This window comes from Carassius gibelio, chromosome B22 (genome assembly GCF_023724105.1).
Source record: "Carassius gibelio isolate Cgi1373 ecotype wild population from Czech Republic chromosome B22, carGib1.2-hapl.c, whole genome shotgun sequence".
Classification (NCBI taxonomy): Eukaryota; Metazoa; Chordata; class Actinopteri; order Cypriniformes; family Cyprinidae; genus Carassius; species Carassius gibelio.
Window position 1 is genome coordinate 20,761,786 of NC_068417.1, and position 121,896 is coordinate 20,883,681.

The 121,896-nt window shown below is 38.1% G+C and overlaps 10 protein-coding genes across 17 annotated transcripts; 6 read left to right on the forward strand and 4 right to left on the reverse strand.

The window, feature by feature from the left end:
* Positions 1-12,143: 12,143 nt before the first annotated feature.
* Positions 12,144-22,178, forward strand: LOC127986966 (SLAM family member 9). 2 transcript variants are annotated; one of them, XR_008161005.1, is made up of 5 exons: positions 12,144-12,304; positions 13,078-13,407; positions 14,245-14,550; positions 19,412-19,737; positions 21,450-22,178. XR_008161005.1 is itself a non-coding variant. In XM_052589242.1 (4 exons), the coding sequence occupies exons 1-4, from the start codon at positions 12,247-12,249 to the stop codon at positions 19,543-19,545; spliced, it is 828 nt and encodes a 275-aa protein (XP_052445202.1). In that variant the 5' UTR covers positions 12,144-12,246; the 3' UTR covers positions 19,546-22,178. The 2 variants fall into 2 exon arrangements, 1 of the variants encoding a protein (XP_052445202.1); XM_052589242.1 differs by having other exon boundaries at positions 19,412-22,178.
* A 6,741-nt stretch (positions 22,179-28,919) lies between these two features.
* On the forward strand, positions 28,920-33,601 carry LOC127986956 (SLAM family member 9). Its single transcript, XM_052589228.1, has 6 exons — positions 28,920-29,253; positions 31,256-31,573; positions 31,841-32,152; positions 32,540-32,656; positions 32,760-32,863; positions 33,233-33,601. The coding sequence occupies exons 1-6, from the start codon at positions 29,196-29,198 to the stop codon at positions 33,281-33,283; spliced, it is 960 nt and encodes a 319-aa protein (XP_052445188.1). The 5' UTR covers positions 28,920-29,195; the 3' UTR covers positions 33,284-33,601.
* A 6,567-nt stretch (positions 33,602-40,168) lies between these two features.
* LOC127986940 (glutaminase kidney isoform, mitochondrial) lies at positions 40,169-45,814 on the reverse strand. Of its 3 annotated transcripts, XM_052589203.1 has the most exons (18): positions 45,439-45,814; positions 45,194-45,293; positions 44,533-44,654; positions 44,303-44,432; positions 44,150-44,229; positions 43,911-44,074; positions 43,771-43,829; positions 43,314-43,346; positions 42,899-42,957; positions 42,217-42,283; positions 42,080-42,130; positions 41,816-41,992; positions 41,465-41,596; positions 41,273-41,365; positions 41,081-41,142; positions 40,901-40,977; positions 40,739-40,802; positions 40,169-40,659 (listed from the first exon to the last, which is right to left on the reverse strand). In XM_052589203.1, the coding sequence occupies exons 1-18, from the start codon at positions 45,729-45,731 to the stop codon at positions 40,503-40,505; spliced, it is 1,920 nt and encodes a 639-aa protein (XP_052445163.1). In that variant the 5' UTR covers positions 45,732-45,814; the 3' UTR covers positions 40,169-40,502. The 3 variants fall into 3 exon arrangements, with proteins under 3 accessions (XP_052445163.1, XP_052445164.1, XP_052445165.1); XM_052589204.1 differs by lacking the exon at positions 45,439-45,814 and having other exon boundaries at positions 43,911-44,066; positions 44,303-44,654; positions 45,194-45,220; XM_052589205.1 differs by lacking the exons at positions 45,194-45,293; positions 45,439-45,814 and having other exon boundaries at positions 43,911-44,066; positions 44,303-44,451.
* Positions 45,815-46,218: 404 nt separating this feature from the next.
* LOC127986955 (retinol dehydrogenase 7-like) lies at positions 46,219-50,079 on the reverse strand. 2 transcript variants are annotated; one of them, XM_052589226.1, is made up of 6 exons: positions 49,922-50,079; positions 48,860-48,925; positions 48,450-48,775; positions 48,121-48,379; positions 47,846-48,009; positions 46,219-47,551 (listed from the first exon to the last, which is right to left on the reverse strand). In XM_052589226.1, exons 2-6 carry the CDS (start codon positions 48,874-48,876, stop codon positions 47,331-47,333), a joined length of 987 nt encoding a protein of 328 aa, XP_052445186.1. In that variant the 5' UTR covers positions 48,877-48,925; positions 49,922-50,079; the 3' UTR covers positions 46,219-47,330. The 2 variants fall into 2 exon arrangements, with proteins under 2 accessions (XP_052445186.1, XP_052445187.1); XM_052589227.1 differs by lacking the exon at positions 49,922-50,079 and having other exon boundaries at positions 48,860-48,973.
* A 1,064-nt stretch (positions 50,080-51,143) lies between these two features.
* Positions 51,144-53,243, reverse strand: LOC127986979 (biogenesis of lysosome-related organelles complex 1 subunit 1). Its single transcript, XM_052589258.1, has 4 exons — positions 53,055-53,243; positions 52,285-52,357; positions 51,534-51,666; positions 51,144-51,440 (listed from the first exon to the last, which is right to left on the reverse strand). Exons 1-4 carry the CDS (start codon positions 53,113-53,115, stop codon positions 51,330-51,332), a joined length of 378 nt encoding a protein of 125 aa, XP_052445218.1. The 5' UTR covers positions 53,116-53,243; the 3' UTR covers positions 51,144-51,329.
* Positions 53,244-53,824: 581 nt separating this feature from the next.
* LOC127986948 (TBC1 domain family member 20) lies at positions 53,825-77,521 on the forward strand. Its single transcript, XM_052589215.1, has 8 exons — positions 53,825-54,184; positions 55,207-55,392; positions 56,660-56,740; positions 56,814-57,000; positions 57,877-57,978; positions 58,131-58,272; positions 74,843-75,015; positions 75,084-77,521. Exons 1-8 carry the CDS (start codon positions 54,121-54,123, stop codon positions 75,352-75,354), a joined length of 1,206 nt encoding a protein of 401 aa, XP_052445175.1. The 5' UTR covers positions 53,825-54,120; the 3' UTR covers positions 75,355-77,521.
* Positions 77,522-77,573: 52 nt separating this feature from the next.
* Positions 77,574-84,742, reverse strand: rbck1 (RanBP-type and C3HC4-type zinc finger containing 1). The gene is made up of 13 exons (XM_052589210.1): positions 84,550-84,742; positions 83,865-83,917; positions 83,570-83,714; positions 83,376-83,472; positions 83,060-83,258; positions 82,880-82,971; positions 81,156-81,332; positions 80,269-80,429; positions 80,075-80,186; positions 79,803-79,982; positions 79,614-79,712; positions 78,457-78,600; positions 77,574-78,372 (listed from the first exon to the last, which is right to left on the reverse strand). The coding sequence occupies exons 2-13, from the start codon at positions 83,899-83,901 to the stop codon at positions 78,292-78,294; spliced, it is 1,524 nt and encodes a 507-aa protein (XP_052445170.1). The 5' UTR covers positions 83,902-83,917; positions 84,550-84,742; the 3' UTR covers positions 77,574-78,291.
* A 247-nt stretch (positions 84,743-84,989) lies between these two features.
* On the forward strand, positions 84,990-87,755 carry LOC127986978 (ribonuclease P protein subunit p14-like). The gene is made up of 7 exons (XM_052589257.1): positions 84,990-85,018; positions 85,825-85,945; positions 86,049-86,133; positions 86,689-86,765; positions 87,049-87,127; positions 87,445-87,517; positions 87,608-87,755. The coding sequence occupies exons 2-6, from the start codon at positions 85,872-85,874 to the stop codon at positions 87,514-87,516; spliced, it is 387 nt and encodes a 128-aa protein (XP_052445217.1). The 5' UTR covers positions 84,990-85,018; positions 85,825-85,871; the 3' UTR covers position 87,517; positions 87,608-87,755.
* On the forward strand, positions 86,085-88,202 carry LOC127986977 (hydroxyacyl-thioester dehydratase type 2, mitochondrial-like). The gene is made up of 4 exons (XM_052589256.1): positions 86,085-86,144; positions 86,689-86,765; positions 87,049-87,127; positions 87,445-88,202. The coding sequence occupies exon 4, from the start codon at positions 87,547-87,549 to the stop codon at positions 88,045-88,047; it is 501 nt and encodes a 166-aa protein (XP_052445216.1). The 5' UTR covers positions 86,085-86,144; positions 86,689-86,765; positions 87,049-87,127; positions 87,445-87,546; the 3' UTR covers positions 88,048-88,202.
* A 989-nt stretch (positions 88,203-89,191) lies between these two features.
* Positions 89,192-107,670, forward strand: LOC127986942 (PX domain-containing protein kinase-like protein). Of its 4 annotated transcripts, none has more exons than XM_052589209.1 (19): positions 89,192-89,469; positions 90,714-90,764; positions 91,950-91,997; positions 92,212-92,398; positions 92,486-92,563; positions 94,042-94,115; positions 94,394-94,468; positions 96,182-96,286; positions 96,378-96,479; positions 97,431-97,592; positions 97,694-97,811; positions 98,160-98,238; positions 100,004-100,052; positions 100,144-100,221; positions 102,072-102,158; positions 102,268-102,331; positions 103,783-103,842; positions 104,202-104,229; positions 106,036-106,216. In XM_052589209.1, exons 1-18 carry the CDS (start codon positions 89,356-89,358, stop codon positions 104,216-104,218), a joined length of 1,548 nt encoding a protein of 515 aa, XP_052445169.1. In that variant the 5' UTR covers positions 89,192-89,355; the 3' UTR covers positions 104,219-104,229; positions 106,036-106,216. The 4 variants fall into 4 exon arrangements, with proteins under 4 accessions (XP_052445169.1, XP_052445167.1, XP_052445168.1 ...); XM_052589208.1 differs by having other exon boundaries at positions 89,193-89,469; positions 103,780-103,842; XM_052589207.1 differs by lacking the exon at positions 104,202-104,229 and having other exon boundaries at positions 106,036-107,670.
* The last annotated feature ends 14,226 nt before the right edge of the window (positions 107,671-121,896 follow it).

A 121,896-nucleotide genomic window follows, 5' to 3' on the forward strand; every position in this document is an offset into this window, starting at 1 on the left:
ATTGATAGTGTTTCACTATAGTTTGGATATTAATATCCAGGGCAGATTTGATGTTAAACGGCTTGTTCAGTGAATCGCAGGGCATCTCATTGATCAGCCGTGAAACAGTGATTCTGTTCAAATTCCCTTTAAATTATTAAATGATTCCCTTTGAGCTAAATTGACCTGTTTCCCTTACACTCCTCAAATGCTACTGACGTTAGAAAAGTGCATACCAATATCGCATGTAACTTTAGAGACGGTCCCTAAATTTGAGACTCTCGAACGTCCAACGTCAAGCCAACTTTATGCCGTTTTTTTTTTTTTTTTTTTTTTTTTTTCACTGCAAAGGATTGCTGATGTCCTTTACCCGGGCATGTCCATCCATCAATTATGAGCATTCAGCTGTAAACATGAAGTGTGAGCGGTCGTGAGCGCGATTGGGACAATGGCGCATGTTGTATTTATTTATTTATTTATTTTACAACTGGGATGGAGAGGTGGTGCCCTAAGGAGACTGCGTACTCTGCATATAGGCAGTGGCAGTACTGGTTTTGGGTCATTGTCCTGATCCAATATGAAGTGCTTTCTAATGAGATTGTGTCACGGTTGGTAAACCGTGATCTCTGGGTTTTTACACTTTGTGGTGAAGTCTGTGTGTTTCGCGTCTGCACTGATTAGTTTGTGGGCGTATCAGTTAATTGTCATCAGCAGCAGCTGTCACTCATTACACACTCCCTATATATTGGCTTGTCTCACATCTTGTGTTTGTGAGAATGTTGTTTAATGTCGGAACCTCTGTCTTTTGCTTCTGTGTCGTTTGCGTTGGATGTTCGTGTCTTACCCCGTAACCTCATCCACTCTCCGCACTTTCACTAAGCATCAAGACTTACCTTCGGCTCTATTCCCTGCAGTTCTTGTGCCATCCTCTCCTGCTGCCTTCTAACCGTCACCATCCGGATTACTCACCGCCTCACCGCCATCTTGGATTGTCGACTTCCCAGCATTGTTTTTGTAGTCTTGTTTGTTTGTTTTATTATCATTAAATTGTTAACTTGCACTTGTTTCCAGTCCCTCCTTCACCCAGTCGTCACAGAAAGTTCTCACCACCATGGAAGCAGCGAGCACCAACACTCTCACAGACTTTATGCACCACAGTATTAAACGCATGGATCAACAGCAGGAGAGCATCTCTAACACCAGACGCGCTATCCAAGCGTTGGTGGCACAGGTGTCCGAGCTCACCCAGCAGATCCAGCAGCTCAGCCAGCCTTCTGCAGAACTTTTCTAAAAAAATGTTCCATGCATTTTGCCTTGCAGCCCCGCACCTTCGCCACCGAGGAATCAAGGGTGGCGTTCACGCTCACTCTACTGTCGGCAAGGCCGCCCCATGGGGGATGGTGGTGTGGGAGAATCAACATCCGTGTTGCGCCTCGTTCCACACCCTCTCGGAGGAAATGAGGAGGGTATTTGATCGAGCCGTGGCCGACAGGAAAGCCGCTCACCAGCTCTCAGACCTTCATCAGGGAACATCTTCGGTCGCGGATTACTCCATTCAGTTCCGCAACCTGGCAGCCGCGTGCCAGTGGAATGAGGCAGCGCAGTAGGATCGATTCCTGCATGGGCTGTCCAACCGTGCTCAAAAGGAGATCTACCTCCTCGAGCTGCCCCCCACACTCAATGGTCTTATCGACTTAGCTTTACGAGTTGATGCATGGATTAATCGCCTGGGTCGTCAGACCAGTCCTACGCGCCATACCATCTCTCCGGTCAGGGGGCACTCGAGTCGAGAGAACGCGGTCGGTCCCGTCGACGACCACGAACCCATGCAGGTGGGTAGAGCTCGGCTGTCCCGGAGGGAGAGAGAGCGGCGGAGGTCCCAAGGACTATGCTTATACTGCGGAGGCTCAGGACATACCATCTATTCCTGCCCGGTTAAAGGAGCCAGCCCGGTAGTAAAAATGAGGCTACTATCGGGTGGGATCTCTGCTGGGAAGTCCTCAACAACATCATTGACTCTCCTCATGCCCTTCTGGACTCTGGAGCCGAAGGTAATTTCATCTATTCACTCCTTGCACATCACCTGAACATTCCTGTCCTACCCTTGTCTCTTCCCATCCATGTCACCGCACTCAACGGCCAGGAACTGCCTCACATCACACACTACACAGAACCCATCACTCTGCTCACCTCTGGCAATCATCATGAAACCATATCCTTTTTCCTCATGGACTCACCTGTAGCACCATTGTGTTAGGTCACCCCTGGTTAATAAAACATAATCCACGAGTGGAGTGTGGTTCCAACACAGTCACATTGTGGAGTGAAAGTTGTCATGAGTCTTGTCTGGTTTCTGCTTGTCCTGTTGTCCCTGTTTCTGTCTTTCAGAAGGAGAACATGGTATTGCCAAACGTGCCCACAGAGTATCTGGACGTGAAGGAGGTGTTCAGTAAGTCCCGTGCTGCTTCTCCTCCTCCACATTGTCCCTATGACTGTGCCATATATTTAGTGCCAGGTAAATCTCTGTCTAAAGGCAAGTTATACTCTCTTTCTATTCCTGAGAAGGAGGCCATGGAGAAATAGCATCTGGGTTCATCCGTCCTTCCTCTTCTCCAGCGGGGGCGGGATTCTTTTTTGTGGGTAAGAAGGATGGTTCTCTGCGACCTTGTATTGATTACCGACAGCTGAACAACATTACAATAAAGTACACTTATCCGTTACCACTCATGTCTTCAGCTTTCAAGAGTTTACAGGGAGCATCCGTATTCACAAAATTGGATTTACGTAATTATCATTTGGTCTGCATCAGGAAGGGGGATGAATGGAAAACCGCCTTTAATTCCCCCAGAGGGCACTTTGAATACTTGGTGATGCCGTTCGGGCTCTCCAACTCGCCAGGGGTTTTCCAAGCACTCGTTAATGATGTCTTGAGAGATATGGTAGATCAGTTTATATATGTTTACCTGGATGACTTACAGATTTTTTCTTCATCTCTCCAGGAACACGTTCAACACGTCAGACGAGTGCTCTGGAGGTTACTTGAGAATGGGCTTTTTGTCAAGGTGGAGAAATGCGTATTCCATGCACAGTCTGTTCCCTTCCTAGGGTATATCGTCTCGTCCGAGGGAATACGTATGGATCCTGACAAAGTTAAGGCTGTGATAGATTGGCCATCCCCAGATTCCCGTAAAGCCCTACAGCGGTTTCTGGGGTTCACCAATTTCTATCAGTGTTTCATTCGCAATTTCAGCCAACTAGCCTCACCTCTGACAGCCTTGACCTCTTCCAGTACTCCGTTCAGCTGAGACTGCATTCACTAACCTCAAAAGCCGCTTCGTTTTGGCTCCCATCCTTGTGGCCCCTGATCCCACACGACAGTTCGTGGTGGAGGTGGACGCGTCAGAGGTGGGGGTAGGAGCAGTGTTGTCCCAATGTGCTGTCTCGGATGATAAGGTACATCCGTGCACGTTTTTTTCCCATCTTTTATCTCTTGCTGAACACAATTATGACATTGGTAACATAGAGTTGTTGGCCGTCAGATTAGTTTTGGAGGAGTGGCGTCACTGGCTGGAAGGCCAGGGGTACGTTTCATTGTTTGGACCGATCATAAGAATTTAGAGTACATTAGAACTGCCAAAAGACTCAAATCCAGGCAAGCTCGGTGGGCACTTTTTTTCGGTCCCTTTGATTTTACTTTATCGTACCGCCCAGGTTCCAAAAATGTCAAACCCGATTCTTTATCACGTCTTTTTGATCCCTCCGCCCGCCCTGTGACTCCTGAGTGTATTTTACCTGAGAAATTAGTGGTCTCAGCACTCGTATGGGAGGTCGAGTCAAAGGTCAAGACGGCCTTACAAGGGGTAACGCCTCCGCCCTGTTGTCCACCGAACCGTTTATTTGTGCCGGAGGAGTTAAGGTCCGAAGTCATCCAGTGGGGTGCTCTAACATGGCTTGTCACCTAGGGATAAGTCGAACTAATGGGTTGGTTAAACAACGATTCTGGTGGCCACGTATGGCTCGTGACGTCTGCGATTTTGTTTTGGCTTGCTCAGTTTGCGCCAGTGGTAAGTCATCTAACCGACCTCCTGATAGGCTCCTCCAACCGCTGTCTGTCCCTTCGAGATCCTGGTCCCACATCGCACTAGATTTTGTTACCGCCCTCCCGCCCTCTAATGGCATGACAATCGTTTTGACCATAGTGGACCGGTTCTCGAAGGCGGCACATTTCATTCCCTTGCCCAAATTACCGACAGCCAAGGAGACAGCAGCTTACCCATTCGATTCCTAGAGCTAAGCTCGTATCGGACATCAGTCAGAGCCTCCCGGCTAGGCAACCTGACCTTTTCCATCCTTGGCCAGCGAGGCTTACCCGTTCGATGCAAGTGCTCCCACCGGACGCTGGCGAGGGCCTCCTGGCCGGACAACCACTACCATTCCATGTGGTCTAGGTCGCAAAACCCAATAAGCAAGCCATCCGATGCCGCAAGTACCAAACACACAAATAAACCCTCCTTCCTTCCTATGGTTGTCAAGGCTTACCTGTCTCATGCCGTGAGTAGCAAACTCCCAGAAGACGTCGATGAGAGCCTCACGACCACACAAACTTACCTTTTCCATCCTACGGCCTGCGGGGCTCACCCAGTTGTTTCTGGGAACAGGAAGTCCCTGTTGGATGCTGGCGAGAGCCTCCTGGCCCCCTAATGTTACCTTTTCTGTCCCACATCCGGAGAGGCTTATCCATTCGATGCGTGTGCTCCCTTCGGACACTGGCAAGAGCCTCCCGGTTAGACAACCTTACCTTTTCCTTTTCTATGGTCAGCGAGGCTTATCCGTTCGATGCATGTGCTCCCTTCGGATGCCGGCGAGAGTCTTTCGGCCATGCAACTTACCTTTCCATTTGACGGTAGGCGAGGCTTAACCGTCTGATGCTACGAGTCTCGACCTCTCGTCAAATCCTGAAAAAAAAAAAAAAACTCTCAGCTATCCTCACAAGGCCAACTTCCTGTTGGCCTTCTGTAGCTAATCATAGCTCCGTGTAGGTGTTTTTATTTTATATTTTTTTCTCTATAATCTTTCTTACTATCAGTGTCTGTTTGTTTGTTTTTTAAGTTGTAAAATATAACTTAATTCACACCATATTTATGATATTATTTGATCTTCACTCTTCCGTGATTGCAGTACACCTGCAAAGCGTTAGCACTCGTTAGCTTGTCATTAGCGTTTACTTTTCTCCTCTCCTCTCCTCTCTCATGCTGCAGTTTTTCACAAGTTCATCAAACAACCGCAGTAAAAATATTTCATCAAGCACGGTGAGTAATGGCTTCTCCTGCAATTGTTATTTGCACCTCTTGCCACATGTACAGTTTATCTATCTCTGTCGCTGATGAGGGATTCACATGTGATAAATGCAGGGAAATAAGCTGACAGAGAAGATTTCAGAATTAGAGACACACATCCAAACTTTAATTGAGGACAGTAAGAATGTTAGGGCTCTAGATACGGCTTTGGATGCGTCTAGCTCAGGGACTCCTGTACATTGTCCGGTTCCAGCAGAGCCCCTGCAGCAGGGCAACTGGGTGAGGGTGAGGCAGCGTAGTCGTGGGTCAAAACACCGCTCTTCTGTTCCGATCAAAACATTAAACAGGTTCTCCCCACTCAGTGATGCACCCACTGAGAAACCTGATGAAAGTGCTCTAGTTATTGGCGATTCTATTGTACGGAACGTGAATATAGAGACACCAGCCACCATAGTCAAATGTTTACCGGGAGCCAGAGCGCCTGACATCTTGGCAAATTTAAAAGTGCTGGCTAATGCTAAACGTAAATACAGTAAGATTGTTATTCATGCCGGCGCTAATGATGTTCGACTTCGCCAGTCGGAGATCACTAAAAATAACTTTAAAGAGGTGTGTGAACTTGCAAGCACGATGTCAGACACTGTAATATGCTCTGGTCCCCTCCCTGCTTACCGTGGTGACGAGATGCATAGCAGATTGTCATCACTCAATTGCTGGATGTCTAAGTGGTGCCCACAGAATAACATAGGTTTCATAGACAATTGGACGAGCTTTTGGGGCAGACCTGACCTGTTTAAAAGAGATGGTCTTCATCCCTCCTGGGGTGGCGCCACTCTTCTCTCTAGAAATATGGCACATAGTCTTGGTGTTTATACTTGTCTAACTGGGGCCCAGGTCAGGAAACCGACAGACTGGCTAAACCGACCGTCTGCTAGCTGCCTCCCGTCACAGAGGTCAGTTAATTCTCAGCACATAGAGACTCTTTCACCTAGATATCACACCATAGAGACTGTGTCTGTTCCCCGAACTAGAAAATACAAAAAACGTCCAAACCAAGTTAAGGTTAACAATTTAATTGAGGTTCAACAAATAAAAAACAAATGCAATATGGATAAACAAATGATAAAGATTGGCTTATTGAATATCAGATCCATTTCTACGAAAACACTTTTTGTAAATAATATGATAACTGATCATAATATAGATGTGCTCTGTTTGACAGAAACTTGGCTAAAACCTGATGATTACATTATTTTAAATGAGTCCACCCCCCAAGATTATTGTTATAAACACAAGCCGCGTCTAAAAGGCAAAGGGGGAGGAGTTGCTTCAATTTATAACAACGTTTTCAGGATTTCTCAGAGGGCAGGCTTCAAGTATAACTCGTTTGAAGTAATGGTGCTTCATATAACATTATCCAGAGAAACCAATGTTAATGATAAATCCCCTGTTATGTTTGTACTGTCTACTGTATACAGGCCACCAGGGCACTATACAGACTTTATTAAAGAGTTTGGTGATTTTACATCCGAGTTAGTTCTGGCTGCAGATAAAGTTTTAATAGTTGGTGATTTTAATATCCATGTCGATAATGAAAAAGATGCAATGGGATCAGCATTTATAGACATTCTGAACTCTATTGGTGTTAGACAACATGTTTCAGGACCTACTCATTGTCGAAATCATACTCTAGATTTAATACTGTCACATGGAATTGATGTTGATAGTGTTGAAATTATTCAGCCAAGTGATGATATCTCAGATCATTATTTAGTTCTGTGTAAACTTCATATAGCCAAAATTGTAAATTCTACTTCTTGTTACAAGTATTGAAGAACCATCACTTCTACCACAAAGGACTGCTTTTTAAGTTACCTTCCTGATGTATCCGAATTCCTTAGCATATCCAAAACCTCAGAACAACTTGATGATGTAACAGAAACTATGGACTCTCTCTTTTCTAGCACTTTAAATACAGTTGCTCCTTTACGCTTAAGGAAGGTTAAGGAAAACAGTTTGACACCATGGTATAATGAGCATACTCGCACCCTAAAGAGAGCAGCCCGAAAAATGGAGCGCAGCTGGAGGAAAACAAAACTAGAGGTATTTCGTATTGCTTGGCAGGAGCGGTAGCATATCCTATAGAAAAGCATTAAAAACTGCTAGATCTGATTACTTTTCTTCTCTTTTAGAAGAAAACAAACATAACCCCAGGTATTTATTCAATACAGTGGCTAAATTAACGAAAAATAAAGCCTCAACAAGTGTTGACATTTCCCAACACCACAACAGTAATGACTTTATGAACTACTTTACTTCTAAAATCGATACTATTAGAGATAAAATTGCAACCATTCAGCCGTCAGCTACAGTATCACATCAGACAGTGCACTATAGACCCCCTGAGGAACAGTTCCACTCATTCTCTACTATAGGAGAGGAAGAATTGTATAAACTTGTTAAATCATCTAAACCAACAACATGTATGTTAGACCCTATACCATCTAAGCTCTTAAAAGAGGCGCTTCCAGAAGTCATAGGTCCTCTTCTGACTATTATTAATTCCTCATTGTCATTAGGATATGTCCCCAAAACCTTCAAACTGGCTGTTATTAAGCCTCTCATAAAAAAAACACAACTTTACCCCAGAGAACTTGTTAATTATAGACCAATCTCGAATCTCCCTTTTCTGTCCAAGATACTAGAAAAGGTGGTATCCTCACAATTATATTCCTTCTTAGAGAAAAATGGTATATGTGAGGATTTCCAGTCAGGATTTAGACCGTATCATAGTACTGAAACTGCTCTCCTTAGAGTTACAAATGATCTGCCCTTATCATCTGATCGTGGGTGTATCTCTCTATTAGTTTTATTGGATCTTAGTGCTGCGTTTGACACAATTGACCACAGCATTTTTTTGCATAGACTTGAACACTTTGTTGGCATCAGTGGAAGTGCATTAGCATGGTTTAAATCGTACTTATATGACCGCCATCAGTTCGTAGCAGTGAATGAAGATGTATCATATCAATCACAAGTGCAGTATGGAGTACCTCAAGGCTCAGTACTAGGGCCGCTACTCTTCACGCTTTATATGTTACCCTTGGGAGATTTCATCAGGAAATATGGTGTTAGCTTTCACTGTTATGCTGATGATACGCAGCTCTATATTTCCTCGCAGCCCGGTGAAACACACCAATTTGAAAAACTAATGGAATGCATAGTCGATATAAAAAATTGGATGACGAGTAATTTCTTACTGCTAAATTCAGAAAAAACAGAGGTGTTAATCATAGGGCCTAAAAACTCTGCTTGTAATAACCTAGAACACTGTCTAAGACTTGATGGTTGCTCTGTCAATTCTTCGTCATCAGTTAGGAACCTAGGTGTGCTACTTGATCGCAATCTTTCCTTAGAAAGCCACGTTTCTAGCATTTGTAAAACTACTCTCGGTTCGGGACATTCCCGAGCTTGGAGCCCTTCCCCGGACAGCACGCCAAATACGCATACCATACCTCAGCTAATTATTTGCAGTGTTGGGTGTAACGCGTTACAAAGTAACGCGTTACTGTAATAATATTACTTTTTTCAGTAACTAGTAGTGTAAGGCATTACTCGTCTGAAAATGGTAATATTATTACAGTTTTCCCAAGCTAGTTACTTGCGTTACATTTGCCAGTAGCACCTTCATCACACACACAAGGCACACAACACAGAGAACAGAAGGGAAGGGAAGGGAAGGAGGGCGTGAATGGAACAGTGATTGGTCTGGGTTTGGCACGAGGTATCATTTACCATCACTGATTGGTCGGCAGCAGAGCGGCACGCTCAGACAGATGGGGAAAAATGGAAGCGTCAACAATGGCAAGCTCTTTTTCAGAGGAAGGTTCCCAGCAACAGAAAGCTAGTTTCGACGGGTGGAGATTCAGTAATTATTTTGTAGGAGTGCTCCGATCACGATCGGCCGCTCGTTAATGCGCATCTCAGTAAAGCCGGTTCTCTAATCAGCGGTTTATTCCATCAGGTGCGTGAACCATATGTTCATACAACCGTGCCAATAAACGCTGAAAATGAACGTGGATTTGCGCATCTTCTCAGTTAATAACGGCTCTGTGTAGTAACAGCTGCTCTATGTGAAATCACGCACCTGATGGAATTAACTGCTGATTAGAGAACAGGTGTACTGACGAGCAGTAATATAAGTGAGTTGTGTAAACAGTGATTTATGTGACTTCAATTATTTCTTATTAAACTGAAATCGAAAAGTAAAAAGTATTTTTTGGAAAAACCACATCCTGGTGTTAGTCTTCATATGCTGCTGAATAGTGTTAACACGGATATAGAAAAATAAGGAGTGCAAGAGATTGATTCCTAATGTCAGTTTATTTTTAATTAATACTATAGTAGTTCGGTTCCCTTTACATCTTTAACTACCCGTTAATTTATCAATTGAATGGGTGACCTATCCTCATTAATAGAGCAAACATTTGCCCCCCCTGAGAGAATTGGCAGGAGCCGCCACTGATAAAGACCCTAAAGAACACTCCTCCTTTGCATGTTCTCCCTCCATCTGATGCATCTCAGGCAATCATAGAGTAATTAAGAAAAAAAGATGTAACTAGTAATATAACTAGTAATATAACTAGTTACTTTCTCCAGGGAGTAATAAAGTAAAGTAAGGCATTACTATTTTTGAGAGTAATATGTAATATGTAATATATTACTTTTTTGAGTAACTAACCCCAACACTGATTATTTGTAAGTGTGAACTAGTGAAGTCAATAAAAAGGTCCCGTTATAGAGACAGCCATGCATGCCCATGCCACGACTCCACCTCCACCAATCTTTACAGATGTGGTTGTATGCTTAAGGTCATTTGCAGTTCCCTTTTTTCTCCACACTTTTGCTTTCCAATGTGGAAGATTTTTATTAGTAAGTTTTGCTTTCCAATCATTTAAATAAAAGTTAATAATTGTCTCATCTGTCCATCAACCCAGTTCCAAAACTCTACTGGCTCACATTTGTGAAGAATCTTGCCTTTCTATTGTTGGTTCTTGTCGGAGGTTTGCATTTTGCTGTGTAGCTTCTGTAATTCTGTGTCAATTCTCCTGTGGACTCCAGATTGACAGAGCATCACCCCAGCTTTCTGGAGGTTGTTGGTGATTTTATAGACATGTATTTTAGAGTTCTTATTCACAGCTTTTCTGATTTGTCTTTACTCAACTACTGTTGTTTTTCTCAGCCGATCAGGTCATTGTAAGTTGCTGATGTCGTCGGTAGTTTCCAAACTCTTGATTTCTCCATGACCTTTGTTTTTCCTATTGACTTCCTTTTTTCTTTTAGCATCCAAATCACTTGCTTTTCTTTCAGAGTCGGGTTCATCGTCTTCATCCTGGATTGTGTGTGTCATCGTCGAATGCAAGACTTAAAATGCACAAGCATTGGATATATATATATATTCAAGACATGGTTACGACCTTGCTCCAAAATGAAAGTGGCTTTTTAGGCACATCAGCAGAAACATTATATCTAAATGTGATTGCTAAGCAGTTGTGGTTAGACTCTTTTCAAAAATGATGAGCCAACAGATCATTATCCTGAAGTTGCACTGTCTAGAGGTCAGCATCTTTTTAAAATGTTTTACTGTGAAGAATTCTAGGTTGGGTTTGAAAGGAGACACCTCAAATTTGATTTTATTTATTCATTTATAAATACATACATGCTGTGGAGCCAATGGTTTTTCTGATGTTTATCTAGCAAAAATGTGATGAAAACACTGAGATGGCAAAAAGCATTTGTCTTGTGATCTGTATACTAAGTGATTTCAATCAGTAATAAAGTAAATACGGGAATAGATAGCTTTAGCATTTTTTGCTAGATTAAAGTTAAAAGTTTTAAGTAAAATCAAGTCTCTGCCATGTTACATACTGAATATCTTGAGAAGAAGAAGAAAAAAAAAGAAATCTTGAGGGCGACATGTTACGCTGAATCTGACCCTCACAATAAAGGCCTGTGATCTGTTTTTTTTTTTTTTTTTACCTGGAGGAAAACGATGCACTCTAACACAGTAGGCTACCCATTGTTTTCTGTGTCAAAGTGATACTTGCTGTGGTCCATTTTGTTTTTGTTAGTATAGGGTATGGGGACTGCAAACATATGCGGTATTTTGGTTAGGTGAAAGCAGGTGCTAGGCCAGTGTGTTTATCGGATGTTTGAAGAATACATGCGAATGTTTTGTTGTGGTGTTTGTGTGTGGGTGTACCAATGGAAAAAGTGTTATTCACACGAACACCTTGGCTTGACCTCAACACATGTAAAAATGTCACTGGAAAATAAGTTTTGAAAAATGGACACTGAAAACACTTCAGTGTTCAAACTTTAAAGTTCATCTCTTTAAAGAAAGAAAGAAAGAAAGAAAGAAAGGACATACAGAGAGAATTGCATTGAATTTTAGTTTAACAAACAATATAAGTGTTAACATGTTGGTTTTGTACCCACATACAAAACTATTTAAAAGTCAAGTTAGAAATTTAATTGAAAATCCCATTTTACCATATGGGATAAAAACATTAATATATATTTTTTTTCTTTCTTCTAAATGAAGTTCATATTATAGAAATGTAACACTCTGTTTCATAAAAGATATTAAAATACAACACTTATGTCCTCTATGTATCTTCTCATTCCAGTTTGACTGAACTCTTTGCTTTACGTCTTCAAGCCACACTCCACCCATTTCACGCCGCAATGCAGGCTTAACCAATCAAATTACTTTTTTTGGGGGGGGGGGGGGGGGGGGGGGGGCAGTGGGCTCTAATCATTTGAATGCTTTTTTGTTTTTTCATCTTTTTTACCGACATAATCACAAAGAAGCGCGTTAAAGAGCGCCTTTTATTTAAATGACTACACTGAATTGCACCATGTGGAGATTAATTACCGAACACAGTTTTAACTGCTACACTGAAATACTATGAGTCTTTCTCGGAAAACCTTTTCATTCATTCTGTGTTTACAGCTGATTATGAATGGTAAGTATAGCTACATTTATTTTATCGGTTAGGAGCAACGGACATATTTAATTTGGCTTGTTATTAAATTAAAACCCACCGTAAACGTAATGCTTTTATAACCTATTTTAGTGTAGGTTTAATGCATTTGTAAAGCATTTGAAAAAATATATATATATCATGAAAACATTTGACATTCCATGTATCGTATCTTTTATTTCATTACTAGAGTAGGCTATTTCATTATAATTCAGTTGGCAATATCAGAGACTTTATGATGGGCAAATTTATGTGCGTGTGTGTAGCCTATGTAAGAAATTATTTTTTCTTTGTCTAAAAGGGCACTCGACCGTTCTCTATTAAAGGGACAGGAGCTAGAGTGTTATATGGCACTTTGCTTCCTAGGTTAGAAAAGTTTAGACGATCACAATTAACAGATGCTACTGTATCTTTTAGGATGTGCTACTATCTGGTTAAGGTTTGTATTTGTTTCTTTATTGTTGTTTCTGGTAGATTTTTATTTTTTTTAATCAGCTCAAGAGTGGGTAGTCTACCCAAAGTAGGCGACTCTAACTTTTAATTCTTTAATAACACATTACTAGTGCACTGTATATTCCTTAACTTTTTCATAATTTGTCTTAAAAAGCCCTAACCCTAATGTTTTTTAATTCAGTTTGTGTAATTATCATTATTTAAAAAAATATATATAATAATCTGCTTACAAATAGCACAGTATTACACATAGGCTACTTCAATGTGTATGTTATAATCAATGATGTCCCTCTCTGTTTCAGGTATGTTTGATGATAAAGAAAAAAAGAAGTCACTATCAGTGATGGAGGGAGATTCTGTGACTCTATGTACTGACGTTACTAAAATACAAAAAAATGATCTGATACTGTGGATGTATAGCATTAACAATTCAGACACTCGGATAGCTGAAATGTATAAACAGGTCATCTCTATATATGATAATAATGAAATATTCAGAAACAGACTACAGATGGATTATCATTCAGGATCTCTCACCATAACAAACATCAGAACTGAACATTCTGGACTTTATAAACTAACCGTGATTGGTGGAGGGGTCATATACAAGAGTTTCACTGTTAATGTCCATGGTGAGTAAATTGAATTAATCATGTCACGAATGGAAATTTAATCACTCAGTGTGTGAGAAATATAGGCATACACATGACAGATGATCATTTTCAAATAATGTAACAAATTTAATAAGCATTTAGGACATGAATATTAATTGCAAATCACTGATGTACATGTTCAATCATAATGAGCTAATTTTAGAGACACATTAAGTATAATTTTTCCCCTCTCTGACTAAGTATTGTTTTAAAGAAGGTGACTGTGTGACTATTTCATGTTTAAAAACTATATAAATTAATAATTGTTATTTTGTAATATTTATTCCAGAATATCTGAACATATTTTTCCATTTATTGATCTACACTGTAAGGCTCACTTAATTGGTCCAAGGAGGGTATCCAATGGTGGGCTAAAGGTTTTATGCGTGTTCATTTTTTTCGCTGCGCAACGTTTTTTAATTTGAATTTAATTCTAATCTGACTCCATTTTACGATAACCTTGAATTAGGTGGAAATGCCAATTGGTTTTTGTTCATTTTTAATTATTATTATTCTGACATTTGATTATTCTTTTTCACTCTTTAATCGTATTTAATCTTTTTAATCTTATTCCTATAACACTAACTCTCATACCGGCTGTCTGCATAGGTGAAAGATAAATTTTCCCGCATTTTCTCTCAGTGAGATGTGGAAAAGATGTCTGTATAGTAATGCACTGTGTGTGGATTGTCCGTCTCAGAAGATCAAAGTGTCTAAGGTTCTGTAAATCTAACACTGAACTGGATTTTTGAAAATATGTCAATAATTTATTTATTTTTGCGTTCTTCTGTTCTTATCTGTCCTGTTCTTTTTCAGCTCATCTACCCATTCCTGTCATTCTCACAAACTATCCAAACTGTTCTTCATCATCATCTGGACACTCATCGGTGTCCAATTGTTCACTGCTCTGTTCAGCTGTGAATGTGAGTGCTGTGACTCTCTCCTGGTACAAAGGAAACAGTTTATTGTCCAGCATCAGTGTGTCTGATCTCAGCATCAGTCTCTCTCTACCTCTGGAGGTGGAATATCAGGAGAAAAACATCTACAGCTGTGTGATCAACAATCCCATCACAAACCAGACCACACATCTGGAGAACATGAAACTCTGTCAGACATGTTCAGGTATGTGCATATTAGTGCATATGATCAGGTCAGTTGTGATTACAGTAAAAATGGCACAAAGCCTTGTATCACAGTACAATCCAGTTCATTCTGACTCTCACTGTTAACCTGCAACATTATGCTAATATATGTACAAATGTAATACAAATTTATGTTCAAACTGGAAAAAGCTGGAGATAAACAACCATAAGCTGACAGACACTGTTGTTTACATGCAAAAAACAAACATTGGGCTAACAAGCTAAATTCTTGGTGTGCAGTTTTTCTGGTTTAAAAAGGTTGATTAAAAGAGCACTGTTCACATGAGCTTACACATGGTCAGTTATTAAATTATTATTTGTGACAAACAGTTGCTGTTATATTGAAAACTTAATTCTTTGTTTTCCATATCAAACATTACATCTGTAATCTAAAGTTAAGCAGAGTGATATAACACTTCATGTTAAGATGAGGATGATTTACCTGGATAAATGTCTGTCTTGCGTTTGCATTTCTCTCCATTCAAAACTGTACAAGTGACATGTCTTGGGAATTCTATAGTCTATATGGCGTTTTTCCACTGCATGGTACTGGTCTGTAAGCGCGGTTGAATTTTGGAGTGTTTTCCACTGGGTACAGTACCTGGTACTTCTTTTAGGAGGCTGAGGTTCCAAGAGAACCATACTGTTACCAAAACGTGACGCGTAAACTCTACTGATCACAAATTTGTCTAGAGAGAATCATCACTACCTGCATTCACTACCTGAACTTGCGACACAAACACAAAAGAACCGCTAGATTTAAATCAGCAAAGGTTCGAACACAACTGTTTTGAACAAGCAAACCTTTTTTTAACAACCAAAAAGTTTTGTTGTCTGTTGAGGAAGTACAGACATTCCTCTTGTCTAGCAAGAACTTAATGGTGCGACGCGAATGAAAATGTTTTTTTTAGGCACTAGAGGCAGCGCAAATATAACGACATGTGAATAATTCTAAATTCCACCCATTCTAAAGCGATACTAAACTGCAGTGGAAACGCAAACCTAGCCGAGCGGAGTTGTACCACACAGTGGAAAAGTGTCATAAGATAAATGAGTCCAGGTGCACCAGACAGTGTATCTAAAATCTTATTTTCTGGAACAACCAATGACTACCAGGAACAGTCTGGTTGACCACCAAGTACAGATTGGTGACCGCTGGAGAGACAGTTGACAGCCCGGAAAGACGGCACTGGGGCAGTGAGGGGTAGCATCCCAGGCTGCACCTTCTGAGAAGAAGGAACCCACAAAAAGCTACGAATCGACCTAAAGGAGATATACCCCTAGGGATTCCCGAGAGGGGGGGCAGAAGAGAATCCCACAGGACGGATCAAAGGATGACGACATATGGCAATGAAAACATGACGACGACAATGGAATGGAATGCAAATACAGCAATGGAATGGAATGCAAATACAGCAAGATATGCAAGAACCGACATGGCCTGCGGATCCACCAGGGCAAGAAGAAGTGTATACAAAAGGAGGTAGAGTCACAGCACACAGGAACTACGCCTGGTGAGATGCAGGAGGAGCCAGGCCCGGAGACACCCCACAGTGCCCGGAGCCTCCAGGTGACGCAACCACCTGATGCACACAGGACATCAGAACATCGTCGGGTGAAGTGGCCCCAAGCTAGCAAGGAGAAGGAGTGGCGTCAGTTTGATGAAGACGCAGATACCATCTTGGAGGCAACTGCCAAAGGGAGAGCTGATCGACGCCTCAAAACGATGACTACAATCATCATCAGCCTAGCTGCAGAGAGGTTTGGACTTGAGGAGAAGCGAGCAGCGAAGCCCCCCTATACCATGAACAACAGAGCAAGTAAAATCCACCAGCTCAGGCAGAAGCTGAAGACCTTGAGGCAGCAGTTCAAGGTTGCAAGCGAAGAGGAGAGGGGACCGCTTGCGGAGCTACGCAGCATAATCCGCAAAAGGCTGATGACTTTGAGGAGAGCGGAAGGGCATAGGAGGAGGAGGAAGGTGAGGTCCAGGGGGAGAGCTGCCTTTCTAGTGAACCCATTTGGATTTACGAAACAGCTGCTAGGACAGAAGCGCAGAGGCCAACTCACCTGCTCCAAAGCTGAGGTTGACCACCACCTCGAGCAATCCTACAGTGATGAGTACAGAGAGCAAGACCTAGGGCCCTGCAGGTTCTTGATCAATCAACCTGCACCAGCACTGGACTTTGACGGGAAAGAGCCCGGTTGGAAGGAGATCCAGGAGGTGGTTAGAAGGGCAAGGGTAAATTCCACTCCAGGGCCCAGTAGAGTACCTTACAAGGTTTATAAGAACTGTCCAAGACTACTCCACAGACTCTGGAAGATCCTGAAGGTGATTTGGAGGAGGGGAAGGGTAGCAGACCAGTGGAGACAGGCAGAGGGTGTTTGGATCCCGAAGGAGGAGAAGTCTCAGAAAATCGATCAGTTCGATCAGTACCATCTCACTGCTGAGTGTTGAAGGAAAGATCTTCTTCAGCTTCATTTCCAGGCGACTGACAGACTACCTCCTGAAGAATTCCTATATCGATACATCAGTCCAGAAGGGAGGAACCCCAGGGGTACCTGGATGTCTGGAGCATACAGGCGTGGTCACTCAGCTTATCAGGGAAGCCAGAGAGAACAAGGGGGACCTGGCTGTGCTGTGGCTGGACTTCGCAAATGCCTATGGATCCATACCCCATAAACTGGTCGAAGAGGCACTGAACCGGCATCACACCCCGAAGAAGTTCAGAGACCTCATCCTGGACTACTACGCCAACTTCCATCTGAGAGTCTCCTCCGGAACAACAACCTCAGACTTGCACAAGCTTGAGAAGGGGATCATCACTGGCTGTACAATCTCAGTCATCCTTTTTGCACTCGCCATGAACATGCTGGTGAAATCTGCAGAAATGCAGTGTAGGGGGCCCCTCTCTGAGTCTGGAGTTAGACAGCCACCCATCCGAGCCTTCATGGATGACCTGACCGTGACCACAACATCTGTCCCAGGCTGCAGGTGGATCCTGAACGGCCTTCAGGAGCTGATGTCCTGGGCTCGCATGAACTTCAAGCCGGCAAAGTCAGGGTCCCTCGTGCTGAAGAAAGTGAAGGTTACTGACAAGTTCCACTTCTCACTTGGCACCACCAAGATACCACCACTGACAGAGGAACCTGTGAAGAGCCTGGGGAAGGTGTTCAATTGCAGCCTGTGAGACGCAGCTTCCATAAAAGCGACCAACCAAGACCTGTAGATCTGGCTGGCCGTGGTGGACAAGTCTGGCCTTCCTGGCAAGTTGAGGGGTCTGGATTTACCAGCATGGTATCCTCCCTCAGATCCTATGGCCCCTCCTGGTGTATGAAGTCCCCATTTCAATGGTGGAAGGTTTTGAGATGAGGATCAGCAGGTTTCTGCGCAGGTGGCTGGGACTGCCTTGAAGCCTGAGCAGCATCGCTCTATATGGGCAGAACAACAAGCTGAAGCTTCCTATGAGCAGCCTGAGCGAGGAGTTCATGGTGACGCGGTCCAGGGAGGTCCTACAGTATCGGAATTCCAGTGATCCAAAGGTTGCCCAGGCTGGGATTGAGGTCAGGACAGCGGCAGTGGATGACACGAAGTCAAGGCTACGGCAAAAGTTGTTGGTGGGCTCAGTGGCACAGGGGAGAGCTGGCCTGGGCAGCAGAAGAACTCCTCGCTACGACAAGGTGGAAGGGAAAGAGAGGAGGTCGCTGATTCTGGAGGAGGTGCATGCAGGAGTTGAGGAGAAGCGAGCTTGCCAGATGGCTGGGATGCGGCAACAGGGCGCCTGGACAAGATGGGGCAAACAGTGGAGCGCAAAGTCACATGGACTGAGCTTTGAAAGGCTGAACCCTACAGGATAAAATTCCTGATCCAGGCGGTCTATGACGTGTTGCCAAGTCCATCCAACCTCTTCTCCTGGGGAAAGGTGGAGACACCAGCATGCCCCCTCTGCCAGAAGAGAGGAACGTTGGAACACATCCTGAGCTGCTGTCCAAAAGCCCTGGGCGAAGGGCGTTACCGCTGGCGGCATGACCAGGTCCTAAAAGCCGTAGCGGATTCTATCTGCAGTGGAATTAGCCACAGCAAGAGCCTCCGCCCAGTGAAGACGACAGCTTTTGTCAGAGCTGGGGAGAAGTCAACACTAGCTGCCCAGGGCACCTCCGCGTGACTGGGAGCTGTCAGTTGATCTCGGCAAGCAGCTGAAGTTCCCTGAGGCAGTTGCCATAACAACATTAAGGCCAGACATTGTGCTTAACTCAGAGGCCTCCAAGCAGGTAATTCTCTTGGAGCTCACAGTGCCTTGGGAGGACCGTATGGAGGAGGCCAATGAAAGAAAGAGGGCAAAGTACTCCCAGCTTTTGGAGGATTGCCGGAGCAATGGGTGGCGGGCAATATGCCAACCTGTCGAAGTGGGATGTCGAGGGTTTGTGGGCCTACAAAATGCTTGGCATCACAGGGGCGAGCCAGCAAAGGGCCATCAAGTTGGCCACTGATGCTGCAGAAGTAGCATCAAGGTGGCTGTGGATCAGGAGAGGAGAAGCATGGCGTGTAGGGTAGTAGTGCTACCTGGACATAAGCTGGGACCTGATCACCCCGGCTGGGTCGCCTAGGGGAGGGGGTCTGATTGTTGAAAGACCCGAAACCCCCCAGGATCCTAGGTTACATCACTGATGATATGTCCAGGTGCACCAGACGGTGTATCTAAAATAAAAAAAGTACTGGCACATACAAGTTGCTTTTGAGATTTAGATACCTTAATACTCCAAAATGTTCTTGAGCTTCTGGTCTAGGTCATAGAGATTGGAATAAAAAATGCTAATGAATCTTTTCTCTTTGTCTTTTACAGAACAGCAGCGTTCATATGTTACAGTGCCAATAGTTGTTGGTGTGATGCTGGTCCTGATTGTAGCTGTACCTGTAGGTCTGAAATACTGTAACAGCAAGACAATACAAGCTAGACAGGAGGGCAAGTATTACTAAAACTAATATATGTAAAAAAAAAAATGTTAAAAGCATTCTGGAAGTGATAAATTAAAAAAATCATAATTATAGATTATTTAAAAGTTTTTATTGTTTTGAAAAATATGATTTATTGTTAAAACAGTTCAGACACACGAAGAAGAGGTTGATTACACTGAAACAATTATTTCTCCACGCAGTGTTCACAGTACGGTAAGAAAATGTGCAGTGAATTCACTTCTCTTTAGCAACTTCAGCTTTTACCCAAGGAATCTCTCTGCAGATTTGGCCTAGTTCATGGAACCGTGCCCTTAATTTACATTAAAGAGTAATTTACAAAAAAAGTACATTAAGAAGGTCAGGGAAGTTGTTATCATGACAGGCCTATCCGTAAGACCTCCGAACACAAATTATGATATTTTTGATTAATTCTGAGAGCTCTCTGACACTCCCATAGACAACAATGTAAGTAACAGGATCAATGTCCAGAAATGTAGCAGAAAAGGAGATCGGTAAAATAATCCATGTGACATCAGGGTTTCAACCGCAATTTTATGAAGCTACAAGAGTACCTTTTGTATGCAAAGAAAACAAAAATAACGACTTTATTCAACTATTTGTTTCCTCTGTGACACTGTAGCACCATTTGGAGAGTATCCACTGAACGCAAGTAGCACCACACGGATACACTGTTTTCTTGTAGCTTCGTAAAATTACAGTTGAACCCCTGATGTCACGGATTATTTTACTACAGTGTTGGAAAGAAGTTAACAACAAGTAGCGATGCTACTAGCGTAATTAAATTTTTCAGTACCTTTACAGTAGCAAAGTTACTTTTAAAACAGTGTAGCTTTTCCTTTAGCTAACTACTTTTTCCAAACAAGTAGCGATGTAGCGCGACCAAATGCTACATTCCATTTTGCATTCTGACAAGTTATGCCCTGTAATGCATTAAAACAGCGCACACAGCATCTTCTTCTGATGAGAATTCCTGCCATCAGTTGTGATATCACGCATCACGTGACTGTACAGTCTTTCCACCGACACAAAGATTCAGATGCGATCTACATCGATGACTAAAAGCAGATACAGGAGGTTAATAAAAGCCTTTTTAAACTGATTCATTTTTCTTAGTTGCACTGGAAATAAAATGTCTATTTTTCAATGATGAGCGGTCATAATATAATCTGTGCCCCAACGTTTTTTTAATGAACACTAATCGAACAGAAAATAAAATTGCGATCTAGTAATGTGCTTATCATTTGGCAAAGGATGGTTGTGGCGGTATTCATGCAAAGCACAGTGTTCACGTGTGCAGCTGATTATTGATGTCTCCATTCACAGTCCATTCCAGGACTCCTCCATTTCCAGGTTAAGTTCCATAAATTTTGTTCTTGCATTTATGTTATGCTAGCTGCAATTTTGCACTTTGACAGTCAGTTAAGATAATATATACTATATAACTATACAGTAGCCTATTTTATTATTGTGTGTATTGGATGGTTTACAATTATAAAGAATGTAGCTTTTCTACTTTAATTTACAAGTAGCTTGTAGCTGGTCAAGCTACAGTTTTAGAGTAGCTTCCCCAACACTGATTTACCGATCTTCTAGTTACGTTTCTGGACTTTGACCGTGTAAATTACATTGATGTCTGGTCAGAGATGTCTTACAGGTTATTTTTCATTAAATTTTTATTTTGGGGTTGAGTAGCCCTTTAACTTGCAAAAGTGATTGAGCAATAGTTTGTCGACTTGTGTTTTTCTACAAATCATACAGTATTTCATTAAATCCAATATTTTAAGACAATGCCATTGTTATATTCCCAATTCTGGTTTTTTTTCTTAGTGTGTTTTATGCTTTAAAAAATCAAGTTCTAAATGTAATTGACATCTGACATACGATTTGTAAATTATTTTTCACAGATGCCTAATGGAGAAGATCGAACAATGTACTCAAGAGTTGTTATGAGTTGATGTGTCTCTACAACTTGAATAATAATAATGTGCATTATAATAGTGTGAAATGTATTTATGATCGGATTTCTTTAAAAAAAATGTACTTTCGGTTTGAGGTTCTTCTGTTTTAAAACATGCAAATAATACTCTGGCAACCACCCACAACATTTAACTAGTTTTGTTTTCAGCTGCCTATACACTGAAAATTCAATATTACCATTTTTTTCTAGACTAGAACTGATTACATTTCATATAGGTTGATTTTATCTTTCCTCAGTGAACATGTTTCCACAAGTGATTTAAGGTTTGAAGGCTGCGTCTTTTAGTCCTCAGCTAATCGGCAATAACTTACCATGGTCTCTAATGATAACTTGCTTTTGTTTAAAGTAAAAAAAAAAAATTTAACTGCTCTATACAGAGTGTAAAGCCAGAATTACTGGATTATAGAAGAAAGACTGGTCCAGATTGTTAAAGTCACAGCGTGACTGCAGCTGTCTAGGCGGGAGCCAGTATAGGTGTGTATTTTGTACTCATTCAAAAAGATGGCAGTTAAACAGAATTTTAACCGTCTGTTTCCTGTTTTTCTAGTCTGTACCAGTATTACTAGTAACTTACATAAAACAAGAATAAAGCATTAAACAATAGGGATTAAATGAGCACAGTAAATTAAAATTGTTCCTTCAGATTTACACAAAACATGCTCTTGTTCTGAATATGTGGTTCACGGTTTCTGGAATTTCTCTTAAAGTGTCATGAAACGTGTTTCAGCACTGGTCTATCAAAGCTTTCTGAAAAACTAGAAATGGGCGTGTAAAACTATGGAAAAGAGGGAGCGAGGGTGAGAAGAGGGGAGAAAACAGCAGTGAAACACAGACCTACAACACTCTCATTATACAGACACATTAATAATAAAATATCTTTAATCAGAAAGATTAAAGGCAGTTACTTTTGTTTTCTCTTCTTTGAATTGTGGGTCTATGACACAATAACCAGGGCATTTTCCTGGTTAGCCGACACACTTAATGGAAAATGCCACAATTTTTCCATTTTCCACTATGTTCTTCCCTCAACTTAGACGAGTTTATACGTACCTCTCCGGTCTCAGTGCATGTACTCAATCACTGTAGCATGAGGCGCCACTATTTTTGCGTTTAGCTTAGCACCATTCATTCCTTAGGATCCAAACAGGGATCATTTTCAGGAAGCCACCAAACACTTCCATGTTTTCCCTATTTAAAGACTGTTACATGAGTAGTAACACGAGTAAGTGACTCAAAAAAAAACTTGATTATTGTCTTAGCGTATAAAAAATTATAACTGAAGAACACTTTGTTATATCATCACTCTTGTTTGCATGGTAAAGGATAGATGAACACTTTGAAATAAACAAGTTTTGTCTCAAGATGCAGACCAATAATGTTAAAGGACTTAAATGTCCTAACTGAACTATGCCCTGATCCTGGCTTGTCTAAACCCTGTCGGTGAATTTATATATATATATATATATATATATATATATATATATATATATATATATATATATAATAGCTATATTAAAAACTCAAAATATTTTAGTTTTGCCTAATCTGAGTTGTCCTGTTGTATGTCAAATCTGAACTGTCAAGGAATGCTCTAAATGCATAAAAAAAGAAGAAGAAGAAGATCCAAAAGAAAGATCCAAATGCAGAATTTATTGAAGTGTCCAAAAACAAACAGAGCAATCCGCATAAGGGCAGAACGAAGTAAGAGAAAACATGTAACAGCAAACCATAAACCAGGAACCAAAGACAAAGAAAACCGGGCTTCTATGTGGATGAGTTAACCTGGTAAATGAGACACAGCTGAATGGAATGAGACGTGATAGCAAAGTGTGATGGAAACTGAAGTCCAGAGAAACAAGCAAAACGTGCCCTCTGGTGGGTATACACGAGGGCACACCAACTAGACACTTTTGTGACAGGAACTTCCCAAAATTGTGATCTGATAATCTTGAGACCATTGAGATGGTAAAAACTGATTTAAAGACTCTTGATATTTTAATGAAACACTATTCAAACGCTGTATATTTGCCTTCGCATGTTTAGGAATCAAATTTGAAGACAAAATAATATCCAGCAGGTTCACCATGAGGCACAGGAGCACCTGCTGGTCAAATTGTTACATTTGCTTAGTCTTGGTCACCACTGCTATGCTGTTGCTTATCTTACAGAATCATTGATGATAATTGGTTGGATAATAATGCTATTGATTGATTGGTTGAATGGTCTGCTTATTCTGTCTGAATGTTAAATTATATAATAATTTATATAATTTATTTTAATTAATTACTTTTATTGTGAAAAGTTCAGCTCTCTATAAATGTTGCTATGTTTCTCTGTTGCAGACCCTAAATCAATATTCTCTCTTTTAGCACTGATTCCAGTTGTCATGGCAGCTGGAATATTTTTCTATTAGATTTATAGGAAACAAACACAAGGGCCTAAGTATAATCAAGTTCTTATGATTCATTTATAGAAACAGTGCAATCAGTAAATAAAATATTCTTAGTTTGAATTGGGAATCCAGAAGTCTATTAGTTTGAAAAAAATGTTTTTATTTTTTGTTTTTTTTTTATTGGGCACATCCAACAATGACAAGACACTTCTGCAGCTCTGGATCATGTAGTTAATTCATTCAGCACAACAGGCTCACAATAACAACTTGCTGCAATGCCAAGCTAAAATATATCAAATACATAACTTATTTTCTTTATTCTATTGAAATACTCTTCAGAAACTATAGTTCATCTGGCTCAAGTGTGTTTGTACACATATTTAATATGACATTTTGCTTATTTCTCAAGCTTGCTTATGGCTTAAAGGCTATATCAGTGGCATCAGTATTTCAGCACCTTTTCTTTTATATTTCAGCACTATTTATGCACTTTTATCTCACAATACAACATATTAGTTGTCACACGCACAAAACTCCCAGTTGGTGGCAGCAAAGTTTAGACTAAACGCCTTGTCTAGTTTCAATTTTAGCAACATGAAAGACATTTTATAAAACTGTATATTTAAATATACATTTGACTACTAAATTTCATTTATAGTGTTGTTAAATATTTGACTACTAAATTTCATTTATAGTGTTGTTAAATAATTGTGAGATAGTTAATTAGCCATCTAATGAACCTGTAAGTAGAATAGGACGGATGTGCTAGTTTTCTGATACTAAACTCTATTATTCACACCCAAAACAGGATTAAGCATTAGTCAACAAAGAAGTAAACGGGAACATGTTGCACATTAAGATTAAAAATATAAAATTTACAATAGTAGGCCTATATGTTGGATGCACGAGGCTGCAGCATAGCCTACTGATTCAGTATAACAGCACGATAATAAATGTAAAATTGCATACAAGCTATTACTGAGTACATTTTTAACCAAAGTAGCCCCCCCCCCCCCCCTTAGTAATACTAGTTATTTAGCATAAAGTGTTTCTTCTAGCTCCACTTCAAGTGAAAACGCAAATGGGAAACCGCCTAAGACGTGTAAGACAAAACAAAGAGATGGTATATATGGGCTATAATATTAGTTGACGAAGTTATTTTATCAGTTTAACGAATATGGAGTAATCATGTACACATGATTTTTCTGTTTGGGAAAATACTTACGTAATAAGTTAAAAAAACGCGGGGGGAGTCTGACGCCGGCGGGAAAATAAAGAGCCCTTCTCATTTGTTTCGAGATTAGGGCAGCACTTTGGTCTTCTTACTCCGCGCAAAAAAGTAAAATCTAATTCTAAACTCTTTATTACGGATCGTGTACAAGTAAATACTATCTATATTACGTACATTTATCTTATTATTCACAAATTTTTTATGGTTTGCCTGGGCTAATAACGCCTCAGTTGTGTTAACAGGTTGTGACTTGTAAACGTTATCTCCCTCCAATCATGAGCTTGTGTACTAGTGAAGATATCCATGAAAACATCCTCAAAATGCAACGGTTTTAGCAAAGACGCTAGTAGGTGTCAGAGCTAAGTAAACAATATATTACTTTGTGGCCCTTTAAGATCATAACAGATTTATTTGTTGCATTGATACGTATTATTTTCCATTGTTGTAGGCATTTTATAGAAACTGTATAGTTAAACTAGAATTTAGATATAACCACAATAGACCAAGTACAATTACTATACTGACTAGCTTATCTGCTCTTTTACATTTCTTGTGAGCTAGTGGTTTTATGTTATGCGTCAGAACCCCAAGGCTCAATTTCTGATTTCTGTAATATCAGATAAAGTAACTGCACTTGTTTTCCATGGAAATCCCCATGGAGATAAACACTGCAGAAGACTGGGAAGGAGGGGGAAGGAACACAAAGAAAAAAAGCTGATCTTTCTCTGGTGTCAGCCTTTGCTGGAAATTATTACTGTGTGTTAAACCATACTGTGTTGTTCCCAGTGTAAAAGGTTAGGTGTGTTTTCTTTGTACAGAGAACTGGTGTCAATATTTGTAGAGGAAAGGACAAACCTGGTAGACTGTAATTCATTGTCACAGGAAGCTGGGTCTTTTTAAAGAACTCTGATGCTTCACATGGTCTGTCTCGAGACCTCTGACACAGGATGCGGTTTGGTAAGTGAAACAGTGACAGACCAAGATAAAAATACGAAACTTGTATTGACGCATGGTTACAGGTCTGCAGCTTCTCCTGCACCTCACGCTTTCCTAATTGTCTGGTTCCTTTTTGGTTCAGCAGTATAAATATTAACTCTAACGGACAGAGCCGGTGTAAAACAAGGAAGTATAGACCATCTAAACGGAAAGTAGGAGGTCTTAAAATGAGGAACTGATGTATGATTTATAAGCAAAACTTGATCACCAAAGCTCTCCTCCATTACATAAACGACTGCTTATGTAATCTTCATAAACCACACTGGTACTGAACATCGGAAAGATCTGGGAATCCCACTTTTTTTATGTACAAAAGTTTCCTGCAATTCAAGCCCCTCAAACTACACCCTACCAAATGTAAACATGTTATTCAGACCACTGGAGGAAGATCATGTTTCAGTATAAACACTGGGCTCCTCCCTTAGATTGCATTAGCCAGACCAACATCCTCTGAGTGTAAAAAATCTTCTTGTTTACTGAGGACGTGTATTTTTAGAAGAAGGAAATGAGTGATTAAGCACTGGGGGTCTGTAGTCCATGTCACAAGGAATCCAAAATTCCCCATCCTTTATCTTTTGTGTGATGCTGATATTTCACACTATATGCAACACAAGACAGTTGGTGCACATATTAGATATCATCGGCCATCTGGGAGTGGTAACTTGGCCACCGACTTGACCAGTAAGGTAGATAAAACACTGAAGCCCTTTCACTTTACTGTCTCTTTGGAGATACAAACAGGTTTGGTCAGTCTGAATCATAATTATGACCACAAAACTCAGGTTGGAAGAATACAATGGGCAAAAGATCAAATCCCAACAGCAGTTGATCAGTCAATACGAGTTCAGTACATAGATTTGATATTGCTCAGCATAAATCAAATGGGTCCACCCGAAAGAGTTCTATCTCTCTGATCTACAGGAAATGGTGGCCTACCAGAACCCAACGTGTGAAAAGAGTGTGAAGTGAGGGTTTTATGAAATTAAGTTTTTGATTCATCTGTGACAGCTATAAGCATTTCGTCTATAAAAGGAATGTCCATAATTATAGAAAAGCAGTTTATTAAAAGGGAGTTTATGTCCAAACTGGTTCTAAAACACTCTGTAGGGGAAACATGTTTACAGTACACACCTCTGCTATCTTTAAAATACGTTCTAACTGCCCAAACTGCTTTCCCTGATATCAGGGGTGGCAATGGAAACATTTCCCTCAGTTGTTTTGGAAACACAGATTTTGGATGATATTAAACTCCAACTTCAAACGGTTTATTGTAGCACCATAATGTCATGTCAGATGACCAAGCAGACACTCATTGAATACAATGCTTATTTTATGTTAATTTGTGGCCATTTGTAAAGTAATTTACTGATCTTTCAACTAACCATCAAACTACACTACGTGCTTCACTTGACGGAACTGAGCAGTTTGTTACAACCGCTATTAAATGTATTTGAATGGCTTCATTTGCATTTTAATATTCTATACACGACTTTTACGAAAGTTGACATTAACACAAAGGTGACTAATTCGTGTGAAAAAGGACAACTGCACGCACTCTGCATTTTGGTTTTGACCTTTTTGATCTTCGTTTGCATCTCAACAGGAAGTGGTCACTCTGTACGTGATGCGACTGAAGGTCTTATGACAGGCGCTTCAACCCGTGTGACCTATTTAGGTTTATGACTGTCCTGGCCTGATCATTTTTGCACACTCTTCTCTATTGTTGCAGTATTGGAATCTTCCGTGAGTTGTGCCGCTCTGAAGGGAACTGTAGGCCTGAGCTGTGAGAACTTCTGCATCTTTCTTTCCTGCAAACATCACAAAGAGATCATTGAGATCTCAGATGGTTGAGTCAGATCAGAGACCTCAGTTTGCTTTGGGTTTTTGTAGAAGAGCGAAAAAGAGGAGGAAGGGGCTTAGGGTTCAGAGAAGAGCTGAAAACCACAGCGATGATTAGACTGTAACATGGTTTTTCATTCAGATTGTAGATGTGCATTGCATTGCATGTTCTAACTACAGATGTGTATAGTAGACTTAGCAAATGAAGTCCAATAAATTAAGCTAATGCGTCAAAGAATTGTTACTGTGTATGTGGAACTTTTAAGCACCTCAACAAATGTATTGTATTTATAAATTTAGGTCAGGGTATTGTACTTTTAAGTTGTGTACCAAAGTGTGGTTTGTTCCAGTGTAATATGCAACCTGTGCACAACAATGACTTCTAGAGATGGATGTGTGGTGGTGTGTGCAGTGCATGGTGTAGGTGGATGAGGTGCTTCTGATGGCCTGATCTTAACACTGCCTCTTCTCACTTAGCAGAAGCTGTAGCAAATACTACATTCTAAAGAGTGCGCCAAGCATGTGTTAGTTGCACTACAATCATGTCGATATGTTCCCAAAAACAGCTTTTCGGCTCGTTTCTTGCTTGTCCAAGATTCCAAAACACAGTAAACACTTTCAAGGTCAGAGTGAACGAAATGCTACAAAACAGAACAGAATATAATAATAGAAATAAAAATAATAATTAAATATTATACCCTGAATGTAATATTTTATATTGGATAAAAGCGTCTGCTAAATGCATAATTGTAAAAAGGCTAATAATAGTTCTATTTATGATTTGAAAACTGTGCAATTCTTCACATAAATAAAACTGCGACAGTGTTCCTCAAATACTGCAGTTTAACTCAAAATCCAGCCACAAAAAAAAAAAAAAAAAAAAAAAAAAAAAAACGGGGCTATACACAGAAGCCTATAACGTAAACTGCTTTGACTCTTGTTAATCAGGGCGGGACTAAACAGTGAGCTCGACTCAAACGCACTGCATATGTAAACTTCTTCTTTTTTTTTCTTCTTCTTCTTTTTCATGTATAGGTTCGTCAATAAAAAATATTTCTTAATAATCTATTTGATTAAATCGTGTAAATTAATCTGAAGAATTTAGTCGTTTGAATGCGTTGGATTCGCGTCAGATCGTGTTCCTGTCTTTTGTGCATCGGACAATTGATGGTTCTTGTATAAAACATGTGGAATTCAGTTATCTTTAAGACACAATGAGGACTACTATTTGTAAAATAGCGTTCTTATGTCGCTTCCTGTTGGCTATGGATGGTAAGTGTTTTACTGTGTCACTTCGACTTTACTCTTTTATGTTTACAACAGAAAGATGATATTTATTCGCTTATTCTACTTTTGATAGCGCTCGTCTCTACCTGCACCTCTGTCATAGACCTATAACACGTTAGAGATTGTGACCAAAACCAAAGGTTGGGATTAAATGTGAGAATTTCTGTGAGTTTAAAACATGTGATGGATTCGGCTCGCCCACCAAACAACGGCTTCACTGCTGGATCAGCCTTTGGGAATCTGAAACCATCGGGGAGCGCAACACTCTTTGTCTTTAGTTTATTTCAGACGGACAACTTAGGTTCAACACAATTGAGCTAATGTACAACAACATATTTACATTAGTCTGAACAGGTGTAGGCTGAAGCTCTTGTTTATAATGCCTACCCTTTTTAAAACATCTCATCTTTTAATAAATAAACAAATAAAAATAAAAAATAAAAACTGTTGTTTTACATCAATATACTAGTATAACTAGACTACAATAACATCATTTTTGCCAATCAATACAGTTCCACAATCCAAAATACAACAAAAAGCCGCTTTCATTTATCACTCTTTAAACTGTTTCATATAGTTTCAGTGTTTTATTCTTAATTAGCTTCTTTAATTTGCTAAGTGACCCACATATTTTTAATTCCTCTTGACAGCTGTTCCATAGAATTACACCTTTAACTGAAATACAATGGTATTTTGCATTGGTCCTCACTTGGTTCTTTTTAAACATACAAGTTCCCCTCAAATCATGTTGACATTCTCTTTCTGTAAACAACCCTTGGATACTTTCTGGCAATTGATGATTGTTTACTTTGTACATAATTTGTAATGTTTTTAGTTCTACTAATTATTTAAACTTTAGTGCCTTTAGTTCAATAAATAGGGAGTTTGTTGGCTCCCTATAGTTGGTTTTCTTTACTATTCGTATGGCTCTCTTTTGTAGCATAAATATTGAATTGGTATTTGTTTTATATGTATTTCCCCATACTTCCACACAATAAGTAATGTATGGAAGCACTAGGGAGCAATACAAGGTATATAATGATTTTTCATTTAATCAGTCTTTAACTTTATATAATATTGCAATTGACTTTGAAATCTTGTTCTGAGTAAAGGATATACGGGGCTTCCAATTTAAGTCATTATCAATTATCACCCCGAGAAATTTAATTGCCGACACCCTTTCTATTTCAATTTCGCTAATCATTAATTTACTTATTGTGTTCGGTAAACGATTACCAAACACAATACATTTTGTTTTACTTATATTTAATGTTAGTTTATTCAAATCAAACCAATTTTTTAGCAGTACCATTTCTTTTTCCATTGTATCCAAAAGTTGTTTCAGATTGTCACCAGAACAAAATAAGTTTGTATCATCATGTCCTTTCAATGTTGCACACAAATATGTATCTAAACTTTAACAGGGTCTCAAAGAGAGCACTAATCTCCACGAGGGCACTTTAAACCGACACAGTTTTACATAAAAACATTAACACAAAAAGCAGTTATAACCAATGAGCTATAACGTATAATTCCCAATAAGCAGCCACCCTTGCACGCACAGTACGTAGTATTCTGCAAAAAAGTTTTGTAATGGTTTTGTTTATTTTTATTTGCCAGTTTATAACCATTCAGACATAAACAACTTAAAAAGAACTCTTATTTGGAGAACTTATTTAGAGGTGGAGACTAACTAGTTTACAACTGTAAGACATTTTAACAGAAAATGAAAGAGAACAACTTGAGTGTTTTATTTTGCATTTTATGTTATTTTGTTCATGTTAAGTGTGTGTTAAGTCTTTTATTTCGTGTATGTTAACATTAGACAATTTATTTACATACACAGGGAATAGTAAAACAGTTTTTGTTAAAAAAAAAAAGAATTACTATTGTTTGCTAAATTGTTATTACTAGTAAAATCTGTTTATACATTTCTTCTTTTTAAACCTTCATCACAATTAACTTTGCAAAACTGTTTGTGTTTCAGGTGTGTTTGGTGATACAGATGTAGTGTCAGTGATGGAGGGAGATTCTGTCTCTCTTAACTCTAATTTTACTGAAGTACAGAGAGAGGATCAGATTCTGTGGATGTTTGGACCTAAAGAGACGAGAATAGCTGAACTCTATAAGAACATCATTGATATGTTTAACAGTAAAGAGAGATTTGGAGACAGACTGCAGATGGACAATCAAACTGGATCTCTGATCATCAGAAACACCAGCAGAACAGACTCTGGACTTTATAAACTACAGATCCGCAGCCACAGAGGAAACTCAGACAATACATTCAGTGTTACTGTCTATGGTAAGACAAATATGACTTAAAAACAGAATGTGTATGAATGGACATGAACCTTATTACTGGACTTGTGAATCAGGAATATGACAACTCTAAAAATAAAGGATTGTTGAAATGAAAATGTATTTCTCAACAACTTGTATTTTATGCTAGCAAATTATAACCCATTTAAACTCGACTCATCTTTTTTAAAACTAATGTTATGCATGTATATCTGCATTTGGATCCTGCTGTCTCTAATGTTTGAGTTTTATATAATTCACATTTTTTCAGCTCCTCTGCCTGTTCCTGTCGTCACCAGTAACTCTTCACACTGTTCTTCATCATCATCATCTTCAGGATCATCAGTGTCCAGATGTGTGCTGTTGTGTTCAGCTGTTAATACGGGTGATGTGACTCTCTCCTGGTACAAAGGAAACAGTTTATTGTCCAACATCAGTGTGTCTGATCTCAGCATCAGTCTCTCTCTACCTCTGGAGGTGGAATATCAGGAGAACAACATCTACAGCTGTGTGATCAACAATCCCATCACAAACCAGACTCAACACAACATCAACATCACTCAACTCTGTCACACGTGTTTAGGTAACGTACATCAGGAATCTGTCTTAAAATGTAACAAAATGTTAAATGTGATTTAAAGGTATGTCCACATTTTTTGAAGCTGAATAGCATTTTTGATAATATGTATTTTACATATAAATCTGTACTTAGTTCAGACCATTTTTGACAATTAAACCATCAACCTACATTAGTGCTTCAAGGTAGTGCAAGATAAAAATGAAGTCATGACTGCATATTCATATACTGGAAGTCAAAATGAAAATTTATTTATAGGTTATTCTGTATAATTAATGTAAATTTCAAAAACATTTGAATTTCTTTTCTGCCTTCCTATTATTGCTGTTCCATAACTAGTGTTTCTATTTCTTCTTTGAAGGCACAGTGGAATGATTGTTTTTCCTCTTTCAGGTTCAGCTTCAGAATCCGGATCATTTGTTGCAGCATTAATATCTGCGGTAGTACTGGCTATGCTAGCAATTGTGATGTGCTATCTTTACAGGAAATACAGACAATCAAGACCAAAAGGCAGGTCTTCTTCTCTTAAGCTAATGCAACAAGCATATGTGCATTCATGTTTTTATAACTGCTATTAATGAATTTATTTATTTATTTTTATTCTTGACTTTAGAGAATTATTTTGAACAATCTGCACGTGCAGCTGAGACAGTTCAGTCAGATGACAGCGAGGTAGCTTATGCCGAAACAACATTTTTACCTAATGTACAAAACAAGGTATGACTCCCATGGGCATGTTCACTTCTACACCAGAAAAAAAAATAGCAATAGCAGTATACTTTCACTGGAATTGATCTGTAACATATTAGCAGCACATTAATCAGAAGACAATGTTCTTCTTCCTTGTGAGTTTGTCAGCTTCTGGTATGAAGGAATGTGATTATCTGTAATGATCAAAGCAGAATCTTTTCAGCTTTACATCTCAACAATAGCATCCATGAAATACTAGATACATGTGAACTGTCTTTTCACTTTTAAAATGTGTTTTAACTTATTGCTATACATAAAATTATAGAAATGCTATAAAAATGAGCCTGCTGGTTTTTGTCTTGAGACTTCTTATCTTCTGTCTGTGTTGTCCAACAGAAGCATAATCAGACAGAAGAGACGATATACTCCACCGTCAATGGACACTGATCAAACAAGCAGCAGTCTCTCATTTCACCACAATGGCTTTGCACGCCTGCATCTGTCAGCATCACAACACTTGTGCTTTCTAACATAAAAGAAAATATTTAAGAGAACTTTGGGGTCCAAGCAACAACAACATTGGGGACCACATTCAAGCTTATTGTATAAAATCTGTTTAAAGAATACTGTATAAAAAATAAATGTAAAATATCCTAATGTATCATATATATATATATCACACATGATTGTGAATAAATGATGACCAGCTGATCAGATTGTGGCAGAACTAGCATGTCTAATATATAGGAAAAAAAAAAAAAAATATATATATATATATATATATATATATATATATATATATATATATATTTTTTATTTTTTATTTTTTTTTTTTCATATCCAAATTTCCCTCTGACAAATCTACAATTTGCATGGAGACACAGCAACAACTTACACAACAACAAAAACAACTTACTTAAAGAGAGCAATTACTTCTTTATTTTACAAAAGCACAGTATTTGATGCATTGAGAAACTTCATGAATGCCATGTTTATGTTCTCTCAGCTAGTCTGATTCACACCAAAAACTGGCAGTTATTCGCGTCCTCAGCGTTCTTATGTAAAGCCACAGACTCCACCCCAACTCCTGCGGTCCTTCCTGTTATTCTGATCTTTCTTCCCTGTATCATAGAGCTGCAAGTCATTACATGCCTCATCATGCACTGTTGCTTCACACTCTCAGGCTTTTTGACAGAGCTCTTTGCTGTGTGTCCTGTCCCACTTTTTTTTCTTTTCATTATGACCAGCATTAACAGCTGGTTGTTTTCAAGACAAATGAATGTGAATTCCTAAACTGTGGACTGAAATTGACAATGATCATCAAATTACATTGGTGTTTGTTTGTTGATTCTTGAGGTCAGTGACTTTCAAGTGTAGGCCAATTAAGTCAAATCAAATAAAAATGGTCATGATAATTTGTAGATAAGCACTTTAATGTGGTTGTGTTTATGTTTGTAAGTTACACAGGCTTAGGTTTAAAGGGACAGGTACAAAACTGAAACCCACTGTATGATAACTTTTGTACCAGCTATGGGAGCTTGACATTGCATTTAAGACTGCATACAGCGTAATTGATGATTTAATGAAACAAGACATTTGATAGACTACAAAGAAGCAGGTTTGCCATATTTTATTTACATATAGGAAGTGCACATGAATTTGATTGAACAATTATGAGTTACTGCCACCTGGTGTCTATAGGAGAGGATCGTCAGTGAGGCTGTGATGGTGGAGTTTACTTTTTTCAGTCCCTTCTAGATCTGACATAACAAACCATTAGAGCAACAGCGGCCACGCCCACCACAGCATAAATCAGGGATGGAGTCACATCCACAGAACTGCCATACAAGCCTGGAGAAAGAGGAATCGAATGGTTGTTTTTATAACACTTATGTTCATTAAATTATGTTTGAATTAACAAAATAAAATGGATTGTTCCGACTCTGAATTTTCACATTTTGCAGGGACAGTGCCTACACTGGCACGGAAGAACAAGCAGAAGTGTCTGACAAGTGTGTGTGTGTGTTGACCAATGGAGAGCACCAGTTGCTTGATCTTGTGATGATTGGTTGCTCGCACTATTTTTGTCAATTGAAAACTCAACCAGGGTGAACCAACAAGTTTAAACTGCTTTAGAAATAAGCATAAATTGCTTTATTTTTAATTTTGGGTGAATTATTACATTAAAATGCAGATTTCTGATGTACGCTACCTTCACATGGCTGACAGAGTTGAGTGATGTTGATGTTGTGTTGAGTCTGGTTTCTGATGGGATTGTTGATCACACAGCTGTAGATGTTGTTCTCCTGATATTCCACCTCCAGAGGTAGAGAGAGACTGATGCTGAGATCAGACACACTGATGCTGGACAATAAACTGTTTCCTTTGTACCAGGAGAGAGTCACAGCTCTCACATTCACAGCTGAACACAACAGTGAACAATTAGACACTGACGATGATGATGAAGAAGAACAGATTGAAGAGTTACTGGTGATGACAGGAATGGGTAGGGGAGCTGGAAAACATGTAAATTAAATAAGCATGTTTTTGGAATGTGGGCACTTTCAGACATTAGGGACTGCATGATCCAATGCAGATGAAACAATAATCATAATATCTAAAATACGTAAATCAGAATTGAGCAACACAACATTATCACCATGGATTAAGTTAACATTACAAAGAAAAAAAAAAGAAGAAAGACAGCATACAAAATAAAGGCTGCATTAAATATTAGTAATAAAATAGATTAATCAATTCAGTGTTAAGAAAGGGAAAATTATAATAGTTTACTGGCAAAAAAAAATCTAATTGTTGGCAAATACATTTCATTTTTAACAAACCTTAATTTTTAGAGCTGTCATACTAGCAGTCCAATAATGAGCTTCAAATCCATTTATACATATTCTAAGTCATATTTGTCTTACCGTAGACAGTAACACTGAATGTCTTGTCTGAGTTTCCTGTGTTACTGCGGATCTGTAGTTTATAAAGTCCAGAGTCTGTTCTTCTTGTGTTTCTGATGATCAGAGATCCAGTCTGATTGTCCATCTGGAGTCTGTCTCCAAATATCTCATTACTGTTAAACATATCAATGATGTTCTTATAGAGTTCAGCTATTCTCGTCTCTTTAGGTCCAAACATCCACAGAATCTGATCCTCTCTCTGTACTTCAGTAAAATTAGAGTTAAGAGAGACAGAATCTCCCTCCATCACTGACACTACATCTGTATCACCAAACACACCTGAAACACATTCATAAGAGCATCTTTAGCTGAACTGAAAGATCTTAAAAACGTAAATAAATAAATAAATACAAATATTATTCAGCATGTTTATGTTTTAAACATTTAGCACATGGCAGGATGTGGTTTCTATTGTTGGTTATTGCCCCATGAATGTCAAGAATGAATGAAGGCCAATAATGTAATTAGATTAGTTTTATTCGGTAAAGATAAAACTCTTAAACAGTACTGTATGTGTTTTTGCACATATGAGGCAAACAGGCAAATTAATATTTGAGCTAGTGACAAGCACTGATGCTCTCCGACTCTTTGAAAACCTCCGAAAAGATTAAAAAATCCCGCCAAACATTTACAAAAACACATTAATCAAATAAGCAGCAATACACATCTTACCTTCAACACAAATGAAGAGCAAGACTAAACTCAACATATCTGTGATCATTTCAGAAGAGTGACTGGTGTGAGTGTGGTTTCAGCTCACAAACAGAGCATGTGGTGACGATTCAGCCAATGACTGCTCACACCGCTATGATAAGTATCAGTCAGAGCTGACCAATAATTAAATGTAGCCTCAGGTACTGATGCTCTTTTTAAACATCTCTTTCCTTCATGTTGTTAAATTAACACAATAACACAGCCTGAGTGATTAATTCTTCCTTAATTGTGAATGAAATACCTAATACTTGCCATGTCAGACTACAAAAAAAAGCATCAAACTTATTTATGTTGCAGTGCACAAAAGTGTGCATGGGCATTGTGGCCACAAGATAATTCGTGAGAAGTTTCAAAGTGCGTGCGAGGCCGAAAAGCGTCTGCAGAACTGTGGTTAGAGCTGTCTAATATAAGCCTACCTTTTGTCCACAAGACCCTCCTCCACTGCTGCATGCTAACTGTGTTAGAGATCATTGTTTGTGTTAGGTGCAATAAACAAGCATGAGCTGAATCAATATGCGACTTTATTAACAGGCCTCAGTGCGAACTGCACGTGAACCCACACAACAACGCCACCACAGGATACAGGCCATATATGGCATTACACCATGTTACATCTCCCCTTCTTTTAAAGATTTGCCACACTTCACTAAGAACCCTTTCCCTCCATTAACAACCCCAACTCCCAACATGAACTTTAAAATTACTAGCTAAACTAGTACTTTGAAATATTTTTAACTGAACTGATTTACTGATGCCCTAGTCTGTGTATGACACTAAGAAGGACTCACAAATCAAGGTTCGGTGGTGGCCGTCACTGACGGCCGCTGTGAGTAATGATCGGGGCTCCCAGTGGTGATGGTTAGTTAGTCACCGTGAGTCTTCGTTCCTGAATTTTCCCTGACTCACACTCTGTGATCTCCGATGTGTCGTCCTCTCTGATTGCCGTTTCACTGTAGCTAGCCACTGAGCCTCTCCGCCACCGGCCCGTGTGGTCTCCTGGCAGGGGTTTCATTCTGATGTGTTCGCCGGCATTAAGCTCTGGGAGGTCTTTGGCTCTCGCGTCATAATGGATTTCATCATACGCCATTTCCCCCTCAGTTTCTCAGAAACTCCTTCTACCACCTTGGGGAAAAGCAAACTGTTTGCCATGGGAAGTCCCATCCTAAGTCTCCGGGACATGAGTCGCTGTGCGGGACTGCTTTCTAATCCTTCTGTGGGTGTGTTTGGACAGTAGACAATTGCTAGCCATGAATCTGTCCCGTCGAGTTATGCTCTCTTACGTAGCGATTTTACGATCTTCACTGCCAATTCAGCCTTTTCCGTTAGATTGGGGGTGCTGGGGTGAAGATGTGACAGACCCCCCATGTCCTGCGAATTTCCTGTAATATAACAAGCGAATTATGGCCCATTGTCAAAAATAACCTGATCTGGCTGCCCGTTACGTCCAAACTGAACTTTACAGTGTGTGATGACTGTGTCTGCTGTCAGATCTGGCAGCGGATCAATTTCACAGTAATCTGATTAGTGGTCCACTATTATAAGAAATTCTCTGCCATCATACGCATACAGTTCCAATTTTCCAGGGGCGGACGAGAATCTAATGTGACAGCATCATTTCTCTTTGCTGCTTGTGTGCATACTCGTTACATGCAGAGCAGTTGGCCACATAATATTTTATCTCGCCTCTCATATCAGGCCAGAACAGTGTTTCCTTTGCCTGTCTGTAACAGGCTTATCTTCCAATATGAGTGGCATGAATGTGAGTCAGCATTTCTGCTCTCAGTGCTTTCGGTATAATATCGCACTGACCTCTGAATAGCACATAATTCTGAATGTTCAGTTCATCTCTGAAGGGCCAGTACTCGTGTACCAAGAGCGGCTCATCATCTTTGCGCTCTGGCCAGCGAGTTAGCAAGATCTTTGCCAGCACCTGCAAAGCGCCGTCAGCTTTTGTCTCATTAACAATTTGACGGAGACTGGCGTCAGTCACGTTGAGGTGTAGTGCTTGATCTATGCATGAGAACACAGCCTCTGAGCTTTATGATGCTCACAGCACGTTGTAGTAGTGCAGGCTCATTGGACACCTGCTTGTTAAGCGCTGCTCTGCTCAGCGTATCACTTACGTACATCACCACGCCAGGCTTTTACGCAACATTCAGGTTGTAGTTTTGCATCTACAAGATCATGTTTTGAAGACTTTGGGAGCACTCAGGAGTGATTTGGACTCCAGTGTTTGCATGTGGTAATGCGATCTTTGTAGTGCTTGATGATTCAGGTGTTTTGGGTCTATACATATCTTTATTTTATCTGGCTTGGCTATGACTACCATGTTGCTGATTCATGGGGTAGGTTCAGTGGCTGATGTATCCGTCTCTCTTGTATTTATCAAGCGGATATTTTAGGCTGGCCTTCAAGACCACCAGCAAGTTCCATGGTGCACATTGCACAGGCAACACGCTGCTGTCGAGCACAAATCGGATCTCTCCTGGGACAGAGTTGACTGGGTTGTTAAACACGTCATTGAAACTGCAAACTAGCTGTTTCTGAGAGACGTGTCTGACCATGCAACAAGTTCGTGAAGCTCCTTTGGTATGGTAAATTTCAGTCCTGCAGCCTTGTTTAAAAAACTGTCAAAAGGTTCATCAACTTCCTGCTTGCAACACCCAAATATACACCTTTTAACATAAATAAACACTCCAAACACTGAATAATGTAAAATAATAATAATAATAATCAGGTAGAAACAAAAGGTTATGTAAGGGGCAGAACAAATGTTTACAGGCTGAAACCTCTGTTACAGTTTCTAATATGTGAATGTGCTATAGTGCACGTTTCATTTACAGATGCAAGTATACTCTAGGCCTATATAATATCCAATCAGATCCACCTTGAAGTTGTACTAAAATACAGGCTGCTCATTGACATTTGGCGTCATAATAGCGCTACTATGCAGTTCCTAAAGTCTTCTGAATCGGGTTTCATTTATTTGGATATTTTGTGGGTGGTTGCAAGGCTGTTCTAGATTGTTGTTGGGTTATAGATGTATGTAGGGTGACCATATTTTAGTTTTTCAAAAAGAGGACAGTAGGGGGCGGGTTGCAGGCTTAACACTGAGTGCGTGTGATCGCGAAATCGAAAGTGAAAGGAAACAGCAGAAACGCTCATTTAAAAATATTTAAAAACACCGCATCCTGAGAGCGGCTCCCTGATGCACGAAAAATTAGATACAATATTAGAATTCTTAAAGGAGTGGACACAAGAATCGCGGGAGCAATGGTCAGAGATTCAGCAAGAGGGAGATTGACCTCATACCTAATTCCCCCGGGACTTCTTATTTTACAACAATGAGTGCAAGCTAGATTAAAGTGATTATTACGTTTTGAATATTGATATTTTTTTTACATAAACGCATTGATTTGTTACAGGAGGCTTTTGGGTGAACTAACCCTTTCTTAAAAAACAACAACAACAACAACCGAGTCCCGGACATTTTTTTCACTCATCGTTGTAGGTCCAAAAAGAGTACATTTCCTGGGAAAAGAGGACGTATGGTCACCCTAGATGTTTTACATATAGATACATATTATTATAACCTTTTTTAAAACCTATAGTGTGGCAACATAATAAGAAAGAGAATATTATCAGCATTAGATTCTGTTTTGGCATGGTTGGATTTGTTTATTAGTCACAAATACTGTACACTCCACACTGTATAAGTCAATTCAATATAGTGCTTATACATATAGTCAAAGCACTTTACAGTATTAAATAGGAAATTAGTGTGCATTACCAAGGAAGTTTCCAAGAAGATATGTCAAACTACAATATATAACAAATTATGTACAAATATTTAATATTTACACATAAAAATATAGTTCGCTTTTTATCTCTGTCCAGAGAAATTTCCATGTTAGTGACCTTATTTTAACAATATCTAATTACATAACCTATAGTCTTAAATAGGGTAAATTCACAGCAGATTACTCTCATCCCTCCAGAGATGAACATTTGGATTGATCACTATGGTTTTCTGTGTCAGTCTGAGATGTTTGCAGACTGTAGCTTTGCTCATATTCCTCCAAGACCTTCACCACATCCTCATGACCGAACTGCATGGCATCATCCCGAGGAATATTTCCCCACCTGAATAAGAGACATCAGGTCAATCATCACCAAATGGAAGAAGCTGAAGGTAAACATGGAAAGAAACAGGGCTCTGTACCGGTCTTTCACAAAAGGGTTTACTTTGCAGGACTGCGACAGAAATAGCACAACATCCATGTGACCTAAAACAGAGAAGACATAGATGGTCAATTATGTGCATGATTAATATATCATGTTTGGGACAGAAAGATTATTTAATGTTTGCAGAAAATGATTCTACCCTCAGCAGCAGCTATGTGAAGAGGTGTCCGAGAGTCATAGTCCTTCAGCTCCATATCCATAGATGAAAGGGCAAACCTGAGGAACAATGGAGAAAGAGGGCAATGAGTCATTTATATTTCAGTAGCAGTATTATTCAGTATTTGGAGTAATAAAGACATTGTGAAGTATATAAAATAACCTTCTCAGAGCTGAGACATCTCCACTGTGGGCTGCAAACATCAGATTCACCACCGATTTATTCTAAGAAAAGAAAATATTGTTGTGCATTGTTTGCTGAAACTATTAATCAGTCTAAAAATAGGGCATCTTCTCAACGTTTGGTGTTTAAAATTGGTTAATGTGAAAGCTGTTATTCTCATTTTTGATTTACCCTGTCATCACCAGACTGTCTGCGAGGGTCCTGCTTCTTCAGAAAGTGCCTCAGATTATCATAATTGTGGAAGTTGAACATAGACACCAGTTCCTAATTATGGAAGGGTTACAAAATTAGTCACTTAGACTAAATTTATGATGGAGAATTTAAAAAGGGGGTGTAAAACCAACAGGACGATAACAGAAGCACCTGACAGAAGCGAATTCCACGGACGCTGTTCCCAAATTTGTCCACAGGGGGCGACCAACACATGACACCCATCACGTTCGGCACCACCAGAAGAACAGCGCCAGACACACCAGATTTAGCAGGTAATCCAACCTGACATGTGTTGGTAAATAAAGTCATATAGTTCGTTACTATGACAAGTGTCAGTACAACTAAAATAATTACAATTTGTTACAAAAAGCTATCAGAAAAGTCCTTCGTATCATATCGCATAAAAGTTTTCAATAACTAGTGGCTACACAAAATCCTAATAAATTTTCACTCTTAAAGGTCATACAATTCAAGCAGTGTAGAAACAATCCTTTTACGCACATGGAAAGCGAACTGTCCCGAGTAGTCGTACATCCCGCAGGAGTGCATGAGACTCAGCGTGTTTCGTACGGCTTCGGTGCTCAGGACTCTCTCTCCTGTGATTGGACAGATGCCTCCGTTAGCCAGTGTGGCAGCCATTACACTGCCAGACTCGCACGTGACCTCTATAGCGCACAACTTTGAGGGACAGAAAGGAAATTCTGATGGGATTATCAGAAGTATTAAATGTCTGATTTAATAGTGAAAAAATGTCAACTGGCCTACCTGGAAATAAAAGTCCAGTGCGTCTATCATATCCCCCCCTACAGGAAAACACTGTAAAAAGGACGTCATAGTTGTGTTTGCATAGAATAAACAACACCTTTTTAGTTTGCTTAATTAAAGCATGCTAAAGTACAAACTTTCTTCTCTTTTAGGTAGTATCCTATTGCGTAGTTTCTGTCTCCTGTCTCCTTCTCGGACTGGAACCTGTTGAAAAGGAAATTAAACTTAAAGGAACGCTCCACTTTTTTCTCCAACTTCCCAAGAGTTAATAAATTGAGTATCACCATTTTTGAATCCATTCAGCCGATCTCCGGGTCTGGGGATAGCACTTTTAGCATAGCTTAGCATACATCATTGAATCCTATTAGACCAGTAGCATTGCATTCAAAAATGACCAAAGAGTATTGATATTTTTCCTATTTCAGACTTGACTCTTCACTCTTGACAGTTCCTTGATTATAACACTGGAATTGAAGTCTAGTTCCTAATCATATCGGCCTAGAAAATCGCAACTTTTAATTTTCCACTGGTCTTAGTACACGATATAACTACAGAAGAGTCTATCTTAAATAGGAAAAACACTGAAACGCTTTAGTCATTTTTGAGTGCGATGCTACTGGTCTAATAGGAATCAATGATGTATGCTAACAAGCTATGCTAAAAATGCTATCCCCAGACAAAGAGATCAGCTGAATGGATTCAAAAATTGTAAAACTCAATTTATTAAAACTGGGCGAATTATCCTATTTTCAAAAAAAAAGTGTTCCTTTTATGTCAAGGTGCAAAAACTTGTGCAAAATGATAAATTGAAAAACATACGTTGCGTTGCTGAAGCCCACATACTCCCTGCCTGTCATTTTCTTCACAAACTCCATCACCTGTGAAAGTGACTCAAGACAATTCATTTCTCCATAGACTTGCTATAGAAAACAGTCATTTTATAGAACATACATTTTACAGATGCCTAAAAAGATTATATTTTCAAGGAATAAAAACTGTGGAAAAGAATTTCAGTCTTTCCCTAAAACAAAGCTACTGTATGACTTTAAAATATTGCTGAAAAGTCGTATGCACTTCTTGTTTATACTTTTGGATTTTAATAGCCTTACTTTCATTTTGACAATTGTCTACTTTTTGCTGCATTAAAGGAATAAATAATCATAGAAGTTCTGAAAAACATTAAGGTTGATTTATCTTTTTTTTAAATGGCTACTTTCCACAGGTTATAACTTACATAGTCAAACTTCTCGGCCTTGTTGACACCTGGCTGTAGAAAAACAACAGTAAAATTTCAGCAAAACTCATGAATTTTATCCTTAATAGGCTGTACTGAAAGCTCTGGTAACCTAGAAAGCACAAGTCACATACATCTAGTGTAAAGGGCACTTTTAATAGACTGGATTTAGTCCAGACCAGTAATACTGCTGCTCATAGCTTCACAAGGTCAGTCTGCTACACGTGCAGCAGTTGCACTGGGTCTGTCCACACAGAGCAGGATTCTGGGTCATAGGTTTATTAAATCAATCTCATTCTGGCCCTGTCTGCATGCCAATACATGTGCGTATATCAGTGTTTGTTTGGGAGTCGTGCAGATCGGATAATCAGACAAACAAGAAAATACTGTTAACACAAACCTACTCGACGCCAAAAAAATCCACCAGAAAATATATATTTTTTAAAAAAATGTATACCTTAATAAGTGAACTGATGACAATTGCTCCAGCATTGACCATGGGATTATGAGGTTTATCTAAGAACAGAAAAACCACTCCGCTCAATTAACGAATTAAATTATTGTTATTATTGTAAATAAATTAATTTTCCCACCCACTTTCTTCATCTAGTGAGAGTTTGTTGAATTTGAATCCGCTGGGCTCCTTCCCTACGTAGTGATGAATGCGCTCCGTGCCGTGCTCGTGTACAGCGATGGCGTACTCAAGCGGCTTCACGCATGACTGCAAACAGAACGGCACCTTTGTGTCTCCCACTGAGTGTCTGAAATCAAAGAGGGTACTTAAAAAAACACAATTTGATATTTTAGAAAAACTGGCGTCAGATTTATATATTCACCTTTGTCCATCCACTGTGCAGAGAGAAACACCCCAAAGATTAGGACTGAACTTGGTCAGATGGGGAATGTATTTTGCAACCTAAAAAAAGTTTATAGGATTGAATAGGTAGCTATACAAATAAGTGAGAGAAATGGATTACAAACATCCCTACCTGTCCATCGTGTTGCAGTTTTGATGTGTAGTAAATATCATTTATGACACCCACAAATGCCTCAAATTCTGGAATGATAAACTTCCGTCTGAAAGCGAGACTCAGCAGGACTATGTTGCCACCCACACACCTGTCGCGATATTAGAAATCTTCGCAATCGGTAAACTACCAAGTTCCTTTTCTGCAGGAAGTTTGTGAATCTGTATTGCCTGACCTCAACGAATACTCACTTTCGGAACAGCTCACGGTCCATCATGACTTCACCGGCTGATTCCTGGACAGCTTTGCGAATCTTTTCCATGCAGTCGCGCAATCTGGGGTCAGAGGTCAGAAGGCCGGTGCTTTTCACTGCCTGTAAGACGGAAAGATACTGTTCTGTCTTTTCACAATCATTCACAAATTTACTTTGAGTAATGCCGTTGTGCAATGCATTTGTTGCGCAAACATTAAACACTGATAAATGTGAAAAAAACAAGACTATGAATAAACAATAATCAAACATAAACAAAACAAAAATCAACCTTCTGGCAAACTGAAGATTTAAATCTAATAAAAAAAAGCATCTCATTTATATTATACTGTTTATTGATTTTCCTTATTAATGATTACATACTGATGACACAAACCGGTTCCACAAAGTCTGGATAAACGTTTGTGTGTTTTGTCCCAGACTTTTCATGACCGAATCAGATTTCAGGAAACATAGGGGGTTGATGATAGTAACTGAGCACACAGCATGCCACTGAGTAAATGTAGGACCTCCCCACTGTTGCCCATATACAGTGATATTATACAGCTAGTAGACTTGGAAAACTGCTAGTGCAAAGATTTAAAAATCCAGTTAAAACTTGTGTGTATATGTAAATGAAAAAAAAAAAAAAAAAAACTCACAGCAATGAAATGAGACACAGGAACTTTTTCTGCTCCTTCAGTTATAGTGTAGAAAAGCATGTCTTCTACTCCAGAGAACAGACCTTTATTGGTCATGTGTCTGTTTTAATAAAACAAAATTAGACATATGCCAACCCCAGACATATTGTAGTTCAGGTATTTCAGTTTATTAGCATATTTATCAAACATTTAAGTATGCATTATTGTTTTTATATACGATTTCATTTATCCTACAAGTTACTCACTTTTTCGAAGTAGGTAGATCCGCGGATGCACGAGCGATAAATTCTTGACTCGCGTGAATGCGCGAAGATAAACTGAACGACCTCCGCGTCACGTTCTGACATGTTGAGCTGCTTTTTGCGATGTCTTTCGCCAGTAAACCAACAACTCCGACGTTAGTCAGTCGTAGGGTCCTGAAAGATATCATCATTAGACAAAATCTAAAGTTTAAAGCGTTAAAACGGGAATTCAATCTATTCCGTGTCTCAAATAACGGTGTCCAGAGTCTCGCGCGGCTGTTTGTTTTGAGGCGCATGAACAGGTGCGCGTGGAAGCCGGTGGAACGCCAGAGGCACTTTATCAACACTGAGGGCAAGTCCACTGTCACGGATTACTAGATAACTATAACTTTACTGTTAAAGCAACGAGGGGAGGAGTGACTTCATGCCATGACGTTAGACAGCATGTTTTGAAATGTTTATAAAGCTTATAGCCTACATTTCATTCAAATCATCATAGCACAGAACAAACTTTTAATGAATAACTTTTAATAACATTTAATGAATGATTAATGTTTCTCTAAGAAGGATTTTAAGTAAATAAATATGATACATTTTAAGTATATTATCTCAGGACTTTTAAAGAGTATGCTAGCTGTCCTACTGAAAAAAAAACAATAACATCAAAAACGAAAAGTGCTTAAACCAAAAAGTTTTATGGCGAGTTCAGCTTGAAACAGTAAACCAGCATGCTGATTTAAGCAGTTTTTCTTTCTTTCTGTGAAGAGATTCGTGCACAGAAAATGTTCTTATAACATTTATTGAATCATGTTTATACAGTTATATTAACTCAATTTCCCCTTAAAACAGTAATTCTGACAGTTTCGTACAAATATAACGCCAAAACTCAAAGTAGGTGGCACTTTAGCAACACATCTACATTAGATGACCAACAGGCAAAACTGGTGATGCAGTTTCAAGGCACATTGTAACTATGTATAATGGTTCATAAATATACAAAATTACTGATAATGTTAAGTTACCAGATAACTTTGCATCATTAATGCACTATTAAATTCACAGTGTTTATAAACTCTAGTTACTATTAGCACATTTCCACTGCTTGGTACGACTCGGCTTGGCATGGTTCAGTATGGCACAGCATGGCTCGGTGTGCGTTTCCACTGCAGTTTAGTACCGCTTTAGAGTGGGTGTGATTATTCTGTTTGTTTTGACGATTTGTGCTACCTTGTCAGATTTTGCTACCTTCAGTTTATTGCGATAAAGCGGAAAGTGCGATAGCGAAAAGTGATTTTGCTTTCATCATGATATAAATAAGGTATTAATAAAATATTAACTTGTACACCTACCCCTTACAGTACCATAAATACTAATCTGATCTGTAGCATTATTTGTCAGCATTATTATTATTTGTTGAAAAAAATTGTCATTACGTGTTGTCCCATCTAGCTCTCACTCTCCCAATCTCCGCTCCTCTGCTATCAATGAGAAGAAAACCTGAACGTCCTCAACTGACAACGAAACAACCATTTTTGGGGTTGTTAAAAAAAAAAGGTGCACTCGTTCAAAACAGTTACGTTCGATCTCTTTCGCTGGCAATGGTCCTGTTGTGTCTCTGTGACGCAGGTAGTGACGATTCTCTCCAGCCAATCAGTGATCAGTTTAAGAATCATGTTTGGTAACGGTACGGTTTACTTGGAACCCGAGGTGGTACTAAAAAACTTACCAGGTGCTGTATCCAGTAGAAAACCCCCCAAAAGTGAACCATACCATGCCATAACAGGCAGTGGAAAAGCGCCATTAGTAAGACCCCAAAATAAAGTATCTATAGTGTATCATAAGAGGGAAATGAAAGATAAGAGTTAAACATATGTGGCCTAAGATTACTTCCAAATCTAGACACTTTTTGCAGGCTTTGGCAACACCAGCTTCAGCGCGATATCTACAACACAAGCAGGCATGTAAGACAAGGGAATCCACAAGAGCTTGGCGTCCCAGCCTGCGCTGTAGCGTGTTCTTGGGTGGACGGCCAGCAGGGCATGTTCCATGCAGTTGGTCACTTTACTGAGGTCAGAATCGCATATGGTGTTCATGATCAGCCTCTGGATATTGATGTCTGGAGAGACAAAGAGTGTCTAAATAGACTATACTCTTAAAAATGAATGTACGTCATTATGATTCAGTAAAGAACCTTTAACATGGAAACTTTTCAATGCATGAAAGGTTCTTATAGTGGAAAAAGGTTATTATATGTTCTTCACACTGTGGTGCTTTTAACAATTGTTCACTGAAAGATTCTTTGGGAAACCAAAAATGTTTTTTTCTGTTGCATTATAAAAGGTTTATTGTCAAGACTATTGTAAGAGAATGGAGAAATTGAGAAAAGTAGTTGTTGGCGTAAATAGCATACATTTATCCAAGTATTTGTCTCCATAGCTCTCCTTCACTTCAGGGGTCAGCTGGTTCCAGAGGCGATGAAGTTCCCTCTCGATGGGCTCTAAGCTGGTCACCTGAGTCTTGAAGAAACCAGGTTCAATGATGCACACATTGACCCCAAAATTTTGGATATCCCTCCTGAAATTACATCAAAAGGTATTCTATGAAGAAAAAACGTAGAGGTGGTTTCAAAAGTCAAAACTGCTGAAAAAAAAAGACAACAACTAAGTTTTGATTGTAGTGTGATACCTGAGACAATCAGAGAAGCTTTCCACTGCGAACTTTGAGATGCAGTATCCTCCGCCGTTAGCTGCCACTCTTCCCAAAACTGACGCCACATTCACCAGTCGTCCACGGGCCTTTTTGACAAGAGGCAAGAAGTCCATGGTCATCTCGATCATGCCAGTCATGTTGACTTTAAGCGTGCTTTGGAAGTCTTCGATTTTCATCCACTCTGACGGACCCATGGGAAGGGAGCGTCCTGCGTTGTTCACCAGACCCCAAAGTCCTAGAAAGTTGGGAACAATGATGTCACAATTGTTTCTAAATCACACTTTGAGGTCTCAACTGAAACAAACCTTTATCTCCAACTTCTTTTTTGGTCCATTCCAAAGCCTTCTGAATGCTGGCCGTGCTGGTCACGTCCAAGATGCAGGTCTTCAGGTAAGGTCCTGTCGCGCTCTTCAGATCTTCTGCACCCTTTTCCGTGAAACACCCGGCTAGGACGCGGAAACCACGTTTGTCCAGCCGCTTGCACAGTAGGTATCCGAACCCAGAGTCGCAACCGGTCACAAAAACGTGTTTCTCCGAGACCTTGGTGATCTCCAAGTTGTCCCGGTAGAACCACACCAGAACCCATAGCAGCACAAACGCACCCAAGACATATGTGCACGTGCAATTGTTACTGTAAGCACAAAATGCATACAAACTCTATGTAGTCTTTAGTTTGTTTGCTTTGTGTTTTGATTTTAATCAGACACATTCTTACCTCAAGTACTCGTACATCGTTTCTGCCGCCTGAGTGATTCTGCGAAAGATGTTTTGTAAACAGTTGCTTTTTGGTAGAATGCCAATGACGTAAAAGAAAGAAAAAACACAACAATGCAGGTGTAATTATGAAGCGTCAGGATGCAATCCCAAACTCCAACAAAAACCAGTTCAAAAAGGTATTGTGAACTACCACTAAAAAAAAAAAAAATTCCACAAACTGACTCGGAACTGGTAAGACCTGTATGTTGTAATGACGTCTTTGGAGGCTTATCGAACATTATTGACCCGTGCGCACTGCTCCTCTTGGTTCTAGATTATGCAGTCACAGGGCGCTAACATGAGTAACACTGTTGTTTTTCAGAGCACATGAGAAATCTTGAGCTAAGGCTCTTATGAAACAAAGGGAGCCTTGGTATCAGCGTAACGGTTTAGAGAATGCTGTTAAATTGAAAACCCAGTAAAACCGAAACACAAACCCTATTAGCTACAGCGACTAATTAGTAAAGAGAAAGGCTGAGGATTCATCTCTCCGCTACAATGCAACCAATAAGACAAAACCATCCATTTGAGCTCCTATATGCACATTAAGCTTTGAGGTATGTACGCTAATTAATTATTGAAACAAACAGGGCTTTATCAAATAATTATTAATCTGCTTTCTGATACGAATTGCATAAATTTGTATATATACAATACTTTGCAACTAATTTCCAGATGATTTGACATTGCTAAAGAATCTAAGTGGAAATAACCAAAACTTCTAAACCAATCATATCATAGTCCCGAAAAATAAGAATATGTATTAGCAAAAGAGAAGTCAATTATTTTAACAAATATCGTAGTACATCAAATTAATACTCACACTAACCTGATTAATAATTCAAGATAATTACATTTCACATGTTTGCAAGTAAAACGTTTTCAAATACAATACCCTTTTTTTGGTGAATAAATACTTATTTAAACATACACATTTAAATACATATGAATTCACTGTCATTGAGGATAAAAACAAGAAATTCTTCTTCTATCAGATAAAGTCGTCAGTTATCAGAGTTACCTTTTCCCTTCTTGGCTCTGGAGCTGGAGGTCCTGAACGTGTTTGGTGAGTGATCTGAAGTGGGTCTGCGTCTTTATCCCTAAAGCTGATTCTATCAGCCAGAGCCACAATTTCTAATCTCCAATCCCACTGTATTGCTGTTAGGCCTTTTTTTGTGTGTGGCTTGTGTAAGCGTGAGCCACAAATAGCTGGGCTGGGAGGAACTTTTGAGGAGAAATATGCCAATTCGCTTTATTTTTAGGTTAATCGAATCGGTTTTTGGGAGGTTGACAGGACACTTAGGCAATGACAGGAGCATCCAGTGATGCCAGACTGGGACACTACAGTAGTTTTAAACAATTTCTATTTTTGTTCAGATGATTATATGAAGTTTTTATGGCCTCCTAATAATGGAGAGACTACATTAAATATGAGTACTTATTTAAAAAGAAACAATAATAGTTAGAAATTAGAATATACAATTATATATCGTAAAGGTCTCTGTGCAATTGGTAAAATGGTCTCAATTTCCCAGCAGTCACTTGTATAATGAAAACTTCTGGAGAATTATGTCTTCCTCAGGGTCTGGTGAGAATGTTTTCCCTTCTCCGGCCCCGGTGTGAACCTTGGATCACAGAACCAGACCAAACCAAATAGGCTTTTATATTTTTACAACTAATTTAATAAAGATTTCCTTGCTCTGCTCGGGACATAGTAAATTGGAACTGAATTTAGTTCTGAATTGGATTCACATCCATCTATCAAAAATGGTAAAAAATAATCTTATAGACCTATAACCATTTTATGCAGTCCCATGGGGCCAACATGTAAAATCTGGATTTAAACCAGCCACATTCTGTTCTTGCTTTCCATTTTCTTAGTTTTACATGTTACTCTGTCCCCTTATGTTAATCCTGAGGCTGAAAGCCCTTGTCGTAAATGTGGATTATGTAGCGTCACAGTGCGTGCACGGCTTAACACGGGTTCAGTAAAAATTAATTAACAAACTGTGAAATCCCACAAAAACGTATTAAATCTATTTTAGCTCACGGTTACATCTATAAAAGGGGCAGGAAAATCGTGTAACCCTGGTTGCTACTATATGTTAATTTCTGAGACCGAATGGAAAACACTTGTCAAATGTTGGTCAAAACTGTTTGTATGAAGTAAGAAGCAGGACAGTGTTTCTGTGCAGGTGAACTTTTGGAGTTAAAATGTGATATAAAATGCTCCACCGCAGCAGTTATAGCACTATAGATATTTTTTATTATACAAGCATATTATGTACAATAAAAATGAACCAAATCAGAAATAAACAGCTGTTCCAGCAAATATTTACTGGAATAAATGAGACACAGAAGTCTCAAGTGTCCAAGTTTCACCAACATCTGGCGTTTCTGTTCATTTTGGAGCATCAGAGTCCATCCACTCATGAGGATGTGGGCTGAACCGGGCTTTTGTGCACGTACTCCAGAGCTGTCGCAATCGTCCGCATGTCCATCTCGATACTTCTTGCCCAGTTCTCCACATCTCCGATTTCCTGTACAGGAATGAGCTCTCATTACATCTGCACAGTTGACCAGTTGCAACACTAAATTCACACATGAATCAATATATAAAAGAGATTGAGTACTTTTAAAGCCTGGTTGAAGTTCTCAACCATGTTGATCCACTGGGCCGTCTGCTTGGCAAACTGATTGGCCTGAACCTGCAGCGTCTTCACCTCATGGTCCAGCTTGCGTTGGTTGACGTACGCCTGCGCCACCCTGAACAGATGTACTTATACATTACAATGGCTTAAAGGAATAGTTCGCCCAAAATGAAAATCTCAAAAATGTGCTAAGATGTAGGCGAGTTTGTTTTTTCATCAGGTTTGGAGAAATTTTGCATCACATCACTTGCATTCCTCTGCAGTGGATGGGTGCCATCAGAATGAGTCTAAATGGCTATAGTAATCCACACTTATCCAACTCCAGTCCATCAGTTAATACCTTTTCTCTTCGCAAGATGTTAATTGACACACTGTTTTGGATTCTGATGGCACCCATTCACTGCAGAGGATCCACTGGTGAAGAACAGATGTGATGCTAAATTTCCCCAGATCTGTTCTGATGTAGAAAGAAACTCAGCTGCATCTTGGATGGCCCGAGGGTGAGTAGATGCTCAGTATTTTTTATTAATGGGTGAACTATTCTGTTTGCATAAAATCTGTCTATTCCAAGAACAATTCTCTGTTGCATCCAACCATGCAACTCTAATCTGCTTTCTCAGAATTTCATCATAATGTTCACACAGAGACTGGGATTATGACCAAAGTGATCACATGAACTGATTATATAATCCTGTTAGAGTACCTTTACAAACATATAAAACTATAGTCTCACCCTACATTGAGATGATCCACCAGGGCTTCTGTTAAACATGTTGCAGCTGCTATAGCCTCTCGCCTCCGTCTTTCTGAACCATATAGAAGCATTTTAAGAAGCATATAGAAGCATATAAAAAATAATAATTTTAAAAATCAGTAATTTCATATCATGTGATTTTGTTTTGATTTGTTTTGGGGGGTTGACAATTTCAAGTAATGAAATACATATATTAGGATTAATCACGATTAATCGCAGCCAACATAAATGCTTTTGTTTACATAATACGTGTTTATACTGTATATATTCATCATGTGTGTGTGTGTGTGTGTGTGTGTGTGTGTGTGTGTATATATATATATATATATATATATATATATATATATATACACACACACACACACACACACACACACACACACACACACACACACACACACACAAATGCATGTAAATGTGTGTACACCACTTTTCAATCTTTGCAAAATAATAATTTATTCATTCACAGTTAATGAAGTTAATTAATTGCAAGAATAATTGACTTATTTCTGTAGTCTAACGTAAAATACAAGCGGTGGCCGTGACTAAATTAAGGAAATAAGCCTATTAAGAAGAATTTGCGACTCGAATGAAAATGAATAACGAATTGTATTACTAATAACAATATATCAGCTCCATCTTTTCTTAAATACATTTTTACGTACAAATATTAAGATGCATCTTTATCTTGACATTTTAATCAAAGGGCCTATAAGTGCTAGTCGGTAGAGATCCACAGAAACACAAACCTTGTAATTCTTTCCTTTCGTTTTGTTTCGCTTGGTGTTCTTTTAATAAACGAGAGAGCATCTCGGCTATTTATTGTGAACGAAAATAAAATACGTTCATTTGATAAAGTCAATTTTCTCCAAATGTTTTGGCAGTCCCTGGATTCACATGACAGGCGTCTCGAAAACATACGGAAAGCGCGGAGGGACAGTACGTACAAGATATTTTTAAAACGACATTTTCAAAATAAAAGTCTAAACGATTCAAAAAATATATATATGTATATCACAGAGCGCTTACAACTGGCCTACTGCACTTGACTGAATGATAAAACGATCTTTTAAAAAATTATTTTAATCACAAAATTTGTACTATATCTCAATTAATCGCATCCAAAATAAAACATTTTGTTTGCATAATATATTTGTGTGTGTTGTTCATATTTATTATGTATATAAAAACACACGCTCATACATTATATATTGAAAATATAAAAATGTATATATTTATATTCAATAAAAAATTATATTACATAATATATGAAATATGAAAGCATAACATTTTTATGTATAAATGTGTGTATTTATGCATAATAATGCATTATAAATACTAAATATACACAGTACACACACAAAAACGTTTATTTTGGATGCGATTACTCGTTTAACAGCACTACGTTATATTTAATACTTTTACGTGTTTACCGTTTTTTTAAAGGGTTGCTAAGACGTCGCCTTTCTCGTGCACTAATGAAACTACAACTCCCAGAATCCTTCACTCACACGTAAACATCAACCCAGATGATGCTACAACTGGAGCCTCTGAAGAGCTTCCCGTGAAACAACACAAAGGAGCCGCAGAGACGCCGCTTCGCTCCGGCTCGGCTCGGTTCGGTTCGGCGGTGCACACCGATGTAGAGCGCGTGTCATGAGTGACGCAGACCGGAGAGACGGACGCTGTTCCTGTGACACGAGTGGTTTCTGCAGCTAACGCGGGCCTGAAGGAGAAGATGTGGCCTTCATCTGTCAGTCTGTTCTGCTCTCAGAGAGATCAAGCGATGTAGCAGCAGCTGGACTCAACGACACAATGAACCGGAGGAAGTCTCGGAGTCTCGGAGCTTCTTCTCCGCTCAACGGACTCGGAACACAAGGTGCGTCTCATCGACTGAGATTAAACATTACAGCTTTTACTCAAGTACATTTAGAGTTTGATAAACAATTAATGGGATTGAAAAAGGAGTTTTGATCTGTGCTGTATATTAATACGTATGAAACAAGAAGTTACAAGTAGCTATATAAGAACATTCAATATGTATAAATACAATAGCTAAGTAAACGTATATATACAGAAATACTATAATACTTTGTTTACTGCTAGGTAAATGCATTTAAGAATATTAAATATTATATATACTCACACCCACATTAATATATACGTGTTTATTAATAAATATATAATGTATAGAAATTAATATCTTTATCTATCTTGCTATAAATAAGTGTGTGTCTGTGTGTTTGTGTGTTTGTGTGTGTGTATATATATACACACATATATTCTGTGTGTAATATACGTCTACTGTATATATTCATATAGATTTCTATATACATTCTATGCATATATATATATATAAAATTTATAGAAATTTGGGGGATTTTAGAAATTAATAAATGTAAATAAATATGAATAATGTATATGAATAAATATATTTCTGCATTTATAGATACTTTTTTTTGCCGGGTGTGAGAGTGATTCATTTCTGTCTCATAATCCTTTAAATATTTCTGTGGGAGTTTCCTGTGAGTAATTTTTGCATCTAAAGGTGTTGTGCTCATTATATCGAATCTTAAGCACTATTCAGAACAGTTTTGCAGGATTTGTTGTGCACTCATTATGTAGTGTAAATCTCTAACACAAACCGCGTCAGATGTCTGGGACGTGACTGCAGTTTGTGTGCCAGGCAAAAATAGTTCCTTTCTGAACAATATCAAGCCTTGTAAATGTGCCGTTCCTCTGGGAATGGCTGTTGAGAAATCAAAAACCACTTGCACAAATAAAGAGCAGAGGTGAAAGATGTCAGTCAGCTTCTCGGTCTCCGGTGAACTCTTCTGCCGAAGTGCTTGTAGGCCGTGATCGGTCGGTGTTCAGGTGTTGAGCGGCTCGTCATGTTGACAGATGCAGAGTCCAGACGGAAGAGGAAGACGACGGAGATCTGGCAGGTGCTGAAGACGAGGCCCGTGGACGTGGCCGCTCTGAGACGCATGGCCATCAGTGAAGGAGGTCTGCTGAACGACGAGATCCGCCGGCAGGTGTGGCCCAGACTGCTCAACGTGTCTGAAGACGACATACCTGAGCAGCTCGGTGAGAGAGAGAGCACGGTCACCTTCTGGACAAGACGTACATTCACTAACATACTTTAATGTAGTCTCCTACAACAAAACACCTCATTCTCATCTCTGTAATGTGAAAAAAAAAAAAAAATATATATATATATATATATATATATTATTATTTATTAACTATAGTCATTGTATAATTATTAAATATTATTAATTGCATTAAACATGATTACATTTTCAAAATATTTAAACATCTTTTATTCATGTTCAAGGTAATCAATCACAACTTCAACAAAAATCTTCAACACAAAAAATCACCTCTATAATGTAAGAAAATATTTGTATTTAATTGTTAAATATAGTCTACTTTTCATTATGACTTAAGTATATTATTTTAATAATTTTTAAAATATTGATACGCCTTATTTATGTTCAAGATAATCAAGTGCAGTTATCTCAAACGAAAAAAAAGTCAAATTTTCATCAGTATAATGTGAAAAATGCAATCTATTTTTTATTTATTAATTTGAATTTAATTGTTATTTTAAATTTTTGTTTTTAATATTTAAACATCTTTTATTTGTTCTAGATAACTAAGTGCAGTAGACTCACAAAAAAACTTTATTTATCACTGAAATGTGAAACAATTATTATTGTTAATATTAAATAAAATACAAATATACAAATTATTTATTAATAGAATTTCATTTTGTTATTTAATATTTATATATTTCAGTCTTTTTTAACTTCACAATAATACATTTTCATCACTGTAATGTAAAATAAATTGTTTTTAAACATAATCTCCATATAATTCCATAAATTCAAGAGAAAATCGCATTTTCTTCGTTGTAATTTGGAAAATATAATAATAATAATACTTAAAAAATGGTTAAATATTATTAAATAAAAGAATAATTATTATTATTGAAATAATTATTATTTAGATATGATTAGATTTACTCTATAAATACTTACATGTAATTTAATTATATAAATTATTATTTAAAATGTAAAATATTAATACACATTTATATGCAATTACCTTTAAAAAAAAAAAAAACTACTTCCCATTACTGTAATGTTATACATATATTATTATTTACTAATGAATATATATAATTTTCATGTACTTTATCAAACATTCTTTAATTATATTATTTATTTAAATTTTTTAATATTACTTTCATTTACATATTTATTATATGGACTTTAATTTATTCTGATAAAGCGAGAGAGAAAATAGCATGCCTATGTAGTGTAGGTGTAAATCTGGTGTTTGTTTGCAGAGCCGGTGGATCGAGACAATAACAAGGACTTCACGCAGGTGCTTCTGGATGTTCAGAGATCCCTGCGGCGCTTCCCTCCAGGTGAGCAGCGCCTCCTCCTGGGCTCTTCAGCCGCTCTCAGTCGTGTCTAAGCTGCTCTGTGTTTGTGACGCAGGGATGCCAGCCGAGCAGCGCGAAGGCCTTCAGGAGGAGCTGACCGATATTATCCTGCGGGTGCTGGTCAAAAACCCACAGCTGCACTACTATCAGGGATACCATGACATCGTGGTGACCTTCCTGCTGGTGCTGGGGGAACGACTCGCCACTGCCCTGGTGGAGAAACTCTCCACTCACCACCTCAGGTGCACCAGCAGCACACAGACAAGAAGAGATGCACTTAACCACTCACGTTTTACTTGATTTCATTTTTAATGAGATTTTTTTTTTTTTTGACATTCAGCAAAATTCACCACAATCCCCCCCAAACAAAAATTTGCATTTTGATTACTGTAATGTAATATATATATATATATATATATATATATATATATATATATATATATATATATATATATATATATATTAATATTCATAATTTTTTTATTATCTTTATATTTACTTTAATCGATATTTTTATGTATTTTTGTTATTTACATTTTTAAATATTTATACAACATTTATTTCTTCTCAATAATGAAGCGCAGTTATTTCCAAGAAAAAAAATAATTTGAATATATAATTATTATAAATATTATATTAACTTAGAATTTATTAATTATAATTCCTTTTTTATTCATTATTATTATCATTATTATTAAATATTTAACATTTTAAATATTTATGCACAAGATAGTCGAGCACAATTACCTTTGACAAAATCTCCTTATTACTGTAATTTTAAATATATATTATTATTATTATTATTTAAATATTATTCAATTTAACGTACAAACAATATATTAAATATAATTTAATTATATTAATTACATTAGATTTCCTTTTTGTTTGAAATAAGGTAATCACTGTAAAAATATATTTTTATTATTATTAAATAGTAATATAATTTCATTTTAAAATATTTATACATATTTTATTTATACATTGCTTGTATGAGCATTTATTCTGCATTTATTCTGAAAATAAAAATAATTGCGTCATTTACTGTATTATAGATACAGTATATATTTTTTGTTTTTAATATCTGCTTGATATTTTTCATCCATTCATCTACTTGACAGGGACTTTATGGACCCCACTATGGACAACACCAAACACATCCTGAACTACCTGATGCCCATCATCGAGAGAGTCAACCCTGAAGTGTACGACTTCATGCAGCAGTGAGGACACCTGGTTTTATGTTTGTCTGCGTGTTTTTTTATTTAATTTTTTTACCACATTCATCCTTCTGTAACTTGAACATCATCTCTTGAAAGCATGATTCTTTATTGGCTTGTATATTTTGAGATAAATGTCTATATTTCGTCTGCAGAGCCGAGGTGGGCACTATTTTCGCGCTCAGCTGGCTCATCACCTGGTTCGGACACGTGCTGTCAGATTTCCGTCATGTGGTTCGGTTGTATGACTTCTTCCTGGCCTGCCATCCGCTCATGCCCATCTACTTTGCTGCTGTGGTACGTTTCCGTTTGTCTTCTGAAGCTTTCTGATGTTCTGTAGAAGTGGGTCAGCTATTTCAGGCATGAATCAGGCTGTGTTGTTCCGTCTGAATAAATCATTGACACAGTCTGTCATGTTGAGAACATTTGTCTTTTGTACAGTAAGGTACTGTGTTCTGCCACCTGCAGTCTTCAGAAACCTGATGTTTACTAGAAGTAGGTCAGGGACTAAATACTAGCTTTATATAGTCAATTCCACAAAAAAAAAAAAAAAAAGGAAGAATAAATTATATATTGTTTTTTAGGATCATTAAGAATTTGGTTTAATATTTTAATATAATTAAAAAAAATCTCATTGTAAAATTATATATTGTTTTTTACATTTTAAAAAATATTTTTTATTTTTTAATTGTTTACATTTTTAGGGCCCGAGCACCGATGGTGTGAGGACCCTCTTGGAATTGCTCCGTTTATTATTAGGGCTCAAGCCCAAAGGGCGAGAGGCCTATTGTTTTCCTTAGGATTATTTTTTATTATTATTATTATTATTATTATTATTATTATTTTTTTTTTCCAACGTCTCGGGGGCTTTTGGGGCCCTTAACGTGCTTAAAAAGTCTTGAAAATTGGCACACAGATTGGAACCTGCGGCCATTAGGGCCGGGCAGAGACTGATACACGGGCGTGGCACAGGGGCTCTACAGCGCCCCCTGGAATATGGAGGGCCATATATCATACATTCTTGCTCGTAGACGTATGAAACTCGGTACACATATAAATCTCATCAATCCAAACAACTTTTGTATTGCATATCATGGGCTCCGCCCAACAGGAAGTTGGCTATTTAGGGTTAAGTATTCAAATTTTTCGTCAAAGTTGTGGGGGCTTTTGGGGTCCTTAACATACTCAAAAACTCTTGAAAATTTGCGCACACTTTGGAATCTGTGGCCTTTAGGAGCCTGCAGAGGCTGGGACCCGGGCGTGGCACAGGGGCTCTACGGCGCCCCCTGGAACACAGTCAGAAATGTTGATGTATAGCTCACACATACTTGCACATATTCATATGAAACTCAGTACACATATAGATCTCATCGTGCCGAACAACTTTCGTATTGCATGTCATAGGCTCCGCCCAACAGGAAGTCAGCTATTTAGAGTTATGTAAAAAGCGCATGCTCTGGAATTTGAAATACTTGTCATAGGTTTTTTTCTCGATTGCCGCCAAACTCGGTCAACATGATCTCAAGACACTGGGGATGAAAAATTGCCAGGGGATTTTTGATATCTCGAACGGTTTGCTCGTGGCGAGGCGTTGAAATTATGGCGAGAAATTAGAAACAGGAAGTGTCTAATACCATCCACATACATTTCCTGATTTTAATCAAACTTCATCAGATTATTCGTTGTATGATGTCGATCGCATATATGTGACTATTAGGAGTCAAAGTTATAGCGCCACCAACTGGCAGAAGGAAGTGTGTCATTTTCAAAATGATTTGATTTCAGCATCTTATTATTACTCGATTTGCTTCAAACTTCATCAGAATAATGTTAAAACACAGCTGATATAAATCTGCAAGGGGGATATTGATATCTAAAAAATTGTTGCCGTGGCAACATGTCAAACTGGAATACTTCTCAGGTGATTTTGAGGCATATAACATGCTTAGAATTTCATCAAACTCAGAACACATATCAGTATTAGTGACAGCTAGACACTGGCAAAAGTTCATAAGAGGGCGTGGAAGAGGCACTCTATAGCGCCACCTTTTGTCAAAAGTGGGGGGGTTAGTTTTAGCTACAGACACCAAACTCAGTACAAAAATTGTTCTTATCAAGACGGACAACTTTCTAATTCACAGTCATCAGCTACGACCAACAGGAAGTCGGCTATTTTGATTTGAATGTGGATTATTTTTTACATTTAGCCGTGAATTAATGCATACTGCTCAGAGGAGAGTAACACTATACACACCAAACTTGGTCTACATGTTGAAAAAACATTGAGGAACTTAAATTGTGAATGGGTTTTGGATAGCTTGGATGGTTTTGTCGTGGTGATTTTTTTAAATGACAATAAAGATGGAATTATTAATTTTCCTGCATTTTTAAATTCCAAACACTTCAAAACCTTTTTTCATACAGAAAAAAAGTTATTCTGAGTAAATATGCATAGTTTCATGACTTTACAACACTGTATGGATAACAGAAAATTAAAAAACTGTCAGACATCTCATCTCACTCTGTCCATCTGTTTGAGTGTGTGTGCTTAGACTTCCATTGTCTGAGAGAAATAGCGCCCCTACAGGTGCAGTTACCGGAATAAAAAAGGGAGGAGACTGTCTTTTGGTTTCGATTTTAAATCGGTTAAAATACAAATAAATACTTGGATTTAATTCACAGTGACAAGCTAAACCAACATATATGATTATTATCAGGTCAGGGCTCATTAATAATTGATGTGTGGTCAGTGATACGTGAGAAACACGAGAGATGAATCACCGCTCTGAGCAGGAGCGTGTGGAATGATGAGCTCAGAAAAAACGAGTTTATTCTTGTTTTATAGCTATTAAAAATAAAGTATTGCAGCGATATCACACAATTCACCAATTAGAGCACACCAAGAGCTAAATTAAGATGTTTTTGAACTGTTTGTGTGAAAATGAAATATTTGCGGCTGCCTATCTGAAATCACTGCCTCCGATCAGCGCGCACAGTGTCTCAGAGCTCAAAACAAACGAATTTATTCTTGTTTAAGAGCTTTTTAAAATAAATTATTGCCATAAATGCACACAATACATCCATTATAACACAACACGAGCTAAATGCAGGTGTTTGTGACCCGTTTAAGTGTGCAAGACTATTTGAAAGCGCGACTGGCAGAATAACATATATCTCTCGAGCTGCAGGTTTCTGTCTTTCGTCGTAAGAACGAACACATCACGGACAAGATTATTTCAAAATACATAATAGCTTGGCTAATATAAACGAAAACAGCCACGTGAACATAAACTGTTGAGAAATAAATCAGAAGTGGATCTACTGGATTTTAATATTAAGTGACCGCATATACCAGCTGCTTCTGTCTTCAATTTTAATCTATATAAAAAAATTAAACTCATTCATCTTGGCTGCTTTTTTAATGTGTGTACGTATTTATTTATTATTTTGCTCTAACAAGACTTAATCTATATTTAATTAAATCAATTACATTTTATTTTACATTTGATTTGTCCATTTCTGCATCTAAACGCCTAAAAACTTAAAACATGCTCTTTTATACTATTGTTAGCAATTTCTTTATCGTCCAAGTTATCTGGTGTACACGCTTTTATTTTCATAATAAACTTGTTTGTTAGATTATACACAGTTATAGTGGTCTATAATAAATATTGACAGGTTTTATTCAAGATGTTTAGAATGATCGCCGTAGGCTAATTTTTTAAAATGTAAATCCAAAAAAAAAAAAAAAAAAAAAAAAATTAAATAAATTAAAAACATTGGAAAAGAATAACTTGTACTTTTTTATACATTTTGTATAGTTTCATAGTTTATGCATTATAGTTATAAAAACAAACAAATTTAGCCACTCACATAGAAATCTTAGGCCTTATCCTTTTCTGACAGTTTTAGGGATTTTTAAAAATCCTAAAAAACCTTATTTGTGCTGCAAATAATAATTTCAAACTAATTTGATACTGACCTCTGACATCCTGTAACATGATATTTATTTGAATTTACATAATCTCATGGATGTAACAGTAAATCTGTTCAGCTCACAGATCAAGACTAAGCTCTAATGCAAGCAGAACTTTCACAAATGCTTTTAGGTCAATAAAATCATTACAAAACACTTACAAATCATTTAAGGGATTTGATAACACTGTAAAATAATGTCTAATTTGTTAAGATTAGCAAATGCATTGATAACACTTTATAATAACTGCACTCATTAGTAAATAGTCAGTTCATGCTTCATAAAGCCTTGTCCCAATATTAATAGTCAGTAGTAAGCAGTTTATAAATACAGCTATAAATAGCTTGTTCTTGGTTTATAAGCACATTTATTAAAAAGGAGAGTAAAGGGTCAGTTATCTTCCTATGAAAAAAATAAAATAAAAATAAACAAACAACAACACTGATTGATAAAGAACTCATAAATGTTATTGTGGATTTATGATAAACTCAGCCTGTAAATGAATTCATTCTCCTCCAAGAAGACACAAGTAGTTCACACCAAACTGTTTTAACATGAAGCCATATACTGAAGATGTTAAATTGCGAATGGGTTTAGGATACCTTAAATGGTGTGGCCATAGCGATTTATTAAAGTAACATAAAAAAAAATACAATAGTAATTTTACTATATCTTTAAAATTTTTAATTCCAACTCTTCATAATTTTTTATATACGTAGAAGTCATCATTTGAAGGAAGCACAGTAAGTTTCATAGCTTTATCATTTTCAAGAGCCAGCATAAATTTAAAACTATCATAACATATAAATCAAGCTTGCAATTCTTAGTACCAATAATGGCCACCAGATGGAGCTATAGGATTACTTTTAAATAATTATTGTAGAAACAAGTATGATTTAAATCATTTATAGAAATCTTTCAAAGAAAAATAATATGAATTTTATGTATTTTACTGATAAAATGACATTCACTTAATTAGAATAACAAGCTGAAGTATTGTGAACTGTATATTAAGAATAATTCTTTATAGGCTTTATGGACAGATACGTTTTGAGTGACTTGAAGGATCAGCACCACATCCTCTTTTACCAGTTTAAAGAATGTATCTTACAGTACAGGTGCGGATGAATTTTGAATGGCTTGAATGGTTTTGTCGTGGTGATTTTTTAAAATATTAGTAAAAAAGTAACCAGTAAATGTCTTTTATTTTTTTAAGTGCAGCTTCTAAACACTTAAAAAAAAATTTACACATAGAAGACAAGTCATTCTAAGGAAATATGCATAGTTTCATGACTATACAACACTATATGGATGATAGAAAATTAAAAAACTATCATACATCTGATGTCACTCTGTCCCTCTGTCACTGTGGGTAATGTGTGTGTGTGTGTGTGTGTGTGTGTGTGTGTGTGTTAAGTGAATTAGTTGTGAAACTATCAGGGAGCATTTAGTCTCCAGCGCCAACATTTTACAGAACTGCCACTTTCCTGGAGTCTCAGAATTACAATGTGTCAGGTTCTGAGAGATCAAAGATTCCAAAAAATGATTTAATTAGAATACCATGAAGTATTGTGAAATACTACATATTAAGACTTTATATATAGGCTTTATGAACAGATTAGAGTGACTCGTGAAGGACCAGCACCACCTCCTCTTGTCCGATGGTTTGAGGAATATATTTTCCTGAATCCGGGGTTAAGATTTAGGAGCTCATTTTTATTCCACCTCCTTTCCTGAAAGTCTGTCTTGCAGAATTTACTAAAAATTAATCTTCACATTAATTCCTAATTATTTTGCAATTATTTTTGTCAGTTCTTCTTGACCTGTTTTTTTTTTTCTTCTTCTTTTCTGACCTCATGACCCAGTCAGCATTTTTGTACAATGGTCAAATCTTAACTTATCCATTTCTGTATTGCATTTGTGTTTGATATTTCTCATGGGTATTTCATAATTTTCGACTTTGAGTTAAAAACGTTTGAGTTAAAACTCTTTTTTAGCGCATTTCATCTGTAAAAGAAAACATGCCTAATGATTCTGCACATGAATATAAGGAGTTTTTCTCTTCCAGCTTTCCTGGACTATTGTATAGCACTCATAAATGATTAAATAAAAAATAATGGTAGTTATTAAGATTGATATGGCTTGGAATTGGTAAAATGTGCTTGGAAAAAAAATCACAATAAAACAATGTTTTAATGTTTAAGTTTGGAATATTAAATGACATGAATGAATGCTATATAAATATTGTTCATGTTAACATAATGTTTATAAATGAAATCTTATTGTAAAGTGTTACTAAATATATATATATATATATATATATATATATATATATATATATATATATATATATATTGTTCTGTGAATGTGATTTTAAAGTCTAGATTATTCGGATTAACCCTTTAACCGTACCCTTTAAAACCTCACTGCCAGAGGGATATTGTGAATGCATGTGCCCGCTGGGCACAGTTTACCTGATGCCACCGGGGTGGCGATGGCATTGGTGGCTTGAGCCCGCCATCGCTGCTTGCAGCTATATTTATTATTATTAGGGCTCAAGCCTGGAGGGCGAGAGCCCTATTGTTTTCCTTAGGATTATTTGTTATTATTATTATTATTTTTCTTCAAGGTTTCGGGGGCTTTTGGGGCCCTTAACATGCTTAAAAAGTCTTGAAAATTGGCACACACATTGGAACCTGCGGCCATTAGGGCCGGGCAGAGACTGATACACGGGCGTGGCACAGGGGCTCTACAGCGCCCCCTGGAATACTGAGGGCCATATATCATACATACTTGCACGTAGATGCACGAAACTCGGTACACATGTAGATCTCATCAAACCAAACAACTTTCGTACTGCATGTCATAGGCTCCGCCCAACAGGAAGTTGGATATTTAGGGTTTAGTATTCATATTTTTCGTCAAAGTTGTGGGGGCTTTTGGGGTCCTTAACATACTCAAAAACTCTTGAAAATTTGCGCACACTTTGGAATCTGTGGCCTTTAGGAGCCTGCAGAGGCTGGGACCCGGGCGTGACACAGGGGCTCTACGGCGCCCCCTGGATCACAGTCAGAAATGTTGATGCATAGCTCACACATACTTGCACATATTAATATCAAACTCAGTACACATATAGATCTCATCGTGCTGAACAACTTTCGTATTGCATGTCATAGGCTCCGCCCAACAGGAAGTCAGCTATTTAGAGTTATGTAAAAAGCGCATGCTCTGGAATTTGAAATACTTGTCATAGGGTTTTTTGCCGATTGACACCAAACTCGGTCAACATGATCTCAAGACATTGGGGATGAAAAATTGCCAGGGGATTTTTGATATCTCGAACGGTTTGCTCGTAGCGAGGCGTTGAATATATGGCGGGAATTGAGAAACAGGAAGTGTCTAATACCATCAACATACATTTCCTAATTGTAATCAAACTTCATCAGATTATTCATTGTATGATGTTGATCGCATATATGTGACTATTAGGAGTCAAAGTTATAGCGCCACCAACTGGCAGCAGGAAGTGTGTCATTTTCAAAATGCTTTGAATTCAGCATCTTATTTTTACTCGATGTGCTTCAAACTTCATCAGAATAATGTTAAAACACAGTCGATATAAATCTGCTGGGGGGATATTGATATCTAAAAATATTGTTGCCGTGGCAACATGTCAAACTGGAATACTTCTCAGGTGATTTTGAGGCATATAACATGCTTAGAATTTCATCAAACTCAGAACACATATCAGTATTAGTGACAGCTAGACACTGGCAAACGTTCATAAGAGGGCGTGGAAGAGGCACTCTATAGCGCCACCTTTTGTCAAACGTGAGGGGGTTAGTTTTAGCTACAGACACCAAACTCGGTACATAAATTGTTCTTATCAAGACGGACAACTTTCTAATTCACAGTCATCAGCTACGACCAACAGGAAGTCGGCTATTTTGATTTGAATGTGGATTGTTTTTTACATTTAGCTGTGAATTAATGCATACTGCTCAGAGGAGAGTAACACTATACACACCAAACTTGGCCTACTTGTTGAAAAAACATTGAGGAACTTAAATTGTGAATGGGTTTTGGATAGCTTGGATGGTTTTGTCGTGGTGATTTTTTTAAATGACAATAAAGATGGAATTATTAATTTTCCTGCATTTTTAAATTCCAAACACTTCAAAACCTTTTTTCATACAGAAAAAAAGTTATTCTGAGTAAATATGCATAGTTTCATGACTTTACAACACTGTATGGATAACAGAAAATTAAAAAACTGTCAGACATCTCATATCACTCTGTCCATCTGTTTGAGTGTGTGTGCTTAGACTTCCATTGTCTGAGAGAAAATGCGCCCCTACAGGTTCAGTTACCGGACTAAAAAAGGGAGGAGACTGTCTTTTGGTTTCACTTTTAAATCGGTTAAAATACAAATAAATACTTGGATTTAATTCAAACTGACAAGCTAAACCAACATATATGATTATTATCAGGTCAGGGCTCATTAATAATCGATGTGTGGTCAGTGATACGTGAGAAACACGAGAGATGAATCACCGCTCTGAGCACCAGCGTGTGGAATGATGAGCTCAGAAAAAACGAGTTTATTCTTGTTTTATAGCTATTAAAAATAAAGTATTGCAGCGATATCACACAATTCACCAATTAGAACACACCAAGAGCTAAATTAAGATGTTTTTGAACTGTTTGTGTGAAAATGAAATATTTTCAGCTGCCTTTCTGAAATCACTGCCTCCGATCAGCGCGCACAGTGTCACAAGTTCAAAACAAACGAATTTATTCTTGTTTAAGAGCTTTTTAAAATAAATTATTGCCATAAATGCACACAATACACCCATTATAACACAACGCGAGCTAAATGCAGGTGTTTGTGACCCGTTTATGTGCGCAAGACTATTTGAAAGCGAGACTGGCAGAATAACATATATCTCTGGAGCTGCAGGATTCTGCCTCTCGTCTTAAGAACGAACACATCACGGACAAGATTATTTCAAAATACATAATAGCTTGGCTAATATAAACGAAAACAGCCACGTGAACATAAACTGTTGAGAAATAAATCTGAAGTGGATCTACTGGATTTTAATATTAAGTGACCGCATATATACCAGCTGTTTCTGTCTTCAATTTTAATCTATATAAAAAATTAAACTCATTCATCTTGGCTGCTTTTTTAATGTGTGTACGTATTTATTTATTATTTTGCTCTAACAAGACTTAATCTATATTTAATTAAATCAATTAAATTTTATTTTACATTTGATTTGTCCATTTCTGCATCTAAACGCCTAAAAACCTAAAACATGCTCTATTATACTATTGTTAGCAATTTCTTTATCGTCCAATTTATCTGGTGTACACACTTTATTTTCATAATAAACCTGTTTGTTAGATTATACACAGTTACAGTGGTCTATAATAAATATTAACAGGTTTTATTCAAGCTGTTTAGAATGAATGCCGTAGACTAATTTTTTTAAAATGTAAATCCATACAGCTATAAATAGCTTGTTCTTGGTTTATAAGCACATTTATTAAAAAGGAGAGTAAAGGGTCAGTTATCTTCCTATGAAAAATAAAAAAAATAAAAATAAACAAACAACACAGGCCATAGCGATTTATTAAAGTAACATAAATACAATAGTTATTTTACTATATCTTTTAAATTTTTAATTCCAACTCTTCATAATTTTTTATATACGTAAAAGTCATCATTTGAAGGAAGCACAGTAAGTTTCATAGCTTTATCATTTTCAAGAGCCAGCATAAAATTAAAACTATCATAACATATAAATCAAGCTTGCAATTCTTAGTACCAATAATGGCCACCAGATGGAGCTATAGGATTACTTTTAAATAATTATTGTAGAAACAAGTATGATTTAAATCATTTATAGAAGTCTTTGAAAGAAAAATAATATGTATTTTATGTATTTTACTGATAAAATAACCCTCACTTAATTAGAATAACAAGCTGAAGTATTGTGAACTATATATTAAGAATAATTCTTTATAGGCTTTATGAACAGATACGTTTTGAGTGACTCTTGAAGGTTTAGCACCACATCCTCTTTTACCACTGTTTAAAGAATTAATCTTACAGAACAGGTGCGGATGAATTTTGGATAGCTTGAATGGTTTTGTTGTGGTGATTTTTTGAAATAACAGTAAAAAAGTAACCAGTAAATGTCTTTTATTTTTTTTAAGTGCAGCTTCTAAACACTTCAAAAAAAATTACACATAGAAGACAAGTCATTCTGAGGAAATATGCATAGTTTCATGACTATACAACACTATATGGATGATAGAAAATTAAAAAAACTATCATACATCTGATGTCACTCTGTCCCTCTGTCACTGTGGGTAATGTGTGTGTGTTTGTGTGTGTGTGTGTGTGTGTATTAAGTGAATTAGGTGTGAAACTATCAGACAGCATTTAGTCTCCAGCGCCAACATTTTACAGAACTGCCACTTTCCTGGAGTCTCAGAATTACAATGTGTCAGGTTCTGAGAGATCTAAGATTCCAAAAAATGATTTAATTAGAATACCATGAAGTATTGTGAAATACTAAATATTAAGACTTTATATATAGGCTTTATGAACCGATTAGAGTGACTCGTGAAGGACCAGCACCACCTCCTCTTGTCTGATGGTTTGAGGAATATTGTGGCGAGTGGGGCGGGGCCGAGAGGCGTGGGAACGAGGAGTGAGGCCATGTGTAGTGATTGGAGATGAGCTACACCTGAGCCCCACCGCTAGTATCGAGTCCCACGTAGGAGATGGAAGGATATAAAACTGGAGTGACGACCGTGAAGGACGAGAGAGGACCAGGCCTGGGACATTATTTTAATGTGTGTGCTTTTTATTTATGCGCACCAGTCGGCCGTGAGGGGCTGGTGCGCCGTTTTGTATTTATTTTGGATATTAAAGTGCTTTTTGATTGTGCGCCGGTTCCCGCCTCCTTCTTCCCGATGAATATGGAGATTTGTTTATTACAGTGGTGCCGAAGCCCGGGAGAAGGAGGGACGCGCTGCTGAAGATCCCTCGCCGCTGTGGTGAATCCGCGGTGCCCTCGAGCAGGCGAGGTATGTGCCGCCAGGGACGCTCGAGGCGGTGGGCTGGAGCGAGTTGCCGGGGACGGGCGAGCTTGCTGCCGACCGCCCACGACAAGGAGGGGCGGCTGCCGTCCGTGAGGGAGCGGAGGAGTCGGCGCCGTTCGCCAGGGGGCCGGAGCCTGCCGCCTCCGTGACGGAATCCGGAGGGGCAGGGAACGGGGGACTCCTGCCGCTGCCCAAAATCGGAGGAGCCGTCGCCGTCCATCGGGCGGCGGAGGAGTGTCGCGCCGTCCGCCGAGGGCCGTCCAGTGCCACCGCCAGGCACCGCGGAGGAGATCACCCAGCTGGTGGAGGGCCGAGCAGCAGTGCGTCTGGGAACCGGATTTTTTTTTTTTTTTTTCCTCTCTCCCCTCTCTCGTCCTTGTCGCTCCTCCTTCCATCTCCTTTTCTCTCGCCTCGTCTGTCCTACCCCCAGGTTCCTGCAGGTCCCCGTGAGCGGTCCCCCCCGGAGGGAAGGGGGGGGGGGGGAGTAGAGCGCAGTCTCGAGGGTACCCCCCGGCCTGCGAGGGGCGATGGGGGTATGTGGCGAGTGGGGCGGGGCCGAGAGGCGTGGGAACGAGGAGTGAGGCCAGGTGTAGTGATTGGAGATGAGCTACACCTGAGCCCCACCGCTAGTATCGAGTCCCACGTAGGAGATGGAAGGATATAAAACTGGAGTGACGACCGTGAAGGACGAGAGAGGACCAGGCCTGGGACATTATTTTAATGTGTGTGCTTTTTATTTATGCGCACCAGTCGGCCGTGAGGGGCTGGTGCGCCGTTTTGTATTTATTTTGGATATTAAAGTGCTTTTTGATTGTGCGCCGGTTCCCGCCTCCTTCTTCCCGATGAATATGGAGATTTGTTTATTACAGTGGTGCCGAAGCCCGGGAGAAGGAGGGACGCGCTGCTGAAGATCCCTCGCCGCTGTGGTGAATCCGCGGTGCCCTCGAGCAGGCGAGGTATGTGCCGCCAGGGACGCTCGAGGCGGTGGGCTGGAGCGAGTTGCCGGGGACGGGCGAGCTTGCTGCCGACCGCCCACGACAAGGAGGGGCGGCTGCCGTCCGTGAGGGAGCGGAGGAGTCGGCGCCGTTCGCCAGGGGGCCGGAGCCTGCCGCCTCCGTGACGGAATCCGGAGGGGCAGGGAACGGGGGACTCCTGCCGCTGCCCAAAATCGGAGGAGCCGTCGCCGTCCATCGGGCGGCGGAGGAGTGTCGCGCCGTCCGCCGAGGGCCGTCCAGTGCCACCGCCAGGCACCGCGGAGGAGATCACCCAGCTGGTGGAGGGCCGAGCAGCAGTGCGTCTGGGAACCGGATTTTTTTTTTTTTTTTTCTCTCTCCCCTCTCTCGTCCTTGTCGCTCCTCCTTCCATCTCCTTTTCTCTCGCCTCGTCTGTCCTACCCCCAGGTTCCTGCAGGTCCCCGTGAGCGGTCCCCCCCGGAGGGAAGGGGGGGGGGGGGGAGTAGAGCGCAGTCTCGAGGGTACCCCCCGGCCTGCGAGGGGCGATGGGGGTATGTGGCGAGTGGGGCGGGGCCGAGAGGCGTGGGAACGAGGAGTGAGGCCAGGTGTAGTGATTGGAGATGAGCTACACCTGAGCCCCACCGCTAGTATCGAGTCCCACGTAGGAGATGGAAGGATATAAAACTGGAGTGACGACCGTGAAGGACGAGAGAGGACCAGGCCTGGGACATTATTTTAATGTGTGTGCTTTTTATTTATGCGCACCAGTCGGCCGTGAGGGGCTGGTGCGCCGTTTTGTATTTATTTTGGATATTAAAGTGCTTTTTGATTGTGCGCCGGTTCCCGCCTCCTTCTTCCCGATGAATATGGAGATTTGTTTATTACAAATATATCTTCCAGAATCCAGGATTAAGATTTAGGAGCTCATTTTTATTCCACCTCCTTTCCTGAAAGTCTGTTTTGCAGAATTGACTAAAAATTAATCTTCACATTAATTCCTAATTATTTTGCAATTCTTTTTGTCAGTTCTTCTTGACCTGTTTTTTTCTTCTTCTTTTCTGACCTCATGACCCAGTCAGCATTTTTGTACAATGGTCAAGTCTTAACTTATCAATTTCTGTATTGCATTTGGGTTTGATATTTCTCATGGGTATTTCATAATTTTCGACTTTGAGTTAAAACAGTTTGAGTTAAAACTCTTTTTTAGCGCATTTCATCTGTAAAAGAAAACATGCCTTATAATTCTGCACACATGAATATAAGGAGTTTTTCTCTTCCAGCTTTCCTGGACTATTGTATAGCACTCATAAATGATTAAATAAAAAATAATGGTAGTTATTAAGATTGATATGGTTTGGAATTGGTAAAATGTGCTTTGAAAAAAATCACAATAAAACAATGTTTTAATGTTTAAGTTTGGAATATTAACTGACATGAATGAATGCTATATAAATATTGTTCATGTTAACATAATGTTTATCAATGAAATCTTATTGTAAAGTGTTACTAAATAAATAAATAAATATATATATATATATATATATATATATATATATATATATATATATATATATATATATATATATATATATATATATATATATATATTGTTCTGGGAATGTGATTTTAAAGTCTAGATGATTCGGATTAACCCTTTAACTGCCATATCCTTTAAAACCTCACTGCCAGAGGGATATTGTGAATGCATGTGCCCGCTGGGCACAGTTTACCTGATGCCACCGGGGTGGCGATGGCATTGGTGGCTTGAGCCCGCCATCGCTGCTTGCAGCTATATTTATTATTATTATTATTCTTCTTCTCTAAGATGAATCGCATTTTTGAGGGCCTAAACATGCTCGAAAAGTCATGAAACTTTGCACACACCTCAGAACTGGCGAAAATTTACGTCTGATATGGGTTTCAGAAGTGGGTGTGGCAAAATGGCTCAACAGCGCCACCTATACACGTTCAACGGTGTGCGCCTCGAGCTACGTTTCATGTACATGTATGAAAATCGGTATACACATGTAACTCTCCAATACCTACAAAAAAGTCTCTTGGAGCAAAATCCGAAACCCAACAGGAAGTCGGTTATTTCTAATATTATGAGCAAATTTTGTGTCATTTTTGTCATTTCCATGCGTTGTATTTTAACGAACTCCTCCTAGAGATTAATTCAGATCAACACCAAATTTGGTATGCTTAATCTAAAGGCCTTTGCGATGTTAAATTGCGAAGCTTTTGAGTTTTCGTTGAAGGGCCTGTGTGTGGCGGCCTGGCGAATTTCGATGATTCGCCATGAAACAGGAAGTTGCTATAACTCAGACATACAATGACCAATCTGCCCCAAACTTCACATGTTTGATGAGACTCCTGTCCTGAACAGTTTGACATGACCATATTCAGTTATAGTCATAGCGCCACCTATTGGCAACAGGAAGTGACATATTTTACGCTGCGACAAACTACTCCTAGAAATTTTTGACATCAATGTCTTTTTTGTCGTCAGTCTAATCTAAAGGCCTGTACGATGTTAAATTGAGAAGATCTTGAGTTTTCGTTAAAGGGCGTGTCCATGGCGCCATGTCAAAGTTCGATGTCTCGCCATGGGAGTAGAAGTTGTTGTAACTCAGTCATAAAATATCAGATCTTGCCCAAACTTCAAATGTTTGATAAGAGTACTGACCTGAACACATCTGTAGGCTAATATTCCATTGGGTGTGGCAAAATGGCTCGATAGCGCCACCTATAAATTTTGAATGGAGTGCGCCTCGAGCTACATGTCATATACATGTACGAAAATCGGTAAACATATGTAACACACCAATAGCTACAAAAAAGTCTCTTGGTACGAAACCCGAATCCCAACAGGAAGTCGGTTATTTTTAATTTTCCCTGCAAAATTGGTGTTGTTTTTGTCATTTTCAGGGGTTGTATTTTAACGAACTCCTCCTAGAGATTTATTCAGATCAACACCAAACTTGGTCAGTGTAATCTAAAGCCCTTTGCCATGTTAAATTGCGAAGGAATTGAGGTTTCGTTAAAGGGCGTGTCCATGGCGGCCTGACAAATTTCGATGATTCGCCATGAAAAATGATGGTGCTATAACTCACACATACAATGTCCAATCCGCCCCAAACTTCACATTTTTGATAAGACTCTACACCTGAACAGATCTACATGCCAATATTCAGTTATAGTCATAGCGCCACCTATTGGCAACTGGAAGTGACATATTTTACACTGTGACAAACTACTCCTAGAAATTTTATGACATCAATGTCTTTTTTGTGGTCAGTCTAATCTAAAGACCTGTGTGATGTTCAGTTGTGAAGATCTTGAGTTTTTGTTAAAAGGCATGTCCATGTCGCCATGACGAAGTTCGATGTCTCGCCATGGGAATAAAAGATGTTATTACTCAGGCATAAAATGTCCGATCTTGCCCAAACTTCACATGTGTGATAAGGGTCCTGGCTTGAACACATCTGAAGGCCAATATTCCATTATAACGATAGCGCCACCTGCTGGCAACAGGAAGATTGGCACACATATGGAATAAACTTTGATATATTGCACTTATATTTATGAGTTTAAATGCATATTTCTCAATGTTCACCTTTTTACTAAAGCCACACGATGGCGGTGAGCCCGGGTGCGAGGGCCCGTTCATCGCTGCTTGCAGCTTTAATTTTACATTGTTATTAACATAGCATGAAGTGAGACATTAATATATGAAAAATAATCATTATTACTAGAACACAAAAAAAATCTCATTGTCATTACAGTAACACAAAATAGGTTTTTTTTTTTTTAAATGTCATGATTACCATATTGCAAAAAAACTCATTTTTTCTATAGAATAAAGTAAGATATTTTATATATATATCTATATATAGATCTATATATAGATATATAGATCTATATATATAGATATATATATCCGTAATATGAAGTGAGATGTAATTTAATATTTAAAAAATCGTGTTGTCATTACCATAATGCAAAAATATCGGTGTTATCACTTTATGTTGAATTGAGATATTAAATACCTTAAAAAAATATATTTTTTATTATTATTAGTATATAATTCCTCATTATGTAAGTAACATAAAATTTTATATTTAAACAAAGTCATTACCGTAATGCAATTTTCACTAGATTAACTTAAAATTAAATATTTAATATTTTAAAAAAACATTGTCAGTCTCATAATGCACTTAAAAAGTATTAACATAACAAAAAATAGACATTGTTTAATATATTTAAGAATAATTATCATTACCATAATGAAAAAAAATTATAATCAAAATTGTTTATTAATTAAAATATTAAATCATTGTCATTACATAACAAAAATCAAATCAAATTAACATAACATGAGATATTATTTTCCATTACAAAATATGATTATCTAACGTAATTAAAAAAAATCCCATTTACATTAAACAAATAAGATACTTGAATCAATCACATTTTTCATAGTAATTATCATAATGCAAAAATCATATTTTAAATATTAAATATTTAAATATTTTCTAGTAGTAGCGTAAATTCAGATTATATTTAAATTTGTAAATACTAACTTGTTTGTAGTTACATAACAGTAGTATCTGTTTTAATACACGTATGAAAAATCTGTTATAAAGTGTCAAAATGTTTGAAAATGTTTAAAGTGACTTGACAGTGAGATTTTCACATTAGACTACAGATAAATAAAACTGACAAATTTTACGTAATCATCATACATTCTCTAAGATCCAGCAGAAGCTCAAGCACAGCCTGACTATTTCAAAGCAAGCGTCCTCCTGTCTGTTTTCAGATCGTGCTGCATCGAGAGGAGGAGGTGTTGGACTGTGAGTGTGACATGGCCATGATGCACCATCTCCTGTCCCGCATCCCACAGGACCTCCCGTACGAGACGCTGATCAGCCGCGCCGGAGACCTGTTCGTCCAGTTCCCTCCGTCTGAGCTGGCCAGAGAGCGCAATCAGCTGTAAGCCCGTCTCCCTCGCTCTAACTGTTTTCCTCACAACAAACCACAAACCACTGTCTTTTGTCCAGGACGGCCGTCTCCACCTTCAAAGACTTCGAGCTGGCGTCGACACAGCAGCGTCCCGACACAGTGCTCCGGCAGAGACGGAAAGAGATTCAGCAGCAGCAGAAGCGTGCTCTGGAGGCGCAGCGAGGGACCGTAGCAGTCGTCCAGCCCACGGCGCGCCGCTTCATGCGTCTGGCGGTCATGGGGTTGACCGTGGCGCTGGGGGCCGCCGCTCTAGCCGTGGTAAACTCTGCCCTGGAATGGGCTCCGAAACTAGACTTGCTCTTCCCGTGAAGGAGCCCAACCACAGCGTCTCGGTTTGAAGAGTTATTTGAGGACTGCATATTGTTATTTTGCCTTTGTAATTGTCAGACTAATGAATAAAATATCGTGCAGATAGTTACTGTAATTAAACAAGATTATTTTCCCCCCATTGAATGAGGTGAGGATATTGAGCAAAGTATATCACTTCCTTCAGGAGACGATGAAAATGTGTCCTGGATGTACAGTGGAGGTACGTACACTTCACGTCTCGAATATGAATCACGCTCTGAGCAAATTTTTGTGAAAATAGTTAACTTGATTTTTGTCTTTCTCACAAAGATGAATTTTTGCTGATTATTTACTCACCCGAAGGCCATCCGAGATCAAGATGGGTTTGTTTCTTCGTCAGATTTGGAGAAATGTAGCATTGCATCACTTGCTCACCAACGAATCCATTGAAGTGAATGGGTGCCGTCAGAATGAGAGTCCTTACAGCTGATTAAAAACATCACAATAATCCACACCTCTCCAGTCTTGTGAAGTAAAAAAAACTGTGTTTGTAAGAAACAAATCTATTAAGATGTTTTTAACTTTTTTACTAACTTTTAACCGTTGCTTCCAGCTACAATTCTAGTCCTCTATTCAAAATATTGCTTTCTCCAGTGAAAAAAGTTGAATTAGGAGAGAAATATGGACTCTCAGGAATATGGAACTTACGGATTCATATTTTGGTCAGAAGCTGTTTTAAAGTTAAAAAATTGCTGTGGATTATTGTGATGTTTTTAATCAGCTGTATGGACTCTCATTCTGACGGCACCCATTCACTGCAGAGGATCCATTGGTGAGCAAGTGATGTGATGCTACATTTCTCCAAATCTGTTCTGATGAAGAAACAAACTCATCTACATCTTGGATGGATTGAGGGTGAGTAGAATTACAGCAAATTTTCGATTTGGGGTTACTATTTCTTTCAAAATTCATGTACATTATGTGTTTAACAGTTTATCAACCATTTAGTTGTACATTGCTCATAATACAATTTTCATCTAAACTGTCACACTATGCAACAATTTAATGATAGTTGGAATTTTTCTTTTAAAATTCAAACTGAATGCAAACCATTTCGTAAGAATGTTTTTTTTTTTTTTTTTGAACTAATATTTTTGTAGCATTTGAAAAAAAAAAAAAGTTTCCATATATTGTCAAACCAAATTCAATAATAATTTGCACAAGTCTGCTTATATAAAAGTCCGTTGTAAAGCTTTTTTCCTTAATGCGACAATTTATGTTTGAAATTCGTGTACAAAAACAACATTCAAACAAAAACAACCATTCAAAATAACATTCATATGAAAATCAACCATTTCACAAGAGCTTTTTTAGAAATGTATTTTAGAAATTTGCTCAACTTGTGGTTCATGATCGAGACAGCATGTACTTTGCTACATTAAAAAAAACGGATATATCGAGACCAAAATATTTTTCGAGCCCTTGTTTGTAGGATTGGAAATTGAATCTGGTTGAGGACCCCTTATAAACAGAATATTATTTTATTAAGTGTATGTAAAGTTAGGAAAGAAACGATTTATGAAAGCATATAACGACCGTCTTATGTTCATAGTTTTTATGTTTTTAGAGGTTATTTTTTCACTACATTTCAGTTTTTCTCTCCGAATCATCTTAATTACAGTATGTATGTGATAAGCGCTGATCTTAGATCATAACGTGCAATTTTCACGAATCTCAGCTGGAATCGAAACCACTTCTGAATAACTTTAGCTGATAAACAAACTTGAGATTTCTTGACTGTTGATTGTGTAATCGCTGAACGTGAATTTGGTAGCTACACTAATTGATCTCCAGATGGGTGTTGAATCATGGCACATTGTTTTTTATTGTTTAAATGCTGATCGTTTTCATTAAACATCATCTTCTAAGCTTAGAGTAACATTAAAGGCGATATTTTCCAGGACTCTAACACTGCTTGGTTTGAAAATATCCTTAAATCATGATTTATTGAAATAACTCGTTGCCATCCACACAGTACTACTGTTTATGCTATTATTTTGCACTAAAGAACACGCTTCTTGCTTATTTTTTTGCACTTTGAGAGATTGTCTCTGATTCGTTGAAGTTAATGCGTCACGGTTGACCATGTTGCTAAATATGTTTAAATAAAAAGACCAGATAAATCCTGCATTGGTTTTTATGTGAATTATTTACATTGAGGAGTTTATTTTTATTTAAATTAATTTGCATTAGCTCCATTTTTGTATTCCAGCTTTATTGAATCATATTGTAAACAAAACAATATTATCATTCACACACTGAAAATGCTTCAGTGTGTATAAAAAAATAATTTTGATATGCCAGTAATTACAATAATTAAGCATTCTTTAATACATCATAAAGGCACAACTGCAAACTTGATTACAAACTATTGCATTTTTCCTGCATTTAAATTAATCTTGAATATGCTGTTTTCTTCTGTTGTATCTTCATTGATCAAAATTGCATATTTTGCTATGATCTTACAACAACAACAACAACAAAAATCCTTGGATTCTTTACAAAAATGGCTTAAAAGAAATCAAGACTTAAACACAATAATGCTTTACTCTCACTATATCATTGCACAAAGTCCCAGAGCATCAGTCAGAAAGTGGTAGTGATTTAAGACCATTAAATGTCACTTTTTCACCAGTTTCTATTCTCCTGTGAAACCTCAAATATTTTACATTTCTAAACATGTTCTGAATATTAAGTCAGAACATATCTATTTAATACAGAGAACTGGATTAATGTGCCAGTGATTTGACTTATCACATGTATTAAAGCTATAACCGCAAACTGTGTGTAGCACATCAGCCCCACCTGGATTATTTTAAGGAGTTTGTAAGTGTTTTTTAACCCGTAGCGCAGGTTTTTGTTTGTTGAATCAGCATCATTCAGTGATGCCGCCGGTGTTCAGTGGCAGTTCTGGCAGCGTGGATGGCAGAGGGCTCCGTCGACTCGACATCTGCATCCACCTGATGTGTCTCCAGCGCCCTGAGGAACCAACACCAGGTCCAGGTTAGGCGTCAGATGTTTGTGAATCACTGAACTAATGATTTAAGTAGATTTTTGACTGACCTGAGGTCCCCATCGGGCTTGTTTGGTCACCCAGCATATCTCGGTCTTACACATAAGACAGCAGATCCAGTCACAGCCGTCCTTCTTCTGGACGATCACCTGACATTTGGGACAGTTCATCGCCTCGCCGTTGTTCAGGAGTTGCTGGAAAGAAAATCGGTCAATAGGTATCAGATATTGCTAGTGTATTGAAAACGTAAAGCACATTCAGTGAAGTCTGATTCCCGAACCAATTTATTGTATTAATTGTTTCTTTGTAGGGAATTGGACATAAAGTGCAAAATGTGTAGCCTGATTCCCAAACAAGGACTTTTATGAATCAAATCTTTTGTAGTCAATCAAACATATACAGCAAGATCAGTAGCTGGGTTTCCATCCAAAGTTGCGAATTTGCGCAAAATTGGAATATCGCATAAAACATTTGCGATCAAGCAATATGTCCATCCAATGAGAAAACGAGAACAGAATTGTCACATCCTGATAAACTGGCACCATAAATCACCAAGAAATGTATGAGAAGCTCTGAATATAATAAAAATATATAAGAAATTTCTCGTGCCTAAGAGTAAACAGACGAAACATGATCAATTCTGGCAATTGGTTTCGGATGTGGATGCCTGTTGTTGGGGACACAGGGAGGCAATTTTACGTAAATGCAGACTTTGCTCGGGCATTCAGAAAGACCATAACAACAATTCACGATACCCACCCACTAGTTAGTCAGGTTATGCCTTCCCATAATGCAAAGTTACATGACTTTGTTGATGCGCTTAGAGGAATTTATTCGCAAATGGATTTCAATCTTATATTATTCAAATGAACCCCTTTTTGTCAAAAACCATCTTAAGTGAGCATAAAAAATGTTTTTGCGATTTTTAGTGAATTGAACATAGACAGCACTGCCAGTATAGTTTGATCCTCAAACAAATGACCCTTAAGTATCTGCTCTTTTTAGTCAATCAGAAACATACAGCACAACCAGTGTAGTCCAAATGACTGACTTATGCATTTCCTTTATTCGTTCGTTGAACTATTAAAAAATTAAATATGGGTAAGGAAATTCTTTACAATTTCCATGCCTAGTCGGTGATGTTTTGCAATTGCAAAAACCTCAAATATTAGCTAAAAAAGTTTTACCAATAAAAATTTTCGCTTACATCTAACATCTCTGCGGTCTGTCGGGCTGCGTCGTCATTCTGCGCTCGAATACGGAGGTCGTCCTGGTACTCCTTGCAGTTCATTCCCTTGTGAATAGCCTTGACACGCACAAGCACAGTCCTTCAGGTCACCACTACATGCGCTTCCAAACTAGACGTGAACTAAACACAAACAAACTTTGTGTTCACCTTGCAGAGGATACAGTTGGTCTCGTTGCAGATGTCACATGTGAATTCGTTCACGTCATCTTCGAAGATGCACCAGCCGGCGCAGTCGGGCGTCTTGCAGTGGTAACTGTTCTCACTGCGGGACTCTGCGATGTTCAGCCTCAGTTCTAGAAACTTCTGGTGCTCGTCCTGAGAGAGAAGCTGGTGGAAAACCGCAATGTTTGGTGTGTTTTATTAAGTGAACATGTAACTCAATAATTCAGTTTTAAATAATACTGCAGTTAAGCTCTTACTGATCTGATTTCTCTGTCTTGAAGTTTGCAGTTACAGGAATAAGCATTGTCTCTATAAGGACACGCCACTTCTGCATCTGTGCAGTTCAGAACCGTTTCCTTCAGACATTCCCTGTGGGATACACAAAGCTGTATTTCAGTGTGTTTCAGTGGAACTTTCTGTTTATATTAAGTGATAAACAGTCTCACAGCACCTGCAGAAGCTGTGCAGGCACTCTCTCAGCACGGCGCCCTCTCCTGGCATGATGGTGCTAAAGCAGATGGCACAATCCAGCTCTTCCACGTTCTCCACCAGACTGCGGGAATCCGTTTCCAGGAGTTCTTGGAAATTCCTCTCCCGTTCATCCTTAACAGACTACAAAAATAAACGGACAGGCCACATGCGTTATAGTTCTGTTTTTTAATGCAGTATTCATAAATGAAAACAGGAAAAGACAGTCGTAAAAATGCAAAAACAAAAATTCTTTCTGCAGTTTATATAATTGATATCGATGCTAATGGAATCATCTGAAAATCTAAGCATTTAAAATACTAGGAAACAAGTTACATGATATATTCACAATATATGTATATAATTTATAAATTAAACGAAATTAAATGTATATTATGTAACTTATAATTACTATACAAAAACTCTCATAATTAATTTAATATTTCATTTTATCATATTGGTAGATCAAAAAGGACTAATTGGGAACCAAAAAGATCTAGACTCAACAGGAGCCTTTAAAATCCACATTCCACCAAAAAAATAAAAAAGCAATCATTTGGATTTTTTTATTCATGCATAAAATTTAAGTTTTGCTTTAATGATTAAAAAACTTATTTATGTTTACTAGTTCAGTGCACAACAAATTATGAGCTTTTTTTGCTGTAAAGTACATCCATATGAAGACTCTAAATGTTCCCCATTTTCACTTTCCATTCATCTTTTGAAACAGTAAAGCTTTCACAACGTTCGGTATTTCCACAGTTTGTTCCACAGATGTAAACCCAGAGTTTTTTGGGGGTTTTCCTCTCACAGTCCAATCCAATCTAACTAGCTCATTGTAGTCCAGTGTGTGGTGTCCCCTCAGCTAACCTGCTCGTACTGCAGGCTGGCGAGTTCCTCCTGCTGGAGTCTCCTGGTTTCTGCCTCGTCCGGCTGGTATATGTCAGGAACTTTATAGTTGTCAGGTCTCGCTGTGCTGCACATCTCACATCCTGGACGTGTCGGTTTGTTTAGAAACGTGCAGCCAGGACATGACCAACCAACCGGCTATAAAACCAAATAAAATGGATTATGATAGCTAGACAGACAGACAGACAGATAAAGGCACAGAATAAAACATAGAATAAGAGCACAAAAGACAGATCAACAGAATGATAGCACAACAAATAGAATGATAGAGTGATGACAGAATAATAGATAAAGTGAAATATAGAGTGTCAGAACCATAGAAATTGCAACAGACAAAATAAGGGATGGAGCTACAAATAGAAGGATAGCTAGAACGACAGATATAGAAGTAGATAGAACAACAGATAGAAGAACTATAGACAGAATAGCGTGACAGATAGAATGATAGATAAAGTGATAAACAGAGCACCAGAACCATAGATAGAGCAACAGATAAAATGACAAAATGATAGATAGAGCTACAAACAGAATGACTGCAACAGAGAATGATAGATGAAGTGAAGGATGAATGAAAAGATGAAAGATAGTTACAAAATTAACGACATAAAAAATAGAGCACCATATAGAATGATAGCTAGAGCTATAGTCAGAATGAGCAACTAAAAGAATGATGGAGGGACAGAAAGAGCGACAGAACCATAGATAGAGCAACAGATAAAATTATAGATAGAGCTACAAACTGAATGACTGCAACAGAGAACGATTGATAAAGTGAAGGATGAATGAAAAGATGAAAGAATGAACAAGAGTGTTATACAGAATGATAGCTAGAGCAATAGACAAAATGACAGAAAAAGCAACAAATAAAATGGAGCAACAGATAAAGTGACAAAAAGATAGACAGAGTTATAAATGGAATGACTGCAACAGAAAACGACATATAAAGTGACGAATCAATACAAGAATGATAGAGTTACAGAATGAACGATAGAAGAATAAAGTGTTATACAGAACGATAGCTAGAGCGATAGACAAAGAGCAACAAACAGAATGATGGAGCAGCAGAAAGATTGATAGATAAAGTGACAAATAGAGTGCCAGGACCACAGATAGAGCAACAGATAAAATGACAAAAAGATAGAGCTACAAACAGAATGACTGCAACAGAGAGCAATAAATAAAGTGAGAGATTCATAAAAAGATAAAAGACAGAGTTACAGAATAAACAATCGAATAATAAAGTATCATACAGAATGATAACTAGAGGGATAAACAAAATGAGCAACAAATAGAATGATGGAGCGACAGAAAGAGTGATAGAACCATAGATAGAGCAACAGATAAAATTACAAAATTATAGATAGAGCTACAAACAGAATGACTGCAACAGAGAACGATTGATAAAGTGAAGGATGAATGAAAAGATGAAAGATAGAGTTACAGAATAAACAATAGAGTGTTACACAGAATGATAGCTAGAGCGATAGACAAAATGACAGAACAAGCAACAAATACAATGATGGAGCGACAGAAAGAGTGATGGATAAAGTGACAGATAGAGTTCCAGAACCACAGATAGAGCAACAGATAAAACGATGAATAGAATGTCAGATATATAGACATAGAGACAAAAATAACAATACATAGAACAACATATTGAACGAATGATAGACAGACAGACAGACCTGAGGTTTGGGAGGTAGAGGAGGGCGATTGGCTCCTCTGGCGATGAGCTCTGGTGGCCGATGAGGAGGGCGATCAACGATCTCGATTATATCTTCATTAAGAAAGAAATGCATTTCAGTAAACTCTTAAAAAACAAGTGGTTCTTTTTTATTTTTAAATCAGAAATACAGGCCAGATACCATCAATCCGCTTGTCCTCTTTCTCTTTTCTCTCTTGTTCCCGGGTCAGATTGGCAGCCTGGGCAGTAAGGATGAAGAGGAAGGCAGAATCATCGTGGTTTCTGATCCCGTAATGATACAAGGTTTCCCTGTCCTGGGCCAGACGCTTCCCGATCACCCAACGCTGAAGGGCCGGGTGGAAGTCATAGTCACGATTGATCTGGAAAACAAATCAGGAAAGACTACAAAGTAAATGAGGGCCCCAGTTAAACTATAAATTTGGGTTTCGCTTTCAAACAAGAATTTTAATCTCAGGTCTATCAGTACCATTATTTACCTTTTCTTTCAGCTCTGAGATTGTCATGTAAACTGGTACCATCACTGTTATTGGGATGTGGGCTTCTGATGCGGCGTCCGCCACTCCTACTCTCAACCTGCGTTCATACAAAACAAAACAAGACCATCACATATACTTACAGATCTCCAGCAACGAGTGTTTCTCACCGCAAAAGAACCAGTCTTAAAGCATACCTGATGCTGTCTTTAGCGTATGCTTCGGGATTTAATTTGACACACACTGGGAGTTTCAGATCCAAAAGTCGATTCAGGTATTTGGTCGCTTCATCTTTGTCTCTAGAGTTGATGGCGTCACTCAGCATTTGAGCTGCATCCTCCGCTGAGACAGAAACAATGTGATGTTAACAAGCGTTGCTGTGTTGAAAATGGGTCTTTATATACATAGATAGATAGATAGATAGATAGATAGATAGATAGATAGATAGATAGATAGATAGATAGATAGATAGATAGAAGATATAACACTTACCTTCTTCTATATTTCTAGAGGCATCTAAGGCAGCCATACTTTAACATTGAAACCTTGAAAAAAAAAGGAAAGTTAATATAGTTTTACAAACTAAACAAACATAACTATAATTTTTTTCTTTCATACATTATAATAAACTTTACATATAAATATTAGCTTTATATTATATACAAATACCGTATATAATATAATGTATAAAATACCATGGTTAATCTAACAATTGTTTTAAATAGTTACTATATTTAAATAAATATATTGAAATATTTGATTTAATTAAATATTAAATATCATAAAAATATCATATATTATAGTAAATGTCCAAAACTGTAGTAATATATATATATATATATATATATATATATATATATATATATATATATATATATATATATATATATATATAAAGTACTGTGGTCGTACCATGGTATTTTTATTTACGCTGTGGTACTGATTATCAATTCCATCCATGGTACTAGACTCAGAAACATTTAAAATACATGCAATCACCAAGGTACTTATTGTTCATGTACGTTTAAATAAAATCATAATAGAAATTACTCAATATACATGCATAAAAGTGTAACAAGTTGTTGTTAGGTAACAACAAACGTTAACAACAAACTTATCCAGCTAAACGAATATGTAACCATCGCTCGCTCAGCTCAACATGTGGAAATAAACTTACCAACCATAGGACAACAGCATCTAAACACTCTCCGTGTTCGTGTTTGTATTTAAACGATACCGTGTTGATCAAAACACCTGAGCTCTTCTGAAAATTAGGGAAGTTTGCAGAAATGAAAAGTGAAACGAAGTGTATCAGGAAGTTAGTCAGGAAAGTCGCAAAACCGTTTTGCGCAAGCTTATGAAAAAAAAAAGCGGAAGACATTCTCAGATTATGCTATAATAATTATAATAATAATTATTATTATTAAAATGAAAAAATATACCATCTTTCATTGAATCTTTCTTGGAAAAATATTTTTTTTTTTAATTATTATTATTGTCCGCCATCACGTTTTCAATAATTTCCCTATTGTTGTTTAATTCATTTATTGACTTTTATCGAGGTGTTCTCGCGAGATTTAGTAGAACGAGAGCGCGCATGGCGCTGCGCATGCTGTGAATAAAGGACAAATACAACCAGTAATTCTGTAAGTTTTATCTGTTTTCTGAACTCTTAATAGTTAGGTGTTTCGTTTCATAATTAAATGCAGCATGTTGTTTTACATAGCGGCTAGAGACTCTTTGACTAGTATAAGTGTTTTTAGAGTTAGAAGCTGAAACACCACTGGCACGTGAGCTGGAAGACATGGAGCTTCCATAAATGTGTGAATTACTCTAATTTTTAATCAATTTCAGTTTATTCATAAAGCACAACTAAACACAACTACTGTTGACCGTTGAACTGTACAATATAAGTTACCATTAACAGAATTAAAACATAAAACTTCGATAGCTGATATGATTTTTAAAAATGATTATTATTAATATTTAAGAATTTTGAAATAATTTGACAATGGATTAAAAAATAAATGTGTAAAAGAAACATGCTTATACTTTAGATTAAAGTATTTTTTGCAAATATTTCATAAAAACGTAATTAAACAAAGTAAACACTGTAACCAACAGGGCACTCAGTATTCTGGGAATTTTGTGTGCTCTGGGAATCATATTTTTCAAATTACACCAGGGGGACCCTCATTTTACATACAGCACACAGTGAAAATGACATGAATATAACTGGACAACTGAATAAAGCGCAGCATTATATGAAATCATGAGTTTATAGTTTAAGGCATTCAATTCACATGGACTGACCATCCCGCAGAGAACACATTGCACACAAAAATGCACACTTCACAAGATCTCACAGCTGGATTCGACTAAGTTTGCAAGGTTTGTGAAATTAAATGTTAATTGATATGAATTAATGCGTTTATATCTTTCTTCATTTAAGCACACTTGCAGACCTTTTGAAAATATTTCAGTGTCAAACTACAAGTTATGGAGGACCCTTCAAAATTTGAGCGATATGTGTACAAAAATGCTTCAGTTTACCATTATATGAAGATATCTCTGTAAGTGTCATTAGACAGGTCAGTTTTGATCTGGTCATTTTTAATAAAATATTTAGATGGTGCACATAAAATGGAAAAACCACTTAATTTTCTTTATTTTTAGAGTTTTGGAAAATGGAAACAAATATATTACTGATGCACAGTTCAAACAATTGATCATCTGTGGACTTAAAGACCTGTACGGAGAGGTGAGCACATAGTATTTCTCTCTTTGTTTACAATTTAAGAGTGTAACAATGCAGTTCTGATTATTTTTTAAAATAATGCAATGCATCATGAAATTTTAAATATTACGATTCATATCAGATTGGTTTGCTACAAATCTTTTTTTTTTCTTTTTGTAGACGCAAAATATATTTTAGATCAGCATAATACATTGAGAATCACTCATTAAATAATAAATTATGCCAAAATGTAAAATAATTATGTCATAAGTATATAAATAATTATATAATAAATGTATTTTTTATATTCTTTAAGCTAATCAATAAATTCTCTTTTAATTTTGAATGAAATATTTTAATTATCAAGTCTTTTATATAATAAAAAAATAAATAACTAGAAATAATAAAATAAGAAAAACAGTAATGTAAAGAATAACAAAGAAAAAAAATATTAATCTATTTTCTTTACAGTCTATAGAACATTTTATGTGTTGTATATAACATGAGCAGTAGTAAATATTTTTTGACTTTATCATTATTCCTGACTGTATAATGATGATTTTGTTTTTTGTATGGCAGGTTGGAGCTTCTTTTCCATTTGATTTGCTTAAGTATGATCAGAACAAACTGACCGGGATACTGAGAGTGTACAACAGGTAAGACATCCTCATAAAACAAATATTGTACACTTGTGCCAAACTGTTTAAACATAGTTTACTTGAGGTACAGAGCTGTCTTGAACATGCATAAATTTGGGGTGTACCTCAGGGCTCAAGTTTAGGACCATTTTGATTGCAAAATTCTGTCGTAATTAGTGTTTGAAATGCAGAGCAGACAGTTTTTTTTTCCAAAAATGAATACAAATGTATGGATTTGTCCTACCCATTTTGTCAGTCTAATCATGTTCATTCTTAATGTTCTGTTGTTTCTTTATCTTAGCGGGCTGGTGAAATTGTGGAGCGCATTAACGTTACTGGGATCATATCAGAATGAGGCTTGTGCATTCAGAGTCCTGCAGGTATGTTTTCCCCAATGTTGAAGCTGATTCAACATTTACTTTGCCCTGAGTTTGCAGTCTGTTGGCACTAGATGTCAGTAAAAAGCTTGTGACTCAATTGTAAATCTGCCAGGAATGACTAGACAATTTTAAGTGACCATTGGCATTCTGTCTGCCAAACTGTCTGTACTTTGCAATTTGCGTCAGATTGCTGATAGGAAGTTACTGTGGCAGCTGTTTATCTCATTTTAGATACTGAACCCCACTGAACTTCTAATCCATGTCACAGACATAAGTGTTAAAAGCAACTCTAATTTTCTTTTTATTTATCATTGCAGGTGTCGCCGTTTTTACTAGCATTGTCTGGGAATAGCCGTGAGCTGCAGTTTGGAGACCAACTGACACTGTGAGGTGGGCCTACAAAAAATACCTTGGAAAAAATGACATTTTTTCTCAGAAGAATTATATTCAGCAGGAATATATACCATTTTTTCAACTCAGCATTGACAGTTCCTGCAACTCTGACAGTAGGGCACAGGTCGCTTTACGTGGGTGAACGGGCCTCGCTAAACAAAACATTCAGTGCCAGAGATGTCGCACTTTTTGCTGAGCTGACAGGGGACACAAATCCTCTCCACCTCAACCCCGAATATGCCAAAACAACCTCTTTCGAGTCCCCCATTGTTCACGGAGTGCTGATTAATGGTCTGATCTCAGCAGTTTTGGGGACCAAGCTGCCCGGCAAAGGCTGCGTGTTTCTCTACCAGGAAATACGCTTTCCGGCACCCCTCTACATCGGAGAGGAGGTTGTGGCGGAAGCGGAGGTCAAAAAGATTAAAATGTCCTTCGCTTTTATTTCTGTTTCCTGCTCTGTCAAAGACAAGGTGGTCATGGAGGGAGAGGTCATGGTCATGATGCCACAAGACGCACAACAATCATGAGGAATCTGAATGAATGCTGTTGTTCAGTTGTTTATGTGCTCCCAGGAATTAAATGGTCTTTCTTAGACAATAGATTAAATATTCCTTGTTTTCTGTTCTCTGAGAAGCTGTTTGAATAATAGTGTCTTACAAAAATAAACAGCTTTTTGACTTCATTGTTTGGTGTTGGCTATAACTGGCGGTGTCTAACCTCAGAAAAGAGATAATTTTCCGATTTATTTTCAAAGAATTTATTAAAATCGTAATTTCAAAATCATAAGGTTGACATAATAGTAGATGACATGAAATGAACCAGCTGATGTCAGCTTTCAAACGAAATCAGTTGAACTTTTACCCAGTAGCTATAACTTTAACCCAAGTTATTTTTCAGTAACCTTTGACTTCGTTCTCGCTCTTTTAACTTCTCCCATTCTTGCTCTTTGGGTTAGTGGATAAACAAATACATACATGAATCATGAAAACTACATGTATATATTAATGCCATAATAATATACATGCATACATTTTTCTCAATATTTGGCTGTGCTTTATGCTTGTAAATTATATGCAAACAAATATATGTATTTCTGAAAACTATAATCTAATGTTTGACTGCTTAATATGTGTGCATTATATGGAAATAATCCCACTATAAATACAGAAACGACAACTCACCGAGTGCTGTTTACATTGAGTCACATGTTACTCCGACTGGTCACATGATATCCCCTTGACAACATTTAGCTTCACTGCTAGCAGCTTCGCAAAGATACAACGCTTGCGTTACGAACTCCAAATGAAAATTCATAACAACAGTTGCATAAATAAAGTTGAAAATGGTCCGTTTGTTACTTTGTTAAGTTTCACTTTAATCCGAGCCCCACAAGAAATAATATGATTGAATTTAGCCCTGAGCCCTATGAGGTTTCCTGTTTGATAGTACGTTATTTACTAAAACGTGGCGTCATTTCTTCTTCTTTTTTTTAATCATTTTTATTGCAAGAATAACACATCACAAGCACTATACACAAATATAAATAATATAACATTAAAGGTGTTAACATTTTTTAACAAAAGATATCAGTGTAAAAATGTGTGATTGACTTTCACTCCATAGTGCGCAACGGCTCTGGTGCGCACTACAGAGTGAACGAGCTGAAACATCTTAACTGTTACGTCAGACTTCACTGGCAGTTTCTGATTCGTTTCTCCCACGTTGCCTCAAGCACAGACGCGCTGTGAATCGTCACATCCCTTTACCGACCGAGGCGGGCTCTCGGTAACCGAACCCTGTCGAACCGGGGCTGTTTAGTGTTGTTTTGGTCAGAGATGGCGTTCATGGAGCAGCAGCCGCAGCCGTTGTCCGGCAAGAAGCCGCGACTGGACGACACCGTGCCGCTGATCGCCGTGATCGAGGCCAGCCAGAGTTTACAGTCACACACGGTAAACGGCACGACCGGAGCCGCGCGGACCGATCCGCCTCCTTTGAACCTTTGAGATTGATTACAAATACGCATTTAAATATCAGTAAATAAAGATTGAAAACGTTTTAAAGTCAAACTTCTGGTTGCATGTCGTATTTTTGGCGATTAACCTTGTCGTTTCTCGATTATTTGTCGATTAAAATCAGATTAATCTAATTTGTTGTCAGTATAAGATAAGTTTATGTTTAGATGTTTAATGTTAATGTCAGCAGCTAGTCGAAACTGGAACAAATCGTGTAAGTTCTGTAAAGTGTAAATATTTGTTAACAAATGTAAACGCATCCTTCTGAATGAAGAAGTAGCCTATCAGCAACTAACATTTTATATGAAAAATATTTTTTAAGATTTAGCAAACAAATGTCAAACGTAGATCTGTTTAAATGTTGGCGTTACAGGCGGAATCGAAAATGTATCATTTGCATTTGTGCAGAAAGACATTTCCTCTTGCTGTGTAACCAAAGACACGAGAGATACGAGCGTTTCCTTTCACATTTATTCATCTGTTCATTTCTCGTATTCATTCATATGAAAGTGCTCTCTAGTAAACTGCTCTCACTTCTCATGCTGTTAAAGGTTTTGTTTTCTTGTTTAAGTGTAGAGTAGATTCAGGGTAGATGACCAACTAGACCTTAATCATCAGTTACATTATTAACTATGTATATTTAAAGTTAGTTTGATTGGAAGCTGAAAGTCAATGTGTTGGTGTTTCTTAAATAATCAACCACAATAACTGATGGTATCTGAATTAGGGTTGTGGATGGAAACTAAGTGACTTTCGTTCTTGTTGTAGTCTATTGGAAACTCTCAGGTGACTTTTTGAAGGAGAGTCAAACATTAATGCGAATAAGAAGTGGCTGTAAGAGTCAAGGTCAGCATGAGGCTTTAGACTCTGTTACATTTGTCTTTTCACTTCCTGCTTTGGTCTTGCTTTACAATTCGGCTGTGAAAACCACAAATCTGTGACAACATGACTTTGGTCTCTTGAATGCCCAATATTGTGAAAAAGAAGAAGAAAACAAAGATGGCTTGTTAGGCCGGTTTCCACTAGTCAGGCGGAACTAGTTTGGTAATTTGGGGGTGAAGACCAGCTGAACCTGTTGTTTTTTTTTTTTTTTTTTTTTAAGCAGGGTCTTTATTTTATTACTAGTTTTAATGTATATTTGCTCTGTTGGTTCAGTCATCATTATTTGTCTCTGTTAACAGGAGTACATCATTCGTGTACAGAGGGGCGTTTCCACAGACAACAGCTGGACTGTGAGTTAGATCTGTCTGTCCGATCTATTCAATGTCTATCTGTCTGTGTCTGTCTGTCTGTCTGTTATCTATCTATCCGTCTGTCTGTCTATCATCTGTCTGTCTGTCTGTCCGTCATCTGTCTGTCTGTCTTTCTATCTATCTATCTGTCTTTCTGTCTGTCCGTCATCTATCTGTTTGTCTGTCTGTCTGTCATTTATCTATCCATCCATCTGTCTGTCTGTCATCTGTCTTTCTGTCATCTATTTATCTATCTATATGTCTGTCTGTCATCTGTCTTCTATCTGACATCTATCTGTCTGTCATCTATTCAATTTCTATCTATCTGTCTGTCTGTCATCTGTCTCTGTCATCAATCTTTCTGTTTGTCTGTCTGTCTGTCTGTCATCTATCTATCTGTCTGTCTGTCTGTCATCTGTCTATCTGTCTGTCTGTGATCTATCTATATTTCTGTCTGTCTGTCATCTGTCTATCTGTCTGATTGTCTGTCATCTGTCTGTCTCTCTGTCTCTCTGTCTGTCTGTCTGTCATCTGTCTGTCTATCTATCTATCTATCTATCTATCTATCTATCTATCTATCTATCTATCTATCTATCTATCTGTCATCTGTCTGTCTGTCTGCCATATATTTATCTATCTATCTGTCTGTCATCTGTCATCTCTGTCTTTCTGTCATCTCTCTGTCTGTCTGTCTGTCATCTCTCTGTCTGTCTGTCTGTCATCTATCCATCTGTCTGTCTGTCTGTCATCTATCTATCTGTCATCTATCTGTCTGTCTGTCTGTCTGTCTGTCTGTCTGTCATCTGTCTGTCTGTCTGTCTGTCATCTATCTATCTGTCTGTCTGTCTGTCTGTCTGTCTGTCTGCCTGTCTGTCATCTATCTATATTTCTGTCTGTCTGTCATCTGTCTATCTATATGTCTGTCTGTCTGTCTGTCATCTATCTATCCATCTGTCTGTCTGTCATCTGTCTGTCTGTCCATCATCTGTCTGTCTGTCTGTCTATCTATCTATCTATCTGTCTTTCTGTCTGTCATCTATCTGTCTGTCTGTCATCTATCTATCCATCTGTCTGTCTGTCATCTGTCTTTCTGTCTGTCTGTCTGTCTGTTTGTCATCTATCTATCTATCTATCTATCTATCTATCTGTCTCTCAGAATGATTGATTTTGCTCTGATTTTCACAGGTCATCCGCAGATACAGTGATTTTGACATGCTGAATAATAGTTTACTGGTAAGTGGACCATTAGAACAAGACTGTGTTGTAAAAACATCCATTTCCGTATAAGCATTTGACAGCTGCTGTTTCAAAATAAATTGAAAAGCATTGCTGGGAAGTCTCAATGGCAATGATTCACTCAAAAACTCACAGTCATCAGAAAAGCTTTTAACATTAGCCTTACCATCAGTGAAAGAGTAACTATGAGTCAGTCTCTCTGTCTTCACAGATCTCCGGCCTCAACCTGCCACTTCCTCCTAAGAAGCTGTTAGGAAACATGGACCGAGAGTTTATAGCCGAGCGTCAGAAGGGTCTCCAGGCCTATCTGAACTACATCACACGTCACCACATCCTCTCCAGCTGTGAGCTGGTCAAAAAGTTTCTCGACCCTAACAATTACTCAGTAAACTACACAGGTAATGCAACCAGTTCACGTTTTAACTAAAAAATGTGTTTTTGCATCAAAATTATTTTTGAAATCTTCCCCTACCTTCTTTTTTCAGAAATAGCCTTACAGCAAGTGTCCATGTTCTTCAGATCCGATCCAAAATGGGAAGTTATTGAGCCATTAAAAGACATTGGTGAGTAAAGCAGTTTAGTTGCTTCCATCCAATTTCATTTCATATTATATTATACTTTTATAACATTTTTATGTTATTGACTTATTTATTTAAACTTTTTTTTATTTGGGACAGAATTTTTTTTTTTTATATATTGACCGTGAATGACTACACTGTCAGCCTTGAGGTACGCCACAACTAGGGGTGTAGATTAATGTAAACGTGGTGTGACGCGTATCCCCTAAACGAAACAATGATGAAATGAAGTGTAGGCAATCTTGGTGTGGGATGGGCACCAATGGTCAGAATATTATAGACAAAAGAACAATGATTGGCAGCATTTCAGAGTCAAGTATCATGTTTGCAATACAAAAGTACCATTCCATAATCCGTCCTTTATGGGAAGTGTGAATGTCTCAGTCTGAAAACTTTAGCAAGATGTAGCAGTATGTATAACATTTGTTTGAAACACATATATTTGGTACTTTCTACCTTATATCTAAACTCTTTCCTTTTATTCTTTTCATGGCTTTGAAAAACTTGTCTCGGAGGTTTCTCTGCATCGCTTTTTACATAACTCCGGGTTGTCAACACCCAAGATTCCTTGCAATTTCTTTCTAGGAATGAAATGCTTTCTCTGATTTTTTGTATGTATGTATGTCTGCGAGCGGTTGTACAAGTGCTGATATATTTGTGCCAGCTCAGCTATTCGACACTCCAGTGTATTCATGCTGCTACTGACTATAGGATATGTTGTTCTCTTGCCTGACTTTCATTGAATGAGATACGAACCGGGAATAAAAAAAATCACATGTCAAAGAAGGTGGAGTTTCAGAACACACCCACCGAATGAGTAACCAAGGTGTTTAGGAGCCAAAACCAATTTCCCCAGAAAGTTCGCTTTGGTCAGCTGTTTCGAACTGCCCGAAACAAACTCAAAACGAACTTCGTTTCGGCCTGATTTTATTCGAAATTATGTCTTATCAATTTGTTCTTCGATTTCATTTGAAAAAGATTCATTAATAAAAATGTAACATTTACCTTTTTCAAATATTGTAATTTTCTGACAAAATCAAAAATAGGAAATTATATTTCATTTCAACAAAACAAAGGCTATATGTAGAACTTTTTCTATTATAGTATTACTTTTTAAGAAAAATTAAGGGAATTTCCTGTAATCTGCCATTACCATAATCATCGTTATTATATTACATTATGCTTTATTTCAAAATTATTTGATTTAAAATGTACATTTGTAAAATATCGTTTTTTAAAACTGAAAAGTAACATTATTTTAGTACAGTATTATTGTTAAAAAAAATGTAGATTTTTATGTGTTCCAGCAATTAAATTTTAAAGTAGATAATGAGTTTTTTTTAACCTCACAATGCAAAATATTTAATATTTTATTAGTCTAATGTTTTTATTTTCTAATTTTGGTTTGAAATGGGACATTCATACATGAAATTTATTGAATTCTAATGTCTGTCTTATCATAGGCTGGCGATTGAAAAAGAGGTACTTCCTAGTCAAAGACAAAGATCAACCCAAAGACAAACAAGTATTAAGTTGGGTAAGTTTCATTTCGACCCAAACAAGCACAGAACAAACATTTTCCTGGATTCTCCTGCTCTGTTGATCAAGTACTTTGACCCTCATCGTGTTTAATTCCTATTATTGCGTAACCCCGATGAAGTCGTTCCTGTTGATCGCATTCAATGCACTTTGTTTGGCTGTACAAAGAACTTAACAAGACTACTAATCTCTCCTGACATTTTTGTTCATTTTCTTCTATAATTAGCTTTGCAGGACCCTTGTAACGACCATAATACATTTCTTTACCAATCATAGGTGGATTTGGGTCCAGATAAGTTCCTGTCCGACAAAGATCTCCAGTCTGCAATGAAGCTGCTTCCAACTCTGTCTGTAAGTCGTCAAAAGTTGATGAAAATCAGAGCGTTGTAATGTGGTTGCAAAAAGGTTTTATGGTGTTGATAGGAAGATTTTGCTGTTTTTTTAGGGAAAATGTACATCTCTTTAGATTGCAAATCCATTTGTTATAAATTAAAAAAGTACAAATATTATTGTAGTGTGTATATGCTACAGGCGTCCCGAGTTCGAATCCCAACTCAAGGACCTTTCCCGGTCCCGCCCCCATCTCTCTCCTACTTCGCTTCCTGTCAATTCTGATCATGATAAAGTCATTATAAAAGCAAAAGAAATATACGTATTATTGTAGTGTATTGATATTTTAGTAATCATTTGACAATGCACATTTGAATGACAATTACACACAGTTTCCTTGCTGTACAAAACGAATGAGTATATAATTTCAATTTGACTGTGTAAAGCTGTTAATCAGAGGCATTGAGCTGTCGGGAATGAACTCCAAGAGCCTGTCTTTGTGTACAGACCTGAATGTTTGGATGTTTTGTGTGTGAACGCTGTCATGTGCTCTTGTTTTCCCTGCTTCCTCAACGTCAGCAGCCATAGAGCGAGATTAAACGGATAACAAACATACAGTGGAAATCATGTGGTGACATCCAAATACGATCCACCCTGTAATTTATACACTATTACACACTGACAAGTTTGGTGTAGAAACCGTTTTCTCTCCAAAATTGCTAGAAATAAATCAACATACTTCAAATGAAACAACAAATATCACATTGAATTAAATAAGGAATTTTGAAGAAGAAAGACTGAACTGCTATTTTTTAAGTAGATTTTTTTTTTAATTTAACAGTTTACAAATAACAGAATGTACTTTTTATTAATATTTTTGTATTTGCTTTTGTTTGTATATGTTTGGTTCTCATTTAAATACGAAAATAGTGTCGTTTTTAACAATATTTTTAAATGAGCTTTTATTTCTTGTTTTCAGTTCTCATTTTAATTCAAATATACAGTGTAGTTTTTTTTATTGTTCAATTCAAATTTGTTTTTAATATTTTATTTATTTATTTATTTTTCTCTTTTTGTTCTTTTAATACAAATACACAGTTTATTTTTTATTTGGCTTTAAGACATTATAAAAGTTGCAGTGTTTTTTCATAATTGTAATCGTATTAGAATTATTAAAATGGAATGGAATGTTTAAATAACTAATATTTTTACATTTAATGGAAAAATGCATTGTTATTGTTAAATATGAAGCCATACATACCACCCCCCCCACACACACACATCCACCCATTTAATAATTTATGTCAGTTTGGTGCTGAGGCGTAGTTTTTCATCAAACATTTCTGTATTATTTTATTTCAGCTTTATTTTGACAATTATTACATTACATAAAAAAAATGTAATTGTTTCCGATTGTTAATATTTCATGTAATATGGTGGAAAACTGTTACTTGAAGACAAATGATCAGTCAGATGGAGGAGTTGTCTGACGTCTATAATCCAGATGAGCAGATTAAAGCAATCCAACCATGATGCATGTTAATCAGGAAAGCATGACAGTCGATTCAGACCACGAGGTTCATGGGAAAACATGACAGATATGTGAAGTCAACCATATAGCAGTACCCTCATAACTACATGTCCATGTCCTGAAAGTGTGTTTTTGGCATGGACAGAAACACTGCAAGGTATTTATATGTGTCTGACTGCAGCTGTCTTTGTGTTTTCCCATAGCATTCAAACATCTCTCCCATCAGTTTCGCTACAACCAGTGAATCGTCTGCTCTGGTCATTCGAGTGTTCAGTGAGAAAGGCACGCTTAGGGATCACATCTGCAAGGTTCGCTCTCTTTAACTTGACTGATATTATAAACTAAAACATACTTGAATTTCTTGTAATTCTTGTCTTGAATTTTTTGCTGATTCTTCAGGTGAAGCCCAGAGAGCCCTTTCTGAAGAAGTACTGCAATCCCAAAAAGATCCAGGGTTTGGAGCAGCAGCAGATCCGAACCTACGGAAGACAGATTCTGGAGGTCTGATTAACACTTTTTGTTTGTAATAACACGTTTACAGGAATTTGTAGACTTTTTTTTTTTTTTCCCTGTGTTTTTAAGGCAGTGCTGTAGATAATTCTTAAACATCTGGTTTAAGGTTTACTTTAAACCTCTTTTCTGCTCTTTTCCTCTTTTCGTCCATCCACGGGATTCATGCTCAAGAGATTTTTAAAGAAAGGTTTAAGTTTGAACATCTCCCATTGCTGTCAGTTGTTTGCATTCACTATCTAGCGATTACATATTCACAACGTTTTAATATTTGCATACTCTCACATAGACATTGGCGTTTATTTGCATACAGAATTATATTTGATCTTTTCTTTTTGCATCTGTTTTACTCCTCCACATGTGCTTTGTTCAAAAGTTTGGGGTCAGTACGATTTTTCTAGTTTTTGAGGAAAATAGTACTAGCATTTAGCAAGAATGCATGATTTTGATCATAAAAGACAATAATGTTACAAAAAGTTAAGTTTTAAATAAGTTCTGTTCTTTTGAACTTTCTATTCAGCAAAAAAAAAAAACACAGTTTGCACAAAAATATGAAGCAACACCACTGTTTTCAACATTTATAATAGTAGAAATGTTTCTTGAGCAACAAATCAGCATATTAGCATGATTTCTGAAGGATCATGTGACTGAAGACTGGAGAAATGATGCTAAAAATACAGCGCTGCGTCACATGAATAAATCACATTTTTAGATATATGATGACACACAGTTATTTTAAATTATAATAATATTTCACAGTATTACTGTATTTTTGATCAAATACAATTTTTTTTATAAAAAATATATATTTTAGAAAATTTAGTTTACTCTTATTTCACCTCGTACTTTAAACAGCTCTTTTTCAGCTGTACTTCTTTCTGGAAATATAAATATGTAATTTCCTGTAATTATGTTAACATGTTATTTTCGGTTTTCTTCCAGGCACTAAAATTTCTCCATGACAAGGGTTTTCCGTATGGGCATCTTCATGCGTCTAACGTCCTGATCGAGGAGAGCACATGTAAACTGTTGGATTTAGAGAATTCTTTACTGGGACTGCCGTCATATTACCGACCCTATGTCACGCAGTTCAGGAAAATTAATGTAAGAGAACTTTATTTTTGGTTTTCTTTAATAGTAAATAATTTATCTTTTAGTCATTCAAATATGTGATTTTAAAAAGCTGATGTTTTTTGTTTTATCAGACAACAGAAAGCATAGACGTCTACTCGTTTGGGCATTTGCTCTATGAAATGACGTACGGCCGCCCGCCTGACGCTGTGCCTGTGGATCAGTATCCTACAGAGCCCTTCTCATCCGTAGGTCAGTATGTACAAAAAAAGAAAATGCATTTAAACATGCATAAATTGAGAGTAGTAGTCTCTTGTTGTAAGCTGGAAGCTTGATCAAATTAGTCAAAGTATTTCAGCTATGAGCTCGTGTCGGAGTTTACAGGCTTTTGTTAGCATGGATGTGTAATGGGTTAAATAGTTAAAGTTAAATTAATAGTTGAATAGTTGAATTTGCCCTTGTACAGAACATTGGCTGTTGTTCAGTTTTATACAATAGTTGAATCCATACAGCAGTAATCTCAAAGTGTGTTGTGGGTCATATGTTTGTGGTTAATGGTTTTATGTAATATGCAACCGTTTGTTTTCTGTTTTCCCACAGTGTCTGTACTTCAGTCCATCCTGTCCACGGAAGCTTGCAAAACGGGAATGCCAACCGTTTCTCAACTCCTACAAACACCGTGAGTTACGATATTCAGGCCTGTTTGTTCTCAGGAGTGACTCACTAAAATATCTCATTCCTTTTGGAACTAATTTTACAATTAGTTAAAATAATTTTTTTAATATTATTGTTTTCACATATATTATATATGGTCTTTTTTGTTTTATTAGGTTTTTAATTCTTATATTTTATGTGTTTTTCTTTAATATAATTGCATTTTTTTAGAAACAAAAATTACTTTAGAAACAAAAACTAATGGTATAAGTGCCATGAGTTAATTAGTTTATTGTTTGATAATGAAAATAATGTCAAATCACATTATTTACAAATATACCAAATTTAATAACTTATTCCTTTGGGTTCTATAGTATTTGATTTTTTTCTTTGTTTTACTTAGGGCTGCAAAAGATTAATCGCAATTAATCGCAATTCAAAATAAAAGTTTGTTAACATACTATATGTGTGTGTACTGAGTAAATATATTATGTGTATATGTGTATATATATATATATATATTATATATTATATTAAGGAAAATATGTTATATACATAAAGTAAAAATATATATACATACTAATATTTTGAAACATATTTACATGTATATGTGTGTGTATTTATATATACATGATAAAAATACAGTGCACACATATAGTATGTTAACAAACTTTTATTTTGAATATATTTCATTATATAATTTTCTTCATACAAGTATTTTAATAAGGGATATTTTTAAATATATGTATTCGACTTTTATTTACATATTACATTTTTATCAAATTAAAAATGATTGAAAAATGGGTCCCACTTTATATTAAGTGGCCTTAACTACTATGTACTTACATCAAAAAATAAATACAATGTACTTATTGTGTTCATATTGTATTGCAACTTTTTTTTTTTTTTTTTTGCTGCTATTGAGGTGGGATAGGGGTAAGGTTAGGGACAGATTTGGTGGTATGGGTAAGTTTAAGGGTGTGTTAAGGTGTAAGGGATGGGTCAACGTGTAATTATACATGTAATTACAGAAATTAATTACAGATGTAATTATGTGCAGATATTTTTCAAATATAAGTACAATGTACACAATAAGTGCATTGTACCAAATTAATAATTAAAATTTAACTACATAGTAGTTAAGGCCAATTAATATATAAAGTGGGTCTGAAAAATGAAATTAATGGTATAATTGTCCTGAGTTATTGCATAATATCCTGAAAATACTTTCAGACTGCAGTGGTGCAAAAAAGGGCTCATTTTCAAAATTCAATTATTTTTGGGATCGGGAAAGGTCCTCGAGCTGGGATCGAATGCGATTTTCATGCACATCTCATCAGTAAAGATGCTCCTGTAATTAGAAGTATATCTCCAGCACGTGCGTTCAGATCAGGGTTGCCAGGTTTTCACAACAAATCCTGCGATTGGGCTAGTTTTGGACTAGTTTTGAGAAGCACCTGGGCAGGATTTGTTGTGAAAACCCTGATCTGAACGCACGTGCTGGAGATATACTTCTAATTACAGGAGCATCTTTACTGATGAGATGTGCATGAAAATCGCATTCGATTTTTTGCACAGCCCTAGCACAACGGCACTCTATGTTGTTCTTGACCAGTTTTGAGAGATTCATCCTAAGAGTGATGTGTACAAAGCATAAAGTCTTAAGTTCATGACTTCATGTTATTGTGAATACAGATGTGAATACAGCACGTGGTTTCCTCTTTACAGCAGTAATTGTGAATGTTGACATTGCTTAAAACTGATGCTGAATTGTTTTCTTGTTCTAACAGGTTATTCAATGACGTGCTGCTGTTTAACTCAGAGAAACCCCAATTTAAGGTAAATGCACTGAAGTAAAAAAAAAACCTACATAACCAGTTTTTGTTTTACTAAATAATTGGTTTAATCTTCCATCTTTCCAAAACTCCAGATCAGCTCCAAATTAAAGGAGGCTCTAAAATCGTCTAAGGAATGCTTGGAGAAGCGTCTAGTGGAGGAACAGAGGACGGTAAGCATTGCTTTATTCACTTTTGGTTTCTTGCACAACAAACATTTAGCTTGGCTTGCTTACGAAACATTGCACAACGGTGTCGCAAACACAAATTCCATCATTTCAGTCTAGAAAAGCTGACTTGATGAAACAGCTGAATGAAATGTAATACTTTGCAACAGGAATTTCCATCAATTTTTTTTTAATTCCTATAGATTTAGTTTTACAGTTGCTTCTCAATGAATTAGAATGTCGTGAAAAAGTTCATTTATTTCAGTAATTCAACTCAAATTGTGAGACTCATGTATTAAATTCAATGCACACAGACTGAAGTAGTTTTAAGTCTTTTTTACTTTTAATTGTGATGATTTAGGCTTACATTTAACAAAAACCCACCAATTCACAATCTCAACAAATAAGAATACTTCATAAAAATAAATTTTTAATGAATGGTTGGCCTTCTGTAAAATATGTTCGTTTACTGTAAATGTACTCAAAACTTGGTAGGGGCTCCTTTTGCTTTAATTACTGCTTCAACTCGTGGCATGGAGGTAATCAGTTTGTGGCACTGCTGAGGTGGTGTGGAAGCCCAGGTTTCTTTGACAGTGACCTTCAGCTCATCTGCATCGTTTGGTCTCTTTTTTTCTCATCTTCCTCTTGATAATACCCCATAGATTCTCTATGGGGTTCAGATCTGATGAGTTTTCTGGCCAGTCAAGCACACCAACACCATGGTCATTTAACCAACTTTTGCTGCTTTTGGCAGTGTGGGCAGGTGACAAATCCTGCTGGAAAATGAAATCAGCTTCTACAAAAAGCTGCTCAACATTAGGAACCATGAAGTGCTCCAAAATGTCTTGGTAAACAGGTGAAATGACTTTGGTTTTCCAAAAAACACAATGGACTTACACCAGCAGATGACATTGCACCCAAAATCCACAGACTGTGGAAACGTAACACTGGACTTCAAGCAACTTGAGCTATGAGCTTCTCCACCCTTCTTCCAGACTCGAGGACCTTGGTTTCCAAATGAAATACAAAACTTGCTCTCATTTTAAAAGAGGACATTGGGTCACTGGGCAACAGTCCAGTTCTTCTTCTCCTCAGCCCAGGTAAGACACCTCTGGTGTTGTCTGTGGTACAGGAGTGGCTTAACAAAAGGAATACAACAAGTGTATCCAAATTCCTTGACACGTCTGTGTGTGGTGGCTCTTGATGTCTTGACACCAGCCTCAGTCCATTCCTTGTGAAGTTCACTCAAATTCTTGAATTGATTTCGCTAAAACAATTCCTAAAAGACAGCGGTTCTCTCAGTTGGTTGTGCATCTTTTTCTTCAACACTTTTTCCTTCCACTCAACTTTCTGTTAACATGCTTGGATACAGCACTCTGTGAACAGCCAACTTCTTTGGCAGTGAATGTTTGGGGCTTACCCTCCTTGTGACGGGTGTCAGTGATTGTCTTCTGGACAACTGTTAGATCAGCAGTCTTCCCCATGATTGTGTAGCCTAGTGAACCAAACTGAGAGAACATTCTAAAGGCTCAGGAAACCTTTGCAGGTGTTTTGAGTTGAGTAGATGATTATGTCACCATATTCTAATTTTGTTGAGATTTTTGTTTTTTTAAATTGAATAAATTTTGAACAAAAATTATTTGAATCGGTGGATTTTTGTTAAATGTGAGCCAAATCATTAAAATTTAAAAGAACCAAAGACTTAGAGTACTGCAGTCTGTGTGCATTGAAAATATTGAATACACGAGTTTCACAATTTGAGTTGAATTATTGAAATAAATGAACTTTTTCACAACATTCTAATTTATTGAGAAGCACCTGTATATAATATAACTGAAACCCGTGTTTGTTTTCAGATTCACCAGCACAAGAGGCTGACACGAGCGCAGTCGCACCACGGCTCCGAGGAAGAGAAGCGGAAAAGGAAGATCTTGGCCAGAAAGGTACATGGGTTTTAGGGCTTTCTGATAATTATGATTCACACTGAACAGTCACACTGTTTTATGCTTAACATGATGGTTGTTAAAGTGAAAACACCTGTCTTGGTTTCAGAAATCGAGACAGTCGACGTATGAAAATGATGAGGAGCTTTCTGTCAAATACAATAACAACTCTGGTAGGTTTAATTTATTATTAAACTTTCCTTTATTAAAGAAATAGTTCATCTACACCCTCAGGCTATCCAAGATGTGAATGAGTATTTTTCTTCATCAGATTTGGAGATATATAGCATTACTTGACCAATAGATTCATCCTCTGCAGTACAGTGTTAATTTCATCATTTTTGTCCATTTTTGTCATCAAAATGGTGAAGGTTAATTAAGAATGAATCTTCTGCGTGGTTAAAAGGTCAGATCTGTACATAACCGGCGGTACATAAGCTAAAACACACTTGCTGCACATCTCCTAAAACATTCAAAAATGTCGATATGTGGGAGTAAGAGAAGAGCAGACATGGATAAATTTGACAATGCAAGAGAGAACTCAATTCGCTCTGGTTTTCTGAGAGCATACACACACAGAAAGCATGTCTCAGCACGCAAGAACTCTTTTGCATTGCATGAATGGGAAAATACACACAAAATGATGTTGAATTGTCAGTTTTGGCGAGTATTCACATAAACACGGTCCATCATGTCTTAAGTGAATGTAACCAATAGGGAGAATGTGTATCAGTATATTGCATCCATTGCATTGCTTTTTTTAACCTGAACTGCAGAAGGTAACAGGCTTTTATTTGAAGCAGGCTTTTATTAGAGGCAGGCCTTTATTTCTTATTCCAATGTCGAAATATCTTGCCGCTTTTTAACCCGAGTTTTCCTCTGCATACTTTAAAACTCTTTGTTTAAATTTTAATTCAAATTTTCGTCTGGGTGCCATGCTCCTCAAGTTTGTTTTCAATAAAGTTGTTGAAAAGTCCGTCAATGGCACTAAATGAGACCCATGTTAAATCCAGTGTTGCTAATGCCATCTATTGGCACCTGTACAGTACGATGAACTTGAATGCACATTATATGAAAGGCACTTAGGAGATTATCCCCGCAAATTTTCCCCCGGCCTTTATTTGTCCGTGTTGACCAAGCCCCTGGCCACTATCAGAGGCCTGGCATTTATTTGACTACCGGTTTTTATTTGAGGAATTATGGTATATAACCATTGGTGTCTCATTGGAAAGAAGACCGTGTTCTTGTTCTTTACGAGAAGTGGTTTTATTTAATCTTAACATAAAGGCAAGTTGTGTGTCACTGCAGTTAAATCTTTGTCTATCATGACGAAACCTTAAAGGGGTCCTATTATGCTTTTTCACTTTTGGTCGGTGTGTAGTTTGTATGTTTGGGCATAAAAAAGATCTACAAAGTTACAAATCTCAAAGTCCACTCCAAAGGGAGATTTAAAAAAAAAAAATCCCTTCTCAAGAACTCCAACGAATGACTCATTTAGACCACAGTGTTGTTTTCGGGGTTTTGTGATGTCACAAAGCGGCCCATTAGAATATCATTAAAATAATTCACTCTTATAGAAATTCAAATAGTTTATTTATTTTTATTATTTTTTGTCTTCTAGCAGGTTCTGGGGCGAGTTCACCTCCAACCTGCCCGTCCTCACCCACACCTTTACCTGGATCAGGTACGTCCCGTCTATAATGTCCCATCCATTGTTAATCATTATATAAAATACATCAAAAGTGTTTGTTTTTCCTGGTTTTATCCAAACATTCCCTTTCCACAGCCAGTATGTCCATGTCAACAATCAGTTTAATCAGTATAATACTGTATTTGTTGCATGATGTGGTAAAATGTATTCGAATGTAATTCACCAGCGCATTAACATCATTTTTTTCTCATTTCCATAATCAATCATCAAATTCCTCATGAAATTGATCTTCCTTACCAGATCATAATCATCCGATGTGTCGCCTCATTCTGAAATGATCAGTAACTTGTCTGTGCCTCTCTCTCTCTCCTATATGCTGTCTTCAAAACTAGAGCATGCACCATTTTGAACGTGTGTGGGGTAAAGTAATTCAATAATAATAATCTGTTTCCACCGTAAAGTTGCAGCTCACCCTCCCTCAGTAGTACATTCGGATTCCCACAGCACAACTGTTGCTCATCAATATTAATGCAAATGCATGCAAATGAGTTCTGTCCAGACAGTTTCCAGCCTACTGAGAAGGGTTAATGCAACTTTAACAGTTCACAATCTGCAATTATCTATTAAGGCACAAAACTTGCTTCATTCTGGACTTTTTGAGGGCTTTTCTGAGGGTAAATTTAGTTAAAAAAAAATAATAAAAAAAAAAAAACTCTGGTTTTGTGGATTGTGATGGTTGTTTTTGTTCTTATATATGTAATATATTAGTAAATGATAATACTCGTTTTAAAAAAAACTATTATTACATGCTCTTTTGAATGAGGAATAGAAACAAAATAGTGGTCTTTAAGCAGTTAAGCTACAGGGAAGCATAACTAGTATGCTGACGATACTTGCATCTTGCTGATTGGTTCAGAAAGCATGAATTATTCTATCCATCACTTATGGTGCTTTCCACTGTGTGGTACGACTGTTCGTCACGGCTCAGTATGGTACGGCGCGGCTCGACTCGGTTTGCATTTCAACTGCAGTTTAGTACCACTTTAGAGTGGGCAGGATTATACACGTCATTATAGTTGCGCCACCTCTAGTGCCGCAGCTCGTGAAAACCTTTTAATTCCACGTCGCCCCATCAAGCTCCCACTGGAACCGCTCCTCTGCTATCAACAAGAGGAACGCTGTACTTCCTCAACAGACCACGAAACAGCCATTTTTTGATTGATTAAAAAAGGTGTGCTCATTCAAAACAGTTGCGTTTGATCCTTCGCTGGCTGTACTGATTTAAATCTACGACAGGCAGTGACGATACTCACTGGCGAATCAGTGATCAACAGAGTTTACGTGTCAAAAAAACATTTTGGTAACGGTACGGTTCACCTGGAACCCCAACCGAGGTGGTACTGAAAAAAGTACCAGGTACCAAGTACTGTACCTAGTCGAAAACACCCCAAAAGTGAACCGTACCGTGCAGTAACATGCAATGGAAAAGCACCATTACTTCCAAGAAGGTGATTGGTCTGTAAATGACAAATCAGCAGTAAGATATTTAAAGTCAACATGAAATGGTTGTGTTCTTATCAAAACCCTTTTTAGACGAGTACGGAGCAGTCAGTGTTGTGAAGTCTATGGTTTTCCCATGGGTTTAAGCGTGATATGTTAAGCGTGGTACGGTTTAACTGGTGGTGACCGTATAACTGACTTCTTATTGCATCCAAATGTAATTTTGAACTACCACATTCCTATTCAAGATCATTGAAGGTAGCATTATTGGAAACCGGCAGAGACAATGGTAGCTTTAGCACATTAGCCTTACTAGCCCTATGTGATGCGTGATGCTTACTTTGTCTGTAGTGTGATGTTTGCGCATGAAGCATTTGTATCGATCCCTCTTTCAGAAGCAATCTTTGCACAGTTCTTTTTTATATTTTATTTCCTAGTATTTCTCAAAATGCAGTATATTGTGTATTTATGAATTAAATATAAATACATTTAAATATAAAGATATTCAGTTATTTCATGTTGACTCTAAATGTTGCTGCTTGTGGTAAGTGTATCATTCTGAACAGCTGTTAATTTTACAGCAACTAATTTTTCGAGTCTTGTTTACATACAGCACAGGATTCTAAGTAGCAACTGTATATTACCGTTCCGTTATATCCAATATAAATAAACAGTATGCGTTATATTTGACCGATTGTGATGGACTGTTTTCTCTGATTCCCTCAGGAGCATCTCCAGCACCTCCTCCTCCTCCACCCGCTGCTCCTCCTCCTCCACCACCTCCACCTCCTCCCAGGAACGAGCCCGTCCCTCCATCCCTCTCACCTCCTGGGGGGAACGGCGCAGGCAGGAGTGCCCTCCTCAGCTCCATACAGGGCTTCAATAAAGGCAAACTGAAAAAATCAAAGACTGTTGACTGCAGCTGCCCACGTTTGTGAAAAGAAAACAAAAAAAAACACTTGTCCTTTAGTGCAATTTGTCTACTCAAGGTCTTTTAGCAACTTGCGTCTAGCAGTGAAAAGTGACTGTTTGTACTCGAACTGATTCAGTGGTTTTTTTTTGTTTGTTTGTTTTATTCACAGACAATTATTGCATTTTTTGTTTTAAGTTGGACCAGCTGCTTTGACCAGCTGTCATATTTAAACGATGGACTCACACACTCATTCAGATGAAAAACATCTTCATTTTGAAGTCCTGACTTCTGAAGGCAAAGGCACAAGATGGTGGAGAATGCGGGCAGCACATTTACTTTGAATGAAAACATAACTGGATTGTTGGTTCATAAAACAACTGATATTTGATTCTGACATTTTAATTCGACTTTGGTTATGGTTTATTTCAGAGGGTTTGGGATGATGCTTTTTAAGAGTTTGCCACATTTACCATTGTGCCTACAAAAGCTGAGAGCGTTCTTGGTTCTCATCGTTTTTTTCCTGGGGAAATTTTGAGCTTCATAGTTCGTGTTTTCTTTCAGAACAAAGTAATATTTGCATTCCTGGTCTGCAAGATCACAATCAATATGTTGCGCAAATAGCGAAATTTTTATGATTTGTTTATAATTTACGCCCCTTAATGACACAATGAACAATGGCTTTGAATGACCACTGAGATGACTGTATAATGAACATTGTGATTTAACTTAGGTCATCGAATCATATTATGGGCTGTTGCAGCCCGGTAGAAAATCTCAGCCAATCAGAGACGAGAATGTGTTTGGTAAATAGAAGTGATTTCTGGTTTTGCACACGTATAAAGATAAAGAAACTTCTATAATTCAAATTCATCGCTGGGTCCTGTTGAAAACCAGATTAATTTGTCATCTAGAATGATGTACAGAAATGCACAATAGTTCATGTTTTGCTCCTGTAATAGTAAACACATTTGTATATACATTCATACAGACACTGAAAATATTACAGCTATATACCGTAATATGTATTCCCGGCTTTATCGTGGGGGAAGAGTTTAATAATGTTTTCACCTTTGCTGCAGCACTTTACCGCTGAATATTTCGAGTGGTCTGGAGAAGAATAAATCTTCTGAAGTTTACACAGAGATTACACGAGGACAGGAGAGGAATCAGTGTGTTCCCCTGATTTTTGCCTCTGTAGAGTTGCCACAACCATTGTTCAAAGCACTGGAGTTGAACATCCTCAAAATGCTATAAAATTGTTTTTTCCTGTTCTGAAAAAACTATATTTTAAAAGAATGGTCTTGTACTTTTAGTTGTGAACGTTGAGGTAAGGACAATGGAACAGATCCTATGTGGTTTAATTCTTTCTTCAAACTAGCATAAATGAATAACTATTATGTATAGGTGTTGTGAATAAAATAAATGATATTAAATTGTATTTTGAACGATATCTATCTTTCTATATTTTTAAATATTTATACAGGTGCTGGTCATATAATTAGAATACCATCAACCAAGTTTATTATAACTGACTACTAAGAAAAGTCCCAAATTCAGTATCTCAGAAAATTAGAATATTGCTTAAGACCAATACAAAGAAAGGATTTTTTTAAATCTTGGCCAACTGAAAAGTATGAGCATGTACAGAACTCAATAGTTAGTTGTGGCTCCTTTTGCCTGAATTACTGCGGCAATGCGGCGTGGCATAGAGTCGTTCAGTCTGTGGCACTGCTCAGGTGTTATGAGACACATCTTCCTCTTCACAATACCCCATAGATTTTCTATGGGGTTAAGGTCAGGTGAGTTTGCTGGCCAATTAAGAACAGGGATACCATGGTCATTAAACCAGGTACTGGTAGCTTTGGCTCTGTGTGCAGGTGCCAAGTCCTGTTGGAAAATTAAATCTGCATTTCCGTAAATCTGGTCAGCAGCAGAAAGCATGAAGTGCTCTTACACTTCCTGGTATACGGCTGTGTTGACCTTGGACCTCGGAAAACACAGTGGACCAACACCAGCAGATGACATGGCACTGCAAACCATCACTGACTGTGGAAACTTTACACTAGACCTCAAGCAACATGGATTGTGTGGCTCTCTTCATAATTGAATTTAACTTGCAAGCCTGGAGCCGTCCTCACATCCAGGCTGTAAAATTTGACACAAGTGCTCGGTGAGGACTATCCTGCTGCGGCACAGATATCATCCATAGAAGATTAACTAAGGAAGGTTTGTGATGAAGCCACCGTCGTCGTGGAATGAGTTTGAATTCCTAAGGGTAAAGCGAACCCGCACGCCTCATAGGCTAAGTATATAGCCTCCATCAGCCAATGGGATATGCGTTACTTTGTTACAGCACAACCTTTATTTTTAATCCCAAAACAAATTTACAGTCAGGCCTCGGTCGCAGCAAAAGTCTTCCTTGTGCAAAATCCATGCACAAAAGTAAAATAGAAAGAGCTTGTAAATCTCCCCAACTCTCTTGAGGGAGGATAAAGCTAAAAGAAGGGCTGTCTCTAGAGTCAGGATTTTTTCAGACACCGTTTCCAAGGGCTCAAGTGGATGTCCAGATATTCCTCACAATACAATAGATAGATCCCATGATGGAACTCGTGCAGGGCGGAAAGAATGAAGCGGTCACGAACCCTGCATAAATCGAGAGACCAGGGGATGACGGCCCACTGAGATGGAGATGGAGAAACCTCTGCTCCGTATGGCACCTTCTCTAGGATGGTAGTCTGACCCATCTTTGTGAATCCTCTCACCTCCAGCGGTGCAGTTTTTTAGGCAGACTTCAATAGGTGAAGGTGTTCTCCTTGCTTACATGCTGATTTGTGTGGGACAACTGAAAAGCATCTTAGTGGCCATCCAAAGACTGAATTCTGATCAGCTTAATGTTATCACCCATGGAGTAAGATATAAGTTAACATAAGAACAATAAAACAAAAAGAAACCTGATGAATTCATGTCAGCCAGTGCAAGTGGTACATCTGATGTTAAAAGTGGTCCCATACATTTCGGTATGAATGACTCAAAAGAAATGCAGCAAGAGGTCAGTATAACTTGAGCATTAATTTAGAGGTATGCATCAGTAAACAAGTCATCATGACAATAAGAATAATATTCAATCACAATTATGAAGGTATATACAATAATCACCCTGTTAATTCAGGAATCTTCTATTGCAAGCCACTTGAGAGGATCTAAGGTTTTTAAGAAGTGACTTAGGGGGGTGCGCAAGATGGCGGCTGGGAAGTAGCAGCAGTTTTAGGTAGCGCCTGTCACGTTTATTCATTTTCTCTTCACACTCGCTAAATAGGGTACGCAAGCTGTGATTTTCGATTATAAATCTTGTGTAGTATGTCGCTAGAGACTTTCTGGTCGCAATCTTTGCCGAAAATGCCAAGACCTGCTAAGAAAACGGGGAAAAAAGATTTGACCGCTGAGGGATTGGCCGACGAGCCTGAACAGAGTCAGGCAGATGCTGGAAGCGAGGCTGAACTTAGTCCGGCGCTTGCAAAAGCACTTCAAATTATGACTGAGAAGATTTCTAATGCAATAGATGAAAAACTTGGCCCGCTGGCAGAAACGGTGCATGGTCATACCCAGCAGCTGGAAAGTGTTAATGGTCGATTGGATGAGGCGGAGCGGAGAATCATGGCAGTGGAGGCACTCTCGGAGGACGCGCAATCCCGCGTTTCCACTCTTGAAAAACAAGTTGCCGTGCTTACCGAACATATCGACGACTTGGAAAATAGAGGCCTGCGCAAAAATATCCGCATCCTGGGCCTTCGCGAAGAGGTAGAGGGTACCAATGCAGTTACTTTTCTTGAATCGTGGATCCCCGAATTTCTTGGTCTGCATGCTAAGAGTGGTCGCATCAAGATTGAAAGGGCGCATCGTACGCTGGCCCCAAAACCGGGTACTAAGAATAGACCACGGCCATTGATTGTTCGGTTCCACAACTATGGTGACAAGCAGAGGGTTCTTGATGCCAGCAGGAAACGTTCAGCGGATGGAGATTTGCGGTATGAGGACAGCAAAATATCATTCTACCAGGATTTTTCGGCCTCAGTGATGCGGAAGCGCAATGATTTCAACGCGGTCAAGCAGCGACTCCGAGATATGGGTGCTCACTATGCGATGCTGTACCCAGCCAAGCTACGAGTCAACATTGGTAGTACCTTTAAAGTCTTCGAAACGGCGGCTGCAGTCTCGCAGTACCTGGATAAGAGTGATTCAAACTCCAGCACCTGATCCGTGTCGGATTCTCTGTCAGACGGGTAATGGGCTGGTCTGGCTTTCTGCGTTCTAATATGTAGCGATATGAGTTCTAGTTTGCGTACTTTATTTTCTATTTCTCTTCTTTTTGAGTGACGGGGGCTGTCTCAATAACTTTCGTTTGTATTTCGGGTGTGTGTTACTGTTATGTATCGTTGCTACTGGAGAAGAGACTGACTGTTTTTGGGATGAAGAACGTTCCCCTCGACGTGGGGAAACAGCCCCTTTTTTCCTATTTTTCCATTTCCATATCATGCTATTTTTTTCTTTTATTTTTTCCCTATCTTTTCATGTTGCCAGTTTGGCGTGTTTTGATTTGTGTTATTGTTTATTGTAACGCCTTGACACACGAATATCTGTTTACTGGACCTACTGACAGGGTAATGATCATGGAGATTTTTGAGAAGGGGAGAGCGCCACCTGTTCTATTCTTTAAGTAATGGCTGGTAACTTAAGACTTTGCACATGGAACATAAGGGGTTTACATGGGCGAATAAAAATTCGTAAAGCGCTCACACAACTCCAAAAGGAGAATATAGATATAGCTTTATTACAAGAAACCCATTTGAGTGATAGTGAACATTTGAATCTAACACGTTATAAATGGGTTGCTGAGATTCATTTTTCATCCTTTACGAAAAGTAGTAGAGGAGTAGCAATTTTAATTAGCAAAGGTATACCTTTTAGGGTCACAGACAGTATTAGGGACAAACATGGTAGATACATCATTATTAAGGGGACTTTGAACGCAGAGGAAATTTCACTTTTAAACATATATTGCCCCCCAAATTACTCCTCAGAATTTCTTACAAAAGCTTTCCTTGAGTTTAAAGAACGCGCATCTGGATTGTGTATTATTGGAGGAGACTTTAATTGTTTATTGAATCCATTACTAGATCGTTTTCCCCCCAGGGACTCTCTCTTCACCAAACAGTCCAAAGCCCTTGCTGCACAGTGCGATGACTTAGAATATTTGGATGTTTGGCGCACTCTGAACCCGCATCAGAATAAATTCACTTTTTTTTCTCACCCACATAAGTGTCACTCTAGGATCGACTACTTTTTTGCACCTAAGACTATAATGCATGCAATTTCATGCTGCAATATAGGAGACATTGTTATATCGGATCACGCTACAGTGGTGCTAGATGTTTGTGTGAAGGGGTTTCTTAGACCTGTTAAAAGTTGGAGATTTAATAATTTATTACTCAAAGATGACAAATTTCTCTCATATTTTAATTCAGAGTTTAAGATATTTTTATCTATTAACTCAGAATCTACAAATAACCCTTCACTTCTTTGGGAGACGACTAAGGCATACATCAGAGGCCTTGTTATTTCATACTCTGCAACCAAAAAAGAAAACAGTTAGAGAAAGAGAAACACCTACGGTCAGAGTTAACTACTGCCACTAGCAGTTACTTGAACGATCCCTCTCCAGCTTTGTTAGAAAAAATAAGTGCTGTGCGGGCCTCTTTAAATTCTTTACTAACTCATCAGTCTCATTCAAATATATTACATTCAAGGCAAAAATTATATGAATGGGGTAATAAACCCAGTAAATATTTAGCTCATTTAACGAAGTCCAGTTCTGACTCACAATTTATTACTTATATAGTAGACCCTCTGGGAGTGCGTTATTTTGATCCTCTTATTATTAACAATATTTTTAAACAGTTTTACTCTGTTCTCTATCATTCTCATTACTCTTCCCAAAAACATGATTACATGGTATCATTCTTCGATCGCCTAACCCTCCCTGTCGTTTCAGAAGAACAGAGAGAAATTCTCAATGCACCCATTTCATGAGAGGAAGCTATAATCGCACTCCATAGTTTGAAGTCTGGTAAATCTCCTGGGCCCGATGGCCTTGCATGTGAATTCTATAAAGAATTCGAGCACGTGCTTCTAGACCCTCTTTTAGCTATGCTCAATCATTCATTCTCGACTGACAGGTTACCCCCCTCGCTTCGTGAGGCTAATATTTCTCTTATTTTAAAAAAAGGCAAGGACCCAGAAAATTGCGGCTCCTATAGACCGATTGCTCTGCTTAACTCAGATTTAAAATTGTTATCAAAAATATTAGCGCTAAGACTGGAAAAGGTTCTGCCATATATTATTCACGAAGACCAGACAGGGTTTATTAAAGGCAGAAGTTCCGCCCATAATGTCAGGAGGCTCTTAAACATTATTGAGTTTTCCCATAACTTCAGTACTAGCTCCTGTATTTTGTCCCTAGTTGCGGAAAAAGCTTTTGATTCTGTTGAGTGGCCGTATCTGTTTTACACACTGGAAAAATTTGGCATTGGGGAATATTTCATTAAGTGGGTACGAATACTCTATAAAGATCCCCTCTCCGTGGTTATTACCAATGGTCATAGATCTGATCATTTCTCTTTATCCCGGGGCACTAGACAGGGCTGCCCCCTCTCTCCATTGCTCTTTGCGATAGCAATGGAGCCATTTGCTCAGGGGATAAGAGAGGATGCGGCATTGTCGGGGGTGTCTCTGGGAGGTAGGCAGCACAAAATCTCCCTATATGCAGATGACGTGTTACTTTTTCTTTCGGACCCCGAGAGCTCTGTGCCAGCGGTTGTTGACCTCATTCAGGAATTTGGGCAATTTTCCGGGTACAAGATTAATTTTTCTAAATCAGTCGCCCTATTTATAGGGAATAAGAAGTCCATAAATCAACCTCCCTCTTTTCCTTTTAAATATTCCGAGGAAGGTTTTACTTATTTAGGTATAAATATAACCCCTACTTTTAGGAATTTATACAAAGCTAATTTTACACCAGTGCTCGAAAAAATCAGAGACGATTTGACCAAGTGGATGACTCTCCCTTTGTCTTGGCTGGGACGGGTTGCCATGATCAAGATGTATGTCCTACCTCGCTTACTGTACCCTATGCAGATTATTCCTATTTTACTGTCTAATAAGGTTATAAAAGAGCTGAATGGGTGGTTAAGTTCATTTATCTGGAGCAAAAGAAAACCCAGGTTGAAATTATCCAAGCTTCAGCTCCCGGGTTCAAAGGGCGGTCTGGATCTCCCAAATTTTAAACTGTATCAGTTGGCTTGCCAGCTTCGATTTATTGTTGAGTGGCTTAATGAAGATCCTAAATCAGTTTGGCTTGATCTTGAATCTTCACAGTCTAAATGCCCTTTGCAAAACTTACTATTTGTCCGTAATTCTAAGCTGAGGAGAGCTATGTGTGATAATCCTTTAGTACGTAACACTCTCAAGGCATGGCGCGCTATTCAAAGAGTAGAAGATAGGATCGACACAACCTCTCCTCTGTTGCCAATCCTGAACAATCCAGAGTTTTTAACCTTTGGTTGGCTAATGGTATACATAGGATTGCTGACCTATTTGAGGAGGGATCACTATTGTCTTTTGATATTATAACCTCGAAATATAATTTACCTAGGCAACATTTTTTTAGATTCTTGCAAATTAGGGATTATATATTCAGAAATACTACACTTACTTCCAAATATTCATTTTCAGTAATTGAGAGGATACTTTTAAACCCTCCTACACAAAAGTTGATTTCCTTTTTCTACAAAGCCCTGTGCTCCTATTGTACAGTTAATAATTCGCACCTCAGATTAACTTGGGAAAGAGATCTTGGGGTGGATATCTCGGAGAATGAATGGGAGATGGTTTGGTCTCTAGCCAATAGGCTTTCAGTTTGCAATAGAACAAGAGCCATTCAGCTTAGGATTCTCCACAGAATACACATTACGCCTCTTCTAAGACACAAGTACAACTCAGCTCATTCTCCACTCTGCCCCAAATGTAAATCTAACATAGGAGATTATATACACTGTGTATGGGATTGTCATGTAATCCAGATTTACTGGTCCAGAGTAATAGCTCAAATGAATAATATTTTAGGTTTGACCTTAGATCCTGACACTTTGTCTCTCCTCCTGGGTTTCCCATGTAAGGCTATTTCTAATAAGCATAAAAGACGTCTTTTTGACCTGTTAACTTTCGCTGCCAGGAAGAATTTACTTTTGTCGTGGATCAGCGATAAACCTCCCTCTATGAAGGGATGGCATTCAGTCATCAGAGACACTATTCCTTTGGAACTCCTAACATGTTTCATTCACTCTACAACTGATACTTTTACTCGTACTTGGTCACCTTATTTGGACAACATAAATGCCTCTATTTGTGATATTCTGAGGTTTGGTATGATATAGTGCCTCCAGAGGGTCTATTTGTCTTTTGTTTTTTTTGTTTTTTTTTTCTCTTCCTTGTTCTCTGCTGGGTCTGTCGTACATTTTTGTTCATAGTACACTGCCTTGTTTTTATTTTATGTATATTTTTGTGTTTATCTTTGTTGTGTGTCGGGCGACTTGTTACTTTGTTTTGTGTTTGTTTAATAAAAAAAAAAAAAAAAAAAAAAAAAAGAAGTGATTTAGAACATGATTAAAACATTTTTCTACAATGAAATCCTAAATTCCTAGTGTAGTGTGTTTGTGTGTGTGTGTGTGTGTGTGTGTGTGTGTGAATGGGTATCTGATATGCAGGCTAAGTCACAGTTTATTGTTTGGTTAAATTTGAAATGTATTAATTGATTGACAGAAATGAAGTGCAGGCACTTCACATTTAATCATTTTAAAGCTGCAGTAGGTAACTTTTGTAAAAAAATTTTTTTTACATATTTGTTAAACCTGTCATTATATCCTGACAGTAGAATATGAGACAGATAATCTGTGAAAAAATCAAGCTCCTCTGGCTCCTCCCATTGGTCCTATTGCCATTTGCAGTTACGGACCGCTCCCGGTAAGAAACAACCAATCAGAGTAACTTTGTTTGTGTTCAAAATGTAGAAAAATGTATATAATAAGCGAGTACACCATGAATCCATTTTCCAAACCATTTTTTTAGCTTGTCCTGAATCACTAGGTTGCACCTATAATAAGTGTTTATATTCAGACTATTTTAGATTGCTTCGGGGATACCGCGGCGGAGTAACCCAGTACCTTTGTGATTCTTCATAGACATAAACAGAGAGAAGTAGCTCCGGTTACGATGTTCTTCCGCAAGACGCAAGCAGTTCTGTTTATTAACCGCTAGAGCATCAAAAGTTACCTACCGCAACTTTAATTGTCATTAGTGATATGTTGGGAAACCAGGGGCCCTCTGGCTTGTCAACCACCCTAATAACAATCAGAAAGATTCAATATTTTAAATTGTAAAGGCTTGTCTGCCTCTGTGTTCAAAAATTTGCGCCATCGATCTGTGACTTGTGTAAATGTGTGTAACAGTGTTGTTCCATGAGTGTTTTAGATGGTTGCAGATAGTAGATATGTTGTATCTTTTGGAATGTAATTAATTCTATTGTCCTGTGTGTGTGATGCTATGTGGTTCAGTCAGTGTGAAGATGGACAATAGATCTTTAGTGGAGTACCACGTTTGTAATCTAAGCCATCATTGTCTTCTCTTTGTAGTGTACATACTGGATAGTCTAGATAAGGTGATGCAATGGTGGAGGTGTGTGTTCTGTGCTCATTTCTGGGAGATGAATGGAGTCTAATATAGCAATCTCTGAGACTCCACAGACTTAGAGACCTCAGTTCTGCTGGGGACATTTTCTAGATTAATTGGTGTTTTTATCACCAATGTCATCATGAATTCCAATGCACCAGTGTCCATGACTTTAGTTTGCTGTTGCTCTCATTACAGTCAGATCTGTGGGCAGAAATGTTTCGGTGTTGTCTGTTTGACAATTGTTGTTTTATGGTGTTGTTCATACATGCAGATCTTTGTGGCTCATAAAGGCTGCTTGTATTCTGTTCAGATGTTTAGTATTTTACACCCCCCTCTCATTATTTTATCAAGTCAATTTAAAAGATTAAAAGATCAAATGGTGTTTTGTGGCTGCATACGACTGTGGCTTTGTGTAAATGCTGTAACAGGTTGCCAGAGGTAGACTTGTTACATGTAAACCCCTGATCTTTGCCTTTAGAAAGTGATATCCTACGTTTCAGAAAATAAGGTGGAGGTCTACCCCTTCCCAGTGACCAGCATTTTTCCTCCGTATGGCCTATTTTTTGACAGGAAGAACTGCTATCTTTGCCACAGGTTTGTTTGCTGTGTTCTCCTAAATTTTGAGGATTTCCATGACTCTCAGATTATTTCTTTACACCTTGCGCCCTGGTCCACGACTCTGCGCTATTATGGTGCTGCATCTCCTGAAATTGGCACACTTTCTTGAGCAGTGGCACAGGCTTCCTCTGAACTAGAAGTTCTAGAGTCATCACAGCAAGTCATGTCCTCCAAGAAGTGGAAATGCTTTTCAGTCCCATTCCCTTCTGTCATCCACTGTGCAGATGCAATAGTTTGGGGCTTTGATTTCCATTGGTTTTCTGTCCTTGAACCCCAATCTACAATCGCTCTGAATGTGTTTTCGGCTGAATCTGCTCCGTGTGACAATGCATTTTGGACTGGAGTGCCAGCATTGTTCTTTATGAGTTGTAACAATGGTTCGTGATCATGGCTTGCATTTTCTAGACCGGAATATTCTTTGTATGTCGTCCACAGACGTTCAGCGTATTTTTCAAACGGTTGTTGGACCCCTTATATCTAGCAATGCCTGTTTTAATCGTTCATAGATACTTTCGTCAGTTTAGTTATTGTTTCGCTTGATTATGTCTCCAGATTTCATTTGAGGGGAGTTCTTCAGGAATGGTTAAGAGTGCGATTTGCCATACATCCATTGTTTCCTATTTATACACTGTGGCTTGTAGCATCAGTGCTTCCCAATAGGGTTGGAATGGCCCTCTTCTGGGCATCATTCCCACGATCTGTTTGTGTGTTGTACACTCTTCGCATGTTAATGGGTGGCTAATCGTGGTTATTTCATTGTTTGCATTTGTTATGGTTTTGAGTACAGCGATTTTAACTGATTTTGAGGGTTTTTCGCTGGATTTTGCTCTGGTTTTAATCGGACTTCCCTGATTTTGTTCTCCGTGTCTCTGAACGGGATCTCGGTTTCTCTGAGAATCTAATGCGGCAACATCATCATCATCGTCACTATCGCTGTTTCTATCATAATCAAAGGTTTCATCCAGTGCTGCTTGCTTAACTGCAGCCACTGGGAAGCTTGCATTATGACAGCAGTTTTCAAGAGCTGATATATAATTATTGCCAGTTTGGAGTTTCTTTTGAAGCTCTTCGATTTTTCTTGACATCATCCCACTCTGTCTTGTCCAACCTTGTCTTTCGAATGTAAATGCCTCGACCTTTGTTCTTAGTTTTTGCAATTCTTCAGAGCGCGCCTTTTCAATTTCTTTGATGCTTGTTATTGTGCGTTTGTCTAAGGCTATGGTCTCAAGGTCATTCTTACGAAGCAGGTAGACGGTAGCAGTCGGGATATTTTTATATTTCAATGCCAATTTTTTGCCCTCGGCCAAAAACCAAGCTATAATTTTGTTGTTTTTCCATTTAAGATTGAATCCTTTATCGTTTAAACTAAGAAGTGTGTCTTTTACTTGTAATGCTTGAATTTCCATGATCTCCTGAACTACACCGTCACTTTATTGTCCCTGAAAAGCCATGTTTCCCAGTTAATTCTCCCCCCACCGGACTTCTACGGTCTCCGGTTTAACAAAGGGTGTGTCGACCCATTCTAACAATGTGTCTATATGTGAAATGCAAAAAGCTTTCCCTCAACACTTCTAATAAGAAAAAGGAATGAACTTACCACAGCAGTTGTAGACAGGGAAGAAGCTCAAACCTCATATCCTCAGTGAAACTCAATCTGAAATTCACGCTGGGAAGACGTCCCTCGCATAAGTAAGGGAGATCACGTCGGGGTCACCACTTTGTAAGGTCCAGACACTCGGCCCAAGGAAGGTATCCGGTGCTGGATGAAGGTTTCCTGCATGTTCGGTCTTTCAGTGCGTAGAGTTATTCAGTTTAGGTTAAACTCAAAATCCTAACGGTGGTGCATTTCTCCTGTCCACTCGGAGGGAGAGAACCGCATGTATTAGCCAGAACATCCTCGCATGCTGACGTTTGCTAATGAGTCTGTTAATTTCATTAACCCTTTAAAACTAACAAGAAGTGTGACATGATCCTTCAGCAAACATTTGAATGTGCTGATTTGATTTGTTATTGTCCATTTTGGAAACAATTGTGCTGCTTGATATTTTTTCTGACACCTGTGATACTTTATACAGGGCTGATTGATTGAATCCTGGCAGGGATTTTCAAAATATAGAAATCTTTTCTAACAGTATGTCTTTATTGAAACTTTTTTTAAATTAATTTAACATCTCTGCTGAATAAATGTATTTTTTTTTAACCTGGCCCCAGACTTTTAAACAGAAATGCATATTGTTACAAAACATTTCTATTATAAATAAATGCTGTTCTTTTATTCTTCAGAAAATACTAAAATTATCTCAGAACACAGTGCCCTCCCCTGTCTTCTGTGGGCGCCCTCTCCTGTAAGATCGCTATAACAACGTGTCTACTTGAGCATCACTCACTAATGCATTTGCACCAACCTTGATTTAAAGACATTTCCTCCATTAACCCCATCATAGATTTAGAGTACATATGAACTAAGTGAACAATAAAAAAAATACAATAAAATAAAGACATTTGGGGGTGGGGTGGGGGGTTGTACTCTTTCTTTAAACATTAACATTACGGGGAATATTGTTCTAAGCCCCACACTCTCCCCTCCAAAAATTAATGCTGTCTCAGCAATCCATAGTTCTCAGAGTCTCATAAAGTCTTGCAAAGAAGTACATTAGGGAGTCAGTCTCTATACTTGATGCTAATTAGTCTTGAACTGTCAATGCATGACATTTATCTCCCATTTCATATCATTTGTTGAAGTAGACACCACTTGCTACATCATGCCTGACACATTGCTCCGCCATGGGACGGGCCCCGCATCAAGTGCTGAAAGGTTTCAACCGTAAACATACTCTATGCTCTATACACAGACCCACATATGTGCTGTTCTAACTTTATCATCATATTTTAGCAACCTATGTGCCAATGTCTGCTTACTGGTACTTTATGTGTATAAAATGAAACATAATCCCATTAACTTTTTCTTCATTATGAACCTATGAACTGTGAACTGTGTTATTACTACTTTACATAACAAATATGAAATCAAATGACTTTACGTATAATAGAGGGTGTGCTTAATGTATCATATGTCAGTGTTGTTGGTGGGTGCCTTTGTATTAAAGGATACATTATTTGTGGCTGGTGAGTTGCTGCTGGGCTGATGTCGTCTTCCTCATCGGATGATGTCTCCTGTCCCCCTTCTGCCACCTCATTTTCATCCTCCAGTTCATTTGCAGACTTCTCCGAATTTCTGTCCCCTTCATCACACATTTCCATGGGCAGTACATCTTCGCATTCTGGCTCTTGGTCCAATTCTCCTTCTGTTGCCCCAAATTGGCACTCATTCTCCTCACCTCTTGGTCTGCTTTCTCTCTCTGTGCGTTGCTTTATTGGCAATGTCGTCCAGCCTCTCCAGTCATCCTCATTCTCTGAATCCTCTTCAATCTCAGTATCTACTTGGTATGTGTCCTTTTTCCCCTTTGCAGAAGGTTACAGAAGGTAATACGGGCATAACCTGTCACTTCACTGCACGTACAATTATAGGCATGGACGACCTTGTTTAGAGAGCTGTTCCAATCAGCCTCGGAGCAAATTGTTGTTAAGATGGTTGGACACATCCAGGGCCTCTCTTCCTCCGGCTTCAGGAGAAGTGCATCCGTTACAGCAGCTATGACTCTTGGGCTAGCCTCTTGCGAACAGGTCTGCATGTAACTTTCCATGTCCAGAGGCATCCTTGACAACCCATCAGCATCCCGGTGTACACAGCCTGGTCTATATTTGATGGTAAAATTGTAGTAAGCCAACTCTGCAAACCATCTGTGGGTGGTGGCATTGAGCTTGGCCGTGGAAAAAACATATGTCAGTGGATTGTTGTCCGTATAGACAAGGAGGTTGCGTGATACAGGTAATCACGGAATCATTCACAAATGGCCCATTTCATCGCCAAGAATTCCAGTTTCCCTGAGTGCAAATGGTAATTATTCTCTGGAGCTGTTAAGGTCTGTGACCCAAAGCCAATGACCACCAGTCTCCCTTTCTGCCTCTGATATAGTACTGCACCCAGTCCATCTTGCAATGCATCACAAAGATGAAGGGCTGTTCAAAATCAGGGTAGCCTATGATCGGAAGATGAAGCAAGAATTCAAGTAGTCGGTTGATGACATCCTGGTGTTTTTCTGTCCAATTTATAGGCCGACTGGAATGAAGTTGGGCTGGTTTTTCCCCTTTTCCCCTGACTCTTCTTACCGTTGTCCTCTTTACTGCTTGTCCCCTTTCCCGAAGGCTTCCCTGTTGACAATAGTTCATTGAGGGGTCTGGCAATTTGGAAAAACTGGGAATGTATGTGCGATAGTATGACAGGAACCCCAGCAATTGTCTCAGATCTCCGACTGTCTTAGGCACACGTTCTCTTAGTGCTTGCACGGGTGCAATTTCCTTGGGGTCCATAGTGTATCCCCCTCTAGAGACTATTTTCCCCAGGAACTTTACCTCAGCCCTGAACAATCCACACTTCTTGGCTGTAAGCTTCACTCCATGAGCTTGGTAGCGGCGTAGCACTTCCTTAACATCACGGAGATACTCCTCAAATATCTGGCTATGTATGAGGTTATCATCTAAGTATGGAAGGCAGGTGTCATCCCTGAGTTCCACCAAACACTCCTCCATACTGCGCTGGAACTCGGCAGGGGCCGAGGACAGCCCAAAGGGGATCCTGACCCATTCATATAGGCCCCACGGTGTTATGAAAGCTGTGTATGGTCAACTGCCCTCTTCCACAAACCCCTGATGATACGCCTGCCCCTGATCCAGAACCGAGAACCATGTACTTCCACAAAAACTGTTTAGCATGTCCTGTATCCGTGGGATAGGGTGACGGTCTTGGATGGATTTGTGGTTGAGATCCCGGTAATCTATACAGAGATGTAGACTACTATCTTTCTTTCGGACACAGACAATTGGAGATGCATAGGAGGAGCGAGACTTCTGAATCCATCCTTTATACAAGAGGTCTTACACATATTCTTTCACCTCCTTGTGTAGAGGTTTTGGTACGGAGACATACATACACTTTACTAGTGTCGTGTCACTCAATCTGATTCTCATCTGAAGTGACGGGATGCACCCCACATCATTTTCATCCTTTGAAAATGCTGCACACTCCTCCCTCAGCAGCTGTTTAACTTTTCTCTGTTGCTCAGGAGTGAGATGGTCAATTGACACTGGTGGGTCCCACAGTTTTCTATTATTATCCTGTCCAGTGTTGTCACTCTCGTTCAGATCCTTCACCT

What these genes read in the sequence shown, in the direction of transcription:
- LOC127986940 (XM_052589203.1), bottom strand. Translation starts at nt 45,731, where the DNA reads ATGCGCCTCAAAACAAACAGCCGCGCGAGACTCTGGACACCGTTATTT. An exon ending in GACCGTGAGCTGTTCCGAAA is followed by an intron (nt 44,433 to 44,532) that starts GTGAGTATTCGT and finishes ATATCGCGACAG; the next exon opens with GTGTGTGGGTGGCAACATAG. An exon ending in AGGCCGAGAAGTTTGACTAT is followed by an intron (nt 42,958 to 43,313) that starts GTAAGTTATAAC and finishes TCACTTTCACAG; the next exon opens with GTGATGGAGTTTGTGAAGAA.
- LOC127986979 (XM_052589258.1), bottom strand. Translation starts at nt 53,115, where the DNA reads ATGCTCTCTCGTTTATTAAAAGAACACCAAGCGAAACAAAACGAAAGG. An exon ending in CGAAAGGAAAGAATTACAAG is followed by an intron (nt 52,358 to 53,054) that starts GTTTGTGTTTCT and finishes TATATGGTTCAG; the next exon opens with AAAGACGGAGGCGAGAGGCT. An exon ending in ACTTCAACCAGGCTTTAAAA is followed by an intron (nt 51,441 to 51,533) that starts GTACTCAATCTC and finishes ATTCCTGTACAG; the next exon opens with GAAATCGGAGATGTGGAGAA.
- LOC127986955 (XM_052589226.1), bottom strand. An exon ending in AAAAGAAGTTGGAGATAAAG is followed by an intron (nt 48,380 to 48,449) that starts GTTTGTTTCAGT and finishes CCAACTTTCTAG; the next exon opens with GACTTTGGGGTCTGGTGAAC. An exon ending in AGACAAATACTTGGATAAAT is followed by an intron (nt 47,552 to 47,845) that starts GTATGCTATTTA and finishes TTGTCTCTCCAG; the next exon opens with ACATCAATATCCAGAGGCTG.
- LOC127986942 (XM_052589206.1), top strand. Translation starts at nt 89,356, where the DNA reads ATGGCGTTCATGGAGCAGCAGCCGCAGCCGTTGTCCGGCAAGAAGCCG. An exon ending in ACGGAAGACAGATTCTGGAG is followed by an intron (nt 96,480 to 97,430) that starts GTCTGATTAACA and finishes GTTTTCTTCCAG; the next exon opens with GCACTAAAATTTCTCCATGA. An exon ending in CACACCTTTACCTGGATCAG is followed by an intron (nt 103,843 to 106,035) that starts GTACGTCCCGTC and finishes TGATTCCCTCAG; the next exon opens with GAGCATCTCCAGCACCTCCT.
- rbck1 (XM_052589210.1), bottom strand. Translation starts at nt 83,901, where the DNA reads ATGGCTGCCTTAGATGCCTCTAGAAATATAGAAGAAG. An exon ending in AGAGGACAAGCGGATTGATG is followed by an intron (nt 82,972 to 83,059) that starts GTATCTGGCCTG and finishes TTCTTAATGAAG; the next exon opens with ATATAATCGAGATCGTTGAT. An exon ending in CTCTACCTCCCAAACCTCAG is followed by an intron (nt 81,333 to 82,879) that starts GTCTGTCTGTCT and finishes TTGGTTTTATAG; the next exon opens with CCGGTTGGTTGGTCATGTCC.
- LOC127986966 (XM_052589242.1), top strand. Translation starts at nt 12,247, where the DNA reads ATGAGTCTTTCTCGGAAAACCTTTTCATTCATTCTGTGTTTACAGCTG. An exon ending in TTTACAGCTGATTATGAATG is followed by an intron (nt 12,305 to 13,077) that starts GTAAGTATAGCT and finishes TCTCTGTTTCAG; the next exon opens with GTATGTTTGATGATAAAGAA. An exon ending in TTTCACTGTTAATGTCCATG is followed by an intron (nt 13,408 to 14,244) that starts GTGAGTAAATTG and finishes GTTCTTTTTCAG; the next exon opens with CTCATCTACCCATTCCTGTC.
- LOC127986956 (XM_052589228.1), top strand. Translation starts at nt 29,196, where the DNA reads ATGAGGACTACTATTTGTAAAATAGCGTTCTTATGTCGCTTCCTGTTG. An exon ending in ACTCTGTCACACGTGTTTAG is followed by an intron (nt 32,153 to 32,539) that starts GTAACGTACATC and finishes TTCCTCTTTCAG; the next exon opens with GTTCAGCTTCAGAATCCGGA. An exon ending in TACCTAATGTACAAAACAAG is followed by an intron (nt 32,864 to 33,232) that starts GTATGACTCCCA and finishes GTTGTCCAACAG; the next exon opens with AAGCATAATCAGACAGAAGA.
- LOC127986978 (XM_052589257.1), top strand. Translation starts at nt 85,872, where the DNA reads ATGGAGGACCCTTCAAAATTTGAGCGATATGTGTACAAAAATGCTTCA. An exon ending in CATTATATGAAGATATCTCT is followed by an intron (nt 85,946 to 86,048) that starts GTAAGTGTCATT and finishes CTTTATTTTTAG; the next exon opens with AGTTTTGGAAAATGGAAACA. An exon ending in GTGCATTCAGAGTCCTGCAG is followed by an intron (nt 87,128 to 87,444) that starts GTATGTTTTCCC and finishes TTATCATTGCAG; the next exon opens with GTGTCGCCGTTTTTACTAGC.
- LOC127986948 (XM_052589215.1), top strand. Translation starts at nt 54,121, where the DNA reads ATGAACCGGAGGAAGTCTCGGAGTCTCGGAGCTTCTTCTCCGCTCAAC. An exon ending in CAACGGACTCGGAACACAAG is followed by an intron (nt 54,185 to 55,206) that starts GTGCGTCTCATC and finishes TCATGTTGACAG; the next exon opens with ATGCAGAGTCCAGACGGAAG. An exon ending in CGACATACCTGAGCAGCTCG is followed by an intron (nt 55,393 to 56,659) that starts GTGAGAGAGAGA and finishes GTTTGTTTGCAG; the next exon opens with AGCCGGTGGATCGAGACAAT.
- LOC127986977 (XM_052589256.1), top strand. Translation starts at nt 87,547, where the DNA reads ATGACATTTTTTCTCAGAAGAATTATATTCAGCAGGAATATATACCAT.